The sequence below is a fragment of the Myotis yumanensis genome, unplaced genomic scaffold, assembly GCF_028538775.1.
Source record: "Myotis yumanensis isolate MYYU_CA2020_CCGP unplaced genomic scaffold, mMyoYum1.0.hap1 SCAF_12, whole genome shotgun sequence".
Lineage (NCBI taxonomy): Eukaryota > Metazoa > Chordata > Mammalia > Chiroptera > Vespertilionidae > Myotis > Myotis yumanensis.
The window spans coordinates 14659713-14761973 of record NW_027223763.1 but is presented as its reverse complement, the minus strand read 5'-3'; the positions used below and the strand labels follow the sequence as shown (position 1 = coordinate 14761973).

Below are 102261 nucleotides of genomic sequence, written 5' to 3'. Positions count from 1 at the left end.
CACAGCCTTGGCATGTTGGGATGATGCTCCATTGTCATTTTTAAGCTTGTCATAGTATTCCTTCAAGTGAATGGGGCAGGGTTTGCCCCTCCACCTGTCATTTGGCACTTGGGTAGTTCCAATTTTCTGCTATTATATATCTCTAGAAATATTTCTTTAGAACAAATTCCTAGAAGTAGAGTGAGGGGTCAACAGGTAGGAATAGAGTTCCTTGGCCTTGTTAGATCATCCTCAAGAAAGATAAAACCAACTCACACGTGTTCTCTCCTGTTCTGAAATGGAAAAGGAATATGGAAGCAGTGCCAATGAGATGACAACACAATTTGCTGAGCCAGGCAGAATTTTCTGGAAGGGGGTGGAAGGCCTGGGCTTCTCTGTGAGAATGCCTTCAACTGAAATCCCAGTGCTCTGTCAGCTTATTCAGGGCCACCCCACCCCCGCCTCGAGCGCCTCTGCAGGAATTGTATCTTGGCAGTCGGTATAGAATGGGTGTTCTCTAGAATCTCCCACAAATTCTCAAGAGTCAAGTGCCTATGGTGGGTGGAAGTAAATGTTATACCTGAACCAGGTAAGACAGCCTGGTGGAGAGAGCCCTATATTGACCCTGGATTTAGAAGACCTGGATCCAGGCAGGGCCCTGCCGTCATGCGGATGACTCACCAGGCCCTCCCTGTCACACTCACAGGGATGGCACATTACTGACATTTCACAATTCTAGATGCATTCCTTTGACCTGAGACATTGACTCAATACCATACAGGCCACCAGGGACATGGTGCGTTCATACCCAGGGTGAACAGGCCTGTGTGGGAAAGGAGGTGAAGGGCCCCATGAAGACTCTGAAAGCAGGGAAGGAGCCCCAAGAAGCAGATGCAGCTCAGTCTAGCCTTTCACAAAAACTCAACACCTAGGCTTCCTTCTCTAGTCGTCTCAGACCTGGGGGGCTCTCCCGGGAGTGCACAGAGCCTTCCTGAGGCTGTTTGGCCTGGACAGAAACCTGGGATGGATGTTTCCTGTCAGCTTTGAGAACTGACCACAAATTCCCATGGAGTTGCCCAGTGACCCCACCCAAGCCACCTTGTGTGTGAGCGCCTAGCCTGCATAGCTCACATCACACATGACGCCGTGACTCCTGTTCTGTGTGGCTCTCCTGTCCTACAAGTGGACTCAACACCACGATTCAATCTTTAGCCAAACCCAGTGCGGCTCAGACCACCATCTCTGCACAGATTCTGTCTCCTTCCCCACTTCCTTTCATTCCCTATCTTCTACCCATCCTGCCTTTTCTCTTCCTCAAACACACTAAGCTGGTTCCTGTGTGAGACTCGCCATGTGTGAGTCCCTGTCCTTGGATCTTCCCATGCTATCCCCTGGTTCTCATTCAGGCCTCAGTTTGATGGGCACCTTTTCCCAAGAGGTCATTCCCCTGAGTCATTTTCTATCCCCTTAACAGCCTGTGTTTTCTTCTTAGCACTGTCATTTCCAAAGATGATCTTATTTCCCCAGATATTGTCTGACTCCTTAGCTAGAACCTAAGTTCCATGAGGACAGTGACAGGGCTGTTCTGTTCTCTGCTCAGAGCTGAGAAGGACGACAGCACCTGCAGGGGACCCATCCAGGAATCCCAGGCAGAGTGGCCCTCTCTGGTCTTCATTCAGCTCCTCAGTGGGATGTGCATATGGGCTTGGCAGCAGAGGGAGCCCTGGCTGGGCTGCATGCAGATTGGGATTCCTGCCCAACTCAGCAGTTTTACCTGTGTTGTAACCTGGACCACCTCCTACCCAAGTCTGCGGATGGAGCAGACTGGACCCAGTGGGCAGAAGCTCATAGAGAAAGTCTTTACCTTGGTATGAAGAGCACTTTTGAACAGAGCTGATGGGAGACAGAAGGGTAGTGCTGCTGTTCACCTGCGCCAGCTCCACACCTTGTCCGTCCACCCCTCTGTGGCTCGCTACCCTCTGCCTCCAGGGGTCCTGCCCACCAACATGCTGGCTCACTGAGCTCACTGGCTCCTGGGCCTATTTTCCAGCACAGATGCTGGGGAACTAGATCAGATGATCTGTGTGGGCCATTTCATCTCCAGTTTCAGGGGCTTGGCCCAGAGCAGCTCATTTCTAATCTGCAGCCTGCGGACAGCAGGGCCTCCAGGGCGGACAGCAGGGCCTCCAGGGCATAGAGGATGACAGATTGGGTTAAGATGCTAATGGCATGAGTTAAAGCTCAGTGACTCACAGGCCAGTACACGGGTTAGTGACCACATCTGACCCACGTGCTCTTTGCTTTGAACTGAAAGCTGGCGGTCTGAATCAGGAATACAGCACCTAGGAGAAATATGAGCTCCAGCCTGCATCTGCTGCCGGGTTACTGTGTGGGCTTGACTAAGTCCTTTCCTTCTCTGAGCCTTATGCTTTTTTGTTGTTGTTTTTTTAATCCCCACCTGAGGACATGCTAAGAAAGAGGATGGCAGAGAGAAAGAGAGAGAAGAGAGAGAGACAGAAGGAACCGATATGAGAGAGAAATAGCAATTGGTTGCCTCCCATAGGTGCCCAGACCCAGATCAAACCTGAAACCTGGGTATGTGCCCTGACTGGGAATTGAAACTGCGACCGTTCAGTGTACAGGATGACACTCCAACCGACTGAGCTGCACTGGCCAAGGCTTAAGGGCCTCTCTTCTAACCTTAACATTCTAGGATTCTACCAGTGAACTTCAGATGTGAAAATACTAGTGCTTGTGTCCAAGCTCCAATTCTTCAGCAGGTCATCCTTCTTAGTTGACAGCCCAGCAAGGAACCAAGACCCCTCAACCCCATCAGCAGCCCAAGTCTTCTAGAGTGTCTGTTTATTCACAGCTCTGGCTGGGCAGGTGACATCAGTTTGTGACCTGTCAGTGGACAGAGCTTGAGATGTCCATCATGAGAGAGGTGAGCTGAATCTAGTCCAGAGTCACCTGGAGGCGGTCCCACCAGCATCCAGACTGGTCTGCTCATCCTGAGGGCAGGAGAGGGACTTTGTGCCTCTGACTTTGACCATGTGGGCACCCCATGGGCAGCAAGCATCTTGGCCAAGACCTCCCTGGATGTGGCAGCCCTGGGCAGACCTCCCTGCGATGGAAAGGAGCCTCTCCATGATGCTCTGTGATAATTGCATGATGTTTATAGTTCCACACTGCTTTCCTGAAACTCATCTGAATTAACCTGGGGCACGACCACACAGGGAGAACAGGGAAACCTAAGACTGAGTTCCCGGGGCCACTCTCTGGAGCCAGCTTTTTCTTTCACCCTGTAGGATTCCTATAGGAATAAGAGACTCAGAAAGTCCAATAGCTGAATAAACACTTCCCAAGCATTGTCTCTGTGCTAACTCCAGGCTGGGAATCAGGAATTAAAAATGAATCATTAGCTTCTTAATGCTCTGTGCATGTATATATATATACAAACACACAGTATAGAGTCTCAGGAGAATAGGCTTTTCATGAAATAAATCTTGTAGATACCACTGTAAGGATGGATACACTGGCTTTAAGGGAATATACTTGTCTTGTTTAAAAAATAAAGAAGTAAATACTAAAAGTAAAAAAATGAATCAGACATGGTCCCTGTTCTCAGAGAGTTTGCATAAATCTTTTTTACCCTCTGAGCCCTAGTTCTGCAAAATGGAGTTAATGTTTCCTGTCTAGGGTTGTTAGATGGAGCAAATAAAAGTACACGATACTTAGTTAAATTTGAATTTCAGATATGCAAGGTATAATGGTTTAAGTACGAGTATGTCCCATGAAATATTTGGGACGTACTTATGCTTAAAAATTCATCACTGTGTATCTGAAATTCAAATTTTACTGGCATCTTGTAGTTTATCTGGCAACCCTACCCCTGTCCAAACTAGTTCAGGGACTTTATGAGATGCAACAGGAATAATATGTGAATTAATAAGGTCTGAAAGTGCTTTCCAGTTTGTAAAGTTCTGTCTCACCAATGAGTTTGGATTGCAGTGCTTTGATGGAAAAGGTTCTCTTGCAGGTCCAGGAGTCTCCTCTCACTGTGCAGATCCTACGTGACGAGGAGAAAGATTCAATGCCGCATCACAAGTGAACACCTTTTACTCTTGGGCAGTGGATCCAAAACCAATGGCACAAGATGAAGCAGTGCATGTGAGAAAGCCGAGGGTTTTGGTTCACAGAAAACCCAAAACAGGACCCACTGGGATGTGCACAGCACATGCATCTTCTGACTGCATCATGTCCAGAAGGCTGTGCCACTCAGATTCCCCCTGAAGAACTGAAAGGGACAGGAAGGGCTGGAGTTAAGGGGCCTGGAGACCAGTGTCCTGGCAGGGATAGGAGGGATGAGAGGTATTTAACTTGGAGATCTGTGGATTCAGGCGACATAAGCCATCGACTGCCCATCCAGCAGGGGTCCTGCTTCTGGAAGGTGCCACTTCCATCCAAGGTGGCGTTTTGCTTTGGTAAAGGGCCCGAAGCAGACATTCCTTTTTTGTCCAGTAGGGAAGCAGAGCATCAATAGCAGCAGCAACTGTTCAAAATGTGAAGGCGGGACAAGCCCTTAGAATCCCCACTCCTCCCTCCTTCCATCTTCCGGAGAGGGAAGACCGGGCTGGAGAAACAACTCACCCAGAACCATGTAATGAGTTAGGGCAGAGCTAGGGTGGAACCCACACCTGCTGCTTTCCAAGTCACAGTCTGACTCACTTTAACTCATCCTCTCCTGAGATGTCCCCCTGCCTCCTCCCCCCTCCCCCCAAGCAGCCACTGTCCTCCAGGGCCAAACATCCAGAGACACTGCTGAGAAGCCTGTTTCCCACAGAGGGGAAGGTGGTTATTTAATAATAGCGATGATAATCTGCTTGGGGGCGGTACTTTATCGTTTGAAAAATACTTTCATGTCATTTATCTCACCTTCATCGACTCTTACCCTCCTACACCCTATACTTTCTGCCCTTGTCCACCCCTTAAGGTGCAGATCTCTCCCACGGAGAGGCAGGCTGTGTCATGGTTAGAGTGTGGCCTCTGGAGCCAAACTGCACGAGACTGAAGCCTGGAGTAAGATTGTGTGGCCTTTGGCAAGTCATGTGACAGAGGTTAACTGTGCCTCAGAGTTCCCACGTGAGGATTACATGAGTTAGTGTGTGCTTACAATACCTAGCACGTTGTTAGGACTTCACAAATCTCAGCTACTGCCACAACGATATTATTATTGTTGTTGTTACTTCAGAACTCTGTTCTATGGCCCAAAGCCTTTTCCATCGTCCCGTCCCTCCTTCAACACTCAGTTCAAATTCCCCTCCCCTAGGGAGAGTCCTTTGATCCTTCTTCCTGAACAGAAGTAGATGTTCTCTAACATTGACTGCACCTACTTAAATGTATAAATTTGCCTATTTTCTGGTTTCTCCTAAGCTTTGAACTTCGCCCCCCTTATTTATCTGCAACATATATGTGCTGAATTGATGTTTGTTGAATGAATGAGTGATCGCATTGATGCACCAATCTAGGAATCATTCTTAATTTCTTTCCTTCCATCACCCACACTCAATCCAAGAACAAGTCTTGACAATTCTATGTCTAAAATATATCCTCAGTCTGCCTCTAGGCCAGTCTAGGCCACCATCTTCTCACACCTGAACAACCTGGCCTTCTCACTGGTTCCCATGCTCCTGTCCTGCCGCCCTGTGATCCACCTTCATTCCCTCCCGAGAACCCTCCCTTGACATCTCATTGTTGTTAGAAGAAAATCTAGCCTACTGACATGGCTCTGGAGCTCTGCATAACTAGCTCCTACCCTATCTCACACCACTGTCTCCTTCATTGGTACACTTTCTCCGCTCTGGTCTCCCTTCCAGTTCTTCCCCACCTCATAGTCCCACATTGGCTCTTCCGCTGGTCTTTGCAGAGCCAGCTCCTTCTTCTGATTTCAAGTTTAATGTTACATCCTCAAGGAGGCTTTCCCTGATCACCTTAAAGGAACATCTCCCAGTTATTCTGTGTCACAACACCCTTTTAATCTCCTTTGTAACATTTACCATAATCGGTAAATACCTTGCTTGTTCACCCATTAATTTGCGAATTGATTATTCCACTCAATACATTGTAAGCACAAGTTCAGGACACACTTCTTTTTTCCTTCTACACTTCTTTTCGCCAGAGTATCTCCAGATCAGCTCTTAATACATTTCTGATGAATGAATGACTCCCCTAGCACAGAATGAGTAGACCAAACATGTGTGCACACTTTACAGTGGGCAAAGCTGAAGTATATAGAGGTTGATTGCTGCCTAGGTCACATAGGCTGGAAGTAAGGGCCCACTAGATTATGGACTTTTCCCATAGGACCATTTCACCTTGAAGGGAGACAGACTCGGGGTTGGAAGCCCGGCTTAGCTGATTCATAGACTCATTATCCAACATGGAAGCAGATGGCAGACATCCCAAGGTTCTTGTCTCTAAAGAAGTAGTGCTTCTCTAGCTGGGTTGGCTCAGTGGATAGAGCGTCGCCCTGTGGACTGAAGGGTCCCAGGTTTGATTCCTGTCAATGGCGCATGCCTGGGTTGCAGGCTTGATCCCTCATGGGGGGCACACAGGAGGCAGCCAATCAATGATTCTCATCATTGATGTTTCTATCTCTCCCTCCCTCTCCCTTTCTCTCTGAAATCAATGAAAATATCTTAAAAATAAAATAAAAAAAGAAGTAGTGCTGCCAGTATGTGGCTCAGGATTACATCCAATTACAAATTCTGGGCTGCACTTGAGGCATTGCACACACCTAATAAACACTCAACGGTCATAAGAAAATTGCAGCGATTGTGTGAAAAAGGAAGTCATACCCACAGGCCTGAGAGCAGGCTTGCTCTCCCAGGACCCTCTTCGGGGCTGTTCTAATTTAGGCCTGATGGAATGGGAAAGATGTTGTTTCTAGTTCCCTTACACTAACGTGGCCTAATTTGGAAGATTTTGCCATTCCTGATTCCTGACTGATGCCCGAGAGCAGACCCTGATTATTGCCATCATTTAAAATACTGCCTTGGCCATTGATCAAACGCTGGCAGCAAGACACCGTTTCTGTGAGTTCAGGAGGCAAATCCTGGGGAAGGAGCCCGGTGACATGAGAACCCAGGCTGGGAAGTCAGAGGGCAGTGTGTGGCTGGGAAGACAGGCGCTTGGATTTCCAGCCAGCCGACTGTAAGTCCCTTGCTGACCCTGACCTGCCTCCTCTGTAAGACATGATTTGGTTCTGATGGTGGCCCGCGAGTCAGAGGGCTTGCATCTGATGTCAGGTCTGCTGCTGATGTGTGGTGAGGACCTTGTCAAGGCCCTTTTCTTTGCGTCTTGGTTTGTCATCTGCACAAGGACAGGTTTGAACCCAGCTCTGATATTTTCTCTTTCTGTGTCTTTTCCAGAGAAACAATTTCTCCTTAAGGACTGGGTTTCCATACCCTCCAGCCCTAGGAAGCCAGCATGAAATCAGCATGGCTACTTCAAAACCGTTCAACAAAGAGCATCTTAGTCCGAAAGGCCTGGGCACTTTAGGAGTCAAGTGGCCATTCCTGTCACAGCCCTAGAAGCTAGGTACACATTTCAATGACAGGTACCCACTCCAGTGAAGGAGGCTCTTCAAGAGGGCTAAGTCATGGAAGCAGGATGGGGAGTGGTGCTCCTCTGAGAATCTAGAAGTTCTGGGCACTGAACCCCAAGGACATAGTACTTTCCTGGCCTTGTGAGGAGACGAGGTTCAGGAAAATCAGACATGTCCCAATGTCTTTTGAGCATTTACTGTGGGGCAGGCTTTGGCTCAACATTTTATATACATTGTTTTGTTTGAACTTGAGTCCTATGAGATAGATATTATGACCTTCATTATGCAGAGGAGGCAGAAAGTAGAGACACAAAGCTAAAGTGACTTGTCCAAGGTTATACAGCTAGAAAGACCAGGATTGAACACAGTACTCTATTAGTAAACTCCTAATAAGAATAACAATAAAAATAATCAAAGTTGCAGAAGTTTAGCTTGGCTGGTGTGTCTCAGTGGTTGAGCGTCAACCCTTGAACCAGGAGTTCATGGTTTGATTCCTGGTCAGGTCACATGCCTGGGGTTGCAGGCTTGATCCCCAGTGAGGGGCGTGCAGGAGACAGCTGATCAATGATTCTCTCTCATCATTGATGTTTCTATCCCTTACTCCCTCTCCCTCTCTTTGAAATCAATAAAAACATAAAAGATAAAAGAAAAAAAATAAGACCACAAGTGAAGACTGGTCTTATTGAATTAAAAATAAAAGTTGAAGAAGTTCAGTAAGCAGTTGTGGACATTACTCTGGACTTGAGGTCTAAATAAATGGCTATGAATTCTAGTCCTTTCATTGATAGTTTGGTGACCTTGGGCAAATCATTGGACTTATTTGAGTGGCAGTGTGTTAACATATAAAGTGGAGGCAATCACTCCTTCTACTTCATAATATAAGAGTAAAAGGAATAATGTGTGTGAATTGTTTAGCATTGGTGCCTGGCATATAACAAGTGCTCAGTAAATGTTAGTCATGATTGTTGTTATTACTACCTTCCCCCCAGAGTGGTTGCAAAGCTTAGCTGAGGTAATGGTTGGGAAACCTCCGTGTCTTTTGCACCTGTCAGTAAGTCCCCTTTCTTACAATTATAGCAACCTAAGGGAAAGAGTTATTTGTGAAGCTCTGGCTTCATTCCTCCCCGCAATGGTTCAAATTCTTTGCTTTGCAGCCAACACTGATGACGAGCAAGGGTTTGACTGGGTGCCCACTGTGAATGACGTCCTGCAGCAGAACTCCAAGAACTGCAGCAAATGCTTTTCTGAGCTTATTTTTAGACCAGAAGGTCTCTGAAGGAGGATTTCAATATTTAGCTTCATTGTATGGGGAAGGCGATTTGCAATTAATGTGAATTTATGACTTAAGGCTTTCTCCTCCTCATCATCTTAAAAAGATACCATGGAGGTAGATCAAGTATGTGGTTGGCAGACTTACGTCCAGACCTAAATGAGTTCTATTGTTGGTTATTCCTGATTCTTGAGACAATACGTAGTCATTGTAACAAAATTTGGAAAATGCAAACAAACAAGTATGAAGGGGAAAAAAATGTAAATACTCATAAATGCAATCATTCAGAGACAAGATTGTTAATGCTTTGGTGTATTTTCTTTTGGTCTTCTTCTTACTATATATATATTCACACATTGTTTTACATAATTGGGATCATAGTATAAGCCTATTTTTAAATAAAACTATATTTTTAGAGTAGTTTTATGTTCACAGCAAAAAGTGAGAGGAAGGTACATATACCCCCTGCCCCCACACATACATAGCCTTACTCATCATCAACATCCTTACCAGAGAATAGATTTGTTACAATTAATGAACCATATTGAAACATCATATTCACCCAAAGTCGATAGTGTACATTATTGTCCACTCTTGGTGTTGTACATTCTGTGGGTTTAGATGAATGTATAATACACATATCCATCATTATAATACTAGTGCTCTGGTGCACGGATTCGTGCACTTTGAAAGGAAATTAATTAGAAGTTGGCCAGGGGGGCAGGACTGGGCGAGACGGGCCGGACACACCCTAGAGCCAACCTCCTGTAGTTCCTCCCCGGCTGGCCGCACCTGGGGTGATGCCATGGCTCAAAGGGCATCTGCGGAGTGAGCAGGTCCCTCCAGCAGGTGGGGTCCCTCGGCCTGGACTGTGGGGATCGGGCCAAAACCAGCTCTCCAACATCCCCTGAGGGGTCCCAGATTGTGAGAGAATGATTCTCGGGTGACACACCCCGGAATCGAGCTTTTTCCTCTCTGGTTCCGGGGTGCATCACCCGAGAAACACCGCTGCCAAGTCAGCACAGCTTGGCAGTTCCTGCATTGAGTGTCTGCCACCTGGTGGTCAGTGCATGTCATACCTACTGGCTGGTTGGTCGGTCGGATGGTTGGATGGTCGCTTAGCCTTATTCAGAGTATTTTAACTGCCCTAAAATTCCTGTGTCTCACCTATTCATCCCTCCCTTCTTCCTCCCACAAAAACTGGCAACCACTGATCTTTTTATTGTCTCCATAGTTTTGCCTTTTCCAGAATGCCATATAATTGGAATCATACAGTATGCAGCCTTTTCAAATTGGCTTCTTTCACTCAGTAATATACATTTAAGACCTTTCATGTCTTTTCATGGCTTGATAGCTAATTGTTTTGTGTGTTTTTAAAATATATTTTATTGATTTTTTTTACAGAGAAGAAGGGAGAGGGATAGAGAGTTAGAAACATCGATGAGAGAGAAACATTGATCAGTTGCCTCCTGCACACCCCCTACTGGGGATGTGCCCGCAACCAGGGTACATGCCCTTGACCAGAATCAAACCTGGGACCCTTCAGTCCGCAAGCCGATGCTCTATCCACTGAGCCAAACCGGTTAGGGCGAGCTAATTGTTTTTTAAATATATTTTTATTTATTTTAGAGAGAGGAAGGGAGAGGGATAGAGAGATAGAAACATCAATCAGCTGCCTCCCACACCCCTGATCCCTGCCACCTGGGCATGTGCCCTGCCTGACCAGGAAACAAACCGTGACCTTCTGGTTCATGGGCTGACCCTCAACCACTGAGCCACAATGGCCGGGCCAGCTAATTTTTTTATATTATTGAATAATATTCTGTTGTCTGGATGTGCCACAGTTTATTTATCCATTCACCTACTAATAGACATCATGACTGCTTCCAAGTTTTGGCAATTATGAATAAAGTTGCTATAAGCATCTGTGTGCAGGTTTTGACGTGCACATACATTTCAGCTCCTTTGGGCAAGTACCAAGGAGCATAACTGCTGGATCATAGGGTGAGTCTTCCCAAGTAGCTGTGGCATTTTGCCTTTCCACAAGTTATAAATAAGAGTTCATGTTGCTCTACATACTGGTCCTCCTTGGGTGCTGTGTGTCCAGATTTTGATCATTCAAAGAGGTGTATAGCGTAACCCATTTTTTCACAAAGAGTTCCCTTCGTGGGTATCATTTTTTATAGACGTATGTGAGTCCAACCTAGGGAGTTCCTAGGCCACAAAGTATTTAACCTATTCCTTATTATCAGTTTCGATTTTTTTCTAATATTCACTATTATCAATAACACTTTGATGAACGTTTTTGTACGTACATCTTTATTTACATCTGCTTATTTATTTTCCTTGGATATATTCTTACAAGTGGAAGTGAGTCAAAAGAGTACAAGCATTTTTCAGGACCCACGGTAGAAGCATGGATGATCCCTGGGTGAGGCACCGAGCTGGCCTGGATCACTTCGGCAAGGTCTTCTAGTCTGGGAAGGCTCTATCTCTTTACATTCCTATCAAGAGCATGAGGCACTCCCTTGCCAGCAACAAGTATTACCAGTTGTTTTAAATGTTTCCCAAACTAATAGGTTAAACAATGATAACTTGTTGTCTCAATCTGCAAATCTTTGATTACTTAAGTTTAATGTACAGTACAGGTATTTCATGCTTCTTAGCCACTTGTATTTCCCTGTGAGTTGTCTGTTAGTGTCCTTTTCCAGGCAGACTTTGTTAATAGTGGCTCTAATAATCCTAACGTTGATGCCAAACCTTGCATTTAGCCACATCTGATATGTGGCTGGCCTCCGGCAGGATTAGAAATAGTCCGTGTCAGCACTGCTGTCTCAATGAAACCAGAAGGGTCAAAGTTTTCGTGTTTTACTGGAATCTGGGAGATGAAGTTATTTTGCTGAGCCACATCTATTATATTATTATGCCTTCTTTTCTTACTCCCAAAAGCTTCTCTTTTCTTCCATTCTGCTCTAGCAGGAGAGCTAGGTTTGGTGTGCATGGATACTATCTTTCAGTATGTGTTCATCAACCCCCTACTATGTGCTGCACAGTGGCCACATTAAAGGACTGTGGGGTCTAGAGAAGAGCCTGGGTTTTGAAGTTGGGCAGATCTTGGGCAAGTCCCTTATTGACCTTTCAGAAGCTCAGTTTCCTTTTCTTTTAAGTACCGGTGATTGCCCTCCCTTTGGGGAATAAATGCTTTATGAATGCAAAACTCCTGGAACAGTGTCTGTCCCATTATACAATTCCATTTAGCTCTATAAACACTTCTTGAGCCACTTCTGTGTGTTTGACACTGTGCTCGGTGCTGAGCGTACAAGGAGGAATCAGATGGGGCCCTTTGCCTTACAGGAGAAAGGCCAGGCTGCTCATGGACTCGGACAAGGCCCTCCCTGACCCCTGCTGTTCTGTGGCCCCTCATTAAGTCCTGGGCCCACGGGTCATGGGTAGGTTGACAGCTCTCTTTAGAGCCCTGAGCCTTAGCTGCAATTCTGGAGCAACAGAAAGTGCCAGTCAACATTTAGTTACACGGAGTCACGACTATAATTTTTATTTTCTCTTTTCTTCTTAACATCATATCATAAGCATTTTTCCTTTATAGCGCAGTTGTTAAGGGAACCACTAGAGCCAGCCATCCTTACTAAGTGAGCGTGGGCAAGTGGCTTAATCTCTCTGTGCCCTAGTTTCCCTATCTGTGAAATTGGGATAATAACAGTATCTACTTCCTGGGGGTTTTCTTAGAATTCAACAAAATATTTCATGTGTATCTCTTAGTATAATGTCTAGCCCCTAGTAAGAGAACAGTGATCTAGTATTACTAGTTGTTATATGGTCTTCTTAGCCACTCTTACAATGACTTTATATGATTAAATTGAAGATACAATACTTTTTTTTCTGATGTTGGATACTTAAGGTGTTTCTGATTTTAAAACACAGAGTAAAGTATTATCCCTAAGAAAATTGTTAAAAATCATCTTGCGGTTTAGAGTTAAAGGCAGAGCAATAAGTTTAAGAATTAAATGTTGAATGAGTAACATTAATACACTTAAGTTGCCTTTCAAAAGAATTTAATATCTCTGCACATATTACATGGTAACTAACGCATGGTAGAAGCAGGGATGATCCCTGTGTGAGGCCCAGAGCTGGCCTGGATCACTTCGGCAAGGTCTTCTAGTCTTTCTCCAGGCAAAGAAGCTGCATCAGCAATTCTCTCCTTCTGCCAGAGAATCTTGGATGTAGCACAGCTGAAGGTCAACCCAGCATTTTCAGCTATCGCTTGGCACTACCTGGTAGGGCACCTGTCAAGCCACGTCTCCTGATGGGGAAGTTACGGGACAGAGGTTCTGCTGTGGTTCTTCAGCCAGCAAGGCTCACAGTCAGCACTGGTACACATAAAAGACGAACCTACACGGATCTAGCATCTTCCATGTGCCAGGCTCTGTAAAAACATTCTCAGCTAAGTAAGACAGAATTGATCGGTCCCATTTTAGAGATGAGGAAACTGAGAGGTGCAAAAAGGTGCAAAGTTTCTTCTAAGGTTGCACAGCTGGCAGAGCCATGACCCAGATCTGTCTGACTCTAAAGATACAAGCTCTTCCCATAGCACATGGATTACTTTTCAGTTTAATTCAATTTAACCAGCATGGATTAACACTCACATATATGTATTACCCCTGCGAGTGTGAGAGCAGAGAGAGTAACCCAATGACAGAGACAGACATAAGTCGCAAGTTCTAGCAGTTTTAGTAGTAGGCAGATGCATACCTGGGAGAAGTAATAAAGCCGTGTGGGAAGTTCAATTTATCTTGTGTATATTTCTGAAAGCCATCCTTAATCCTTTTAGGAAGAGGCAGGGGAGAGATAGATTGATGGACCAGGGTTGTAATCAATGAATAAACAAAGGACAGTGGGAAAATAGGGATGGAGAGACTAATTCTTACTCAGAGAACCATCAAAGTCTTAGAGGATATGGTACTTTGGTTGAGGTTTGAGGGAGAGAAAGAATCAGCCAGAGAATATTGGGAGGGCATGACGTGTTTATCCTGAGAGAAGTGAAAACAATCTTGCTTTGTGTTTGCTAAATATTGCTCTGAAGCCAGATTACCCACACCCACCTCTCTCATCTTGCCCTCCTCCCCCTTACATATATAGACAGACCTACCAAAACACACTCATAAATACTCACAAATGAAACACAGAAAATACACATAAGACACATCCTAGTGCACAACATACACAAATAGATAATAGCGCCCATATCATAAGCTCACACAAATACATGTAATACTCATACACACAGACTCACAAGGATGTGTATGCTTTTATACACAAGCATGTACCTATCCTCTCCCCACCCACCCACTACTCCTGCAGGTAAATAAATTCATTTCCTCATTAACATAGATGCAGGTTCACACGCAAATCTCATGCTGCCCCCCCTGGTTGGAGGCCAGAGACGAATGGGGAGCCACGCACAAAGGCAAGCATCACCTAGCGGGGCCAGGAATGAGCTGGCGGCGGGGCTGGGATGCAGCTCAGTCAGATGACAAACCCGCCCGCCTGGCTCCCCCTGAGCTGCCGAGAGCGAGCGGAGGCTGCGGCGCCCCAGAAAGCGCTGGGTCCTGGGCGGATGGTGCGAGGCTCAGTCAGGGTTTGAGTGTCACCCGGGGTCAAGCTCTGCTCCCAGACCCACCCCGTCCCTGCCATAGGCTGGCGGCTCTCGGGACATCACCAGGCTGTGCGAGGGGCTTGTCCTAGCCCCGTCCACGGAGAGGAGTTCGCACTAATACGGGTTTACTGGGGCCAGGCACTGCGGGTAAGAGTTGTGCCCTTTCAGAGCACAATTCTTACAGCAGCTTTCTGTGCGGAGGGTGGGGGTGAAGTTAACATCCTCAGTTTAGAGGTGAGAAAACCGCGCTCTGGGCACACAACCACTCGCAAGAGGCAAGAAGCAGAGGTTTCACCCGTTCGGCCCTATTTTCCCCGGGGTTTTGGGGACAGTGCGTGTGAGTCCGTCTCCCCCATGCAGGAAGCTCGCTCCTTCCGGTCTCTAGATGCCCTGGCCTGCATGGCACCGAGCTTGGCCCACAGCAGGTGCCTGGGGAGGGCGTGGGTCTTAGCTCAATGAGGCCCTCAAACAGGGCCTCAGTTTCCCCATCTCTGAAATGGGAATGGCAGCGCAGACCTCGCAGGGCCGAGGCCGGGCTCTCTTGGGCAGCAGAGGCAATGCTGCACTCTAAATCCTTGTTGCTGTCGCCCTCGGCCATGGCCGGGGTTCCAGCCCAGTCCCCACCCGGGTGCGGCGCGGCGCCCCATTGTTCGAGAGGGCGGGATGCTCCCGAGAGCCGAATCCCCGCCCCGGGTCGCGCTCGCCGCCCAATGGAGCAGACGACTTGGCCCGACGCCTGCCGCGCGGGACGCGTCCTTTGTCTGCTCCGCGGCGCCCGGTGCCCGAGGCCCGCGCCCCGCTCCTCCGGCAGACAAAGCCGCGCTGCCGCGAGCCGAATCCGCCGGAGCGGGGCTCGCGCCACCCTCCTCCACCCTTAGCACCGCCCCCTCCTCTTGACGCCCTCTGATTGGCCCGTGAGGCTACAAAGAGGCTGGGGAGCGGATGTGTCACGTGGGAGAGCGTGGCCTCCCATTGGTCGGACGGGGCTGCCAATCGGCGAGGGCGGGCTGTCCGCGCTCGGCCGGGTCGCTCCCTCCGCGCTGGGGCCCGCCCGCGGGGCCGGCCGCCTGTCAGAGGGAGGTGGCGATGGTGCGCCGGGTGGCGTTGGCGCTGGCGGCTGCGGCGGCTTCCCTGGTCCGAGTGCAGCGAGGAGAAGATGACTGACCGGCCGAATGACTGAATGAATGAATGGCGGAGCCGAGCGCGCCATGAAGAGCCTGCCGAGCCTGGGCGGCCTCGCCCTGTTGTGCTGCGCCGCCGCCGCCGCCGCCGCCGCCGCCTCAGTAACCGCGGCGGGGAATGTCACCGGTGGCAGCGGGGCCGCGGGGCAGGTGGACGCGTCGCCGAGCCCGGGGCTGGAGGGCGAGCCCACTCACCCCTTCTCTAAGGCCACGGCTACCACGGCCCAGACCTCGAGGACCGGACCCCCGCGCGCTACCGTCCACCGACCCCTGACGGCGTCTTCTTCAGCCGCGTCCCCGGAGACACCCCCTCTTCGGGCGACGGCTGGACCCGCTCTGACCACCTCTCCGGCGCCGCTCGGCCCCTCGTCGACCGCCCCTGCGGCGGCGGAAAGCACCGCGACCACCCCTCGGGCGACGACCAGACCCGCGCCCACCACCCTCGCGGCGCCCACTGGCCCGGCGCCGACTACCCCTGCGGCGACCACCGTTCCGGCGCCCACGACCCGTCGTCCACCGACCCCGACGCCCGTCGTCCCCCGGAGCCGCGTCCCGCCCACCCCACCTGCCACCGAGGCCCCCTCGCCGCCGCCCCCTCCCCCAGGTGAGTCCCAGCGCTTCCTCGCCCGGCCGGACCCGCTCAGCGGCTGCCCATCCCGGACCCAGCCCCGGGTCTAGGATGGGCTGCGGGCTGGGAGGGACCATGTCTTGTCCCTGAGGCTCCCCAGATCTGGACTCCCAAGTGGGGGGGGGGGGGGGGCAGGCTCCAGCCAGCCTGCTTCCCACCCCCAGCCTGGAAAGTCTTTTGTCCCCCTGGGCCGGGCGGGAGGCATCGCACCTCCCTCCACACGGGGCTTCCTGGCCTTGGTGAGACACCCAGAATGGGCACCAACTTTTGGGTTCGGTTCGCCCATCCTGCCTCTCCGCCTGGGTCATTTGGGGAAGTTCGAAAGCCAGGACAATACCCCCCCCCCCCCCCCCCCCCCCGTCAACCAACGAGTCCAAAGCTGAGTCTAAGGGGTTCCTCCCGAAGCCCCAGTTTCTTGTTCATTTCTCCTTGTTTATGTAAACATCAGAGGTGCGTGTGACAGGTGGAAGGGGCGCCCGGAGCATTTTGTTGACAGACCACTTGAGGCCAAAAGAGAAAAAGAGAGATATTGTAACACCCCCCCCGCCCCCCGAAATAAGTGGATTCAGAAGGTCATTTGGGACAGGTGTGTATCTAGGTTGAGCACATTAATAAATTAGGTTAAATCCCTTCCTTGCACCATTTTTTTTTCCTCTCTCTCTCTCTCAGATACAAGGTCAGTATGTTTGGACAAATATACAATTTAAGCAGGGATGTCCTTTTTTCCCTTTCCCTTAAGCTAGAATCTTAAATGTGCTGATGCCGATAAATGCTGATTTCTGTTTGAGTCTACATGGAAAATAAGGCTCTTCTTCCTGCTGGTTGAAGTCTTCAAGCAAAGTCAGAGACTACTTCTATTCTCTCCTTTAAAAAAAAAAAATCTAAAATGGGCTTGGAACTAAACAAATAACACCTACCCTGTCCAAACCGTTTGCCTAGGTGTACTTGACATTAATGGATCTCTGACCTAATTCTTAGGCTCCGTGATTGACTGCGGAGTCAGGTATGGACTTTGGACTGTAATTGAATTTGCGGAGTTTCTCACATGATTATTAGTCTTAATACAGTCTTGAATCTTGAGCTCAAGCTTGGCATTGCAGATTATTCACTCATAAGAAGCCAAGATTGCATCTCTCCTAGCTTCAGGAGTGTATTAGCCTGCTGGAATATAATCCTTTTTGGCCTTTGTATGGAGAGATTGACATATTATTGAGAGACAGGAAGCAAGTGGTTGAGAGTATGAACTCTGGAGAGCCTATTCTTAGGTTTGAATCCTAACCTGTGAAATGAAAATAATAATAGTACAGTACTTTACTCTTCATAGGATTGCTGTGAAGAGTAAATAAGTCAACATTTATTGTGCTTAGAGCAGTTCCTGGTGCAGAGTTAAGTGCGGTAGTAACGTGTGTGTTAGTTATCCTTATGATCAGGCTGTGTGTGTGTGTGTGTGTGTGTGTGTGTGTATTATAAAACATTTGAGAAACCTAGTAGGGACTTGTGGTGATTTTTATTTGTTTTAGTAAGGTGTAATAGAAAAAGGATGAATTAGATTTTCTGGAATTTGAAGCACACAGTAGCATTTAAGTAGCAAGATCACTTATTTTGAAGGGTCAGTATATGATAAATAAGTCTGTGTAATTGATGTTATTTTACTTTCATTATTTTTGTGTTGTTATTTTTAAGTCACAATGTAACCATTACTTGCAAAAAATACTACAAATAACCAGAGGTCCTCCAAGGACCAAGTGAAAGTCACTCCTTTATTGCCTCCAGGTTCCAGTCAGTCCCTAGAGGTTACTACTGTTAATAGTTTGATCTCTTTTCAGACATTTTTCTGGGCATATATGAACTTATACACAGGGTTTTTAAAAAATCCTGTGTGTAGCTCAGCCGGCGTTGCTCAGTGGTTGAGCATCGACCTATGAACTAGGAGGTCACGGTTCGATTCCCGGTCAGGGCACCTGCTCAGGTTGTGGGCTCCATCCCCAGTGGGGGCATGCAGGAGGCAGCCAATCGATGATTCTCTCTTATCATTGATGTTTCTAAGTCATTCTCCCTCTCCCTTCCTCTCTGAAATAAAAAAAATATATATTTTAAAAAATTTAAAAAATCCTGTGTATAAGTTCATATAAAATAGTTTTTAAAAACTTTAAATGAAATAATTCTGTATATATTGTTTTGCAACTTGCTTATTCACTTACCTATGTATCATGCCCCCCTCCCTGCCCCATATTAGTACTGAGGTCTACCTTATTTATTTATTTTTAACAGTTGCCTTTTGTGTTGTAGAAATGTATCATAACTTAATTAGTCTCTTATTATGGACACTTAGCTTGCTTCTGGGCTTCACTTTAAAAAGCACAGAGAAGAATGTGTTCTCGTTGAGTCCATTATATATATTATATTCTCTAATACTTTGGCTGGAGTTTTACAGACTCCAAATAAATTTTAGATGAAGTAAAGCAAGACTGATCATATTTGCCACTTGAACTGTTCAAGGCTTTTCAAGTACTAACATATACCTATGTCTGTGGTGGTATTTGGGTCACAAAAGTCTTAGGAGGATGCCCAACTTCAGTAACTCTTGTGTTTTAAATTTTCTGTAGTTGGCACTTTTCTGTAAATTCACTATAGATTGCCTGTGATTCTCAGCGGCTGAACTGACTGGGCATATTAATAGGCAGTTTTAGCTTTACAGTGATATAATCAGGTGCAGCCTTTTTGTCTGAGCATGGGTTCTAGTTTACTTCAAACAGTAAGCACATCTCTCTGACACAAGAAAAACTTCCACCTGAATATGAGAGACCTGGTTTGGCTTACAAAGTTGGATTCCCTGGCATTTGGGAAGATGGTTGTACAGGGTGTTTTATTTTAATGCTCTTCTAAGTACTGAGTGCCTTTGGTAATACGTTATGTGTTGCTCTTTGAATTAATAAGAATTTCTTTCATGGAGGTCTAGCTGAGAGCTCCTTTCTGCCCCTCAGTTTGGGCCCTCTTTTATTTACAGGGACTCTGATCGCAAACTGAAACTAATTGCCCAGTAAGTAGGCACTTTTCCTCCCACAGAGCTGGCAAAACATTTGGCTGATTGGTTGGTTAGGTAGGACATTTTAAATAGGGTGAAAGGAGAGGCTGTGATACTAGAGAATAATAGTTATAACAACAGTAAGAGACTGAAGTGATAACACATGTTTGATTTGTAAGGTTATGGGCCTTTAATGCATCTATTTGACAGAGCTGGAGCAGTTACTGTCTGCTGCTAAGATTCTAGTGCAGATGCAAGAAAAAAGGGTCCTTGCACGTTTTGTCTGATTGTGGCAGCCAAGATTGAATGCGGGACTACTGGAGAAAAAAATATGGATCTTTAGGGCCAGATAGAACGTTACTACTACCTCCTAATGGGGCTCTACATTTCAGGAAATACTTCCATAGACTTAGCTGAAATATTTCTCCCTGTGGTTAACACAGACTGGTTCTGGTTCTGCCCTTTGGAGCCACACAGAATAAGTCTGCTCTCTCTGTGTCATGACAGTTCTTCAGGGATTTGGGGATGGTGATCATGTTCCCTCTGAGTCTGGACTAAATACCTTCAGCTCCCTCAACTGTTCTTTTTGTGACATGGTTTCAAATTCCCTCACTACCCTGGTCACCCCACTTCTGAACTTTTAAAATCTTTCCGTATCTCTCCCAAAGTGTGGAACACAGAGCTAGACATAATACTCCAGATGTGTTCTAACTAGCTGTAGCAGAGAGGGCAGTTACCTCGTTCTTTCTGGATGCTATACCACTGTTGATGTAGTTATTCCTAATCAAGAGTAGCTTTTTTGGCAGCCACACTATGTTGTTGACTCATTGAGTCCATTAAGATAGTTAAGTCTTTTTTCTTTTCTTTCTTTCTTTCTTTTTTAAAACATGTGCTAGATGAATCTTCCTTTATTCTGGACTTGGAAATTTTTGTTGTTTTTTAAAGTATAAGCTGAGGCATTTGCTAACCATGTAAGGTTTATTATGCTAGGTTCAAGTCATCCTTTTAGATCCCAGGTCTGTTGGTGTACCCCACCCAGTTTATTCATATTCACCTACAGGGTGTTCCTATAGGCAGAGTCTAAGGACAAGTTAGAGCAGGTTATTCTTACCTCATAGGGGAGAATAACTTTATGGATGTTAAACAGTTTGGAAGGAAAGGAATAATAGTTTAGATTAGTTCTCAAGCGTCTCTTCCAGCTCTAAAGTTCTATAATGATGTGGTATGCATGATTGAGGACACATTAATGCACCCCCAAAGATTCTTTTAAAAAATATATATTTTATTGATTTTTTATAGAGAGGAAGGGAGAGGGATAGAGAGTTAGAAACATCGATGAGAGAGAAACAGCGATCAGCTGCCTCCTGCACACCTCCTGCTGGGGATGTGCCTGCAACCAAGGTACATGCCCTTGACCAGAATCGAACCTGGGACCTTTCAATCCACAGGCTGACACCCTATCCACTGAGCCAAACCGGTTAGGGCCCCCCCAAAGATTCTTAATCATTTATTTGTTATCTAAATTAAGAGAATAGGCCTTGTTAGAGTTTGAAAAATCTGGTTACTATGATACTTACATAAATTATTACGAATGGATTTTATTTGAAAGGAACGTTCTGATAATGCACCTAACTGTACTGGGAAATGTTTTCTTCATCCTAAAATTCTCTACTGCTAAATTCAGGGTCTTATTTGCTTATAGTTATTTAAGAACATGCCATTCATTTTAAGGAAATAGAAATTATTCAGACTCCAAAGGTAATGTAAGTCCATAATCTTATCCAAAACTTGTGGGGCTGGATGTATTTCACAATTTAGAATTTTTTAGGTTTTAGGAAGTTAATAAATACACCCCAGTGAAGTCTGGGGCAGTATCCTATAATCAAGCACATTAAAATATTTGTGGCAAAATGCATATATATTCACACCAAGTAGGATAAATAAAGACTATAAATAGCCTTGAATTTTTTTCAGCTCAGGTTTTGCTGCCAAATGAGTTACAGAAAAAATTTGGTTTTTGGAGCTTCTGGTATTTAGCATCAGGTCTGAGGGATTGTGGACCACTGTTATTATAATTACAAACACATATAGTACTCACTATGTTCCAGGCAATGTTCTAAATGCTTCACATATATGATTTTTTAATCTTCACAACATTAGGTGTAATCAAGTTATTATTATCCTCATTTTGTAGATAAGGAATCTGAAGCTTAGAGAAGCCTAGTTGTGGCAGATCCTGGATTCAAACCAAGTTGTTCTGGTTCCAGAGTCTGTATTATTGACATTTAAAGAAGTAGCTACAGCGTCATCTTGTACACATAAAAGGCTGTGGGTTCAATTCCTAGGTTTTGGGTTTGATCCCCGGTTAGGGCATGTACAGCAACTGATGGATGTTTCTCTTTCACATCGTTTCACTCTCTCTCTCTCTCTAAAAAAAACAACAAAAACAACAAACACTAAAACAACAAAAACGAACACAACACATATCCTTGGGTGAGGATAAAAAAATTTAAAAAGGAGCAGCTACATAGTAGAGAAGAGGAAAGCGTTTGCTAAAAATATTGGTTCTTGGATACTAAACTGAAAAACAACAACACACTGTTCTCTGGCATGTATTCCCTTTACTCAATTGTGCACTATTCATTCACCTCATGTTTTCTGTTTTACAACTGTGATTTTAAATTATAGCTCTAATTCTTCCTTTGATTTGATTCTAATATGGTCTGTGACAGAGAAAAATTTAACTGTAGTCATTTTAGGGCCAGGCCCAAGACATCTCAAATTCACTATATCTTATTTCTAGGCTAAATACCTAGCTTTCTGTAGAAATTCCTTAGTCTGATTAGATTCTGGAACATAATAGTTAAACTCCAGAACATTAGTTTCAATTATTCTGAGTTATGTCCCCAGGAAGCCTTCTGGCTAGTTGAAAATTTACACATTGATATAATCTGACTAGGTCTTTTTATCTCAATTTTTTTTAAAGACCCATAAAATTAAAGTGTGCATTACTTTCATCTCAGCATTTCTAAACATGTATATGTTAACTTCCAGACGTCCTGGCACCCTTATAAAAAGAATGGAAGAAAAGTATCACAGTGCTGTTTTTACTGATGAGTAAATTATGGGTAGAGAGATTACTGCTCTAGGGCACTTAATAGATCAGAAGAGAATAGAAATATAAGATTGTGTTTGGCTGAAAGACAGTGTTAGATGATATTTTTAGTTATAAATAGCTTTAGTTTATGTTTTTTTGCCTTGATTTTTATTTATTTTTTTTTTAGATATGATATGAAAACTTTTGTTACTAATGTTGAGATCATGTTACAGACACCTCTTCTGTGGTCCCTTCGTCTTTTTTCAAGAACACATTATGGTTTATCTGTTTTTCAGTAGAAACAATTACCCTAATTGTACTGGTAACCTTGAAGGGAGATTTTCAAAAATTGTGACAAAAAAGATAAAGATTATGTCTGAATACATATGTGTTTGGATCACAGTAAAAGTCCACTCAAAATAATTATCCTCTTAGATGTATCTAAGTACATGTGATAAATTTGTGTCAAAATAATCCCTCTGGTAATGTCACTGTTCCACAGATCACTATTATTGTCAGGTGATATCTTTTCCTATTACTTTTTCTTCATTAAAAAAAGTCTTTCATTCCCCTTGCTAATTTATTTTTTAACTTTAAACTCCTATATGTTCCTCTCACTCTTATCTCTTATTCTTAGCCTCATCCATTCTTTCATGCTCTTTAAGGAACCAAATTATTCTCTCTATTTAACAATTTACCACTTTGTCCTTCTTCAGTGCCTTCTCAAAGCTCAATTCTTCCAAGAAGTCTTTCTAGAGGAACAAAAGGTCCTTGAAGATGTCCTGGTAACAGGGTGCACAGAGTTGAACACTTTGCACTCAGAACAAAACCTGTCTTTCTCTGTGACTTTGACTTTCTTCCTTTGAATTTGTTTTTAGTCTATTTAATTTAGATTATTAAGCCCACTTGAGAAGAAAATGTCATCATTTATATGGTATATAAAACATGGTATTAATTATCCCTTTTTGAAAAAAGGAACTAGAAAAAAATGAGAGAAAAGTTTTGGTTTTGCTCTGGGGTCTTCTTTATTGCCCAGCTTCCAATCCCCCTCCCCTTAACCCATTCTCCTGAGGAACAATACAGAAAAAACTGTCTTAACAGAAGTTATCTGTCTCAATTTAAAAAAAATCAAATACTTTGAATAAGTAGCAATTTTTTTCTATTAATGAATAATATGAACTGGTTTTGGAGAGTAGGTGGATTGGTGCTGTATACCAGTATAAAGGGTTTAATTTGGTTGAGAAACAAATGTTTGCTCTTTTGAATGACAAAATATCCCCTCTAGAGATTTTATTAAAGTTAATAGTGAACAAAGTTCTTCTAATAAAGAATAAGTATGCGGTGTTTTATAGTTTACAAGGTGCTCTTAGAATCTCCAAGACTTTGACATCCATATTTTGTTAATTTCTGAGTATTACTTGAATGAATAAAGGCTAAGCTTCTGTTTTCTGTTGGTACTTTTATTGGTGAATATTGACAAAATCTTTACAGGTTTTTTTGTGGGTTTCGCGTTTGATATTTTGTATTTCAAACTGTTTTTTTTTTTTTAAATATATTTTTATTGATTTTTTACAGAGAGGAAGGGAGAGAAATAGAGAGTTAGAAACATCGATGAGAGAGAAACATCGATCAGCTGCCTCCTGCACACCACCCACTGGGGATGTGCCCGCAACCCAAGTACATGCCCTTGACCGGAATCGAACCCGGGACCCTTCAGTCCGCAGGCCGACGCTCTATCCACTGAGCCAAACCGGTTTTGGCCAAACTGTTGTCTTTTAAGTTTATCTTGTTGAATGGAAATCTTTGGTTTAGCTTACCCATATTTATAGGATGGAAAATGGTATTTGGAAAAGAGGATTGCTTACTTTACATTTTATTTCCTAGGTTCAATATGGGGCTGAGTGTTATAGAAAAAGCCCAGTATTCATTGAAAGTAAATGGTGATGTAGGTAACAAAAGTGAACTACAGAACTTGATTGAAAGGGCTCATGTAAATCTCACTTCTTCAGATTGAAATATGATTTACTTCTCTCCTAGTGTAGGAATCTCTTTGGAATTATCTTAACATTATTTTAGTTCTACTTCCTCAAATCAGTGTGTCAGTGGCAAAGAGACGTGGTACTCTTTCACCTCTCATTTCTAATTTAATATTTAACACTTTATCAGGAAAGGTAATTAATATTAATTGAGCACATATTACATGCCCAGTTACTTACCAGGATTTTTTTTACACACATCATGTTATTTAATTCTTAAACAATGCAGTAGTTAAATATTATTATCCTTACTTTATGGATGGCAAATATTTAGATTTAGAAATATAAAGTAGCTTGCTTAAACTTATCTATATATATAAAAACCTAAGTGACCAGACGACCGAATGACTGGTTGACTGGTCACTATGATGCGCACTGACCACCAGGGGATAGATGCTCAATGCACAGGATTGGGCTCCCTCCTGTCTGGATCGGGCCTGTGGGGATTGGGCTCTCTTCCTGTCTGGATCAGGCCTGCAGGGATCAGGCTGAAACTGGCTATCCGACATCTCCCGAGGGGTCCTGGATAGCGAGAAAGTGCAGGCCAGGCTGAGGGACCCCACCGGTACATGAATCTGTGCACCAGGCCTCTAGTCAGGTTTATAAAGTCCTTGAGGGCAGGGACTTCTGTTTGTTTTGTTCTCAATTGTATTCCAAGTGTTCAGCATAGATAGATTCTCAATAAATATTTGATGATTGAATGAGTAAAAAAGAAGGAATGGTTTGTAGCTATACTACAGTTGCAGTGTATTCTTAAGGAAAATAATGTAATCTCCTGGCCTGTTCCCTTATAGTTTAGAAATGAACTTTTCTCCTTCTTTTCCCCTTTACTACTTATGGCAAATGGAGTTCCTTGAAATCTAGCAAATTACATTATTTATTTATATTTTGTTACATAACTTTGTTCCTTCTATTTTTCTCAGTTAAAGGAAAGGAAGAACAGCAATAGACAAATAAACACCTGCTGACTTTTGTACAAAGAGTAGCTAAGTTGGAAAAGCTGAGCACTTTTCTGTAAGTTATTTCTTAGGTCTTTTACCAGTTCTGATCTTGGGCAAGTAATTACATCTGTAAAATGAGAGAGTTAGACTAGATTTGTGGCTTTTACTAGTAAACTGTATTATTTTGAGACCTAGAGTTCCTTGGATGTGTTTGGGAGGTCAAGTGGTTCTACTTCTGGGCCCTCCACCCCCAACTCCCACCCCCAAATCACCACCCACAATTTTGTCAGCTCCATTCTCATCTGGTTTATATGCTGGGTTTCTTTCAGTAAAGATTTTTGAAATAGGAATTCTTCTACTCTACATTTCTATGATAATGAAATTATAGTAATCTGTGAACTATTATGCAAGCATTAAAATAATTATATTATGTTTAGTAGCAATATACTAATATACCATAGTGCAGTGGTTGGCAAACTCATTAGTCAACAGAGCCAAATATCAACAGTACAACGACTGAAATTTCTTTTGAGAGCCAGATTTTTTAAACTTAAACTATATAGGTAGGTACATTGTTACTAACTTAATTAGGGTACTCCTAAACTGGCCTTTGCTAAAAACGTCCTCAATCTGATTGAGGTGCGTTCGCTGAGGTTGACTCCTTCCAACTCTCCCTCCACACTCGTCTTGTATACTTGTTTCGTTTATCTCCTTTTGTTCATCCTCTCTATATGTCCAAACCATCTCAACATACCTTTCTCAATCCTCGACACTACATCTTCTTTCACTCCACAACGTTCCCTGTACGTGTGTGCCCGCACGTGGTATTTTGTGGAAGAGCCGCACTCAAGGGGCCAAAGAGCCACATGTGGCTTGAGAGCCACGGTTTGCCAACCACTGCCATAGTGGCTAAAGCTAAATAATGAGATTATGGGTCGTTTTAATTACCTTCTTTGTATTTTTCTGAAATTTCCACTAAATATATCTAATTTTAATTTCAGAATCATAAAAATAAATAAAAAATAGAAAAAAGTTGTGATAAGGTTGGTAAGCATTTATTTACATGACATCAAGTTAGTTGATATTACCTAGGGCCACTTAATTATAATTTCTGTCATTGACTTAGCAATTTTGATTTGCATCAGAGATAGTTGTTTAGTCTCAGTGAGTTGTGGTTCTGAAGAGAGGAAATTGCTGAAGACAATATGGAAGAAAGGAAACTTTCCTGAGGCTTGACAAATCTTAGACATATGGTAGGGATGACATCTAAGATTTGGTACCTTTGGGAAGGTTTAACTGGGATCTAGAAGAGAATGAAAACAGAAGTGGTTCTTTATCCATTTAATTCTGTCTAGGGAATTTAAAGCATGCACTTAAAAATTAATTAAAATAGCTTATTAAAATAGTTCTTGTTTAAATTGTGCAAATTTTGAATTTATGTCATGGTTCATAGCCTTTGCTAATAGAAGGTCTTTGATTAGATCTTCCTTTAAAGATATAGAGCTCTCAAAAGTTTGGTTTCAGTCTGCCCATATGTTTTGCAATTAGATCATATGGGATTGCTTTTATTCTGGTAATATACCAGCAGCTCTATATGATATCCTTGCCAGGGAGACAGCTAAGCTCGGAGGGAAAGGGAATTTATTCAATTAGAAAAAGGAATGTATTCTGATTAGTCACAGGGAAAATGATAAGGAGTAGGAATGTGTTCAACCTGGCTAGAGATGGTAAATAACCTTTATTTAGTTTTAGACTGACTTTGGAATCTTTTGTTTCAGTTTTGCAGGCTTCCCAGAAACTGTCATATTACCAGGGATTTTATTCTTACTATATTTTAATTATTTATTTTTTTAAAATCTAGTGCTTTTACTTGATGTATGTGAGCAAAAAGAAGAGGTTAGGAGTAACAGTTAACTGTAAGGAGAAAATTGTATTCTCTATGACCATTTTAATTTTGGAAACGGTCTTTAAAGGTGAAATTCCTTCAAAAATATTCTAGGGAAAGTTTAGATGTTGGTCTCTCTGAAGGAAGTTGGATGAATTGAGTACCTTTTAGATTCCCTTCAGTCCTATCATTTACAGAGATGTGATAGTAGTTTGGGAAGGGTTAATGGAAATAATAGGGGATAAGAGGAGATGATTGATATTCCAGTATAATTTTATTGTTTATTGAGGCTTGCTTGATTAGAAGAAGCTTCCCATTGGGCTTTTTCTGCCATAGACTTCTCATTTGACTTCATATTCATTATAATCCTACCTTGTCTTTTGATGTATCTGTTCTATATGAACTGCATTAACAATATGGCCCCATCATCCATTGATGTTGTGTGAGTTAATGAATAGTTATAAAGTGTATCAAAAACACAAAGCAATCCAGCTGTTGGGTATTATTATACTGAATTGTTGGTATGTTGCCTACAAACCTATCCTGTTCAACTGGTTTTAGTTTTTAAGTTAATTTGTTGCTTAAACTTGTCCATGAAGGCTGAGTTGAATGGTCCAAACCAGTGGTCGGCAAACTAATTAGTCAACAGAGCCAAATATCAACAGTACAACAATTGAAATTTATTTTGAGAGCCAAATTTTTTAAACTTAAACTATATAGGTAGGTACATTGTTATTAACTTAATTAGGGTATTCCTAAGGCAGTGATGGCGAACCTATGACACACGTGTCAGAGGTGACACGCGAACTCATTTTTTGGGTTGATTTTTCTTTGTTAAATGGCATTTAAATATATAAAATAAATATCAAAAATATAAGTCTTTGTTTTACTATGGTTGCAAATATCAAAAAATTTCTATATGTGACACGGCACCAGAGTTAAGTTAGGGTTTTTCAAAATGCTGACATGCCGAGCTCAAAAGGTTCTCCATCACTGTCCTAAGGCTTAGGAAGAGCCACACTCAAGGGGCCAAAGAGCCCCATGTGGCTCATGAGCCGCAGTTTGCCAACCACGGGCAAACTAATCAGTGGAATAGCAGTCAGGAGAACTGCATTTCAGTTTTTATTTCCATTCACTTTGTGAGTTCTTGAGCACCTTTTTAAATGGCTCTGTGACTTAGTTTCTCTGACTATAACATGAAGCCTGCTACTTCCAGTCTCCCAAGGTTTTTGATAAGTTATATGTGTAAATTATGGTGGGCTTTTCTCAACACAAAGGCTTTATAGAATTCAAACTGTTTTCTGGTATTCTTTCCTGATTACATGGTTTATGTAGCTTACAGTGTAATGTGAACAAGATAGCTTTTGATTAAACACAACAAAGAAGTAAACACATGCATTTTTAAGGGGCTTCTTTATGCCCCTTAATAACATATTTTTATGTTATTTTGTAGTTAACCAATTTGTATTGGTATTTTCCAAAGATTTGGGATCCTAAAGTATTATTTTTCTTCCTGTACTACCTTGAAAATAAAATATTCCTTATCTCATATTAAACTCATAAAATAAATCACTTATGCTTTTGTAGATCTTTAGTATTATTTTTAGTTGATCTCTTTAGAATGGGTTCCACTTAATCTTTTTTATGATTTCAAAAATAATACATGTTTATTTTAGAAAATATAAAGAAATATAAAGACAAAATGGACCCAGATACAACTAAAGTTAACATTTTAGTGGTAACCACAGAATTTTTTTACATCAATACTTATCTCCTTCCCTACCATTGAGGTAATTCTGTATGGATGTATTGTTTTGAAATTGCTGTTTAAGGTAATATATTTCAAATACTTAGCACTGTGAAATGGAACACTTTTCAAATTAAGTTGAAAGTAGTACTTTTGGTGCTATTACTGTAATTTAAATGATCAAACTCTGAGTGCTTACTCTGTTCAAGCTACTATATTAGGTGTCTCCTAATAGTTACAGAAAAAAACTATACCATGAAGCTTTTTAATCACTGACTGAATTTAACATTTTATTACTGCATACATTGCTTCATTTCTCACAGCAATAAATTAGGTCACTTATTTGTTATGAAAACAGGTGTGGGTTCTAAAGTCAGGTATATGACAGATCAAAATGGGGAAAAATTGACCACATTTAAATTATTTGTCACGTCACCAAAAAGAACATAAATCTATTTTAAATAGAGATCTCAGACTCCATATGATGCTTTTCTTGAGACTTGGTACTCCTTGGCAGAACTAAACTTGTGATTATTTTTCTTGTGTCTGTTCCAGCACAAGCATGATTTTTTCTTGGGTTCAAGTGGTCTCTGAAAGCCCAAAGCAGTCTGAAACCAAGCCAGGCTTTTAGTATTTTTAATTCTGCGATGAGAGAAATCAAGGTGTCCATCTGCCTAGCTCATATATTGCCAAAAAATGCCTAGGTGCTGGGCTAAAGTATGGCTTTGACCTTCAGGAAACAGATATCTATTTCATACAGTGATCTCTGTTCTCTGAAATTTGTGAAGAAAGGGTTATAACTTTCAAATCAAAGCAATAATGAACAATAGTGTTATTGAGAGAGGGTTAAATTATTAATGCATTTAAAACAATTCAGAAGTGTTTAATAACCAGCATAGATTAATAATCAGCACATACTAAATACTCAGAGTTAGCTATCTTTATTATTAATAGTTTTTATTACATACTTATAGTGTTTGAAAAACAGCAGAGAAAACTTTGTCAATTCTAGATTAATAAATTTACCAGGTTTCTTGACAGCGTCTGTAGACTGGCAACACATTGGTATTTAGGAAGACTTGCACATCTTAACAAGTCAACCTTTCTAACAGGTAGTGCTAAGGTATCGAGTAATACTAATGTGCTTGACCACATCTTATCTTGTCAGAGTTGCCCAGGTTAGAGTGGCCAGATTTATCCTGTGACATGTTACAGATACAACAGGAATAGTAGTGCTCAGAACTGGACTAAATGGAAGCTGTTTTCAAAAAGCAAATGCAAAGATAGAACTCCAAGGAATCCCTGAAACAGCCATTGTCCAGTTCTGGCAGATGTATACTCTTCTGGGATCTTTTGAAGGTATCAGGCCATAGCCACAAATGACTCAGTAGAGTGAAAATAAGACTGGCCTATAGAAAGACATGACCACTCAACTTTATATTGGTTACACATTGATATTTTTGAGAGCCTGCCAAATACAACATGCACATACACAGTGCAAGTCACATAATCTCCTTGGGCTTCTATACCATCATATGTAACTTAAGTATAATAGTACCAACCTAATATGGTTCTTGAGCGTTGACCTATAATTGAAACCCAGCTCTGTCTGACTTAAAAGTCTGTGTTCTTTTTTCTTTTGACTAAACTGAGCTGCATTGCCAAAGCAGATGGGAATGAAATAAAGCAGTCAGTGGTACAGAGCACATTTAGGCTTCTGTTTCTATCGCCTTCCCTACCCATCCCCGACAAGCCTATACATCGTCCTTCTCAGCACTCATTCTGAATTACAGTGACTCAGGTTTGATTTCAGTAGCTACTGTGAAAATCAAAATTAGATCAAAGAGTATTTCTCAGAGGTGGGTATGGTTGTGGAGTGGAGCTAGGGAGAGGAGATAATAGTGGAAATTAGTTGAAAGTAAATAGGTAGACAACTATGATAAATGTTAAGCAGAACCTAACAGTAACTATGAGGTTGTCTAGTCAGCACCAGCAGGATTGGTCTAACAGAGACTGTAATGCTTATTAGCATTTGGCAAAAAATACCACACACTGCAAAATGGTAGTATCGATTGTTCTTGACTTGACAGTAAAACCTTTCATCTTTAACTTAATAGGGACTGTAGCTCAAGATGCTGATGCAAGTCAATATGTTTTAAAAAGTAGCAGGTGACATTTGATTTTATGAAAGTCATAGAAGAATCTCAGACTTGCAAATGTAATGAATAGTTCTGCCAGTCATCTGAGGATGTATTTCCCTTTCCCCATTTTATAAACTTCCCTCATTATGCAAAGTTCAGACAAAGGAGAAACTATTATTTTAAGTATAGACCCAGCTACTTCAGATATATTTGCAAAACATATTGGCAGATGATATATACAATTGTGAAGATTTGTATTTATTAAAAAGAATTAAATAGCTTCAGTTTGTATGGTATCAGAACTCAACAATAACATGCTGCACGTGTACAAGGGCAGCGGTCAGGTCGAACTATGCAAATTTAGCTGTGGAGAATATATATACAGTGCAAAGCCTGGTCATATCATTCTCCTAGTTAATAATTTAATATAATTATACTTCAATATAATTCTCCTATTTAACCACATAAATAATTCCAGCCCAAAATGCTTAAGTTTCTTAATATGATTTAAAATGTCTTCATAATCTGTCTCTGTAATAATTTCCTACCATCTCCTTATGCTCTAAACTCCAGCACAAACTGCTTTTATTTCCCACGAATACTATGCTTATTGTTATTAATAAGGCAGTCATCTGGGTCAGATACTCTGCGCTTTAAATGAATTATCATGACCTTGTTTAATTCTCAAAGAACCTAACAAGAAATATGTATTATTATCCCCACTTTACTAAGCAGAAATTGAGACTTTGAGAGTTTAAGTACACCGAGCAAGGTCTTATAGCTAGTAAAATGTAGAACCTTGATTCCAGTTCACATCTGTCTAGCTTCAAAGCCTCCTTTCTTAATCACTAAACTAACTGGTCTCCAGTTAGCTTTGCTTATGTTGTTCCCTCTGCCTGGAATTCCCTTCTCTTCAGTTTTAATAAGGGTCTTAATTATAGCAACAGAAATTGAATTTATTAAAAGGATATTGAAGAGTTCATAGAATCTCCAGGGAATTAAATTCAGGACATGGAGCTAGACATATGCCCTGTTGTGTCACAGAGAAGTCCACTGAATATGCCACTGACACCACCACTGAACATTAGAGGCTATAGTTGCAATACTAAGTACTGCTGCCACTTATCATACCATAGCCATTATCCCTCTGCCACTAGAGCATCACGCTCATTGCTTTGGATCATTAGTCTCTAATCCCAAGCCAGGTGAGGGTGCATATGATTGTTAAAGCCTCAATCACTTGCCCATGCCCTGAAAGCAGGGAAAAAATGATCTGGTATTATGAACTTTTGTGGTACAGTAGCAAAATTTAAAAGATTGATAATTTCCCCAAATAAGAAGGAATTCTGAAATAGTAGGAAATTAGACTATGACACTAAATTGTCTACCACATCCCTTTCTTTCACCTGATACACTTATTTGTCCTTGAAAAACATCCATGCAGCTTCCTATGCTATTGTACCTTATATATTACTAGAGGCCTAGTGTGTCAGGGGGAGGGGCCACAGGTAGTTGGCCAGCTGGTCCTGCCCCCTGGTCGAACTCCCGGTCGAGGGGACAATTTGCATATTAGCCTTTTTATTATATAGGCTATTACTGTACATATTATATTTTTATTACTTTGTAAGGATTCTTATTTTTAAAGTATTATTTGTTTATGCAACTGACTCCTCTATATCTTAGGTTCAAGTAGCTTATTGACTCTGTCTTTTTGATGTTTGTACTCTCTTACATCTACCTAGGACAGTGTTCAGCACATAGTAAGTACTCAATAAATAGTTGAACTGAACATAAATCCTCCCCACCCACTACCATTAGAATGTAAGTTCCATAAGTGCAGGGATTTTTCTCCCTCTCTCCCTTCATTCTTTTTTCCTTTCCTCCCTCCCTATCCCCCTTCTCCTCTCTCCCACTATATGCCCAGCGCCTAGATTAATTCCTAGCATCTGGTAGGACCTCAGTAAATATTTATTAAATAAATGAATACTCCTTAATAGTAAATTATTTATCTCTGAGAATGGTATGACAAGGAAGATCATTAAGAACTATGTGATAATTTCCATAGTATAAGTATAATACTACAGTATAAGGCCAGAAACTGCCTTTTTCATCTCTGGTCATCTCTTCCTTCTATCCAGAAGCATAACCAGAAAAGGGCAATTTGGAAATCTGGAATTCTTTCCCAGACCTATCATCATAATCACTAGCTACAAAAATGGCCCAAAATACCATACCTGCTTGACGTAAAACCTGTTTTTGTTGTCTCCTTTTGTATAACCAGCTACGTATATCCTGAGATTGCATCTATCCCTGAGAGAAAAGGTTGTTGAGCAAAATGTCTTGTATCTTGTTTTAAAGTATAATAACGTACGGCAAAAGCATTTTACGTCGAAGAAATGAAGAAATGAAGTCTCATGATTATGAAATTATTTGTACAAAGGCAGTAGAGTAGCAGAGATGTACTGTAGATTAGAGTTCAGTAGCTTTTAGAGGTTAACTTTTTGGAGGTAACAGAGCACAATTATGTCAATCTAAAAGAGAACTTGTTGTTCAAGCTAACCAAAGAATTATTATTATTAGTGGAAACTATCATCTCTGGAGCCAGATTGCTTAGATTTGAATAATTTTTTCTACTACTTATTAGTTGTGCGACCTTGGGCTGTGCCTCAATTTTCTCATCTGTAAAATGGGCTTAATAATAGCATTTACCTTACAGGGTTATTATAAGGATTAAGTGAAAACATATATGAAGTACTTAGAATGTCAGACATAAGTAAGCCTTCTAAATGTGAGCTATTCTTTGTATTTTTTATTTTGAATACCTGTGCACTTTCACTAATTTCATTCCCTTTGATTCTTCACTACCTCTACTTTTTCAATTCTGAATTTGTAATGTTAACCTATTTTATAGAGAACCAGAATCTGAGATGAGGTCTGGTTGTTTGCCCAATAGACATGTAGCTAGGAAATACTAGTTAATTGGGATTCAAACCCAAATCTATCTTATTTTTTAAGCTCTTTCTATTATGGTAAATTAATATGCTAAAAGTAGTTTGAGTTTAATGTATTCTATTATATCTAACATCTGTTGTTAACTTTAATGCATCTTTTTCCTTCTGCCACCTTCACTCTCTTTTCTGATTTGTAGTCATTGTCTTTCTGTCCATACCATAGATTTTTTTTAACCACCTCGTTGGTTTTCCTTTAATTCTTTGGATTTGTAGTAGAAAGTATGCACTTTACCTAAAAGACCAAAGCATATCCTCACATACTAGTATAACTGTCCATTTTACTTTTACTTTTTTGTTAGTCTAATTGACCTGTACAGGGAATTGGTTTCCGGAAGGGAAGACAGATATCTGTTATGAATCAGATAAGTAATTTTACATATTAGCTAGGAAGGCATTTAAAGGTAAATTGCATAATTCCAAAAACTTAGTAGCATTTCAGTCAGTGTAAAAGATGACATACAAGTTTGTTAGAAATAGAGACAATATAAAAAATGCTATTGAATTGCTATAAAAACTTCTCAACTTAATAAAATACTTTTTTGCTTATTAATTATTGTTTAACTTTTGCATAAAATTTCTGTTGATAAATTCCAAATGGACTCCAGACATTTGTTGCAAAAAAAAAAAAAAGTTTACTTAAACTTACTGCTTTAGAGAATTATTTCTCTTAGCATATGATCTTTCTTGTTAACAACAGGACTTTTAACAGTTTATCAGAAAGTGCGGATTTATCTGTGCTATATTTCTTTTAGTTGATATTCTCATATAATAGATCACTCAGAAATACACACACTTAAAATCAGTGATTAAGTAGTCTTCAGGGTTTAAAGCCACAAGTGTCAGGAAGTTGTTATTTTCTATTTCCTTATTGCTAAACCAAGCTTCTTTTTTCTTCTTCTTTTCTTTCTTTTTCCAACCAGACAAGATTTCAGATCCTCTTTTTATTTTATATTTTTTATCTCGCTATGTTCATACTGGGCCTTCAACTGTGTCTCAGTAAGATGGTTCAACTTAAGATTTTTCATTCATTTTTACTTAAGTAATAGGGAAAAGGATGTGTCAGTAAGTTTACAGTGGGCTTTCCATTTTAACAAAATAATATTCCTTTGTTTAATAGATCTTTGTTAATCACTTGCTATGCACTTAGAGCTGGGGTAGAGAGATGCTGCAGAGACAAATAAGATGGTTTCTGTCCTTGAGAACATATAGGATATAGAAAATCAGATGACAGGATGGTAAGTTCCACCACAGTGATATGTACATACTATAACAGCAAAGAGGGGACTTCTCACCCAGACAGTTGTGTGTGTGTGTGTGTGTGTGTGTGTGTGTGTGTGTGTTTTGGAGGGGGGTAGGGTACAGGATAATGTCAGAGAAGGCTTTCTGGAGGAAGTTTTCTCTGAGCTGAATCTTGGGGTGGGGGAGGAGTTAGGGTTAGGAAAAGGGAGAAAGCATGTGAGAAAGTACAGAGGTGAAAAAAGTACAGAGGTAAGAAAGCACATGCACAGCCTATACAGGGGACTGAAGACCTGAGTGGCCTGAGTAGGGGAGGAGAGGATATGTGAGGATTGAACAAGGAATGGTGAAAGTTGAAGCTGGAATTTTCTGCAGTTGTGAAATAATGAGGTACTTTATTATCATGCTCAGAAATTTGTTCTAAAAGTGATGAAGAAATATAAGCCTCAAAGTTACATGGTAAGGTTTGTGTTTTAGATTAGTCTGGAAACTACAGTGTACTTCCGAGAGAGTAAATGATCCCCAGAAAAGATAATTAGAGGCCACTGGCTCTCTGTCTAAATTTTTTCCAGCATTAATTTTGGATTAAAGGGTTTACATGCTAAGATAATATAATAATAGGAGGGGGACATCAATTAGTTTTCTGTCCTCTCTTATTAAGCAAACATTTGAAGCCTATTTTGCTTGTTGGTATAACACACAGACTTGACAAAGCCAGCAATTGATGCTGGACCTCTTAATTGATCTGCTGTTAGACTGAACAAACCTAAGTGCTTCCTATGTGCCAGGTACTGTGCTAGGAGCTGAGGATAGAATGATGAATTAGTTAGGCATTTACAGTCTGGTGGAAGGACAGACTGGTATATAAATGCTTTAGGATACTTATGTAATAGACTAGTGGCCCGTTGCACGAAGATTCGCGCAATAGGACTTCCTTCCCCTGGCTGCCGGCACTGGTTTTCCTCCGGCACCCGGGACCCAGGCCTTTGGTCCAGCCGCAGCAGCGAGGCTTGGCTTCTCTGCTCTGGCTGCTTCCAGCCCCTCCTTTTTTTTTTTCCAGCTCCCCGAGCGGAGCCCAGGGCAGGCTGGAAGCCTGGGTCCCCCGGGCGACCCAGGCCCCCAGCCACTCCTTGAGCAGAGTACAGCGCCGGTGGGAAGCTTGGCTTCCTCCGTCGCCGGGAGCAACCCAAGCCTCCTGGTCACTCCAGCTCCCTGGCTGCCCCCATCTTCAGTCGTCTTCAGTCTTCACTCCTCGCCTGCTTATGCAAATTAACCGCCATCTTTGTGGGGTTAATTTGCATAGTCACTCTGATTGGCTGGTGGGAGTGGTGGAGTGACAGAGTGATGGTTACTTTGCATGTTTCTCTTTTATTACATTTTCACCTTCCATCCTTACCTCAACCTTCAAAGTATGGGTGAGAAAACCGAGGATAAGAGAGGTTCCCCCCACCTTCATTGTCACATATAACATTGTGTAAGTTTAAGATGTATGGTGTGCTGATTTGATACACACATATATATTGCAAATGTTTACCCTAATTAAGGTTAGTTAACATATCCTTCACCTTACACAATTACCATTTTATTATTGCTATGGTGAGAATATTAAAGCTGAATGTACTAAGATATTTAATTTAGTCAAGGTCATGTAATAATGAATGGTAACTAGCTATAATTCAGTATTTGATCTACCTAACGTCAAATGTTTTCCATTGCCCTAACCGGTTTGGCTCAGTGGAGAGAGCATCAGCCTGCAGACTGGATTCTGGTCAAGGGCATGTATCTTGGTTGTGGCCACATCCCCAGTAGCGGGTGTGCAGGAGGCAGCTGATCGATGTTTCTAACTCTCTATCCCTCTCTCTTCCTCTCTGTAAAAAATCAATAAAATATATATTTAAAAAAAATGTTTTCCATTCCCCCACCATATACACTGCTTCCCCTGACAAGGCAATATATGTATATTTTTGAGCTGGAAGTAGTTTTTTTTCCTCTCTTCTTTTAATTATTTCCAACACTACAAAAACCAGTATTGTTGAGCCTTGAAGTATCCAGTCCTTAGTAACTAAGTGTTGGCTCTAAAGTCATTGTCTGGATTCAAATCCTAACTCCATCTCTTACCTTTCCGTAAATCTGTTTCATAGTGTCATGTTATGAGATAATGTTGCTAAACCACTTAAAACAGTGAAAGCACAGGGAAAGAATTCAGTAAATGTTAGTTGTTAAAATTGTCTTTGAAATAGAAACTCATCCATTTTCCAAACATTCAGGAAATTTTGTTAAAATGCATTTAAACCAACCTACTTTTTTCAAATTAAACTTGGCGAAGAGCTTTTGCATAGCATGCATATTTAAAATCTGACCCCTTGCTCAGGGCATCAATGAATAACCTTGCTATCACAAACAAAAACCTGCGAAAATATGCCTGTGAAAGTAGCATAGACACTTAAAAAAAATTTTATTATGGAAAAACTTGAAAATATACAAAAGTTAACAGAATACCAGTAGTGTAATGACTTCTTCCATACCTGTCACCCACCCAGACAACCATACGGGCCAATACTGCCTCATTCATACCCCTATCAATTTACCTGCCTCCTGTTTTATTTTGAAATAAATTTCAGACATCTTATAATTTTGTCTATGAATATTTCAGAATGTATTTCTAAAATCCAAGGCTTCTCCTATTTTTCTTAATTAGCCACATGCTGTTATCATATGCAAAAAAAAAATTGAATAATTTCTTATTATCATCAAATACAGAGTCAGCAAAATGCTTTCTTTATGATTAGGGAGAAAATATTTTCTTTTTTAAAAAAAATTAAATCTAGAGATTTGATTATTTTTTTGGGAGAGGTAATGAAAATTGTTACCTTTCATGTTGCTTCTGACATTGCTAATTACTTTATATAGCCCAACTGAGGATGAAAACCAGCAATATGAATGGACTCCTTGAATTGTTTGAGTAGGTTTGGTTATACTAGATTATCCAGTTTTTACATGTGAGCAAACGAACTAAAAATAATAATTTGTCAATGGTCATATAAACTGCAAACAATTTGTGCTGAAATTTGTCATTTGAACCATGCTCATTCCATAAATATTTATTTAGTTCAAGAAACTTACTATTTATATTTCTTTTTAAATGTCTATGGCCCACATTATTTTTATAACAAGGACATTTTTCTCTTCGATCACCTAATTTCTTCCATCTTTTGTTGTCTTAGAAACACTTTCCCCCTCCTCTGCTCTATCCTAATTTTAAGCTGGTGAAGTGACTATATGGCTAATACAAGGGAAATTTTGGTCTCCAGCAGAGAGTCAGTTTCAACTATGAAAACAAGTCAGGCAAATGGTCTATTGATAGTGGAACTTTTCATTATAAAAAGTTCTTTTCAAATTCCTGGATATTTGTTGCTTGGTCACTGAAGAGTCTGTACTACCATTCACTAGCACCCTGGGTGTCTGAGCAGACCTGGTTAGGAATGTACTGCTTATATTGAATGAGAAAAAAGGATAGAGAAGCTGCCACAAACATAAGTCAAACATAGTACATGTTATATAGTTAATACAAAACATTAGTCTTTTTGAATATACCCTAACAAACAATTTTCATTTTGAGTGGTTCTGCCTTTGACTACAACCACATTTTTTACTACAATAACATTTTTTAATATACACTTGATATATACAATATGAGTTCTAGCGGGCATTGATGAAAGTTATTTGCTTTTCTGGCCTTTCTCAGTGAATAAAATTGTTTTAATGTGTCAGGTCTGGTGTTGTCAACAAAATACCCCAGTGTATCTACCTTTTTTTATTACCATTAAAAAATTTGCCGAAACCGGTTTGGCTCAGTGGATAGAGCGTCGGACTGCGGACTGAAAGGTCCCAGGTTCGATTCCGGTCAAGGGCATGTACCTGGGTTGCGGGCACATCCCCAGTAGGAGATGTGCAGAAGGCAGCTGATCGATGTTTCTCTCTCATCGATGTTTCTAACTCTCTATCTCTCTCCCTTCCTCTCTGTAAAAAATCAATAAAATATTTAAAAAAAAAAAAAAAAAAAAAAAAAAATTTTAAGCCCTCGGACCTCATAATTTTCCCCAAATTTTACATACTGTCCTCTGAACAATTAGCCAAAATGATAGTGTTAATGAATATGTCTTTGATATTGGTTTAGTTATATAGCCAGAATGTTTTTTTCCCTGGGCTTTCCAACTGAGGAAGCTGGGCATGAACTCCTACTTTGGAAAATATCTGAGTGGGCATACTCATTTTGTTACATTACCCTCATTGTCTGTCTTTGTTTATTCAGCTGAAAAGCTGTACTTGTCTTTTACCCATTGATCTCAAGGTCTCAGAAGCTGTTAAAATGGGTAGAAAACTTGTTTTTGGAAGGGGAAGGAATGAAAATTGTTATCAGATATTGACATAATGTATAACGAAGATGCTCTCTTAGGGAACAGCATAATGACTTTAGGTGGTTGTAAAGTACAATTACAATAATAATTTTTGTATGGGCCGGTTTTATTAGGGTCTTTGATTTTATATAATTTCCCTATCTTCCAGATAAGAGACTTTGATAATTTATTGGCACATATGATTTGTTTTTGCTACAGTAGAAAAACAAGTTTTAAGAACATGAACCTACTACCTGGCACAGATAATGATAAATTTCCTGTGGTCTTAGTAATATACACATTCGCTTGGAGGCTCCTAAAAGGTCTCTTACCTTCATTGTTTCCCAGTCCATTCTTGGCATTGCAATCAGTAATCTTTCTGAAATGTAGATGTGATCATGCCATTCTCTCTTGTGTAAAATTCTTCCATAGCTACCCAGCTGCTCTTAAAAATTCCTTCACCTGTCACCACTCCTACCTTCTCTTCTATGCTGGAGCCAAAAAGAACTTGACTCAGTTCTCTATGTACTGTGCTCTGTCTTACCTCCATGTCATTCCATATGCTACCCCCTTGCATTTGAGATATTCTTCCCCTCTATTCTTAGCCTGGCTAAACTTCCTCATTCTTTATGTCCCAGTTTAGATTTTTTCCTGGAAAACTTTACTTGTTTCTCCCTTTGCAAATAGGTACACCATCTTTTCCCAAAACATGGTGTGCATATTTCCATTTTAGTACTTACCACACTATTATTGCTTCTTTGTTTTTCTCTTTGCTATGACACTGTCAGCTGTTATGAGGGTAGGGATCACGTCTTTCTTCCACATTATTGTATCTCCAGCATCTAGAAATTGCACTACCCATTTTGACACAATATTAATTTGTTGAGTGAATTAATAATCATGGACTTTACCAAGAATCTTTTCTCTAACAAACTCAGAGAGAAAAACAGCATTCTGTTTTCATATTCTCAATATTTTCTCCCCATCTTCTAGTCATATTCATTCACTCATTTATTTATTCATTGTTATTTAATAGAATATTGTTTTGTGCCTTCATACTTTGCCCAGAAGCACGCATAAAGAACATGCAAAAGGAAAACTCTTGCATACACTTAACATAGGCTTCTGTTGTCCATCCTATCTAAAATTGCACTCTCCAACATACACACATGCAGTCCCTCCTCTTCCCTGCACTCCATGTTTTCCTTTCCTGCATTGCTTTTCCTCTTTACCATTAGCTATCTCCTAACATACTAGATATTTAACTTAAGTCAGTTATTGTATGTCTCCCTCATGCTGAGATATAAAGGGCATGAGGGCATGGATTTTGGTGTATGTTATTTACTATTGCATCCCCAGCACCTAATATAATGTGTGGCACATAGTGAACCAAAATATATTTGCTGAGTGGATGAATAAATCCATGGCCTTAGATGTGCATCCTTTTTGTTTTTAAACCTTTCAGTACTCCTGATTCAGTTCTGTTTAAAATACTATGCTATTTTTCTTTTTTATCTTTCTTTCACTTTTCAGACTTTATATATAATCCTATTTTGAGGCCATAATTTTGGATGCCCCAGGCAAAAATTGTTTATCTACTTTATTGCTTCAGGTAACTATCACTCAACTTAAGTTTGACCTCTATATCATCTAACTTGGTATCTGACTCTCACAGAGCCATGTATGTGTATTTTGGGGAGGGTTGAGGATGCATTTAGAAATAAGTCAGATGTAAAACCTGTTCTAGAACAGGGGTGGGGAATCTCTTTTCTGCCAAGGACCATTTGGATATTTATAACATCATTCACGGGCCATACAAAATTCTCAATTTAAAAATTAGCCTGCTATATTTGATAAAACAGTTAACTCACCCCTAATACCTTGGCCCCACCCCTGTTCTAGAATCTAGGTAGGACAGGTAGATAAGTAACTATACTGTAATATAAGTTTGAGTAGAAGAATATTTACTAGTGAGAAATGTAAATGGGGAGAAGCTTATGTCTTATAAAAAATGATGAAATATATCAAGCTTCCAAAAAAGTGTAGAAAGTAATAGAGTGTTATTCACTGTATACCTACCTCTCATATTTGTAATATCTGAATTTTCTCCCACATTTGCTTTGAATTTTTTTTCCACTTTGAGATAAAATTCCAGATATGATTAAAGCTTCAAGTGCTCCTTCTTTATCCAGTTTTCTTCCTTCCCTACTCAGATGTAGCCACTATTCTGAAGTTGGTCCTATGCATTTAAAGATGTTCCCATTAAATATAACTCCTTTTACACCCTCCCCACTCCAGTCCCTGGTAATTACCATTCTAGTCTCTATTTTTATGAATTTGACTAATTTAGATACCTCATATAAATAGAATCATTAGTATTTGTCTTTTTGTCACTGACTGATTTTGTTTAACATAATAAGTTCAAAGTTCATCGATGTTGTAGATGTAGCAGAATTTCATTGCTTTTTAAGGTTGAATACTATTCCATTGTATGTGTATCTCTCATTTTGTGTACTCATTCATCCGTTGATGGGCATTTGGGTTGCTTCCACATCTTGGTTGTTATGAATAACTAGGAGCCCGGTGCACAAAAATTCATGCACTTGTGGTGGTGGGCGCCGTCCCTCAGCCTAGCCTGAGTCCTCTCGCAGTCTGGGAGCCCTCAGGGAACGTCTGACTGATGGCTTAGGCCCGCTCCTCTGCCTAAGCTGTAGTCTGGCCTTCCTCTGCAGGAGGCAACTAGGCAGGCTGATCAGGGGACAGCGCTGGGCCCTGCCCCACATTGCCCCGCCACTGCCACTGCTGGTGACCTCTCTCTGCAGGAGGCGACAGGGCAGGTGATCAGAGGGCACTGGCCAGAGAGCGGCCCGCACCCCCCATTGCACCTCTGCTGCCGCTGGTCACTGCCCTCTCCCCTTCTCCCCCCATCGCCGTCCCCTCCCTCTGCCCACTGGCACACACTTTGGCTGGCCTGGTGCTGCCTGCTTGCTGGCCCCCCCGCCACTCCCCCCCTCCCACCCCCACCAACCGGTCATGCTGCCATTAAGTCGATTTGCATATTATGATTTTATTATATAGGATGCTGCTCTGAACAGGGGTTGTACAAATGTCTCTTCAAGACCCTGATTTCAATCCAGAAGGTGGGTCATATGGTAGTTCTATTTTTAACTTTTTGAGGAACCTCTAAACTGTTTTCTACAGCAGTTGCACCATTTTAAAGTCCCACCAGCAGTGTGGTGATAGCTTTTAATGGTATAGAAAGTGATGAGTGGAATACATGAAATTAGAAGTGAAGTAGGAAGAATAGGTAAATTCCACTAGTGTGGAGATAAATTTCACTTAGCCTGCCCTGGCCTGTAGTTCAATGATTACAGCATCGGCCCACGCACCAAAGCGTCACAGGTCATGTGCCTGGGTTGCAGGTTCGCTCTCATCCCCTGGTTGGAGCACATGTGGGGAGCAACCAGTCTCTCTCTTTCTCTCTCTCTCTCTCTCTCTCTCTCCCTCTCTCCTTTCGTTCCTCCCTCCCTTTCACTTTCTCTGCAAAGCAATGAAAAAATATCCTCTGGTGAGGATTACAAGTTTCTGTTAGGTATTTTAGCTAACATTGCTTGCTTCTCTAAGACTGACAAGAAAAAAAATCTGAGATGCCCTAAATTAAATTATAGCAGGCGGAAGGGTGGAAGGAAGAGACAAGAGAGGTTAATCAGTTAACAACTGCAGGGCAAAACCAACAAAGACTGCTTACATTCCTAAATATATGTTGAAACTTTGAATTAACTTCCAGGTGGCTATTTTCCATGATTATCTAAAGAGAATAGCCAGGCAACTCCGTTTCTTGCTTGTACATGAACTTTCTGGACTGCTGCCCACAACCAGTCCTGAAGAACAAACACTTCTTCTTTATAGACTTGGTACCTATCTCAGAACTAGCCCCACTTCACCTTCTTCCACCCCCTTTAACTATAGTTAATGTAAATTCTTTCAAAACAACTTACATCTTCTTTCCCCAAACTGTGTGCATGCAAGAGCCTCATCAACTCCATGACAGTGGACATGTTTGTCTTTTCCACCTAGCCCTGCTGCTGGTGGTTCAGACTGCATGACCCAGGACCTGGTCCTTTTCTGGATAGCATTTGGCTCAATAAATCCTTTCTTTCAGAAAAGCTTTTGGCCATGACATTTTTTTAAAAAAATATATTTTATTGATTTTTTACAGAGAGGAAGGGAGAGAGATAGAGAGTTAGAAACATCGATGAGAGAGAAACATCGATCAGCTGCCCAGGTACATGCCCTTGACCAGAATCGAACCTGGGACCCTTCAGTCCGCAAGCCGACGGTCTATCCACTGAGCCAAACCGGTTTCGGCCATGACATTTTTTAAAAATAGACTATTACTTCAGGAGTGGAAGAGGAAGCCAAATAATTTCTTTTTAATTTGTTACATTTTATTTTATTTTTGTGGGCACTTAATGTAATATATATTTAATAGAGGTAATATTGATTTATAATATTATGTAAGTTTCAGGTAGACAACATTATAATTTGATATCTCTGTACATTATAATGTACTCACCATCAAAAGTCTAGTGTCTATCTGTCATTTTACATTTGACCTCCTTTACCCATTTGGCCCTCCTCTCACCCACCTTCCCCTCTGGTAACCACCATTGTGTTATCTGTGTCTGAGAGTTTGTTTTTGTTTTGTTTGTTCATCTGTTTCTTTTTCTCTGTTTTGTTTTGTTTAAATTTTACATATGAGTGAAATTATGTTTTTTGTCCTTTTCTGTCTGACTTACCTCACTTAGTTAGCATAATACTCTCAAGGTCCATCCATGTCTCAAATGGCAATATTTTATCCTTTTTTATGGCTAAGTTGTATTCCATTGTATATATACCAAATCTTCTTTATCCATTCATCTGTAGATGGGCACTTAGGTTGTTTTCATATCTTGGCTATTGTGAATAATGCAATGAATGTAAGGATGCATATGTCTTTTTGAATTAGCATTTTTGTATTTTTTAGATAAATACCCAGTGGAATAGCTGATTCATATAGTAGTTCTATTCTTAATTTGTTGAGAAACTTCTACACTGTTTTTGCATAGCAGTTGAACCATTTTGCAATCCCAGTGTGGTGATAGCTTTTAATAGTGTAGAAAGTGATTAAAGGGATATGTGAAGTCGGAAGAACAGGTGAATTCCACTAGTGTGGAGACAAATTTCATTTAGCCAGAGTGTATTTCCCTTAGATATATTAGCTAAATAAAATTGCTTGTTTCTTCAAGACTATTACTTCGGAGTGGAGGACAGAGACAAATAATTTATTTTTTCATTTGGTTTATTGACCACTGATCCTTGAGAATTTCTGAGATTGTTAACTTCCAGTAGTGCCTTAGCAATTATTAGGGGAAGTTTGAAGGTTGTGTTTTGTATTGTTTGCTAACTGGAACAAGGTCTTCAACATCTTGGTGCTCCCAAATTCTTATTTGAAAAAAATGCAGCCTTCCAATCTGTGTTTAGACCACTTATGACCATTTCGATTTTCTTTTTAAGGATCGAGTGTATGTGCACATGTGCATGTGTTTTTAAAGAGGAGCAATTAAGTTCCTCTAATGGTGTGTACAAGAGCTGGAGTGAGCAGTGGAGTTGGAAGAGGGGTTTCTTCCTCCTCATGCCCTTATTTTTGAATTTGAGGTGTTACCCAAAGGCTTAGTCATGATGATAAAGCAAAGAACTTCATAGCTTGCAGTATAGAACAATGTTTATATTGTATTTCGTATTTGATGATAGTGAAGAATGGCAGGAGAGTGGGAAGAATTTGTCAACATATTTTGAGGAGTAAGAGAATTAGATAGGGAACACAAAGATAGCCCACTATCCAGTTCCAAGAGAAGAAAGTACTTCTGTTAAGTGTTCTTTGGAATAATGTAAGGCTCAGCTATTTTACTTGGCTCTTAACTCCAAATCTATTAAACTTTTAGCACTATAGACAGGTATATTTCCCACCTTGCAGTGTTTATTTATTTAAAAAGCAAATAGACTTAATTTCACTGTATAATATACAGACAGGTATCTGTATGTTTGCAGAAGCAATCTTTACTAGTGACACTGCCCAGATTCCGATTTTCCTGTTAGACTGCTACAATAGTTTATCAATAAATCTTCACCTCCAGTCTCCCCTGAATCTTCCATTTACGCTGCTGCTAAAGGTAATCTAATCACAAATGAATGCCTTATGGCATTGACCTTGGGGAAATTACTTAATGTCTCTGTGCCTCCATTTCCTTATTTTATCCCTTCTCTCACCTGTACCTACCTTATTGGCTCCTTGAAAGTTTTTAATGTGCGTGCATGTAAAGTACATAAAATAGTGCCTTGCATGTAATAAGTAAATAAATAAGTGAACAAATAATAAATAGTAGAGGTAAATACTGCTGACATTACTATTGTTGTTATCTTTGTTTTTGTCGTTTTTACTTTTGAAGGGCAACTCTGGCCACATCATTACTCTGTTCAAGAATCTTTCATATTTCCCTTTGCTAGAGAACTTTTTGGGTATCAGAATCACTTTTGAAACTTGTAAAAACAAAACAAAACATATTTCTGAGTACCTCTACCAGAGATTTCTATTATGTAGGTACTAGAGGCCTGGTGCACGAAATTCATGCACGGGTAGGATCCCAAGGTCTGGCCGGCAACCAGGGCCGATCTGTGGGGCAACTGGCGGGGAGATTGGGGGGCCTCTGCTGGCACCAGCCTTATCCGGCCTGGCACTGGCCGCTCACTGGCCGCGCCCCCCTGCCACTGCTGCTGGTCGCCTCCCTTTGCAAGGCGACTGGCAGGGTAATCAGGGAACCCCCGCTGGCACCCACCCTGGCTGGCCTGGGGCCTGCAGACTGGGGGAAGCTCCTGTGTTGAGCATCTACCCACTCATGGTCAGTGCATGTCATAGTGACTGGTCGTTCCACCTGTCATTCCGCTGTTCGGTTGATTTGCATATTAGGCTTTTATTATATAGGATAGGATGGGACCCAGGAATCAGTGTTTTGCTGTGCTCCTCAGGTGATTTTGAAGCAGGTGGTACTCATTTGGAGAATCATTCCATGTAGGATGAGGTGTGAACTCCTTCACTGGAATTCAGAGTCCCAGTATACCTTTGTAATATGTATTTTCCTCTTCTGTTACTTCCTGCCAGTCTTTGTTGCAACCCTAAAGTAGTTTTTTCTTTACTGACTCTTCCCTGTGTATCCCATGTATTTTTCCCAGGATAGTTTAGCATAATTTTGTGATTAAATACATATTTATTCCTAGTAATCCACAAACCATCCACTTAATAAAATGTTTAAGAATTGGCTGGGCCGAAACCGGTTTGGCTCAGTGGATAGAGCGTCGGCCTGCGGACTGAAGGGTCCCGGGTTCGATTCCGGTCAAGGGCATGTACCTGGGTTGCGGGCACATCCCCAGTAGGAGATGTGCAGGAGGCAGCTGATCGATGTTTCTCTCTCATCGATGTTTCTAACTCTCTATCTCTCTCCCTTCCTCTCTGTAAAAAATCAATAAAATATATATTAAAAAAAAAAAGAATTGGCTGGGATGAATGCTAAACAATAATATGTGAGAACAACTTTAACTTTTTTGAAAATTAGGAAAGTTTCTAGGTTACATCACCGGGCATCTTAGAATGGTATTTTTAAATTGACCTTTCCGCTTGCTCTCTATGCATTCCTTTTCTCTGAATTAATTTTCCAGGTAGTATGATGAGCAAATACATAGTTCTAGCCTTTAAGTTGCTCAGCTGTGCTCTGTAAACAGAGACACTAAGGCAAATCTAGTATTACTTGAAACAATTGGCAGTACTTGAAACTGAAGTTCTTTTATTTTTCTTACATTTTCTGTTCTATTGCTACAAAATTAAGGCATCAGTGAATTTATTTAGGATACTTTTTTAGTGCATTCAGAAATCTCTGATGATCCCTTTTAGTTCTCAAGTTTTGCAATCTGTATTAACATTTGAGGATGCTGCTTTGCTAAAAAATAAAATGTTGGCTTATAATAAAAGGTTGGGTGGGGATAGAGAAGGTCCTGTCCTAAGTATTTTCTTTGCCTTGTCTTTTCTATTTCTCAGAATACCCTCCTAAGTTAGGTTTCATTATCCCAAATATATGTGGTTGGACATTCTATATTTTAGAATGTTATATTAGCTAAAATTAATTGAACACGTGCAAGGCACTATTTTATGAAAAGTCTTTACAAAGAGAGCGTGAAATTTAAGAACAAAGAGCTTATAAATAATGGTTTCAGTATTTAAACCCAGGTCCCTTGACCTCATAGACTGATCTCTTTCTGTTGTGGCCTGGAGCCAGATTTTAAGTTGTTCAAATTCATTTTCTGTATTTGCTTCTCCTCCCACCTCATCTCCCCTTGAGCTCAAGGGTACTGTGAAAACTGCTATAAATAAAAAAGCTCATGTAACTTCAAAGTTTGTTAGAATAATTTTTATTTCAATCCACTTAGGCAGTGTTTGTTTATTTTTAAAATTTTATTTTTCAACTACACTTTATAATCAATATTATTTTGTATTAATTTCAGGTGTACAGTTACTTCTTTTTAGGACACCATAAATTTTATAGGGGCCTTGCAGAATAAAATGCCCTTTCAAAAAGTAAGCCATTAACTCAGTAAATGGCAAAATGAGTTTTTTTTCAAAGCCTTGAAAAATGCAAACAAATGGGAAAATAATGGCACAAAAGGAAAAATTTTTTGCCTAGATTCAGATAGCAGTTTGGCAATTTAGCATAGTTCATATCCAGAATTTATAGAGATATTAGAAATGCTAATTAGCAGTATCATTTTATTTTAATTTTTAAGGTTATAATTAATTATTTTTCAAGTTTTAGCTATGAGACTACATTTAAATAAAATAAACAAATCCTAAATATTAAATCATGAGCATGTGTCTTTCGCTCTAAATAATATATTAAGATTCACCAGCCAAAAGCAAATGCGAGGTGTTCTAAGTCTCCAGTTGAGAAATTTTTGTACCTTGAGCACGTCTTTTCCCCTACTGTACTGTTTGTTAATCATTTGACTCAGTGTCACTTGCTTAAAAAGAAAACAGAAAAACAAAAAAAACACAACCCACGCATACAATAAAACAATTGCATTTAACAGGACTAGGTGGAATTTTTTTCTTTTTTGCCCCTTCTCTTCTTCCCTTCTTTTTAAGGAAGAAAGCTCTGTGGTGAAGTGGAATGATGAAGGGCATTGGAGGTAGATAAATCTGGGGTTTGAATGTTGTCTCAACTACTTTACTGTAACTCTGTTGTCTTGAGCAAGTACGTAGCTTCTTTAAATTCTAGTTTTTCTATTTCTAAATAACCATTGCAAGGTTGTTGTGAAGCTAAATGTTCATGCAAGTAAAATGCCTGACAAAGGCTGAGACATGATAGGTAATAGTAAATGGTAATTACTTTTATTATAATCAATAATAAGGCTGACCTAAGGATTAAGATATGCAGCTGTGTGAAATAGTTTGCTCTATTTTGCCAACAAACTGTTGTTGTTGAGGAAACTCAGAATTATATCTATTGTAAGCCAGGTAAGATATGACCTTCAGTGGAAGACCTCACTCCATGTAACTTAAAAATAGAAGTCTGCCCTGACCGGTTTGGCTCAGTGGATAGAGCGTCAGCCTGCGGATTGAAGGGTCCCAGGTTTGATTCCGGTCAAGGGCATGTACCATGGTTGCGGGCACATCCCCAGTGGGTGGTGTGCAGGAGGCAGCTGATCGATGTTTCTCTCTCATCGATGTTTCAAACTCTCTATCCCTCTCCCTTCCTCTCTTGTAAAAAAATCAATAAAATATATATTTAAAAAAAAATAGAAGTCTTGCTCAGAAGAGTCAAGGGAAAAACCATTAGAAATAATAAAGGAGTTCATCAAAATGACTATGTAAGTATACCACAAAATCTAAGTTAATAAGTATTACTAACTAGAAGAGATAATGGGAAAAATCACAGTTTTAACCATTACCATGAATGATGACAAGTTTAGAGATAATCTTAACAAGATATGTATGATACTCATATACATATATTTTTTAGTTTGAAATTTCACTGAGAGATATAAAAGAAGACTGAATAGATGGAGAAGCATACCAGTGCTCATAGATGGGAAAATTCAGTATTGTAAAGCTATCAGTTCTTGATACATTAATTTTTAGAATAAGTGGTATGGGGATCCCTGTTCCTGGCGTCAGATATGAGGGGAATGGCGTTCTCTCTTCTTGCGACCAGCGCAGAGAGAGAGAACTCGGGGGTTGATGAAATCTTGAGTAGAACTCGACGAGGTTTTAGGGAAAAAATGAATAAAACAAGACTGAGACAGAAATGGAGGAAAGCTGAGACCGGGTGTGGCGTCTGCTCTCTGATAGATGAACAGGACCCACAGCCAGCACAGCAACCTTTATTTATAGCCAAATACCAGGAAGTTTTACTAAGGGTAAATAGAAGGGGGAATGTGTGCATTCTTGTAGCTTCCTTGTAAATAGTCACCTCTGGGTGGGTCCGAATCATGTTCATTCCTGGTGCTTGACTAGATTTAGACAAGAACCCATTTCCCCGGCACCTGGCTTTGAAGGTCAACTGAGGCATTCCCACCTCTTGGCTGGATATACCCCCAAGATAAGGCTCTGCCTTCATCATGGGTTCAGTTGACATGAATTTAAAAGAAAGCCAGCACCTTCCCTGGCAGGGGGGTTCCACAAGTGGAATTATTGGGGAAATTACAATAGGATTTTTTTTTGGAGGAAATATGCCAACAGAGTTGTTGTTGTTTTTTTAATTAAATCTTTATTGTTCAGATTATTACAGTTGTTCCTCTTTTTTCCCCCCATAGCTCCCCTCCACCCGGTTCCCATCCCACCCTCTGCCCTTACCCCCCCCCCCCGCACTGTCCTCATCCGTAAGTATATGATTTTTGTCCAGTCTCTTCCTGCACCCCCACACCCCATTCCCCCCGAGAATAGTCAGTCAACTCCCTTTCTATGCCCCTGATTCTGTTATATTCACCAGTTTATTCTGTTCATCAGATTATTTATTCACTTGATTTTTAGATTCACTTGTTGATAGATGTGTATTTGCTGTTCATAATTTGTATCTTTACCTTTTTCTTCTTCTTCCTCTTCTTAAAGGATACCTTTCAGCATTTCATATAATACTGGTTTGGTGGTGATGAACTCCTTTAGCTTTTCCTTACCTGTGAAGCTCTTTATCTGACCTTCAATTCTGAATGATAGCTTTGCTGGGTAAAGTAATCTTGGTTGTAGGTTCTTGCTATTCATCACTTTGAATATTTCTTGCCACTCCCTTCTGGCCTGCATAGTTTCTGTTGAGAATTCAGCTGACAGTCTTATGGGTACTCCCTTGTAGGTAACTGACTGTTTTTCTCTTGCTGCTTTTAAGATTCTCTCTTTGTCTTTTGCTCTTGGCATTTTAATTATGATGTGTCTTGGTGTGGTCCTCTTTGGATTCCTTTTGTTTGGGGTTCTCTGCGCTTCCTGGACTTGTAAGTCTATTTCTTTCACCAGGTAGGGGAAGTTTTCTGTCATTATTTCTTCAAATAGATTTTCAATATCTTGCTCTCTCTCTTCTTCTGGCACCCCCATAATTCGGATGTTGGTACGCTTGAAGTTGTCCCAGAGGCTCCTTATAATATCTTCATATTTTTGGATTCTTTTTTCTTTTTGTTTTTCCGGTTGGGTGTTTTTTGCTTCTTCGTATTTCAAATCTTTGACTTGATTCTTGCGATCCTCTGGTCTGCTGTTGGAACTCTGTATAATATTCTTTATTTCAGTCAGTGTATGCTTAATTTCTAGTTGGTCCTTTTTCATAACCTCGAGGGTCTCACTAAATTTATCGGCAGTTTCTAGAAAATCCTTGAAAAACCTAAAAAGTGTGGTTTTGAACTCTATATCCAGTAGTTTGCTTTCCTCCATTTCTGTCATTTGTGACCTATTTCTTTGTCTCTGCATTTTGGCTGCTTCCCTGTTGTTGATAAAGTGGCTTTCTGTGCTAGGTGTCCTATAGGGCCCAGTGGCTCAGCCTCCCCAATTACCTGAGGTGGACACTCTTGGTGTACCCCTTTGTGGGCTTTGTGCACAGTCTTGTTGTAGTTAAGCCTTGATTGTTGTATGTATCACTGGGAGGAATTGACCTCCAGGCCAACTGGCTGTGAGAATCAGCTGTGCCTGCAGTGGGAGAACTTCTGTGTTGGAGACACCCTTCTGGGGAAAGACTTGCTTCAGTGGGGCTTTGGTGCTCACTGAGTCTGCCCCCTGAGTGTGTCCCTTATGAATCTGAGGAGTTGTAATCTGGATGGTCCCACTCTGACCCCTGGGTACACTACACTGGCTCTTGGATCTCTACAGAGGTGCTAATTTAGCCTCTGCCTGAGGCTACCCAGCAGGACCTATGGAAAGATCTTCAGATTCCTCTTCTTTGTTTGGGGTTTGGAGGTGCCCAGATGAGGCCCAGCTGTGAAGCAGTGCAAGCTGCTGTGGGGCCTTGGGCCTTCTTTTGGAAGTTCTGGGTCTCTCTGACCCAGCTGCAGTTTGTTAGGTAATTTTCAGATTGCAAAGGGCCAGGCCTTTCATATGCAAAAACCTCTGCGCACAGCTTGAGTGGGGCAGAGTCTCAGGGGATCAACAGGGCGGAGCAAGCAGCTATGGCTGCTCCTCAGTCCTGCCCTAAGAGGCCCCGTGTCTCAGTGTTCCGCGGTAATTGCTGCAAGCACCTCTGAGAGAAAGCCTCCCTCGAGATCCGATTGATGCCAGACAGTCCAGTTTCTCCCCGTATGAGTCTGGGTCCCCAGAGACTCGCCTGAACCTGGAGTCCAGAGCAGTCGGGAGCTTGAGACTCCCTCCCGATTGAAAAAAACAACCGTGTCCTCAGTTGCCAGCCCTTTCCATGTGTGCCTCCGTACCTCTGCACTTTACTTCCGCACCTCCTCTGAGTCTCAGTATGCTTTTCTCTTTCCTTCTAGTTGTAGAATTTCCACTCAGCCAGCCTTCCTGTGGTTCTGGATGATGTCCGTTTTGTCTTTTAGTTGTATTTTTGAAATGGTTGTGCGAGGCAGCAATTTCAGGTGTTTACCTATGCCGCCATCTTGGTTTATACTGCCAACAGAGTTCTGATGGAAACATAACTATGAACAACTAAAAGAAAATGTAAAGAAGAGTAATACATTAGTGAAAGGTGATAAAGCTGCAGTTATTAAAACTTTAATATTGTACTGGTATAAGCATAGATCAACTTAATAAATCAGAAACAGATTCTGATGTGAAAAAATACATTAATGTAAGTCCAGCCAGCATGGCTCAATGGTTGAGCATTGACCTATGAGCCAGGAGGTCACAATTCGATTCCTGGACAGGGCATATACCTAGGTTGCAGGCTCAATCCCCAGTGTGGGGCATACAGGAGGCAGCTGATCAATGATTCTCTCTCATCATTGATCTTTCTATCTCTCTCTCCCTCTCCTTTCCTCTCTGAAATCAGTAAAAAAAAGTATTAAAAATATATTAATATGATATGAAAAGAATAAACCAAAGTTTATTTAACAATTCACCAGTCGAAGGTGGTTATTTCCAACTTTTAGTGATTATGAATAAAAGTGCTGTAAACATTTACCAACACTTATGTGTGAACATAAGTTTTCATTTCTCTTGGATAGATACCCAGGAGTGGATTGTTGGGTCATACAGTAGGTATAAATTTAACTTTATAAGAAACTGCCAGATTGTTTTCCAAGCATTCCTATTAGCAATATGTAAGAGTTCTATTTGCTAAGCATCCTTTTTAGTACTTGGTATTGCCAGTTTTTTAAAAATCTGGTCATTCTATTAGGTGATTTGGTCATTCTGTTAGCTATTTATTTATGGCTTAATTTGTGTTTTCCTAATAAAAGATTTGAACATCTTTTTCAATTTTTATTTTTCATACATTCATTATCTTTGGTGAAGTGTGTGTTCAGACCTTTTCCCCTCATTTAAAAGTTTCAGTTTTCTTATTATTGAAATTTGAGAGTTTTTTGTATATTCTTTATATAAGTCTTTGACAAAAATGTGATTTGCAAATAATCTCCCAGTCAGTAGCTATATTTACATTCTTTTAGTAGTCTTTTAAAGAGCAAATGCTTTTATTTTAATAAAGTCCGATTTATAATTTTTTAAATGAATTGTATCTAAAAGTCTTTTGCCTAACCCAAAGTTAATTAAATTTTTTCCTGTGTTTTCTTCTACAAGTGTTATAGTTTTGCATTTTACATTTGGGGCAGTGATATATTTTGAGTTTATTTTTGTACAAGGTGTGAGATTAAGCTGAGAATCAATTTTTTGCATATGGATGTTTTAACTGTTTTAACACCATTTATTAAAAAACAATATCATATCCCTGTTGAATTACCTTTACACCTTGTCAAAAAATTAGTTGATATTTGTAAGGGTCTCTTCTTGCACTCTCTGTTCTGTTCCATTGACCATTGTATCTATTCTTTTTTTTTTTAAATTGATTTCTAGAGAGACAGGAAGGGAGAGAGAGAAACATTGACTGGCTGTCTCCTGCACGCCACCTCCCGGGGATTGAGCCCACAACCCAGGCATGTGCCCAGACCGGGAATCAAACGGGCAACCTTTTGGTGCATGGGACAACCAGTGCCCAACCAAGTGAGCCACACTGGCCAGGGCCATCTTTTCCATTCTTTTACCAATAACACATTGCCTTGATTACTGTAGCTTTATAGTAAGTCTTGAAATCAGTTATGGAGAGTCCTCCAAGTTTGTTATTCTTTGCTATTGAAGTTTCTTTGCTTTTTCATATTTATTTTGGAGTTAGCTTGTGAATTATGTACCCAAAAAAATCCTGCTGGGATTTTGATTGAGGTCATTGAATCTATAGATCTAATTGTTACAGTATGCCTCTCCATTTACTTAGGTCTTTTTTGGTTTCTTTCATCAGGGTTTTGGAGTTTTTAGCATAAAAGATCACACACATATTATGTTAGCTTTTTAAAATTAATTAATTAATTAATTTTTTTATTGTTTTATTGCTTAAAGTATTCCAAAGGGTATTACATATGTGTCCTTTTTTCCCCCCCGCCCTTGACAATCCTGTGGCCTCCCCTACCCCCGAGTGTCTTATGTCCATTGGTTATGCTTATATGCATGCATACAAGTCCTTCGGTTGATCTCTTACCTCCCTCCCTCCTGCCCCCCAACCCTCCCTGGCCTTCCCGCTGCAGTTTGACAGTCTGTTTATGTTAGCTTTATACCTAAGTATTTCATATAGACAGAGGACAAGAATCATTCACATTTTATAGATTGAGGCACTGAAACTCAGAGCAGTTAGACTTATTGAAGGTCACAGTGCTGGATAGTTAGCAGCAAATTCTGATTTTAAGGCATCCTGGCTCTGTCTAGTGTTTTTTCTCCTTGTTTTCATAGGCAGAAGCTTGTTATGGTGAAAAGATGTGGACTTTGGAGTTACTCAGTTTGGGTTCCAAACTGTTCTCCAGCACTGGTTAGTTGAGTGATTTGTTTGACCTTTCTGAGAGTAATTTTCCTTATTCAAGGTACCTAACACACAGGATTGTGGTGAAGACTAAAGAATACCATATGTATAAACTTTCTAGTGTGATGTTTGATGTACACATAGTATACACTCAATAACTTTATTAGTAGTAGTAAATGCTAGTTGTTATAACCTTTCCCAGAACTTGTCATCTTGTCTCATTAATTAGATGAATTTCTTTGAATTGTGGAAAAGTGGCAATGAGCCAGAGACAAGCACTAACAACATGGTCCTTAAGTTCGAGACAGAAAAAATTTCTACAAAACCTGTGTCATGTTATTCCCCCCTTTCATGTCTACCATAAAGTAGAAGAAATGTTTTGCAGTAGTGAATTGTGATTTGGAATTTTAGTGGATACATTTTTATTTTAAAAGGTAAAGCATAAAGCCTTTCTTTAAAAGTGAAGGTTTTAAAACTTTCCAAATTTCTTCAAAGTCTGGTTTAACTCAAAAATCTCATCAGCTTTAAAATTAAGTTTCCCAGTTTTGTAAAGATTTGTGACCCAGCCCTGGCATAACATAAATGTGAAATGTAATTTGAGTATTACTGTTACACTAGAGTAAAACCTTTTATAAAAATAAAAACTCTGTATTGATAATTCCTCTTCCTTAGAATGAGGCCTTTCTAAGATTCTATATTCTAAACCTACAAAGAGAAAAATGGGCCTAATAAAAAGTACATTTTTGAAATAAAGATACCATGCACTTAGGACAACAGGCCTATCGTCAAGATAGTATATTTCATTGTTGTTATTTTCTGTTCTTTTGATGTTCAGGCTGAGATTTGAATTAAGTATTATTACTCTTGATTCTGATATAATTATTTTTCCTTTTCTTTTCAATTTGAAAATCAAGAGAGATGTTATTTTTGTAGATGCTATCCTAGTTTTGTTAAAAAGGGTGAAGTTCTATGTTGGATAGGCAGGCTAGATTCAGAGTTGTTATACATGCATTTTCCTGGCCTTTGTTTAAATAGAGTAGGGTTTTTAATGATGAATCTCAAGGAAATAAATGATTGTATTTGAAAAAACAGTTGGAAATCCTATACCTCTTTAGCTCTCATTTTCTCCTATTCTCCCTCATTCTACATTGGAGCAATTACAACATGAGTTAAGCTAGAGCTAAAGGAGAATGATTCTGCTTCTTTTAGTTAAATAGCGTTTTAAATCCTAAAACATTCCACAACTTCTTATGCAATCTATATATATAAAAGGTTAATATGCTAAAGTGTCCAACCGTCCATCCAACTGGTTGCTATGATGTGTTTTGACCACCAGGGGGCAGACACTTAACGCAGGAGCTGCCATGTCGCACACTGGCCATTTACAGAGAAACAGCACCATGGACCTGGTGCTGACAAAGCAACACTCGGCTTCCCCCAGATGGGACACAGGCCCTGCCACCATCCCGGAGTGACAGCCCACCATATCACCCGCCAACGCTGCCGAGACTCCATGGTGCAAAATGTGGCCCATAGCCCAGCCCAGCCTGGAAATGGTGGCTGTGGGTGGTGGGTAATGATGTCATGTAGCAACGCCCGGCTTCCTCTCCTTAGTGCCAGGCCATTTAACAACAAATGGCACCTCGGACCTGGCGCCCACAAAGCAACACTTGGCTTCACCCAAGTGAGACACAGGCCCCACCACCACCCCAGAACGACACCCCACCAAATCGCAGCTGATGCTGCCGAGACCCCATGGCGCAAAATTCGGCCCATAGCCCAACCCAGCCCAGCCTGGCAATGGTGGCTGTGGGCTCCGGTAGTGATATCACATAGCAACTCCCGTCTTCCTCTCCCTAGTAATTAGCTTCCTTGCAGTTTCTTCAGCCCAGGAACATGACTTGCTTTATAGCCAGGTGGAAACATTTTACACTTTAACCAGATGTCTGTGAGGCATTTTCCCGTGCCTTATCTCATTCCTCACAGAAGTCCTGGAGTAGGTAGATAGGAGACTCGGTGGAATCCTATTTTCTTTTCATTAGCCGGAAAAAGATTTAGAAAGCTTAGAAACTTAATCCAACTGAAAAGAAGTAAGAAATGGTGAACCTTGAAAATGACTTCAGGTTTTCTCACTGCACAGAATATAGTCAAACACTGCTGCAGTTAAATATTTTACCCTTCGTTCTCCCTGCATGATCTACAATAATAATCTGCTTTGTATTGATATTTACCGCTGTGTTGCTGACAGTTACCTGAAAGAGAAGTTGGGGTGCTTCACTTGGCTAGAAAAAGTTTAGCTAAATCAGAAAGCAGGTCTAATTAAGCAAGTTTATCTATATATATATAAAGCTCTTGCTGGTGCCAATCGCATGCATGTGTTTCCATCTGTCATTGTCGATCGTGAACTTAGTTGACAGTTCTATTATAGAGAAAGGGCGAATAGCGGTATTAAAATATTTCTTCTAATTAATTTCCTTACAATGTGCACTGGGCCTCTAGTCATCAGATAAAGCATTAGTCAATTCTTGCTATCTTAATTGTAACATTAACTTTGAAAAAGTTTATTAGTTGGGTGCCATGTTGACTTTAGTGCTACAGTCCAGCTAAAGTAGTTGCTTGTGGCATATCATGGCTTCCTTTTAGCAAAATTTAAGAATCTAGTAAAACTTCATTGCTTTTTAAAAAAGTTTTTGTTTGTTATGAAATTTACATCTGATAAAATTTACTCATTTGATATTCAGTTCTATTAGTTCTGACAAATGTACATTCAAGATGCAAAACAGTTTCATTACTCCTCAAAATTCCCTGTGCTTCCTTTTTGTAGTTAACCCTTCTTCCTACTTCCAATTCCTGGCAAACCCCTGATCTATTTTCTGCTCTTATAGTTTTGCCTTTACCAGAGTATCATGTAAATGGAATCATACAATATGTAGTTTTTTGAGTCTGGCTTCTTTCATTCAACATAATGCATTTGATATCCTTCTATATTCGTGCCTATCAGTGGCCCATTCCTTTTTATTGCTGAGTAGTATTACATTGTAAGGATGTACCAATTCACCAGTTGAAGGACATTTGGGTTGTTTCTAGATTTGGATGATTATGAATATAGCTACTATAAGAATTTGTATACCAGTTTTTATGTAAACATAGGTTTTCATTGTTCTTGGATAAATATCTAGGAGTGGAATTACTGGGTCATATTGTAAAGTACATTTAGCTTTATAAGAAACTAGAGGGTGGGGTTCCTCAGCCTGGCCTGTGGGGATTGGGCCAAAACCGGCTCTCCGACATCCCCCGAGGGGTCCCGGATTGCAAGAGGGCGCAGGCCAGACCAAGGGACCCCACTGGTGCACGATCAGGGCTGGGGAGGGACCGCGGGAGGGCTCAAGGGTGTGTCTGGCCCATCTCGCCAAATCCTGATCTGCCGGACCCCAGCAGCAGGCTAACCTACGGGTCAGAGCGTCTGCCTCCTGGTGGTCAATGCCTGTCATAGCAACTGGTCGAACAGTCAGACACTTAGCATATTAGGCTTTTATTATATAGAATTGTCAAACTATTTTCCAAAGTGTGTACTACTTTGCATTCACAACAGTAATTTTTGAAAGTATCCTTGTCAACACTTGATATCGTCAGGTTTTTTTGTTTTGTTAATTTTAGGCATTCTAATAAGTGGGTACTCCTTATCTCTTAATGTGAAGTTTGTTCTTTGACTTCCATTCAGTGGATGTTGTTCTAATGGTTGTGTTGTGTGTATAGAGAAGAGAACTACTTCTACTTTTGTAAGTCAGATCATGGTTCTAACACTCTTAGTATCTGATATCTATTTTGCACTTAGAATTTGAATAAATAAAAAAGTATTTATCAGAGATATATGCTCTTCTGATAAACATACTAAAGTATAATATGTGTCCAAATATTAAAAGTAATATTTATTATTATACTAGAGGCCTGTTGCACGAATTCGTGCAATAGGCCTTCTTTCCCCTGGCTGCCAGCACCAGTTTTCCTCTGGCACCCGGGACCCAGACCTTCACTCTGGCCACCGCCTTCCATCTTCGCTCTGGACACAGTCTTCGCTGCAGCTTGAGCCTTTAGTCTTTGCTCCTCGCTATGGCGGAGTCTTCAGTCTCCGGCCAGAGCTGCTCCTGTAGCTCCTTCCGCCCCGACCCTCCCCCTCATTGCTTGATCGCTGCTTCGCCTGCAGACCTCGCCGATGGGCTCCTGGGTCCTGGGGGGCCGTCTTGCCTGCGGCCTGGCTTTCTGGCGGCTCCTGGGGTCGCACACGGGGGCCTGGATGGCGGCTCCTGGTGTCCCGCCCTGCCTGCAGTATGCAAATTAGCCACCATCTTTGTTGGAGGTTAATTTGCATATCGCACTGATCAGCCAATGGCGATGGTAGCGAAGGTACGGTTAATTATCATGTTTATCTATTATTAGATAGGATTGTATACTTACTTTGCATTGTATTCTTTATCTCATTTAACATACAAACAATAGACCACAATTAATAGAGAAAAAGGAAAAGGGAAAGGGAGAAGGTATAGGAGTAGACAGTTATGCTGTAGGAAGTTATGTTTTCCTTTGGCTTGAGGGTACAGTGGGAAATGGTAACAATTGTTCCAGTATGATGGATGATGACATGATCTCTGTTATATGACCTCAGTTCATAAAGCTCCCCAAATCCTATATAATAAAAGCCTAATATGCAAATTAACTGAACGTTGGAACAGCTGGTGGAATGGCAGATCGCTATGATGCTCACTGACCGCCAGGGGCAGATGCTCAAGGCAGGAGCTGCCCCCAGACTGCAGGCCCCAGGTCAGCCAAGGCGGGTGCCAGTGGGGGCCTCCAATTGCACAGCTGGTTGCCCCGCAGAGGGAGGTGACTGGTGGCTATGGCAGTGGGGGGGTGGTGCCAGCTGGCAAGCGGGTGCGGGGGGGCGGTGCCGCCCCCCCCCCCCCAATCACCCCGCCAGTTACCACCCTCACCGGTGGCGATGGGTGGGTGGCACCAGGCGAGTGCCAGTGGGGGGCCCCTGATAGTACCGCCGGTTGCCCCACAGATTGGCTCTGATCGCAGGCCAGGTCTAGGGACCCTACCCATGCACAAATTTCGTGCATTAGGCCTCTAGTATTTTATATTCTGGAATCAGCTTATTCCTCGGGCTTAATAATAAGCCCAAGACACTGACTTTCTCCATAATTATAGATGGCCTACTAATATTGACTAACAAAGTAATTATGTTTTCCTGCTGATGATACTAACGTACGGTATGCAAATAAAATGTAAAGTTTCTAGATATTTTGAAGTCCTGAGCATAAATCCTTCCCCTAGATTAAGGACTATTTGGAACAATTTGAAAACTGGTAGTGCTTGAGAAAAACACCTCTTACAGATATTAAATAATTTAAGAACAAAAAGTATACTTTAGAATACTTTGCTTATAGCTTATATTGATAATGTTTTTAAAATATTTTCAGATAAGCTTAAATTTACTAATGAGTTGGTTTTTTTTAATTCTTTATTAGTTAAGGTATTACAAATGTGTCCTTATCCCCCCATTAACCGCCCCCCCCCCCCCCATTCATGTTCTTATCCCCCTGTTGTCCATGTCCATTAGTTTGGCTTATATGCATGCATACAAGTCCTTTGGTTGATCTCTTCCCCTTACCCCCTCCCTCCCCTACTTTCCTTCTGGGGAGTGATAGTCTGATCTCTGTTTCTCTGTGTTTGGATCTGTCCCTGTTTATCAGTCTATGTTGTTCTCTATAATCCACAAATGAGTGAGATCATGTGGTATTTATCTTTCTATGACTGGCTTATTTCACTTAGCATAATGCTCTCCAGTTCCATCCATGCTGTTGCAAAAGGCAAGAATTCCTTCTTTTTTACCGCAGCATAGTATTGCATTGTGTAGATGTACCACAGTTTTCTAATCCACTCATCTGCTGATGGGCACTTAGGCTGTTTCCAAATCTTAGCTATGGTGAATTGTGCTGCTATGAACATAGGGGTGCATATATCCTTTCTGATTGGTGTTTCTGGTTTCTTGGGATATATTCCTAGAAGTGGGATCACTGGGTCAAATGGGAGTTCCATTTTTAGTTTTTTGAGGAAACTCCATACTGTTCTCCACAGTGGCTGCACCAGTCTGCATTCCCATTTGGATATAAGATTAAGTACTGAACCTTAATACATTTTAAATTCATATCTTTTAGTTTTTGCTACTTTGAGGTTGAACAGAAGATGCCTTTATTTTTTTTATTTTTAATATATTTTATTGATTTTTTTACAGAGAGGAAAGGAGAGGGACAGAGAGTCAGAAACATCGATGAGAGAGAAACACCGATCAGCTGCCTCCTGCACACTCCCCACCGGGGATGTGCCCGCAACCAAGGCCCATGCCCTTGACCGGAATCGAACCTGGGATCCTTGAGTCCGCAGGCCGATGCTCTATCCACTGAGCCAAACCGGTTAGGGCCAGAAGATGCCTTTAATATTATATTACATTTTATATGTCTTCTGAATATTGGGAAGAATGAAAAGTTTTGGAGTAGCATGGACCAATTTTTTTATTCTTTCAATATCTGAAGATATTGAAAAACAAGAGTGAAGTCATTGTTGAAGGAATGAAAAAGAGTCAGAAATCAATTTTTTCAAAAGCATTTCTATAATTTTGCAAGAAGCTATAGATAGAATTTCAGGCTATATTCCTGAACTAGATTTTTGTGAGTGGTCTGTGTTAGTTTATTTGCAAGTATTTTTCCAGTATCTATGTAATACTTATTTTGTAATCATTTTACTTCAGCAACAATGCTGTTATCAATTTACATTTCTTTGTTCTATAAGATTTGCATCATGAATTGACTGAGGATACAATTTTTTCATCTTCTTATTCAAATCTTTTATTTACTGCCTTAAAGTTTGTTCTTATCTGTAAAAGATTAAACACAGTATTGTACCAAACTGCTTGAGTCTCCAGACATCATAGTTCATTACACCTCCCAGAAAAGATTCCAGAAAGAGGTACAGGAAGACCAAGGACACATTAATTAGAACATACTATCACAATTAAAATTTTTCTAAAATCAGCTTATTCTCATCAAAGTAACTGCAGGTACAAAAACACAATTAAAATTTTCTAGAAGATATAATGGACTTTTTACTGAGCAGGGACATGAGGTGGTTTAAGTCTGACACAGAGAGAAGCCTGCCAGGTGAATGAAAGGTCCAGAAGAGGTCTTTATTATGTTCAAGGAGATAATATCTTACAAGAACAGGTGTTTGTGCATGGGGTGGGGTGGGGGGCTTGTGGGACTTCTAAACAAAATTACTCTATTATATTTTTTAGGTGCTTAAAATTTTCACCTCTTGGTCCTTGGTAGGGAATGTTTGAAAAAGTACAGAGTGCGATTTAAATGCAAGGATTACTTTGGATACTTTTACATAAGAAAAATCCCATAAATTCAAGTTCTCAGAGAAAAACACAAATTTGTTGTCTTTTCTTTGGGTCTTTATATGTCTATTTTCAAACAGTTTGGCACCAAATTTTATTTTCTTATTCTTCTTCAGGGTTCAAATCACTGTGTTTCATTGCTCTTCAGAAGCCAAACAAAAAGAAAAAAACGTTGCCAAAGGTTGCAGTCTCTCTGCTAATATTTGCTTTCTACACATTAACATTCTTCTCTATAGTTTTCCTAAGAATTATAGAACATTGAGAGGAAAACTGCTACTGAAATGACAGAGAGTTTATTCCATATTTGCTCTTAGGCAACCAAATGAGCTTTTGGCATTTTATTCAGACTTGTCTGTGATTACTTTTTTGTGTCCTCTTCATATTGTTTCATTCTCATTATCATCCATTAGTCATGTTACAGACTCCTTTGTGCTGCTCTGGTGTCTATGATTCTACTTCATTAAAAAATCAGCACTTCACCCTGGCTGGTTTGGCTCAGTGGATAGAGCGTTGGCCTGCGGACTAAAGGGTCCCAGGTTCGATTCTGGCCAAGGGCACATGCCCGGGTTGTGGGCTCGATCCCCCCCCAGTGGGGGGCGTGCAGGAGGCAGCCAATCAATGATTCTCATCATTGATGTTTCTATCTCTTTATCTCTCTCCCTTCCTCTCTGAAATCAATAAAAAATATATTGTAAAAACAAATCAGCACTTCATCTCTTTTCTTTGGCTATAGGTCCTCCCACTGCTTCTATCAATTGAAATTTTATTTCTTTTCATTTTGCCAACCTCCTAGTAAATTGCATTGTTTCTGCATTAACTCCTATCTGGTTCCATACGAATATTAAGAACTGTGAAGGCTCTGAGATATTATTCTACTTACAAGTTAGCAAGTTTTCCTGATACATGAAATGGATGTTCATGGTACTTTACATTTATTACTGTTGCTTAGGCTATTTATTTAACTTGAGTCATTTCATTTGAGGTCAATCCCTGGGATAGGGCCTTGGATTCTAAGCTCCAAACAGGAAAGATGCACATCTTCCTGGGCTTTGCTTCAGCTTCCTTTCCTTTGGTTAATTTGGAGAAGAATGTTAACATGATAGTGTGTTTTTGTCTTGATACATCGGCTCTCTTCCTGGCACTCAGGTGGTCATTCACTTACTACTGTTAGGAATAAATGCTCTTTTTCATTCTGTCTGAAACCACGTCCTAAACCTTTCTGTTTTTGTCATTGTATTTATAGGAACCTATATTAGTAATGTATAGAGCCAGGCGTATGTGGGATACCATTTTATTCTCCACTTATAGATGGCCCACAACTTTAAATTTAAATGCAATAATTACTTTGAATACTTTTATATCAAAATTATCCCATAAGTTTAAGTTCTCAGATAAAAACATGAGTGTATTGTCTTTTCTTTGGGCCTTTATATTTCTATTTTCAAACAGTTTAAAAACTGGGCTTTCAGATCTTGTCCACAGGGTACAACAAAGCTGTGTGGCCTATGAATCTGACGTCTGATTTGTGTTTATTTTATTAGGTATTCATTTCTACCAGCAATTGTATTAATTATTGCAGAATTCCAAATTACTTCCAGTTTAGATGTTGGGGCTAAGTGTTATAGGTACTATATTATGCCCTTTTTACATTTGAGAAAAGAAAGGCACAAGGTTAGCTAACTTGCTTAAGGTCATAAAATTAGTAAGTGAGAGAACTAGATTTAACCTGCAGCTGTCTGCCTCTACAGACTGTGCTCAAAACTCCTTCACTTTATTGTCATATGAGAGTTGTAAGTGGTAGATATTATGGATTCACACTAAAAACAATAGAGTTTGAATTTATGGAGGAGTAAATTTCAGCTGATTCTTGAAATAGGTTTCAATATGTGGAGAGGAGAGAGCATTTCAAGAGGAACAGAACGAGCAAAGGTTCAAAGATGGGACTAGAAAGAATATGTTCAGGGGATAATGAAGAGTTTGAATTAGCTCCTTAGAAATAACTAATGAACTTGGTTAATATTGAAGATTTATCCATTAAAACTTTACTGAAGAAAAACCTTAGTTTTGCCTCAGAGTTCTTAGATTAATTGAGTTCTTTTAAAAAATACTACTAATTATTCTTTGGGAATACTGATTCAGGTTTCAGATGAACGTATATTAGTAAGGAAATAATAGGATAAAATTCTCAATCTTTTTTTTTTTTTTTTTAGATCCTCATCCGAGGATGTGTTTTTATTGATTTTGGACAAAAAGGAAGGGGGAAGTGGGGAGGAGAGAGAGAGAGAGAGAGAGAGAGATGAAAGAGAAACTTCAATCAGTTGCCTCCTGTATGTGCTCTGACCAGGGATTGAACCTGAAACCTGGGTATGTGTCCTGATTGGGAATCGAACCTGTGACCCTTTGGTCCATGGGATGACACTCCAACCAACTGAGCCACACTGGCCAGAGCAAAATTCTCAGTCTTTATTATAGAGTTAAAAAAACTTTTTTTTTTTTCTTTTAGCTAGTTTTGCCCCTACTAGTATAATTTGGTTAGGTAACTTGTGGTGAAATTGGTTCAGCAGGAGGAATTTGGATGCATGTTGAAGTTCTGCCATATTTTGGAAGAAAAGTGTTATTTTAAGCATTCTGGTCATTTTTGGTGGAGTGAAGGTCTTGCCATGAAGTTGTCATTGGCAGGTTTACAGACCACTAAACATGGCTTCCTTATTTACACAAACCACACACACACACACACACACACACACACACACACGAAATAATGTGAAAATATAACTGTCAAAGAAATGTCATGCTTATATAGCTAATAAAAATAAGAATATTGATTGAGATATGAGGCTGATTCCTTTCTGAAGTTTGGGGCTGAAGAAATCTGAACTTAACTCTAGGTTTGTAACTAACTCACCACTCAAGCTTGACATATACATAAAATAATCACTCACCCATATATATTTATTCATTTGGTAAATTTACAAATTAGAAGAGGTGGAAAGAGAAGGGAGATAAGCTGACACTAAAGGTTAGGAACTGAAGAAATGTGGGAGGTATGGAGTTGGCCACGTGGGAATATCTGTGTGGAATCCTTTGTTTTGACTTGTGTGAACAAACTGCTTCTGATGACATAAATTATTTTGAAGGTTAATTTCCTTTACTAGAATAGAGAAATAAACTTCTTTATAACTTTATTTTTAAAACTCTGGATTTTCAGTTATCTAGTAACTTTTAAGAAATCATCAAAAATTACATTAAAGATTTTTTTGAGCTAAACTTTTGTCAGAATAAAGCCATTTTATATAGTACCTTATCTATTCAGAAATATAATTTGTATCAGATTTCTCTGGGCTTTTAAAACCTAGGTTCATAGCTGTTTTGGAATGGGGGCTATTCCTAAAATATGTACAAAGTTTTGTTTTATCTGCAGTTTATTTCAACAATAAGTTTTTGCATGTTTGCAAAGTCCCATGTTAATATTGTGTCAAACTATGCTGAAAATGCTTTCTTCCTGATAAAATGAGTATAAATAATAGCACAGCCGAAACCGGTTTGGCTCAGTGGATAGAGCGTCGGCCTGTGGACTGAAAGGTCCCAGGTTCGATTCCAGTCAAGGGCATGTACCTGGGTTGCCGGCACATCCCCAGTAGGAGATGTGCAGGAGGCAGCTGATCGATGTTTCTCTCTCATCGATGTTTCTAACTCTCTATCTCTCTTCCTTCCTCTCTGTAAAAAATCAATAAAATCTATTTAAAAAAAATAATAGCACAAACCAAATCCTAACTGACCTTAAATGGATCTGAATTAAAAGGCCAACACCAAGGACTTTTAAATAATTTCATCTAAAGAATTGTTTGAAATGTATCTAAAGAAAATGTTTATTTTCGGAATCTTTTAACTTGAGAAAGAGATTCAAATTGTGATTGGTTTTAACCCACCGATCAGGATGACCCTATAAACTTTCTCATCTGGGATTTATCTTATCATTTCTCAACTTAAAGTTTGAATTCTCTGTTAATTTCTTCCTGGGAAGAACATATTAACTTATGATTCCAGCTGTAGCACAATCTTGTCTGATCTATGTAAGTTACTATAGTTAACGATTTGAGCCTTAGGCTTTTTCAGCTATACAATGGGATTATTTATTATTTAATATGTTGTTATTTCCAACATGTGCCTTTGGCGATTTACAATCCAGAAGAACTAATAATATACAGACCCACACACATTGGATTGTAAGGTCAAAGAGCTAGAAGATGAAGAGTACTGGAAAGGAAATTGAAATGTCAGTTTTATAAATATGAATGATAAATAGTTTCATGTACTTTACTGTATATATTTCTCAATTTAAATGAACTAAGTAGAATAAAAAGTGGATTTGAACTAGAATTAGTTTTATCTATCCATACAAAGTAGTTATGAACATTGATTAAGAAAAATAGAGTTCATTTTATTAAGAAAGCATTAAATCTTAGTTAATAATGTCTCTTTCTTTCTCTCCTTTGCAGAATATGTATGTAACTGCTCTGTGGTTGGAAGCCTGGATGTGAATCGCTGCAACCAGACCACAGGGCAGTGCGAGTGTCTGCCAGGGTATCAGGGGGTTCACTGTGAAACCTGCAAGGAGGGCTTTTACCTGAATCACACTTCTGGGCTCTGTCTGCAATGTGAATGTAGCCCACATGGAGCCCTCAGCATACTCTGCAACAGGTAAGCAGCAGAAGATAGAGGCAAAGTTAATTTTATTTGATTAATAATAATAATAATGCTCCTGCTCTCAAGGACCAGACTGGTTTAAATGAAGAGGGAGAGTGGCCATAGACTTACAAAATATTTCACAGACTTTTATCACCTCATTTTATATATATTATGTTATATTTAATGTCAAGATTACAAAGCTTCTAATTTACAGATTTAGTTCTTCAGAAGCACCTGAGTCACCAATTTTGCTTTGTGATAGTTTCTCTAAATTTCATGGGGAAAAAAATAATTGAGAAAGCAATCTGCTTTATGGAAGCAGTAAGTTCAGGCATTTCCAGTGGAAACAATTCCGTTTATTAACATACCATTAGAGATTCAGGAAATGTATTCTTTGATTTATTTTTTTCTCTTATCAAAATTCTAGAACAGTGTCTTTGCACATCTAAGGCTTAAACTTGATAATATATTAATTTCTTTAGCTAGTGGGAAAAAGACTGAGTTCACTTTATGTACCAGCACATTTTTGGGGACCAAAACTAGATTAAACAGGAATTGTCTGAAAATTACCTTTAAAATAGTCTGTTATTTGGAGGTGACTTAACCTAGTAGAACAAATCTGAGGATTTGCCTTCCCTACACTGAAAATAATTATTCTTTGACTTTGTATGAGATTTGTAGCTTTTCGTGGACCCATGTCAGAAAGTCAAAGAGGTGATGTTATGTAAAGAAAAGGTCACAAGCTTTAGAATCAGTCTAACCTGGGTATGGATCCAAGATCTGCTGCCACTTAGGAGCTGTGTGTTTTTGGCAAGTTATTTCATTTCTCCAAGTCTCAGTTTGTTCTCAAGGTTGTTGTGAAGGCCAAATGAGTAGAATGTATATAAAATTCCTAGCACACATCACTTAATAAATTCTGGTTTGTTTTAATTTGAAAGGAATATTGTTAGCTTAATGAGGGAATATTTTTAAAGAACTTTTAGCTTTGTAGCAGAAAAGGTTCTTTATACTTAGCAGTAGATATTTTGTATGCTTTATAAATCATAGTGTACTATTGTACAATATTGTATCATATTGTACTTCAAAGTATAGAAGTGAACTTGGTTAAGAAGTTTATGATTTCAAGTTCAACAATGACAAATTTAGGATGCTAGTTATGTTATATAATTATTTGCCTCAATCCTCACAGCAACTCCTTTTATGTATGTTATTAAATCACAAAGATTGTAAGTGGCAGAGAAAGAATTCCAAGTTAGGTCTTCTAAGTTCAGTGTCCTTATCACCGTACCATATGGCTTTTATAATGAGAAAACTGTTAATTCCTCTATTGAGGTTGAGAACATAATAATTGCTCACCATTGCTTCCTTTACTCCCCCAAAACATGCCTACGCAAGTTATATTCAGAAGGTTCACATTTCTTATCATTTTAAAAGATGAGATTTGTTCATTCTGGTGTCTAATGACCTGTTCACTACTATCTATACTAATAAAAGGGTAATATGCTAATTAGACTGGGTCAACCAGCCATCTTCCAGAAGTCCGACTTCCTGGACAAAACCATGTTCGTGGGGGCTGAGGCAGAGGCAATTAGGGGCGATCAGATCGGCAGGGGAGGGCAATTGGGGGCAAGATCAGGCCTGCAGGGAAGGGCAGTTGGGGGCGACCAGGCAGGCAGGCAGAGAGGTTAGGGGTAATCAAGCAGGCAGGCAGAGGGGTTAGGGGCAATCAGGCAGGCAGGCAGGTGAGCGGTTAGGAGCCAGAGGTCCAGATTGCAAGAGGGATGTCCGATTGGAGAGGGTGCAGGCTGGGCTGAGGGAACCCCCCCCGCCCCATGCACGAATTTTGTGCACCGGGCCACTAGTGTGTGTGTGTGTGTGTGTGTGTGTGTGTATGCAACCGACCGGCTAGTAGCTATGATGTGCACTGACCATCAGGGGGCAGATGCTCAATGCAGGAGCTGCTGAACTGTGGTCACTTGGCAGTGGCGGTTCTTGGGTGACACATCCAGAACTAGAGAGGAGGGAGCCCGATTCCGGGGTGTGTCAACTGAAAACTGCCCTCTCGAAATCTGGGACCCCTCAGGGGATGTTGGAGAGCTGGTTTTGGACTGATCCCCACAGCCAGGCCGAGGGACCCCACCATGCACAAATCCATGCACCGGGCCTCTAGTTGTTAAAATAAGATTCTGCAAACACATTTGCTTTGAGTACTTCTGGAGAGATAGAAAAAAGTTTACTTCTAAGCCTGTACTTAAAAGAAATTTTTAGAAGGAAGACATGGGAGCTCTAAATCTAGCTCGAAGCACCACATTTCTTACTACCAGAAAGGAAGTTAAATTGACCTGAGATTAGAGGAACAGAAAGGGAAGTTGCAGAACTATGTGCTTTGGCAAGAACATATGGTAAACTATGAGGAAACACCTCTCTATGTTGTGTTCTGCTATTAATTATATATAGGTGAGTTAAAGGAGAAAGGAAATTGTAGGAAAATATGTGAGGTGTAGTAGAAAGGAAGTGGAATTTGAAATTAATAGATTTTGATCCATTCTTGGTTTAGCCACTTACTAACTATATAACCTTTACTAAGATGTTTGACCTTTGTGGGCCTCAGTGTTTTCATCTGTAAAATAAGATTAATATATACAACATAAAGAATTTTTGTGAGAAGTGTGTGTGTGTGTGTGTGTGTGTGTGTGTGTACCCACTTACATTGTGACTAGCACATGGATTCAGCTCTATAACTTCCTAGGAGTTGAATTTATTTTTTTTAAAAAGCAAAAAATAGAATTGGTGATTCACAAATGAGGAGGATTAAGTCAACCAGACTTGGCTATGTGTAGGGATTGAGGTATTTGGGTTTTTTTGGTAGGTTAAAGAAGAAATTATTTATTCTAATGGATATATTTTCTTCCATTTTCATAAAGAAACCTATTAAACTTTTAATATTGGGTATTCTATATTTTAGAATAATAATAATAGGTAAAATTAATTGAACATGTGCTAGGCACTATCCCAACCCCTTTGCATGTAGTAGTAATTAACTTCTTAGAGCAGCCATATCAGGTCAACACTATTGTTATTATTCTCACTTGTACAGGAAAAGAGTTGTTAGATAATTAGTTTAACTTACAAGGTAATAGCCAGTAAGCAAAAGAGTTGGGATTGAAACATTTGCAATCTAGATCTAGATTATTTATTCCTATTCATTATGCTGGCACAGCCTTTTTCAAAATCTCAGATACTGAGCAAAGAGAGTGAGTATTGTAAGAAACTTCGATGCTATGGAGTGAACTATTTGACATTTTATAGGAATTTCTTTTTAAGTACATTTTTTATTGGTTTTTAGAGATAGAGGAAGGGAGAGGGATAGAGAGATAGAAGCATCTATGAGAGAGGACATCATCAACCGTCCCCACTGGGGATTGAACCCATGACCTGCGAAGCAAACTGGCGACTTCTTGTTTCCTGGGTCGATGCTCAACTGCTGAGCCACACCAGCCAGGCTATAGGGATTTCTTATGGTTGTACTCTGGTAATCAGACCCTGACTTCAATGTGATGGTCATGCTATATGAATAACTTCTTGGTAAAAACCAATCCATTTTAGCGTAGTAGAAATTGAGAGCATCAGAGGATTAGCCCTTCAACGAATAATTATCAATTACAATATCTATTATATTACCATCTCTTTGTGTCAAATCTGTTTTAATAAAAAAGAAGCGAGGAATAGGATTGATGACTTACAAAAGAGGACTAAAAACTTTGGAGTGAAAACAGTATTGCTTCTGCTTTTGTGAAGAAATGTATAATTTATGCAAGACCAATAAAGGATGCAAAGCTGCTAAAACCAATACAAAACAGTGCTAAGTTTCTAAGTAGAGTAGTTTACAGTGGGAAAGGAACAGGAATAAACTGAACTAATAAGTAAAGGCTTTCAAGAGAAGGTAGGAACTAAGATGTACTTTCCAAGTTATGATTTGGGAAGTTAGAGAGATGAGAAGAAAACTGTATCAAGAGGAAAAAAAAGTGAATTCAAATGTATTTTATAAGATTATACAGAGAGATGAAAAAAATCTGATCTCCTAACACCTACTCAAATTCTTTCCTGTTGTAAACTCCCTGTTTGTCCCTTTTTTAAAATAAATAGAAGTAGAAAAATGGACTCAATTCTGACTGATTTCTCTCTTACATCTAATACCCTGGGAACAAACAGCTGGCTTTTTAAAAATTCATTTCCATATTCTTTATGCCAATATATTTTAGTGGGAGTTTTCCCAGTGAGCGTAGAATTTGGCTACAGGCACCAGCTGTGGGTTGAGCAATGTTTTTGTGTACAAAAACAAAGTCCTTTATGTTCTGACAGATGGCCACCCCCTCACATCACCATTGGTGTTCCAACCTGTTTAACTGGGACAGAGTTGGTTTATAATATATTAACTTTTCAATTTTGCTTTTGGAATTCATTTCTAATGTTTTCATGATTTACATTTGGATATATGTTTAATAAACAAATGAAGAAATCATATAGCATTTTATCTCAAAGAGCAGTATGTCTAGTGAGAGCCCGAGTCTCTTAATACAGTTCTTAAAATATTTCAGGGCTGACTTTATATCTAGACAATTATATACATATTTGAGATTTTTAAAAATGTATTCATAGTATGTTAAGGTGCATTATTTTAGACTGTCTGTAAGATAGCAAAGAAATTCTGTAGTGGTTTAATATCCTTTTCATAAAATCTGTGGTTGCTGCTATACAGTGTATTTTGAAATATTTACTACTTTGTACTTTTAAAAAAAATCTTTACCCGAGGATATTTTTCTCATTGATTTTCAAAAAGAGTGGAAGGGAGGAAGGAGGGAGGGAGGGCGAGAGAGGGAGGCAGAGAGAGAAGGGCGGGGAGAGAGAAATATCAATGTGAGAGAGATACATCGATTGGTTGCCTCCCACATGCCCCAATCGGGTCCGGGATCAAGCCTGCAACCATGGTATGTGTCCCTGACTGGGAATCAAACATGCGATCCTTTGGTCTTCAGGCCGACGCTCTAACCACTGGGCAACCAGCCAGGGCAGTATTTTGCACTTTTAATTATGGGACTGTGCCCCAGGACAGAGAGCAAAATTTTACTAATGAAGTAAACTTATGCTGAAATAAACATCAAGTAGAAAGATGACAAAACCTCCAAGGCTCACATTCATATGGGGCTCTGAAAATCATCTTTTGTGTAATAATTGAGAATAACAGCTGCTTGTATAAACTCTTATTTATTACTTTGCCTTTAATTCTGAGAGATCAAGAAAAATTTATTTGATCACTAGGTATACAATTAGTTATTGAGGAAAGCTTTGTCATTTTATTCACTTGTTCCATTGAATAAAGACATTGCATTTGCCAATTATGTGTCCAAAGACATTATCCCTGTGCTCAAGAAACTTACTGTCAGAGAAAAGATAGAAATGCAAATAAAATATGAATATTTATAAAGTGCATAAGCAATTCAGAGAGGTCTTGAGAGAGGAAGTTGCATCTAAATTGAGACTTGAAAGATGAGTAGAAGTTTGTATGAAAGAATTCAGGCATCTTTAGTAGATTGCAAGAGGCTCACTATTTCTTGAAGGCAAGGAATCCTATATAATAAAAGCCTAATATGCAAATGGACCGACCGGCGGAACGACTGGCGGAATGACTGGTCACTATGATGTGCACTGATCACCAGGGGGCAGACGCTCAACGCAGGAGCTGCCCCCAGCCTGCAGGCCCCAGGCCAGCCAAGGCGGGTGCCAGCGGCACTGCCCCCCCTTGATCGCCCTGCTGGTTGCCCCACAGATTGGCCCTGATCACCGGCCAGGCCTAGGGACCCTAACCGTGCAGGAGTTTTGTGCACCGGGCCTCTAGTACTTGATAATGGTGGAGAGGAGGAATTGAAGGAGAGTGGGGAATGCTAAGACATGAGACTTACCTTTTTGTTCACTGTTGTATCACTAATGCCTTGCACAAAGTAGTCTCAGTAAATACTTGATGAATTAACAGATTGAATGAATGAAGAATAAATAGGGTGAGGCCATGAAGGACCTGCTGTGTGCCATGCAAGTTATTTTATCCAGTGAAGAATATTGAGTAAGAGTAACATCAGATTTGCTTTTTAGAAAAATTACTCTATCAGAAGTCTGGTGGATAGAGACAGAGAACTCAGGCAAGGAGACCAGCTAGAAGGCTATTATAGTAATCCAAGCAAGAGAGGTTAAAGGCCTGATGTAAAGCATTGGCAGGCAATGGTGCTGGAGAGCAGACAACCAATGTAAGAAATATTTGGAAGATAAAAATCTACAAGATTAGATAGTTGATGTATGTATAGAATAAGACAGAGACAGAGAAATAGCTCCCATATTTCTTTCTCACATGGGCACATGAGTGAAAAAATATTTCATTAACTGGATAAAGAATATAGGTAAATAAACAAGTTGGAGGGACATGATGATGATGTTAATTTTCAGACATGCTCATTCAGTGACTATGGGACACTCAGATAGAGATGTCTGGTAGACAGTTGCATATACATAGTGTACCAAAGTCAAGAAATCTTAACTCGCATTTTTCATGCTGTTTTACAGGAAAACAGAACAAAGCCTCATAGCTTTAATTTTAAAACAACTTTATTTTATACCCCTATTGTTATTCTTGCAATCATACCAATCTATAGTTTAAATTAACTTTTTTTGGTACACTTTAATATTTTTTTCCTTGAAGAATTTTAACCATCTTGATCAAACGCAGCTAACTCTTCTCAGCCTCTGACCTATCGTGATTCATTTGTTTCAACAAATTTTGTACAGTACCACATGGTTTATGTTAAGCACATTATACCAAGTATCATGTTAAATTTATAGTAAAACAAATTAGACTAAAACTTGAATGTTAATAAATGGCCAGACAGGGTCTTATTCAGAAAAAGGCACTGAGTGTATTGAGGTTTAAGTGTACATAATGCTATTACAGTTTGGAAAGCTCTGTGTGTTTTTCAGTGCATTTCTGTCTTAAATCCTCCATTCAATACAGGACATGACCTGTCCTCTTGGTCTTCTAATTATTACTTAGATATCAGCTTTAGTCAAATGAATGAGAAAATAAAACAAAAACAAACATTGCCATACTTTTCCCCCACCAGCTCTCGGTGACCTTTGTGAACATTAACATGTCTCAGTGAATTGATGTAGTTGCTGTTGATGGAACATGTTACTTTCCCTAAACCATTTTACAGACTCTTCTACTCTTTTCATTTCTATTAAGCCACTTCTAGGTCAGTTTGAAATTTTTAAAAGAAATATTTTAAAGTTAAAGTTTTGTTATTGATAATATTAAAATATCATGCTTCTTCCGAGTAGCTCCCTCAAATCTGTAGTTATGCATATGTTAATAGTACAAATAACCAAGTTCATACAAATGCTATATTTAGTACCAGGGTATTTATTTGTTCAACACATTTTGTGCTGGATAAACAGGACAATGGAAGACCAAAGGAGCTTCTGATCTAGTAAGGTCAATAAGAAATATATACAAAACTGACCCACATCATAAAACATTAAGATAAAAAGTCAAGGGGATTAAGAAACTGGGAGATATCATTTATAGCTGGAAAAATCAGAGATGATTTCATTGAGGAGATAGCTTTTGAAGTTAGTTTTGAAGAAAGGAAAGGATTTAGAAGTGGGAAAGTCACTACAGAATAGGAAACAGCAAGATTAACGTCTCAGAGATGTGCTTACACAGGATGTAAGGTGGAAGAGAAGTAGGGGTAAAGGAGATAAATTTGACAAATCCTGCTGGGGTCAGGTCACAGACGGCCTTAAGGGCCAGACAAATTATTTGGATTTTATTCACAAAGCAATTTTTAGGCAGAAGAACGGTCAGCACTGTGTTCCAGCAGTAGTAGAATGGATGGGGGTAAATAGGAGAAGATTAGAGACAGAATGAAAAGTAGTGAGGGCTGGGCTTCTCCGCCCTGCCTGAGGGGCAGCTCCAGGCTTGAATGAATGGCCTGCTTCTTGCTAGCTCCGCGCCCCCCCCCCCCCCCCCCCCCGCGAAGCTGGGAAGAACCGCACAGAGAGAAACCTCGGACTTCTCTTGAGAGAGGAGACCAAGATGGCGGCGTAGGTAAACACCGGAGACCGCTGCCGCAAACAACCATTTCAAAAATACAACTAAAAGACTGAACGGACATCACCCAGAACCACAGGAAGGCTGGCTGAAGAGAGACTCTACAACTAGAAGGAAAGAGAACAGCAAATCGAGGCTCAGAGGCGGCGCAGTGTGGAAAATACAAAGGTACCGAGGTGCGCGCGCAAAGCGGGCTGGTGGCTGAGGGCGCGGTTGTCGTTTTCTGTCGGGAGTGAGTCTCAGACTCTGGGCTCCAGATCCGGGCGAGTCTCTAGGGACCCAGACTCAAACGGGAGAAGCGGGATTATCCGGCATCAGTTGGAACCTGAGGGCAGCTTTCTCTCCGAAGTTTGCAGCGGCTGCCGGGGTTCTGAGAAGCAGAGCCTCTGGGAACGGGACTGAGCGTGGCCATAACTGCTCCCTCCGCCCGCCCTGTTGATCCCGCCCCGCCCAAACCCTGCGCACAGCCATTTGCCGATCGCCTCAGGCAAAGGCTGGATTAGCGCCTCCCCAGAAGGCAGACGTTTTCCATACAGCTGATTCCTATAGCCAGTCGGCCTGGTGGTCAAACCCCTCTAGTGTTAACTACAACAATTAAGGCTTGGCTAGAACAAGACTGCGCACAGAGACCACAAGGGGGTGCACCAAGAAAGCATAAAAGATGCGGAGACAAAAAAACATGACAGAAATGGAGGATATGGAGCTAAGAATCGCAATTTTGAGGGCTTGCCATAAATTTGTGCAGAACCTCACGAAAACTAATGAGACCCTCGATGCTACGATAAAGAAATTAGAAAGTAAGCATACACGGACTGAAATAAAGAATATTATACCCAATAGCAGACCAGAGGAGCACAATAATCAAACCAAAGATTCGACAAAAAACACCCAATTGGAAAAGCAAAATGAAAAAAGAATCCGAAAGTGTGAAGATAGTGTAAGGAGCCTCTGGGACAGCTTTAAGCGGTCTAATATCAGAATTATTGGAGTGCCAGAAGATGAGAGACAGCAAGATATTGAAAACCTATTTCAAGAAATAATGGCAGAAAACTTCCCCCATCTGGAGAAAGAAATGGACTTACAGGTCCAAGAAGCGCAGAGAACCCCAAACAAAAGGAATCCAAAGAGGACCACACCAAGACACATCATCATTAAAATGCCAAGAGCAAAAGACAAAGAGAAAATCTTAAAAGCAGCAAGAGAAAGAGGCTCAATTACCTACAAGGGAATACCCATACGACTGTCAGCTGATTTCTCAACAGAAACTTTGCAGGCCAGAAGGGAATGGCAAGAAATATTCAAAGTGCTGAATACCAAGAACCTACAACCAAGATTACTTTATCCAGCAAAGCTATCATTCAGAATTGAAGGTCAGATAAAGAGCTTCACAGATAAGGAAAAGCTAAAGGAGTTCATCACCGCCAAACCAGTATTATATGAAATGCTGAAAGGTATCCTTTAAGAAGAGGAAGAAGAAAAAGGTAAAGATACAAATTATGAACAACAAACATGCATCTATCAACAAATGAATCTAAGAATCAAGTGAATAAATAACCTGATGTACAGAATGAACTGGTGATTATAATAGAATCAGGGACATAGAAAGGGAATAGACTGACTATTCTTGGGGGGAAAAGGGGTGTGGGAGATGCGGGAAGTGACTGGACAAAAATCATGCACCTATGGATGAACACAGTGGGTGGGGAGTGAGGGTGGAGGGTGGGGTGGGAGCTGGAAGGAGGGGAGTTATGGGGGGAAAAAAGAGGAACAAATGTAATAATCTGAACAATAAAGATTTAATTAAAAAAAAAAAAAAGAAAAGTAGTGAGGGCCAAAATTAGAGTAATAGTAGTGAGAATGGGTAGAATATTGAAAGAATGGAGAATAATTAGAATGGTGATATGCAGTGTTTCTGTGCATAATTCTCTAGAAAGTTTGTGATTTTTGCATTAATACATACACACAAATCTAAAGGTAGTTTGTATTTCTAAGTTGAATTTAAGGATTTGCTCAGTCCTAGGGTTCCTTCTCAGGCCCATACTGTCTCCCTGGGCTTACCATTCTTCCTTTGTTGCAGGCTGCAGAAATTGAATTTGTTTTCCTCTGCTTCAGTAGTTGCTCCCACCCACTGTATCCCCTGGTATTTTTATGCCTCCATAAGCTTTGCTGCTGAATGTCAAGCAGTGTCCCCATACTCATGTTCTTTCTGTGTTGCTAAAATTAATTCAAGGGCCCTTTATTTTTTAAGAGTTTTAAAACTATTCATCTTTATAATAAGGCCTGTTTAGGTAACAAATATAATAGATATGGGGAAGTCGAAAGCTTATATAACTGACAAACTTTTCTACAAATAGGGTTCAAATTTAGGCATACCTGTTTTTTCCCAGTCAATTCCTCTGATATTCATGTACTTCAGTAGCATAAATCCAGTGCCCTCCTTTTGAGGCAACCCATTCTCCACCAATTAATTAAATTTTTTTAATAACTCTATGAGTCAATCTTCCTCTCATGCTAAGTATTAAGGGAACGTGATTCTGATTAGTTCACTGAGATTGTCGTTTGCCACTCCTTCATAAAATTGCTGGGTTGAAGCCTGGGTTGAACAACCTGACAGATGCTGCTTGCTCACTATTCTGATGAAGTTTTTATTGGTCCAGAATCATTGGCAGCAACAATTCTTTAAGGGAGGATAAATCCATTCCCTTAATGCCAGTTCTTTTAAAAAAAATGCTCTAAATTGGGACTCCAAAGTTATAGATCTTAACAATCATCTCCTTCAGTTTTATACATACAGCCACATCCCTCTGTCCAAGCCAGCTCCAAGAGTACTGGTCGAGGACATTTTATAGAATATTTTACCTAACAAATTCCTAACCCCCCTTCTTCCAGTATTCAAAAGGTCTCATTAAACCCTTCTCTATGAACAGTGGGGCTTGTTCACTATATCTTCTATATATATAAAAGCTTAAGCGACCGAACGACCAAATGACCAGGCGACCAGTCAACAGATCGCTATGACGCACACTGACCACCAAGGGGCAGATGCTCAACACAGGAGCTGTCCCGTGGTGGTCAGTGCGCTCCCACAGCCAACCTCATGTGGCCAGCCAACCTCCTGTGGTCTCTCCCCCTTGCCGGCCAGCCCTATAGGCCCAAATCACTGGCCAAGCTGAGGGACCCCACCCATGCATGAATTCTTGCACCGGGCCTCTAGTACTTACATAGCTAAGGGAAACCTAACTTAAATGATTCTTCACCCAGTCAGGAAGACCTACTTCCAGGTTTTTTTCTATCCCTGCCCAAATGGCAAAGCCATTATAAACTTCTCTTGCTAAAAAAGAAAGAAACTACAAATTTAATCTCAAGTTAAATATCTCTCTGCTAGGACATTTTACTACACTTAAAAGTTTTTAAAATCTTACAAACACATAGTGTTTTTCTGATCTGTAGTTTGACTTCCTTCTAAGATGAAAATGTCACACAACGTGGTCAATACACTAACATTACTACTACCACTATCTAGTCCAGAATGAACAGCATTAACATTTATTGAATGTTTATTATGTACCAGACTAAATGCTTTATATGTACTATCTTTTAAAAAATATATATTTTATTGATTTTTTACAGAGAGGAAGGGAGAGGGATAGAGAGTTAGAAACATCGATGAGAGAGAAACATCGATCAGCTGCCTCCTGCACACCTCCTACTGGGGATGTGCCCGCAACTAAGGTACATGCCCCTGACCAGAATCGAACCTGGGACCTTTCAGTCTGCAGGCCGACGCTCTATCCACTGAGCCAAACCGATTAGGGCTATATGTACTATCTTATAAGAATAAAATAGCAACTGATTGAAGTGATATTATTTTACAGATGAAGAAACTGAGACTTCAATAATTTGCCCCCCAACAGACTAGTAAGTGGCAGAAACAGGCTCAAACCAACGCCTGTCTGACTAGACTGCCTTCAGTAGATCCTAGGGTTTATTAATTGAGTGGCTGAACCTCTACTTATTTTCTAAATAAGCATGATAACCATACTAAGTTTAGGTCTCATATAGACAGATTCCTAACATGAAAAATTCTCATTTGCATGATTAAGATAATAACATAATCAGTAATAAGTTATATAGTTATCATATAATCCTATATAATAAAAGCCCAGCACCAAACAGCAGAACAACCAGAACGACCCCTCGCCCTGGCCAGCCCTGTCCCCAATTGGCCCCCATGGGGGTGGGCCAGCTGGAGCCCACCAGTGCACGAATTCGTGCACCAGGCCTCTAGTCCCTAATAAGATGCAATGAGAAGGGCACATTATCTCTGTCATATTCTTCCTCAATATAACCTCAGTCTAATTGTGACAGGACATCAAAGAAACTCAAATTGGTAAACATTTTACAAAATATCTGACCAGTACTCTTCAAAAGCTTCAAGATCATAAGAGACAAGGAAAGCTGAGGAGCTGTCAGATTGGAGGCTAAGGAGACAAGGCAAGCAAATATAAGGTGATATGCTGATTGGATCATGGAATAGAAAAAGGACAGTAGTATAAAAATTAGATTAAATATAATAGTCTATAGTTCAGTTAATAGTATTAAAAATTATAGCACTGTTAATAATTTTTAGTTTTGATGAATATGCCATGTTTATATGATAAGTTAACGTAAGCAAAAGTTGGGTGAAGGATATACAACTGTCTGTACTATCTTTACAACTTTTCTTTAAATCTAGTATTATTTCTAAATAAAAAGTTAAGAGAATTGTTATTTGGAGCAGTTAGTCAAGGGAATATGGATAATATTACTATATTCTTATGAGGATGAAGTTGTTTCTGGATAATTCTTGGCCTGAGGTCCAGAAGAGGAATCAGGATAAGGAAATACACTTATTCTGGTGGCATAGATATCTGCCATTTTAGATGTATGACATTGTGATTAGAATATTCAATCAAATTCACAGCCTATTTTAATGTTTTAAATATCTTTTTTCTCTAAAGTTTTAAAAGAAGAGCTTCTCAAACTTATGTTAGACTTAGGCCTGAAATACAAGGATGCTTGTTCCCACAAAGAAGGCTTTGTCTTCTCCTGTGTCCCTTGAAAGAAAATTAAATCAGCATGACTTTTTCCATCTCAGATGGTTCTTTTCATAGCAAGAAATGTTTCCTAGAGGGTAGAAAGAGAAATATGGGACTATTCATCTTTTTTCTCCTTGGACTTGGTTTCCACTCAAAATATCTAAATTTTTTAATCCCAGAGAGAGATATATTTTAACTTGAAGTTTCTCTGGATTTCCTATGAAAAGGTACATAACTGCTTCAGCCATGATTACTTTGGCATTCAAAGTATATAGGACTAGGTTAAAAATTGTTAATTTCATTATTTTGGTTCTTTATGTATTAAGTGAATTCTCTGGTATTATTTATCTCGTATGTTTCAATAATTTGGGTTTTCCAAACTTGCACCTGTGTTTATAAATTCATTAGTTTCCAGGGAATGTTAATAACTACTTACAAAGTCATTTACAATTAACAGTATTCTTTTCTCCTGTACATTTTCTTATTTGGTTCTAACAGCAATCCCAAGAGGTAGATAAGGATGATTACCTATCAAATTAAAGATGAGAAATATTAATTGAAAGGTTACATAATGAGCCCAAGCTTGGATATTTATTAAATATCAGAGTGATGAGAAGAGTCAATTCAAGGTCTTCTGAAACCACATCCCATGTTCTTTCTGTTACATTAAATTCCCATGGTTTTCATTTCTGGTTTAGTATATGCTCCTATGCTCAAGATCAGAAGTTCTTAACCTAAGAGGAGGGAAGCATGTGAAATGTAATGGTGAATATGTACATATTTCTGTGGAGGCGGTCTATAGCATATAATAACATTCAATAGATTCTCATAGAGATCTGAGATACCATCAAGTTTAAGAAGTTTTATTTTTAAATATATAAGTTTTGTGCTATGTATTTTATTTATATCTCTATAGTATGAACTCAGTAAATGTTAATATTGCCTTCTGACCATTCCACCACCTAAGGGTTCAGAACTCAAAGGCATAGGACTTGGGTTTAAAGGACTTGGTCCTCAACACTATCAGTATAAACATTTTGTTTTTGTTTGCTCTTCTGGAAACTAAGCCACCCCTTATGCTGTCATTTCTGTGAAAAAATGAGTTCTAAATTCTAGGTACTCTGAGTTAATTTTTGTGACATAGCATGTATACAAATCAAGTATTAATAATTACCGTTTCACTAAGCGAAACTTTGCAATGGTTACAAAAGAATAAAAATGTTAACATATTTGAGAAGCATCTTCTTTTTAAGAAGATTATACTGGACTTCATGCTTTCTCTTTCCAAAATGAACTTTTGAAATGCAGAAATCTCGAATCAAATAATGGAGTAATCATGTGGGTTTGAGAATTCTTATGGCTGTATTTCTTCCATAAAAAAAGAAAAAACACTTATGGAAGTAAGAAATAACTTTCCTAGTTAAATTAACTAAATCTTCCCAAGTTGTGGTTTGGGAAATATGACACTTTTTATTTTTCTTTGCCATTAAGTTTTACTTCTGACTTTTTAAGTAAACGTTTAGATTTGATTTTGGTAAGATCAGCTATCAAAAAATATTTTTGTACTTAGGTAATATCCTTTTTGAGTATTGAGACTTTCTGTCTGAATATGGATTTCCTCTAAACATATTTTAGACTATTTGCTTTAAAAAATATAAGGAATGTTTAGCATAATGGCCCAATGTTTTCAACTAATAAAGCTATCCTTTTTTCCCCTTCCAGAAAAGGAGCTTTGCTCATTGCACAATGGTCTTTTCCATGATTGTAGATAGAAGAACACTAAGTGCAGATAGTCTTTTGCCAAAATGTTTAATTATTGAGTTTATTTCATAACAAAAGAGGAAAAATTATTTCTTTCATTACCTTTATAATATGACACAGACATGAAATTAAGAATTTATTTTCTGATGTAAAAGCTTTTTCTGGTTAGAAAAATGTTTTCTAGCTGTCTTTTTTTTTTTTAAAAAAAAAAAAACTTATTGATTTGAGAGAGAGAGGAAAAGGAAGAGAGAGAGAGAAACATGGATGTGAGAGTGAAACATCGATCGGTTGCCTCCCATTTGTGCCCCTATTGGGGAATGAACCTGCAACCTAGGTATGTGCCCTTATGGGGAATCAAACCTACCACCTATTGGTGTACAGGACTATGCTCCAACCAACTGAGCCACCCAACCAGAGTTAGCTCTCTGTTAATATTATTTTTAAATTATTGAGAGTGCTTGTAATCCACAATTTACTGATAATTTCAGCCTCTAATTTCAGTAATTTTAGTACTTTCAGTCTCTCCCTAAACTAAATTTACTTATTTATTTATTTAAAAAGAGGGAGAAAATATTTGATGCATTTGATTATCTATTTTTTCTATTTCTCGTTCTTTGTCAGACTGCCAATATGTAAACTGTCTGAGAAAGGAGGAAAGAGGAAAAGCAAAGCTTCTTAATAAATTAATTTCCCCTAATTAGAACTGTATCTTTGGTTATTTTGTGACTGCTTGAGTTAAAATTAATAACATGATAGCTAAAGGAATGCCATACATACATTTTATAGCTTGTAAATATTAGGAAGAAAATAGACAATTTTTTTTATAACAAAACATGCCAAGACATATGACTGAAAGGGCGAGGGCTAGGCCCTCCACCTTGCCCCAGGGTAAGGGCTAGGGCCTCCACCTTGCCCCAGGGTAAGGACTACGCCCTCCACCTTGCCCCAGGGTAAGTGCTCCATCTTACCTTGGCCACGTGCTTGGCAAGGAGCTTCTTCCCGGAAGTCTAAGCCTCTGCTAGCCACACCCAGGAACAAGACACAGACTTGTGCCTGGCCAATGGGCAGAGCACAGTCCTTTCTCCTCCCCTTCCTCCAACTCCCCCTATATAACCCGTCTCCACACAGAGTTATCTCTCTCTGCTTCCTGTCGCTGTGTCGGCAAGGTGGGGGAGCCGAGCTAGCTCGAATAAAGACTCTTATGCTTTTGCATCGGACTGGCTGGCTCCCTGATGTGGTTTCTTGGGGATCCTGAAATCTGGGCATAACAATGACAATTTAAAAAAAAAGTTAAATCATTTAGCTAGTTGGTACAAAAGCACATCAGGTCTCCCTGGCTTTGGTCCTGCCTAATGTAGGAGTTGCTGATCCTTGCCCTTCTCAATTTTTAATTCTCTTCCCCAAAACCTTTTCTACCATGTGTTCAATAATATGCTTTCTTTTCCTACCCACATTGGCTTCAATCTAGTAATTACCATATAAATTCTTTCAATTTTTCTAAGTTTGTTAACAGAATTTGAAAAGTAAATAACTTATTCTGTCTATCTTTGCCTACTAGAGATCCAACCCATTCTCCTTACAATTCTCAGGAAAAAAATTCAAGCTCTAGGACATTGTTATTATCCTCATATTCCTTTCATTTTTTATAGTACTGATTATGTGCCAGACATATGCAATATGCAGTCTTTAATTCTCACAATAATCATACAGAGTTTGGTATAATTGCCTTCATTTTACAAATGAGAATGCTGGATCCAAGATGGAATAAATACTTGGTCCCAGCTAGTTACTAGCAGAACTGAAATTTGCTCTCCCTATCTCCTTAGGCTATGAATTTTCCATAGACCCTGATACCTCCCTTCCTGTGTCCCACCCTTCCCACCCTAGCCAGTGTGATGATAAAACAATGGAAATTCTGAAGATTCTCCGCCCATTCATCTTAAACAAAACAAAACCTTTAAAAGGGCATTTTGGTTAATGCTTGTATGATATAAATAGGTACCCTATCTTGAGATGATACACCATTGAATTTCCTTTTGAAATATTAATAATTTCATTTCAGAAAACATTACTTGTTTACATATTAAGAAATAATTTTTAAGTGTTCAAACCTTGTAATAGTTGCTCATACCTATCACTGTGATAAAGTCTCTAAGCACTTACACCATAAGGAAATCTGAGAATTCCATTTGGGATAGTGTAAGATATGTGTAGTATATTTGTAGTTATACTTAGTGCAGCTTAGTTCCACAATGCTTGTGCTTACTTTATAATTAATTATATATATTCTTTTTTTCTGATATAATTCTATATACCATGTTATACTTTACTAGCAGATAAGTCATATCTATAAAGAGTGACATCAGATGAGCAATTCTATCTTAAATTCTTTGTTAGTTTATTTCAGTAGTATAGATTTCTGACTTCTATTCAAATTCCAGTTTGCTCTTATTCTCTAGGTATGAATATGTGAGTCTTTGGTTCTTTCATTTCAAACCTATGGATAAGCATAAGTGGTTTGTTAACAGACCCACTTTTTTTTCTTCTTTGCATTTATACCATTGACCTTTGCTTCAAAAAGCATTCAGCAGTTTTTAACAGAGGGATACCATGAAAGGGGGTGTTGTAAAGGCTTTATTCTATAAAAGAAGTCACACAGGGAAAGCTTTATATTTGCTGAGTGATTTAATTCTTATACATGCAGAGCTTGGCCATGGGCCATGAGTAGCATGGTGGAAAAGCCTACTAGAGCAGCCTCACAGTTAAACCTCCCCACTCCATTCTGTATATTTTTTTTAAAAAGAGAGAAAAAAGTATCTCCTTTCCTGTTGTTCTGAAATCTACCCAAGAAAAGTGAAGCATAGTGTCTAGACTAGTTAACTGCTTTATCAAGATTCTTAAAGCCATTCATGGATTTTTAAAAAAATCATCAGCTAAGGAGCATATACTCCAGGGAGAAAGATGCCTACTTAAATTAGTCTTCCGAGTGCCCAGAGCAGAACTACAAAAGGAAAATCCACTTAAAAGAATAGCATCTGCTTTGAGAACACTGGCTGTACCTTATAGTAGTAATATATTATTAATTAACAATAATATTAATTAATTATTAATATATTATTAGGTATTCTAAGAATAAAACCTTTTTCTTATAGGTGGTGGATTGGGCAAACACTGTCATTAAAAATAACTATTCTTCTATATACTGAATAATCTAATATCTGTAGAGAAATGAGAAGCAAGCTTATTTTAGTTAATCTTTTAAAAGCTTTGGAATTTGGCTAGTGAACTAGTGAACTGTTGTTAGCCATTCTCTGAAAGGTACATTATATCCTTTATAATTTTCTGACAATATAGCAAGACTTAAGTTGACTGGTTGCTTCTTGTTGAGTCAGAAGATATTCCTGAAGTTCATTTTGATGAACACACATTTATGTTACTAGATCTTTAAGTAACTTGGGGTAGTTTTGTGTGAGACTGTATCTATATCTATATCTATATCTATATCTATATCTATATCTATATCTATATCTATATCCACACACATACATATATATAGTGGGGGGTGTTTCTTTTCTCTTTAAATTTTTTGAAAAGTTACTTAAGAGACATGGTTGTTAATAATCAATTTCTATAGTATTTTAAAAACAATGCTCATCTTCTATACTATGATCAGTACAAATTTTAATTAATTTTAATTAAGCTTTAACCAAGCATCACAATTTTTGGGATTTATCTTCTGAGAACCTTGGACTTTGCTAGGCAGTTTCTCTTCAATCATTAAGACCTCTTAGCTTTTGTTTAGGAAGTCCTAAAATTCACTGGCAGTGAGAAAAGAGATGGAGGTTTATCCTGGGTAAGGTAGAAACAGCTCACTGGGATTAGAACTTAAATAAATGGTGAATTGTGGTGCTTGGAATCTACATAATGAAGCTTGATACTCAAGGGGTGTCAAGTTGCTTGGCAGGCAAATTTCTTGTAGAAATTTAGAGTCAAACTTAGGGAAGGATAAGTAGCATGGTATAGGGGGATAGTCTATCTTTGTATAAATAATTGCTAGGTGTGGACAATAATTTTAAATTGTCTGCATTTCCTCAATAGTAAGATGAGGATTATGACCTTCACCTAGTAGAGTTATTTTGAGGATTAGAGAGAATATATAATTGACATAGTCCCTCAATGAACGATGGCTCATTGTTTTTATCATCATCATAATCATCACGCCTGCTTTCAGATGCTTCCATTTTACATTTTCTGTAAATTATTTGTTAGTCAAGAAATTGAATAACCAATCCAATATACTAGGCAGCTTTAAGATAGAAAGATGTTGATAGGTTACTTCTCAGGATACAAGACTTTAAGATCTGTTATAAATAGAAGCCTGGCTTTCTTTCCCTTCTGGACTGGTTTTGTTTGAGGAAAACCCTAAAAAACATTCCATGTAGATTTGTTTTTCTACTCCTTTTTGGAAGCCAGGCTTCTATTTATTTATATATTATCTCACATAAAATGATAATTCTTAGGTTTGTATGCTACAAGTAGAATACACAGAGTTGAAAGTTGCTTTACTTCCATTCTGCAAAGTTTAACCCAAAGTTCCAATAACTCTCAAATTTATAATTTCTGTTTTTACTACAGAAATAGGAATATGGGAAATAGTAGGGGATTACTTTAACTGATGATAAGTGTAAGTACTGACAATCTGAGCTTGGGCTCCTGAACTAAAACTAACAACACCATGGGACTCATTATTAGGAGCTGAATTTCTAAAAAAATTATATTGAGAAGCAGTTCTACCTTGGATTGTCTCCCATTCAATATCACTGGTGCCAAAATCTACTCGGATGCAGCCTAAAAATTTGAGATACAGAATGAGCACATAACGAAGGGTTATACTGTTGGAAAAAAGGGAAGAATCTTAGCTGTTCTGAAGGGTAACTACTGTAGCCCTTCACCTTTTTCCCTTCCAGTACTTAGCTCTAAAATTCAGTTTGTGTATTTATTGTCCATTTATTTGTCAAGTATATATTAGGTGCCTACAACAAACTAGGTACTGTACTAGACTCTGAGGATATTAAGATGGCTAAGTGCAGTTCCTGGACTCAGAAAACTTACCAAGTAAGATGTATGAAATGAAAATAGTTATAGTATACTATCCATAGGCTTGTGCTATGTCTTGAGGATAATAAAAAAAACCCCTGCATGATACAGTCTTTGCCTCAGGTCTTTAACAATGTAATTAGAGAAGCAAGATCATATATATATATATATATATATATATATATATATATATATATATGAATGAATGAATATAGAACAGACCATAGTTAAGGTTAACATTTATGGTGCAGAGAATGTGAAGTCAGGAAGCCAAAAGATCTCTTTGGAGAAAAGTTGCATAGAAAAAGATGAGCCTGATAGCAGGAAATTTTTGAGAGGTGGAGAAGGAAAGACATTCTAAGATAAATGTTTGTAGAGGAAATAACAATACCAAGAGATATTTTGAAAGAAAATTTGACATAAATTAGTGAAATATTGGATTTGAGTGAGTGATTGTAAGAACGAGAGGACTTGAAAATGACAGCAGAGGTTTAAGTTTCACTGATTGGAAAGAGGTGATATTAATCTAATGGTCATCTAAGAAAAAGTAAATAGATTAATGGGAAGAGTTGGGATACTAAATAAACTATTTTTCTTTAGATTTTTAGACCTTTGGGTTTGATAATCTATAATTTTTATATGGATTTAATCCAGAAAGTGATAGATGTCACCATATAGTCTTTTTATATAACTGTGAATTCCAGTTAAATTACCAGATATATTTTAATATAGCCTGTACCTAAAGTAGAAAATTATATCAAGTTTTCAGCATCTAAATGGATATTAGTTGATACTTTCATTAAGATCCTGGTCTTCATATTCTTCATCCAGAAGCTAGGGTTGGGTGAAGGCTAGGTAGTTTTTCTTTTCATCTCCAGATTGGGCAGTGTGGATGCTGGTGGAACTGTGGAATGATTTAAGAATGAGATGTAGCAGTAGTATCAGTTCTATGCCCCAGTACTTAAATGAACAACGATTTCTAAGCTCTGGGACTTATATTCTTCATGGCTCCTTTATCATTTATTTTAAGCTACCTAAATATAGAGGATTAAGTTGTCACAAATTATTAGTATTAGTACTATGTTAATTGAATATTTATGGAAAAACATGTGGGGTACAGCCAAAAGTCATACTATTTAGAAGAGCCCTAAACACAAGGCCAATACTTCTAGTTGAAATAATTTTTACATTAAGATCCTTGTATGATGGGATATTAGCAACACAATTTTAAACTGATTTGCTTTGCTTATTGTCTTTGCTTTTATTTGCAGTTCTGGGAAATGCCAGTGTAAAGTGGGTGTCACCGGCTCTGCATGTGATCGATGCCAAGATGGATATTATGGCTTTAGTAGGAGTGGCTGCTTGCCCTGCCAATGCAATAATCGATCTACCAGTTGTGATGCCCTCACAGGTACACACACTTTCCGTATCTTTTTTTAATCAGTCCATTGTTCTTTTTATTTTGAGGTCCTTCATCTATAGGTTGATTCTTTCTAAATAGTTTGTAAGGGTCTTTCTCCTTTAAGTGGGATGTATAGCAAGCCAAACTCCTGCAACAAAAACTTGAAAAAAAACCATACAAATAAATTTCAAAAATCTTATTGGTTGGAGAGCTGTGGAAACAAAGAGGATGATATGAACTAAAATTCCAGAAAGTGTAGAACTCTTTCTATGTGAGCTGATGATCATAGCCATTTCCTTTCCAGGGGACATTTGCTGATTCTGGGCAAAGGCTAAGGAACAGAGGTTAGCCCAAGCAAAGGAATGCTTTTTGAGGAAAGAGACACAAGAAGAGATTTTGGCAGTCATTTGGGGCTTATGTGATGGATTGGAAACTAGAGGAGCTCTAAACACAAGGCCATTTTTCTCTTAGGATCTTAGCTGACTGTGTAGGAGATGGAAGGCTAGCCCAAAAGGTAGAAAGAAATCTCTCAGTCTTGTAGTGCTTAGGAGACAAAAATCTCTTTAAAGAGGACTGGTTACAACATACAGCCATCTCTCTCTCAAGACATTGCCAGATTTTGAAGGTGCGAGTAGGACCTGATGGGAAGTGCTGTATCTGTTGCAGTCTTCCAGGGTAGAGAAGGACTCAGGCCTGTTAGGTTCTCAATTAAAAGTCTTAGAGGGCCACGACCAAGAATTGTGATGAACCATTGGTGAACTGACTTATACTGAGATTGTGGATCATCCTCAACCCATCTCAATTTCTGATTGGATTGGGAATCGAACTATGACCTCATAGTTCATGGGTCGACACTCAACCAGTGAGCCACGCTGGCCGGGCTCCTAGGCAGTATAAGAACAAGAAAACCACATTTAGGCAAACTTAAAGTATTAAAAACTAAAGACAATGAATATTTCTGGTCTTTAATTTTGAAATCTTCTTTTCCCCAACAAAAATTCAGGATGCTTAGAATGGCCTTTCTAATACACCTCTATCCCCAACCCTGGACCCTTTACCTTAATAAATCATATCCTGCCTTCAGGCCTTTGGTTAAAGGTTACTGCATTAGAAAGCAGTTCCTGATGCTCCAGGCTAAATGACAATTCCCATTTATACACACTTGTATTTTTTGATAGCACTTATCACAGTTCATAATTGTATATTTATATGTGATTATGAGTCACATATGGCTTAGTCACTACATTGTAAGTTCCACATCAGTTTTGTTCACCATTGTACACTATATTTAGCATGTAACTTGGCACATAGTAAGTACTCACTAACGTTTTTTAAAAATAAATGAACAAGTAAATGGAAATACATACAATACATGAGTTCCAATCCTGGGTAATGGCAGAAATGTTTTATCATACTGACTTGATTTAAATTGCTCCCTAGATCTTTTGCGGGACCAGGAAACAGTCCACATTGCTGGTTGTAACTTCTTATTTTCCTTGCAGCAATAAACTAGCTGTCTTTAATGTTAAGTAAATTCCAACCTGTCCTTGCTCTGAAGATAATTTAAGGCAAAAGAAATCCTTTTCATGGTTATGATTTCTAAAAGCAGTTAGTAATAAGAGAAATAAATGATTTCTCTCTTTTGAAATATGATAAAAATGGAATCCAATGTGAAGGATCGCCAATACTTGATCTAAAACTGTAAGCTTAATATAAAATTAGTCTTTCGTCTAAAATGAGATTTTTTTCCGGAGTGCTGTGTTATGGTTGCCCTCTGGTGGCCACTTATGATGTTTTCATAGTCTTTATTTTTCCTCACTCTAGTGTCTTTTTCTATACCTTGTGTTTTGTATTGAAGTAGACTTTAAAGTAACCTTTTTGTGATAAGATATATTGGGGGAAAATTTGGAAAGCAGTTTGACAATGTGTATCAGAAGTCTTAAAAATTCTTTCTTGATTCAGTAATTCTGTTTCTAGGAATCTATTCTAAGAAAATAATTCTAAATTCATAAAAAACTTTATGTTCAAAGATGTTCATCAAAGTGGTAGTTATAATTCTAAAAAATTAGACCATCCTATTTCTTTTTTAAAAAAATATATTTTATTGATTTTTTACAGAGAGGAAGGCAGAAGGATAGAGAGCTAGAGACATCGATGAGAGAGAAATATCAGTCAGCTGCCTCCTGCACACCCCCCAATGGGGATGTGCCCCCAACCAAGGTACATGCCCTTGACCGGAATCAAACCTGGGACCCTTCAGTCTGCAGGCCGACGCTCTATCCACTGAGCCAAACCAGTTAGGGCAAGACCATCCTATTTCTAACAGGGAATGAAGCAAATTATGTTATCTAGGCAATACATGGTTAAGAGCACAGAAAGTGAAATCTACCTGTGCAAGTTTCTTAGCCTGTTTTTTTTTTTTTTTTAATCTAGAAATTTGGGATAATGACAGTAACTGCTTCATGGGTTGTGAAGATTCAATGCAATCCTATATAATAAAGAGCTAATATGCTAATTAGACCAAACAGCAGAACAACTGTCCAGATGACCTTCTGGACAAAGCCGGGGCTAGGAGGGCTGGCCAAGGCAGCTGGGGCTTTGAGAGCTAAGCCCCTTACACGAATTTCGTGCATCGGGCCTCTAGTATACTTATAAAACTCTTAATACGGTGCCTGGCTCATTATAAGCAATCAATAAATGGAAACTGTTATTATGTCATTAAAATGTTTTAAAGAATGATATATAACAACATGAGAGTGAAAGAAGCAGGGTATAAAAATGACATGTGGGATACATTTAGATTATTTAAAAAGCAAAATCCAAACCTCTATATAGGGAGATGTCAAGTAACCTTTCAAAATCTTACTGACACAGTTCTTTGGGTAATTATTTTGTCTTTCTATTCTATATTTTTCTAGATTTTCTTTATTGAGCACATGTTTTCCTTAAAATGGAGGTGGGGGGACTATTTTTTAAACTAGAACTTTCTGTTCATATTATGTGCTTTTTAAGAATTCAGCTCCTTCATGTATTCATAGTGTTCCATGGCAGCTTGACTGAGTTGAACACTCCTTCACTCCTCAGTGACTTTCTTCACTTTAGGATATCGCACTTTTCAGGCTCTTTTTCCCCATCCGCAGTTGGCTCTGCTAATTCTTCCTCTGTTCCACTGTAAGCACTGGAGTGCCTCAGAGCTCAGCCCTTGGCATTCTTATCTTTTCCATTTATATGCTCTCTAAATGATCTCATTCAGTCCCCTGGATTTAATTTAAATGTCATCTACACATGTGCTGATGACCAGATTTACATTTCTTCCTTATTCTTCACACTCAAAGATCTAACAATACTTTTGACATTTCTACTTGAAGGCTTTAATTGGCATCATAATCCTAACAAATCCAAAAAAATCTCTATTTTACCCTATAAGTCAATCTGCTTTACTCTTAGTGTTCTTCATTTTGGTGACTGGCACCATTCACCCAGTTGCTGAGTCCAAAAGCCTAGGAGTTATATTTTATTTATTTCTTTTCCTACTGCAAATATCCAATCCATCAGCAAGTTCTCTTAGCTTGACATTCAACATAAAACCCAGAGTCTGACCACTGTTCATGATCACTGCTGTCATCCTTGTCTAAGCCACTGTCCTCTCTCTGAACTACTTTGACACTCATCTGATCTCTGCCTCTTCTTCTGTTCTCTCATCCCCTAACCCTAACCCTACCACAGTCCAGTCTCCACCTAACAACCAGATAATGTCATTCCCATGCTTAAGGCCTCTTGGAATAAAATTCAAACATGTAACAGACACGCCCTCTCCAATCCAGGGGTGCTGTCTGTAAGGTGGGAGACACCATTCCCTGATTTGGGGCGGGGTCGGTTCCCAGAGTAGCCCCTGGGAGGGCCCCCCCACACACACACACACCGCCAAAGGGAGGATGGGGGCGCGCGCGCAAAAAAAAAAAAGCATACAACACCCGGGATTCCCAGCTGGTCTCGCATCCAAGTCACGCCCGACCCTGCTTAGTTTCCGAGATCAGACGAGTGGTATGGACGTAGATGCTAGAGGAGGCCTCCGGGAGTCCCAAAAACCCGCTCAGCCCTTGGCCACCTTGCTGACCTGGTGCTCCGTGACTTAACAGGGCACCCTGCCTTTCTCTTTGACCTTATCTCTTGGTACTCTCTTTCTTGTTCATATAAGCTTGGCCTTCTTTCTGTTTGACAGGTTAAAGTTTGCCTTCTGCCCTGTAGACATGATCAGTACTTGCTATATTTTTGACAGGTTTATATATAAACTATGAAATGGTGAAATAAATGAGGAAAAGTCTTTTTGCATGTGGCAATGTATGTTTTCAAAATTTTTTCTCTGAGTTTAGTGAGAAAGGAACCATCTCTCCTAATGATAATAACAATAAAAATAATCAAAGTTGAAGAAGTTCAGCCCGGCTGGCGTGGCTCAGTCAGTGGTTGAGCATCGACCCATGAACCAGGAGGTCACGATTCAATTCCTGGTCAGGGCACATGACCTGGTTTTGGGCTCCATCCCTGGTGGGGGGCATGCAGGAGTCAGCTGATCGATGATTCTTATCATTGATGTTTCTGTCTCTCTTTCCCTCTCCCTTCCTCTCTCTGAAAGCAATAAAAACACTTAAACAAAAAAGTAAGTACTCTCCTTCCATATATATCATTCTGCAATTTGCTTTTTCAATCGACATTATTTTTAAGATTTATTCATGTTCATAACATATAGGTTTAGTTCACTTATTTAATTCAGTATCCCAGTGATTCAAATAGTATAGTTTTATCTATTTTCTTTCAATGATTTTTAGATTGTTTTTATTTTTTCTTTATAAATAGCTAGCCTACTTTCAGTATGTAGTTAATCAACAAGGGCTTATTGCAGTGATGGCGAACCTATGACACGCGTGTCAGAGGTGACACGCGAACTCACTTTTTGGTTGATTTTTCTTTGTTAAATGGCATTTAAATATATAAAATAAATATCAAAAATATAAGTCTTTGTTTTACTATGGTTGCAAATATCAAAAATTTACTATATGTGACACGGCACCAGAGTTAAGTTAGGGTTTTTAAAAATGCTGACATGCCGAGCTCAAAAGGTTCGCCATCACTGGCTTATTGAAACTCTCATCACCTTTCCCTAAAGAGTTTACAATCTGGTAGGGGGCAGCAAACTTGCAGACCTGGCCAATGTAGAAGTAAGATGTGGTAGAAACTGAACTCTGTCCAATCTCTATTGGATAACTTTTTCTTGTTATCTCTTGAGATATTTTGGTTGCAGGTATGATTTATATAAAGTTACTGTGCTATCAGAGTAAATCTTTAACTTCTTAAAATAATTTACTTTTTTTAGGTGCTTGTTTAAACTGCCGGGGAAATAGCAAAGGGGACCACTGTGAAGAATGCAGAGAAGGATTTTACCAGAGTCCCAATGCCACTAAAGGATGTTTTCGCTGCCCTTGTTCAGCAGTGACATCTACAGGCAGTTGTATCATAGGTAAGGCCTTTCTCTAAGTCTTTATTTTTAGAAGCAAAAAGAGTGAATCAGTTATCAATAGGTATAAAATGTGCTCATAAAGTTCTGGGTGCTGCAGGTGAAAGGGAGTTATGAAAACAGCAAAAATTTCCTTTCAAGGAATTTGCAGTCAAATCCAAATACATATGTGAAATGAGACTTGAGAGAGGGATGAGGAAGTTTTTGTTAAAAGCATATTTTATTTAATCTGTCATGACTAAAGAGGAAGGGATAAAAAAAATTGAGTGCCTATTCACTGTAATTATTTAGATTTCTTATGTAAGCATATTTCTTTTGTTCTCTATTAAATGGGTTCTCTGTGGCCCCATCATTCTCACAATAAATTGGACAATTAATAAATAATTGTGTAGATTTTTAGTTTGATTCCATATGTCTCTTAAGTTTGAGAGGAGGTAGTAGGGAAAGCTTATAACCCATTTTGAGAACTAGTAATTGTTTTGCATTTTCAATTGGAGCTTGAGACTGGACTAAATTATTTTGGTGTTCTCTCTGTTTTAGAATTGGGTGAATTGGAACCTAAATGTGTTCAGTGTAAAGAGGGTTACACAGGCCAGAACTGCAATAAATGTGAAAATGGCTATTACAATTATGACAGCATCTGTATGAAGTGCCAATGTCATGGCCACGTGGACCCAATTAAAACTCCAAAGATTTGCAAGCCCGAGAATGGAGAGTGCATCAACTGCCTCCATAACACCACTGGGTTTTTGTGTGAGAACTGCCTAGAAGGTTATGTTCGAGACCTGGAAGAAAATTGCATCAAGAAAGGTAAACTTCACCTAAAGTTGTAAATTTAATATCTAAGCCTAGCATTGAAAATTTCAGGACAGCTACCTTTTGCTTTATAAAACCACAAGAGGAGTTTTATGGAAATAGATTTTGATAGATATTTGCCTAAAGAGAATTCCTTTCATTCCTGCTGCTCTCCTGATACTCCAAAATCAACTCCAGAAATTTGAGGACCAAGACCAAGTCACTGCAGTGTTTTCACATTTTCTATTCATCTACTTTTATTTTTATGTTAATAATTTAAAAGTCCAATCATTTTTTTTTATCCTTTGCTTCCTGTATTCTCATCACCTCCAGTGATCAACAAAGGTCTTTTTAAATAGGGACCTCTAATCTGGTTAGAAGTTCCAGCTGAGAAAAATGAGTTTGTTTTAGCATCTATCCTAACTTTGGGCCTAAGTTTTCCCATGTGTAATGGAGGAAATAGTAATAATATTCCTTTTGATTTTTAAAAGAAAAGGTTACTCAAGTGGCAAAATGTTTCTTATAGGGAGGTTCAGGAAGGTTTAGATACAAATTAGTGATTAGAAATTCAGGATGAGTTAAGAATATTTAGTCTTTACTAGGTCACAGAGAGATTAGACCACGTTCTTCTACAAACTACCCTTTGATATTCTGACAGATGTTGAATATTGGGCTGATGGACACTTAGCCTGTGGCAAGGGTTGTCCTTCTGCCATTTTCTTGATATCCCTATTCTCTTGTGATCCAGGCTATGAAACTCAGATTGAACCTCAGCATTAGCCTGGAGATCCTGTCACTCATTTCTCTTTCCCACTTGGAGGCATACCTTGTCTACAGTTAGCTGTCAGGACTGTGGTGATTATTAGTTATTAAATAATGTAAAACATGCCTCTTTTTAGGATAAATTGATGTGGATGATTATGGTGATGAATTATAAAGATAAAAGTAATTATTTTGTTGAATGACTACTATGTGCCAAGCACTGTAAACATTAAAAAATAACAATGTTATATAGTATGTTATCTCATTTAATCTTTCCCAATAACTTTGCAAAGTAGATATTATTATTCCCATTTATAGATAAGGAATCTCAGTTTTAAAAAGATTAACTGACTTACCTATAACCACACACTTCTACTTCTAGAGCCTTTGGTATTTCCACTGAGCTATACTGCATTAGAAGTACAAAGTGTAGTATGTTAATTATAAAATAGCTAAAATCTACAAAAGAAAGAATTACTACACATGAAATTAAAGGAAGTTTCTTTTTTCTCTTGACTGACATTAACTTTGGACATTTAAATTGTGTTATTCAGAAGTAACTAGAAATACAGCTTTTCCCCCCCTATTTCGTTTTTGTCTCCTTTGAACAGAAGTTTGCCCTTATGAAATGCCATCAGACATGCTGAACTTATTGTAGTTCAAATGATTGTCATCTATCCCTGTCAGTTTTAACCAAGCGATTTAGAACTCAGTAGCGACATATTTACTGTCTTTGTAGGAATTTGTATGAATCTATCCAAGAGTAAAGAAAGATGGAAAATTCCAACATTAGAATTTCCCCAAAGATTTTAATATAGATATACATTTTAAATATTAGCCATGCATATAATAATCAAGCTTTCTAAATCTTGATTCTTTTCACTATATTTCTCTAAAAGTTATTTTTAACTTGCATGACCTTAAAGAAGACTATCATGTCAACATGCCATATCAACTTCCACTCCCATGTATTTCTTTTATTGTTTCTTAAAACTAGATAATTTTGTCTTTTACATTTCATTCTCTGTTTTTATTTTCAGAAGTTATTGTTCCAACACCTGAAGGTTCTACCATTTTGGTTTCCAATGCCTCTTTGACCACATCAGTGCCCACCCCTGTTGTAAATAGTACATTTACCCCCACCACCTTGCAAACTATCTTTTCAGTAAGCTCTGCTGAAAACAGCACGTCAGCTTTAGCTGATGTTTCATGGACCCAATTTAACATCATCATTTTGACTGTCATCATCATTGTGGTGGTGCTGCTGATGGGATTTGTGGGGGCTGTATATATGTACCGGGAGTACCAAAACCGGAAACTCAATGCCCCCTTTTGGACCATCGAGCTGAAAGAAGACAATATCAGTTTCAGCAGCTACCATGACAGCATTCCCAATGCAGACGTGTCAGGATTGTTGGAAGATGATGGCAATGAAGTGGCTCCCAATGGGCAACTGACTCTGACAACATCCATGCATAATTACAAAGCCTAAGGAGCTAGACCTGTTCTCCTGAATTGTTAGACCACAGTGCTCACTAAGACAGCATCAGCCCCTGGGCATGACAAAGCCTGGGTAGAGTTTGCTGAGAAAGCAAAGGCATATAGTGCATCGAAGTCTTCAGGTACAAATTCATAATGCACTTAGCCTATTACTTTTAGTTTACTATGAAGATTTGAAGCAGTCACTGTCAATAAGGACTTGAAGTAAAGTATATTTTTGTACAAACCACATGGGAGTATAGAAAGGCTGAACCCCATAGTGCAGGCCTAATTGCATTGACCTCCAGATAGACTCTTGGGGAGTGTTCACTCAACCAGCGGAAACAGGATGATGGATGTGGAGGGGGAGAGGACTACTGGAAGACTTCATCTCCATTCCTGAAACACTTTTTTTAAAAGGAGGTTCAGGGACAATATTCATTTACTGTACTAAAAGACATCATTGAGGAAAAGCTAATATCTGGGCTGTATCACAATAAACAATCTTGATTGTTTCTAAAATAGGAGCAGAAAAGTCCCAACAAGGTCGTTAGAAGGGTTTCATTTTTCCTTCCAGAATTCTTGCTCAATGATAGGATTAAGGCATAAGATAAGTTTCTAATGGTACAGAGAGGAAGGCAATATCTGGGAGCAGGGAACTGATAGTCCTCCTTAAGGTCTCAGTGTAAATGATGAATTATCTAAAAATAAGGAATATTCCTGCCTCTAGAGAAATTAGGTGTATATATTTAATGTAGCATATCTGGTCAACATTGTATTTGTATCTATTTGTAAAAAAAATCATGTCATATTTTATCATCTAGAATGTATTTGTACAGCAGTTAATGGCGTTGTAAAAAGAAAATATGGGGATTGGTTAAAATAATGTAAAATAGATGGCAATATTGCTAGAGCTGGGACTCTGGTGAGCATCAGTCATTCTTATTCCCTCTATGGACATCGTTGAAATTTATAAAAGGTTGAATGTTTCTAATCTTTCTTTCCCTTTCTCACTCTAAACATAGAATTATGTGTTCTTTGACTTAGAAATTCAAGCAATAGATTTTTAAGTCAGTGATTGTTAGCTGGAACACAGGCTGTACTCTCCAAGCTACACACCTAATTAGACATTAGCCACTCTATATTTTATATAGATTAATGTGGAACATAGCCTCATTAAAATGCTTTTTAATGTAAAATATAGTTTTCCAAAGGAATTATAAATATTTTAGTTCCAAAAGAAAAGCCATCGTATTACTTGGCGTCCCATTTTCATGCCCGTGAAATATTTTATCTTCCCCAGCTCAAAAAAAAATCTCCTACATTTGAACATAGCCTGTCACTCATATACCATGAGGAATGTACCATCTCTCTGCAGGGCTACAATTCTATCTTCTTGTCTAGGTGAGGGTAGTACTGTAGTTGAGTAGATATGGTTAGTCCTTGATTTTAGGGGCAGTTTTTTTCCAGAGGCCATCACTGTTGCTCTCATCTGTTATGATATAGGCAGATTGTGGATTAAAGTTAGAAAAAGCAGGCAGAAGATAACTATAGATATTTATTAAGCAGAACAGAAAATTGTCCAAGTGGTTAAAAAAGAGTAAAGACTTATTAGACTTAGGAAATGTAAGTTGACAACTTTGCCAGCTTCCCCAGAGGAAAACCTGGAATTTGGCCATCCCTCTGTAGGACACCACTGAGTAGTTCTCAGGGTTTGGAGATGATGCTTCGGAGGATGTAAAGGCAGATAATCTACTTCTGGTAACTTGAGGTGCTCTGGATATTTGGCCAATGCTCATGAGAGTAGAGATTATGTTATGTTACATTACATTAAAATACGTTATTTCTATAGCCCTTTGCCATTGGCAAAGCATCTTTGCATATGTGTTTCTTTTGTTGTTCACAATAGCCCCCTGAGGAAGTAATTGCTGTCCCCATTTTATAGATGAGGTTAAATGTCTTGTTCGAGGCTACACCCTATTATGCTTGGAATTAGGACTCCTAAATTTGAAGCACATATTCTTTCAACTACATGCTGATGCAGAAATTGCCTAACCACAGACACAAGAAGGCTGGAAAGAAGAGTCCCATCTGTGAATGTTTCTAATTTTTTAAGTACAAGGTGCCATCCAGGGCCATACACCTATGAAGGACTTTGTTGAAAGAACACAGGAAGATTACTATCTGAAGCTAGTATTGGTGAGAAGAAAATAAAAATACCTGTTTATGCTTCATTAAAGTGAATTAATCCTTCCAAACGGGGAGCGAAAACCTGCATTCCCAAGCAGTTGCCACACAATGTGTGTATAGACTGTGCACTGCACATTTGAAGGAATTTTGCAAAGTTCATACCTACCTGCCTTTCCCTGGATTACCACCCCTCAAAGCCAGGGATTAATGATGGTGAGAAATAAACATTTGAGAAACAGAAGTTAACCCAATAGAGAAAGGAGTGTTTATTGGGGTATGAACCAAAGCCAAACAGTCCAGATTCTGGCCATGTAGAGATTCCTTGAAACAGACCTTGGAAGGAATTGCAAAAACAAATCACAAAGAATGTTTACCTTTAAAACTTATGAACAGTCCTAGATCATATTTTTAATGTTTCCCAATGGAATAAAATGAAGGACTTAAACATTTTTAAGTAATATTTCATGTCCCCTCTTTTTTCTGGTAGAAATAATTTTGCTTTAAAATTTAAGTCAATCATGAAGTGATCTACCATCAAAATCAGACTAGAAAACTAGCATGGAATGCATTACACAATATTCATTTCTCTAAAGGCATGATCCATCCTTTGAACTATGGCATTCAGCACGAGGATCCCATCAGTCCTTTAGAAAGACTAGTACCAGAAGAGTTTTTGTCTAGAGATTAGAAATGTGTTTATTTTCAAATAAGGCTAGTTGAATCTTATGGATAAATAACAGATACTGCTATTGAGTAATACTTTCATCTTCATTAATTCATTTTAACAAGCACTTAAACATTTCTGACAGTTAGATGCTCTAAGTGTTGTTAAGTATGTTTGTCCTCCCTTATCCCCTCCCCTCCCTCACCTCTATCCTCTAGTTCCCAGAGGTCTTTTATTAAGAATTTCTCCAGTTATAGAGAAAAATGATAATAAAAACTAAACCTCATTTATACTAAGGTCCTATGGACTTAATGTGTTACTCTTAGGGATACCTGAATTTTAAGAGAGGATAAAAGAGTAGACATGGAATGAGAGATTTGGGGGGAAGAGGATTTATAAAAGCATCAAATTATATGACTACTTTCTAGCCCAATATTCTCAAGAAAATTGACCATTAAAGCAACACTCGCTGATCCCGGTTTCATTTTGGTCGGATGAGTTGGTTATTTTGGAGGCAGAAAGTTACTTCCTCCTGACAACAGTACTTCCTCCTGACAGCCCCAATTGGGATTGGGTTATTAGATTATTTACCTTGGTCCTATACTTTTTTGTAGGACACGTGGGGAACATAACGCCACTTGTAATGAACATTCACTGGTTCATACATTTTGAAGTATATGGATAGGAGTTGAATTTACACATCTCAAGGAAAGCTCTCTGACAAAAGTTCAGAGAAGTAAAAAGCAACCCAATGTAACCTGTTAGAGTAAGGAAAGCATTTCTGGCCTCATCCATAAAGAAGCTTGGGTCTGTTATGATCTTGATAGCAAGGAGTTTGGGAGCTAAAATGAGTTTGGTGTGTGCAGGGGAGTAATAATGGAAGATGAATGCAAGTTTTCTCTTTAACCCTGAGCCGTGACTATGCCAAGGGGAAAAGCAGGAAGAACATGCTGATTCATCTGAAGAAGTCAAATATCAAATGGACTACGGGTTATGGATCATTAAAATGTCAGTGGCTGAATGATGCTTTTTCAAAAGCAGTTGGGAATCTGTCCTACGTGCAGTAACTGCGACAGCAGCCCTGGAATGTGAGCCCAGGGCTCCAGATTTAAGTTAATGCAAAAACTAAACGATTTAAAGTTAAATTTTAATGCTAGGCACAAGCACTCTGTAATACATTAAATTTCAGCCCAAGCAATTAGGGAATGTTTCTGAAACATTAAACTTGTATTTATGTCACTAAAATTCTAACACAAATTTTAAAAATGTGTTCTCATACGTATGTTGTACTAGGCTTCATGATGCATTTCTAAATTTGTGTATGATTTGAATATATAAAAGAATTTATACAAGAGTGTTATTTAAAATTATTAAAAAATAAATGTATATAATTTGTACCTATTGTAGACTTGTTGTTTTACTTTTTTATGTGGTCCATGGTTGGAAGTCCTTTGATATATGTCACAGATCATTTATTTTCAAACCATGTCATGAAAATCTTGAACCATTCACTTGTTAACTATGCTTTTTGTTTTAAGAATTTCTTTTAAAGAATGCTTCCATCTGGCGAGTGTTGCTCAGTGGTTGAGCTTTGACCTATGAACTAGGAGGTCACAGTTCGATACTCGGTCAGGGCACATGCCCGGGTTGGAGCTCAATTCCCAGTGTGGGACATACAGGAGGCAGCAGATCAAGGATTCTCTCTCTCCCTCTCCCTTTCTCTCTGAAATCAAGAAAAGTATATATTTTTAAAAAGAATGTTTACCACTTGGGAAAAAAGTGCCACATTGAAGAAAATTCC

The 102261-nt window shown here is 39.2% G+C and overlaps 1 protein-coding gene across 1 annotated transcript; it reads left to right on the top strand.

Annotated features, from left to right (window-relative positions):
* Nucleotides 1-15594: 15594 nt before the first annotated feature.
* Nucleotides 15595-101848, top strand: MEGF9 (multiple EGF like domains 9). The gene is made up of 6 exons (XM_070430797.1): nucleotides 15595-16311; nucleotides 67376-67577; nucleotides 88928-89067; nucleotides 94430-94573; nucleotides 95111-95380; nucleotides 97168-101848. The coding sequence occupies exons 1-6, from the start codon at nucleotides 15711-15713 to the stop codon at nucleotides 97617-97619; spliced, it is 1809 nt and encodes a 602-aa protein (XP_070286898.1). The 5' UTR covers nucleotides 15595-15710; the 3' UTR covers nucleotides 97620-101848.
* Nucleotides 101849-102261: the final 413 nt, after the last annotated feature.

Bases quoted from the DNA above. Each gene is read 5' to 3' on its own strand.
- MEGF9 (XM_070430797.1), top strand. From the start codon at position 15,711: ATGAATGGCGGAGCCGAGCGCGCCATGAAGAGCCTGCCGAGCCTGGGC. The intron at 67,578-88,927 runs GTAAGCAGCAGA...TTTTATTTGCAG, and splicing joins CTCAGCATACTCTGCAACAG to TTCTGGGAAATGCCAGTGTA. The intron at 94,574-95,110 runs GTAAGGCCTTTC...TCTCTGTTTTAG, and splicing joins TACAGGCAGTTGTATCATAG to AATTGGGTGAATTGGAACCT.